General features: G+C 41.8%; 3 long non-coding RNA genes across 3 annotated transcripts; all 3 read left to right on the top strand.

The window, feature by feature from the left end:
• The first annotated feature begins 28,446 nt into the window (after nt 1-28,446).
• On the top strand, nt 28,447-54,350 carry LOC148051514 (uncharacterized). Its single transcript, XR_015699833.1, has 4 exons — nt 28,447-28,626; nt 47,281-47,343; nt 50,829-51,017; nt 54,240-54,350. It is a non-coding gene; the product is annotated as an uncharacterized LOC148051514 (long non-coding RNA).
• A 15,226-nt stretch (nt 54,351-69,576) lies between these two features.
• On the top strand, nt 69,577-118,947 carry LOC148051513 (uncharacterized). Its single transcript, XR_015699831.1, has 5 exons — nt 69,577-69,731; nt 100,250-100,494; nt 101,668-101,907; nt 110,211-110,387; nt 118,696-118,947. It is a non-coding gene; the product is annotated as an uncharacterized LOC148051513 (long non-coding RNA).
• A 5,662-nt stretch (nt 118,948-124,609) lies between these two features.
• Nucleotides 124,610-130,964, top strand: LOC148051512 (uncharacterized). Its single transcript, XR_015699832.1, has 3 exons — nt 124,610-124,727; nt 126,181-126,251; nt 130,803-130,964. It is a non-coding gene; the product is annotated as an uncharacterized LOC148051512 (long non-coding RNA).
• Nucleotides 130,965-144,179: the final 13,215 nt, after the last annotated feature.

Here is a 144,179-nt window from a genome sequence, read left to right as displayed (position 1 = left end):
TATATCCTTTTGACAGACAAATCATAGCCTATCTTTGTGTTTCCAGATAGGATGAGCCTGATTCTTAAAATGAGATTTCCAATGTGAATATTCATGTTCACAAAATCAAATTCCACTTATTTAAGTATTCTGCAGTAGCCACAGATTTAAGCACATATTCTTGCCTGGTAGCTTGCTCACCACAGCATTCACAAAAAGAGTTTACAACCTGGAACTGGATACAGTCAAAGTAAAGTCATATGAAGTAGACAAATAATTGTCTGTGCAGTAGTTACCATCACTTCACCTCATTTTCAAAATCAGAGTTCAATTCCACATGAATAATGAACCATCTTCTGTTAGCTCTATCATCTTTATTTCAATGCAATTCATGAACATGGGAAGCATGTGGAGTCCAGGCTGTCAGCTGGTGCCAGTTGTTTGTGCTTGGGGAGAAACTGGCTCAGAGCCTGTCTCCCCCAAGAGTCTCTCCCCTTTGAAGCACACACGGAGCAAAAGGCATGGCTGCATTATGTGACTAGAGAGGTCGAGAAGATGGCTGGTTACACTGTCAAGCATTCAAAATATTGTTGTACAGGCAACAACTTCTCCAAAGTCCATTCTGAAACAAGCTGGCTGTTTCAAGTTACTCTGATAGATTGAAGTTAAATACCTTTAGATTTGCAATGGGTTGATGCAGCCGCTACTCTCTAATTATGCTAGACCTTCCAGCAACCTTGACTGGTTTCCTGGGTTAGAAAACTTCTCCTTGCATCCATTAACTCCTGCCCATCTCCGCATTCAGGAGAGTCACGCTTGGCAGTGTAACAGTAACCTTTGGACACTGTGTGCCTGCATACATAGGTGTGCCAATCTGCTGAGATCTATACTTCCATTTCCCAGATGCATCTGCAGGGTGACATCTGCCTACTAATGGTGAAAGACAAGCAGGAATAAATGTTGCCGGCTTTTTTATAAAAATCCTGGTGCCTCTGTATTTATGTAGCAGTGTGGCCTGATTATTCAGGAGCTCTGAGGCTTATCCCAAGATGATGATTTTTACATCAAAAGTAGATTAATGGAAGTCGACAGCCTCGTGTCCATCCAAACGCAGTGTGAAGTGATAATAAGTATAGAATTGCTAGTCAGTAGGGTCCCATGTCAGATACTCAGACTAGATAAATGATGAATATGTAATGAAATTACATAGAATTGAGACAGATGGCTCTAGCTTTTGATAAATGCATATATCTTCACAATCAGATAATAATGCCAATGTGTGGAAGATCAATTGGGATATAACAACTTTGAAAACGAAAATCATTTCTCTGCTTTCACTTTAAGATGCGCATTTAAATCAGAATCAAGCTTAATTTAATTATAATTTTTTTTTTCATCATGAAATTAAACAAGAAGAAGAAAAGAAACCCCAGGAAAAAATACAGGGACATTTTCATCTTATTTTGCTTTGAACTGTAGTTATTTATCCTACTGCATATAATGAAATACCATCACCAAAAAGAAAAGACAATTATTTTCTCTCCAATAAACGTTAAGATAGATTGATGGTGCCCACTATAAAAAGGACTAAATGAAATTCTTGACACCTTTTCAGGAAGATGTCATTTTGTTCCTAAGAACTCCAGTTATGAGGAAGCTTATAATACGGTCCACCTGTTATTGATAGGGATGTTTAATATTTTACTGACTATTTAAGGTGCAAAGTCCTTGAGATAAATCAACCTCTCCTTCTCTCTCTTGATTTTACTATTTTACTTTAGGTACACCTTTCAGAGAATTGACATGATTGACTAGGGACACAGCGTAAAAATTATCATTTGAAATAATGTCATTACCAAAAAGTAAGGAATTTTGAGAACAAAATAATTATGAAGCTCATTAAATTCACAGTTTCTGCATATTGCAGATTAGTGAAAGAGTAATGGCAGCAACTCAGCACATAATTTTGCACAGTGGTTGTGTATTATCTGAATTACTGTCACTTCTTTTGAATTTAAAGTCCTTGCTTGTGTAGATAAACAAATATATCTGTCCCTCATTTGCATGGGATTTAGGATATCTTCAGGTGAAGTGGAAGTAGCTTGTGGTTTTCAGCAATTGATCAGCTAAACTTCGAGTACTAGTTATAATGAAAAAAATACCAGCTGAGATCTGATCAGTTAGGTGCTGTACCAATACACAAAAAGGGTATCACAGGTATGAAGAGTTTATAATCTTGCCTTTGGCTGAGATTTCTTGAGTTGAGAGGGAGGAAATGGGGCATAGAATGGAGAAGCAGCTTTCCTAAAATGGGTAAAAGTAGTACTAGATGGGAGTACTAGGGGTAGGCCTCTGTGCTTCATGTCTGTGGTGCTCCCAAAGGAAAAGCTTCAGGTGAGATGGTACCTTGCATGGCTGCAGAGAAGCTGAATCAACAGCTGGCACAAGAGAAGGTAAATCAAGTTTAGCCTGCAGTTTGGGGCTCAGCACATAAATTGCCTTGATGTCTTCTGGAGAGCGAGAGAGGGTGACGCATGAGTTAATGCAGTGGCCTTGATTGGGGAGTATGCCATTTATACTGCACTGAGGAATAAACAAATGAGGTTCAGAGCAGTGGACTCTCAGTCTTTTTGCGTATGCATTGGAAGAAAAAGTATGAGATCCCTTTTGCATTTAACACTATATAGGCTCAAGAGACAGCTGTTTCCTCAAGTGTGTGTATTTTTCCAAAGCCTCCCAAATGCAGTGGGAACCCTTCTTTTACTTTCAGCAGTCTTTGCAGGCAGTACGAGTACTGCTGTGTATTGGCTCGCAGTGGAAGTGGGGCAAAAGCCCTGCCCCTCTCAAGCAGGAGGGCACTGACATTCCCAAGGGAAACCCTTGTTGGTGTAGTAAGAATTTCTGCCTCGCAGACTGCTGGCTGCAGAGCCTTCACAACAGGAGCACATCTCCTCCCACAGTTTGCCACCTCCTCAGTGCTTCCAGAAATCACCTATGACTTTCTCAAGCTGAGTTGCCTAAAGCTGGAGGATCCTTAATAACACTTAAGCACCTTAACACTCTCTGAGCAGGAATTTTTTGCATTTGTCTTTCAAGTGGAAGGATCACTAACTGTCTAAAGCATTTCTAGCAGTATCAATATTTGCCTTCAGTCTGCATTCATGTGGAGTTGTGGAGAATCTGCGATGAGATCTTAAAAAAGCCTATCACTTTGTGATATTGCCTCAGGAGAAAATTTTTCTGTGCATCAGAACTGTGATAGTTTATTGATCAGAATGAGCCAGCTTTCAAAGGATAAGATAATGCCATACATTTTACTTACGATGTTTGTGCAGCTGCTAAACAGCTGCACCACAGTGAGCAAACTCCTTGGCAGTGGCAGGTGGAGAGTGCTCTGTTCTCAAAGATGTCGGATCTTCCACTTTCTATTGATGTGTTTTAGAAACAAAACAGTGTTTTCCATTAGAGCAAGTCCTCATATGCCTTACAAGCCAGCAAGGATGGAGAATTCATGGTCCCTGGCCCAGGCATGGCCTGCAATCCAGTTTCATGTGGCCTGTAACTATTTAGTTTTCCACACTGTAGCAGGTTAACTCTATCAGGGGAATTAAAATGTGGTTGGCCAAAGATGTTAGAAGGAACTCTTGCCTCTCAGTAAGGAAAAGATTTGCCATCTCTGTGGTGTAGCAAGAAAGAAAAATATAAGGGAAAAATCCATATTTCGGTACTTCCGCTACAGTGTAGCAAAGCATGAACATGAGCCAACAGTGTGCCCTGGCAGCCAAGAGGGCCAACCGTGTCCTGGGGTGCATCAAGCACTGTATTGCTAGCTGGTCGAGGGAGGTGATTGTCCCGCTCCACTCTGCACTGGTGTGGCCTCATCTTGAGCACCGTGTGCAGTTTTGGGCACCGCAGTACAAAAAGGGTACAAAGCTACTAGAGAGTGTCCAGAAGAGAGCCACAAAGATGGTAAAGGGTTTAGGGGGAAGCCGTACAAGGAGTGGCTGAAGTCACTTGGTCTGTTCAGCCTGGAGAAGAGGAGACTGAGGGGAGACCTCATCACAGCCTACAGCTTCCTCATGAGGGAAGGAGGAGGGGCAGGAGCTGATCTCTTTTCCCTGGCGACCAATGATAGGACCCGAGGGAACGGCAGGAAGATATGCCAGGGGAGGTTTAGGTTGGACATTAGGGAAAGGTTCTTCACCCAGAGGGTGGTGGAGCACTGGAACAGGCTCCCCAGGGAGGTAGTCATGGCGCCAAGCCTGACAACATTCAAGAAGCAATTGGACAATGCCCTCAGACATATGGTGTGATTTCTGGGGTTGTCCTGTGCAGGGACAGGAGTTGGACTCGATGATCCTTGTGGGTCCGTTCCAACTCAGGATATTCTATCATTCTATGAAGAGAAGTTGCTCTTCTGACCACAGGTTATGGGTGCTATTAAAGACAGGCTATCCTATAGGTGGAATTCCCAGTAAACAGATCTTACGATTTATGTCCATATAGTGAGAGAGAAGATCTGCAAGAATTAACAGAAGGTCTAAAGCACATCAGTGCTTACCACTTGTCTTTCAGTGGTCCATACACCCTGTTTCTGGCATTTCTCATGCTTTGGCACAACTAAGACAGACCCTTCCTTCCTCCCGCCCCAGTCACTGATACTACAGTCGTTTAGAGGAGCCAACAGATCATGGAGCTGGGCAGACTTTTGTGGAAGCTGCTGCTGTGGAAATCCCAGAGCTATGGGACTTAGGGAACCTGACCAAAAAAACCCCAAACCAACAAACACCTAGGTTTACTTGGCTCATTTGAAAGTTAGGGAGAACAGGTAAGGGCAGAACTCATCCTGGTCTGGAAAAGGTAGATAAAATGAGTTCAGGAGAACCATTAATGTCATGGTAGGTCTCTGTTCAGGGCTTTAATTTCCTTTGATACCACGAACATCTGTTAGCAAAGGCTAGTGCTAGCAAATACTCATTAGCAGAAGGGAGAGTGTTGTCATTCTCTTTTGTTTTGTACCTACTTTCTAATATATGCATGCATGTCTGCAAGTATATATTGGAGTTAGTGAAGCTGCATTGTATCATAAGGGTTTCTGCATCTCTGCAATGGAAAATGTGGTGTGGTTTTTTCCTTTTCTTTCTCCATTCCACCCCGCCCGCCTTTAAAGTTCCAGCTTTAAAGCTGTTTAAGTAAAATTCAAAGAAAGGAATATGCTAGAATTGGAAAGATAATTGTAAGGCCAAAATCCCTCACACACCACTGGATTCTTTCCCTCCTAATGCGGACTCTGGATTTGTCTGTGAAAGCAAAGAAAAAGCTTTCTTTGGTGCATTGTCATTAAAACAGTTAGTCTGCAAATCCTGTACAGTCAAGACAACAGCAGGATTATGTTTGAATCTTAAGAATGAGCAATGTGTTCTGCTTAATTACAGAAGTTACAGAGGAAAAGGATTTATAGACCGCCCCGTCCATCTCCCCTCCAGTGCAGGATTGTTCTCTCCAGAGTGCTTAAGTCTTTTTCTATGCAGTGTTACATGTGCCATGTGATGGATCATCCACTGCTTTACTGGGGGTCTTGCAGCAGTTCTTAATGTGTTCAAGGGTGTAGTAGAGCCTGCTAGTTTTAAAACAGCAGTGGTTGCCAGCATATCATGTTCTCAGTGTGGACTTTGGTGAATTGCTTTATCTTAGCATGTGCTCATCTGGGGCTATCAAAGCTGGATAAAAAGATGGGCAGGTGCCTTATCTCACTATCAAGATGTTTTCTCTGGAACTTAGTTTTCACCTTGGTTTTCTCAATTTCATTGGAGAGCTAATCCTCATTATTTCTGTGTCACTGAGAAGCACATGAGAAATTCTGGCCAATACTTTGTCCTGCAAATCCACTGTTGTCTCTTTATCTAGGCTCTTGCTATTGTCCATCCAAGGTCTGTTTCAGTGTTGTTTCTTTCAAGTTTGTGTTCTTTCACTAAGGATATAAGTGTTCGATTACTTTTCCCCAAGCCCTCTGCCTCATGAAGTTGCTCAACGTATTTCTGACAATGGTGTTTTAGTGGCTTCCTCACCCCCAACCAAAAATTTTAATGAAAAGCTATCAAGCAATGGAGGTGTTTTTTCTCACAAGTCTTTTGGGTCTCCAGTTTTCAAAAACTGTGAACTCTTTCAGTTTTTATATAATGCAGAAGGAAGAAAATTCCTAGTTTGAGGAAAGCGAAACCAGCCCCTCTCCCTAAAACCACCAACACCCCCACAAGTAGAAAAAGTCTACATGCTTAATATATTGCAAGAAAAATAGTTGACATTTCCTGAACAATTTCTGTGTCATTCCAACTGACTCAGATTTTGATCTTGTGTCTCTTCCCTCTTTTCTCTCCCTGTAAAGATGAGTCTATTATATTTTTGCTCCCTGACGTTCAGAGTGTCCCTGACATTCACATTGAATCCTGTCTGTAAAATGTTATTAGCAAGATGCTTATTCTACTTTAAAGTTGCTCCAAATGTATGAATAGGAACATTTACAATTTTGCTCCTTAAAAGCAAGCTTCTTATAAACTGAAGACTAAAATGGCAGAGGGTAGAAATTGTTATCGCTGTATTACAGATGAAGCTAAGGAACTGAAGGTCAGTTACAGCTAATGTACTGTTAATACATCCCTCCAGAGAGGAGCATGCTGAAAGAAGAGCTTTTTGAAGCTCCATTGCTGTAAAGGCACACCAGCAACACTACTAGCATCTCCCAGTGCTTCAGAGGGTGCCACAGACACTTCAGGGTTTAGCAACTAAGCAGATGCCATGTTAGCATGTAGTCTGTCAGAGAAGTGCATTTCTCAACCTCTAAAATGTGGATCAGATCTACAAAAGCATTTAGTAAAAAAAATTGGGGCCTAAAAAGAAAAAAAGAAAAAAAAGAGAAGCAGGCTCTTCCAGAAGGCAGTTCATCACAAGCTAGGACTGGATGAGATGGCTGTGTCTCCACTCTTTATTGAAGGAGCCTAGGACAACTAATTTATACAAGAGCTAAACCTACGTCAGTCATTTTGTCCTGTGTTACAGCTTCTGAATTGATCCCCGGGAATTCGCTGTGCTCAGTCCTGTGCTTGTGGCACTCTGGAATGATTTCAGTTAAGTATCGTGATGAAAACAAGAAAAGCCATAGACATCCTAAGAGAAATATGCTGTTTTTCTGGAACCCTTATGTAAAACAGTGCTGCTTTGGTTACTCTGGAAGGTGAAACAGATAGCCAGCTTAGGGCATCTCTCTTTATGGTGGCAGGTTAAGCTATCTAGGAAGCGAGAAGATTTAATCACCCCTCTAGGTTATATTTTCATGTCCCAGTAGAACAAAATCCTGGGACAATTCTTTATGACACCATTTGCCATGACAGGAGGAGTCTTTAAAATGATTAGAGAGCCATTTGCTACAGTGATCGGTCAATAAGCAGGGGGAGAAGCTAACTTTATCAGTAGCCTGAAGTATAATTCTAGAGTTGCACTCTGCCAGAGTGGAAGAAAATAAAATGCTAGTGTAACAATCCATGGAAGTAGTTGGGATCACAAAGCAGCCATCTTTTCTATAAACTGGATTAGCCAGAGGCAAAATGCTTTCATCAGTTGCTGATTACCAGACCTTCATTTTTTTTTTTTATTCAGAAAGCTTTAGAAAGTGGATAAAGAGAAATGTTCTGCTTTAAAGCATTCAAATATCAGTTCCTGCAGGAATTCTCTGGGGATTAGAGTATTGTTTAGCAACTCCCTGATTGGAGGATTTGGAAACATGAACTGCAGAACTGCACTCATGCTAGAAAACAGTTATTATTGTTGGCAAAGCAGCAGTAGTAGCTCTTGGGCCAAGTTTCTTTGACTTTGTAAGAAGTCCAAGGCACCTTTAGAGAAATAGCATCTTGGATTCAGGCTATAAGCAGCATCAGTGTTGAAAAGTTCATAGGACTTCATTCCCTTGCTGGAGCAAAGTGGTAAGTCTCTTTCCTGATCTTCTTATTACGTTGTTCCCCCAGCTGTTGTGTACAGAGTCCTGTGCTGAGGTGAAGTCACTGGGACCTTCCTTGACTTTTGTTTCAGTAATTTTCTCTAGAGCTCTTATTCTCTATCAATGTATGTTGTCACATAAGAGCCCGGAGAACTTGTTCCTTTGTGGCACCCACCCAAACCAAGGCAAAACTAGGTGGTAGTAGCTGATCATCACTTTGTTGTTAAGGCCATAGCACAACAGAAACTTGTAGGAGTTATGTTTTCAACACATAGGAATGGGAATCCTCAATCTTTGCAAGCCTAAAGTGGTACCCCACAGCATTGGCCTCTGATCAGCTCCCCTTGATGCATTGGGGTGACAGCGCTTTTTGTGGCAGTTAGATCAAGAGGAAGCATGTCTTATCTCATCAGCATAGATTCTGTATCTTCTACAGCCACTTGTTGTATTGTAGGAAGGATATTTATTAGAAGGTGAATGCACAGGCTCTGTTTTGGTATCCTCCTGAAGGGAATTCCTTTGCCAGTACTCCTTTGGCTCACTCAATATGCTCGTCTTCATATGGAAAACTATTTGAAAAACAGTGTTTTAATATGACCATAAAGCATTCCTCAGCCAGCTGTTGCTTTTGGTAAACTGTCAGCTCTACTGTGTCCTGGAGATATTAAGAAGGTATATAGAGGCTGAAGACTGAGTTACTGCTAGTGATAGGAAGTGGTTTTAAATAAGTTTGTTTAGTTAAGATAAAAACTACACCTTTGAAAATAACCTGTATATTGTGTCATGACACACACATCAAAGCAGACGCTTCCTTTTTTTTTGTAATCTGTTAGACATTTTTATGGTTTCTGTCACCTGTTTGCAAGCTTGGAGATTGAAAAATAGGACAGCAAACATATTAGATGAGACTATGTTTCTTGAGAACACCCCCTGTCTTCTATCTCACTTCAAATGTGGGCACTTCCATTACTTTATGAATGGTAGCTGCTTATATACATGGTAAACAGTGAGCGTTCTCACTGATATAAGTTCATCCAGTGCTACTGAAAAGCTTTAGTCCCATTGCAAATAAGTTACAGGCAGTATGGTCATTTTGAGTAGGAGACATTCATTCAAATCGGTGACAACTCACAGCTTAAATTCCCTTAGTCTGACCCTTTTAAAAAAAATCATTCTAACATTTTACATCTTTGGGTAGCTTAAATCATTGTTCATTTTGTTGTAGTGGTTTTCTTCTTTCTAGTTAAAACCCCTGAAAATAATGAACAGCTTGTGAACAGCTTATGAAAATAATCAGCTTGGCAGAAAAGCATCTTCGTTCTTCATCAAAACTTACAATAGTCAGAGCCTTGGGTCTTCTGTGAAGAGCATAATTTTTTTAAATCCTAGGTTGGATTCAGTAAGGCAAGTGCAACAACTCCGTTCCTTAAAAACAAAACAAAACAAAGCAAAAAAAACCCCATAAACTGTCATGAATTTTCAAGCCTGGTATGTGACAGGTCTGCAGTTTCAGAGATGGGAGTTTTACACTTCTGGGAAGCCATGATCCCATAGTGGCAGCCTTCCCAGCATGAAGTATTCCTGTCTTGTCAAAGAAGCTTTGAAAGGAACAAATGCTATTTCATCAGTATCTTGAAAAACCTTGTGTTAGTTGCATCTTGTATAGGCTTTAAATAACATAGAGAAATTATGTTATATGGTGGCCTAGCAATTAAAGGGCACAGTTGGCTGTCATCTTTGTAACATTGCCTTGCTGGTGACTGTCTAGCTGCCAGAAGTTTTTTGTGTTGCTGAGCACAGAATTTCCCCACAGGCAAAATCCCGTACGGCTTTTATTCCATACCATAGACAGGACAAAGAGTTTGTTTCAAGTTGTGCTGTCCCTTTTTTAGGCATCTTCCAAAAATTAGGCCAGAAGAGATGAGCCTCCTGCAGATGGTGTGTGTGTTTATTCTGAAAGGCTGACAGCCAGTTTGCTGCCATTCAGCAGTCTATCCTGTGGTGACATGGATTTTTGCCACGTGCAGATTTTTCTGGTGTTTCACTATATTTCCAAAGAAAAATAGTTTAGGAAAAAGAAAGCAAACTCAATACTGTTGCTGTTATGAGTTTGGATGTGTAGGCAGTGAGTAGAAAACTTTCATGTCTCTTACATGGTTGTATTTTGGTCTTATAGCTAGTCGAGAAGCTGTATAGCTGTGTCCCAACTAACTGTTACCTGGTGTCTTAAAATGTCCAGGCAGATAGATTCTGTAAGGGGCAATTTCCGTTCACCATGCCTTCCTCTTCTCATCTAGATTCAAATATGAGACAGAAAATTGCAGTCCTATATTACTTATTTCCTGAAAAGAAAACCCTCTGTTATTGGACAAGTAGTGTCTTGAGGTCCTATTCATTATTTGATGGATCTGTGTACAGTTACTGTATGCCACTTATTCTCTGTGCTGATATTTTCTGATATTTGTTATTTTTGTACGTAAAGAATTCACCAGAGAAGGCACGCCTTGGGTAAGTGTAACAAAGGATTTCAGTGACTGTTGTTAGACTGCCTCTCTCTTTCTCTCCTCCATATTATATTAATACTCAGCCCTTTCAGGTGGTGGTATACTCTCTATATAGTTACACTTATACTCTCCATATAGTTACAATAGTGCACAAGAAATAACAATAAGAGGAAATATTGAGATGGTTCCTTCTTCATCATCGGGGAATCCTAGCCTTAGGGAAGCGCGTAAGTAGCATTTTTTAAGGTCTAATTATGAGGTTTTTCTCCTTTCAGAGGCCACGTACAAAGACCTCAAAGCAGGAGAGTATGCTGCTAATGCACTGTGAGAAGAGCCTTGGTGGAGCTTACAGGAACATCCCTGTTAGCGTGCAGTGCCTGTAGCACCGGGGACCAGGAGGTCTAAGCGAGTGCCACAGGGTGACTCCAAAACCCCTGGAATATCACACTCCCAAGTAGATGTACCTGTCAATCTTGACCTAACAGGAGAAATATATGTTGGCTTTGCTAAACCGGCAAGTTAGGACTTGTCTTCACTTAGTATTAATCTGAGGTCACTAATCTGTCTCTTGCATGCAAAAATATCTGTGATTGTCAATGACAGTCAGACTGAAGTTGGATGTCCTGGAGAGGTGTGGATGGAGCTTCAGAGCTGCTCAAGCGACATACTACCTTACCTCAAGTGATTAAAGTTTTCCCATTCCTAATACTAGCCCCACCTTTTTTTCAAAACCCTATGTCCTTCAGACTTCCCTGCACCTCCCAGAGTTGGTTTTCAGACATTAAGGAACTCTTACCTTTATGTAGGTGATTCATTCCTTCCCTATCATTTCTCTCCTGACGTTTGAAATTGAATTTTGCAGAGGTACCACTTGCCTCTAACTGATAAGAAATGTTTGTTTCTGGCAAGATGGATTTTCTGTCTTGCTCTTCTCCTCTCTCCCTTTATCTGCCCCCTTTTGCATTGTTCTTGCTGTTCTTTGTCTTAATTTTTGACTTCTTTCTCCCCCCCCCCCCCCCGCCTTTTCTTGTCTACCTTTTCTCTACTTTCTCCTCCTTCTTCATGTGTCCCTTCAGTCTCCTTTCACAGATATTGCTGCTGCTCAGCCCACTTGCCTGAATCCCTCAGCCTGGAGCTGATGCAGTGGCTTACATGGATTGCAGAAAAGAAAATCCAGCTCCCTCGTGCCAGATCTGGCCTGTGTGTGTCACAGTCAGCTCTGTGTCTCTTTTCCAGAAGCATGTTGGTTTCATTGGCTTTTTCAGTAGAAATGGTTATTTTTTCAGTCAAAAATTGGTTTGATTGGTTGGGACCAGCACATATGGTTTAAGAAATACTGGTTCAAGCCTTCTGATTTCCAGAGGGAACTTATGCCCTGGTCATTATTTCTTGTTAGAGTTTCATTTTGTATAAATAATTAAAGGCTAGCTGAAGCCAAACGAACTCTAGGCCAAACAAATTGTAGGTTAGGCACTCACCTGGAACAAAGATACCCCAGTGCCATTAATGAATTAACCACTGGGCTAGCTGCCGCTCCGTAGTCTTTTGCTGGTTTATTTTCCAAACGAAACCTGTTTTCTGTTATGCCCTTTCTTCTCTTCCCAAAGTGCAGGAGAAATAAATACGTGTTTGGGAGTGGAGAGTTCCTTTCACCTATCTTCTGGGTGTAGGCGTGTGTTTCTTGGGAAGGACCAGAAATGGATTAGCCCAAGCTCTGGGGAACACTATGATCTTTGCTCTGTCCTATGTGAATCTAGGGGAGTTACACTTTTCTAGTTGGAGTGGGTGCAAATGGGAGTGTTAGGAAGGGAATTTCTACTGAGAGTGGAGTAAATATTGCATCCGTCTCACTTGAAGAAGGGGTTAGAACAGTAGCCCAGACCATGAGACTGGGTAGGGCAGAGAGAAATGAAGAAATGGAGAAATGGAGCTGAAAGATGAGTGACGGGAAAAAGGGGAGGGAGGGAGGGAAGGAGGAAGGGAGAGAAAGTAGCTGGATAGCTGGGAGAGCTACTGTGGCCAGGTGAGGAAACCCAGCAGTGGAGCAGGCAAGACTCAATATCAGGGAAGATGGAGCTACTGAAGTGTGTAGGGGCTGGGTCAGAGCACTGGAAGTGGAAATATGTTGCTGTGGCATACAGAGCAGCAAAGACATGGGCCCGGGAAGGGCTGGAACTTGAAGCTGCACGCAGAGGCTGCTTGGCAACGCTTCAGGCTCTACCTCAGTGTGACTTGGAGTGATTTTCTATCCTGTGCACTTCAGGGCTTACAGGACGGGCTAAGGGAGAAGGAGAAAAGCAGCCTGCTGAGATCCCGCAGCCCTTCTCACAGTGGGCTGCGTGGCTGCCCAAGCATCCTTGGCAGCCTGCCTTTGTTAGTTGAGCTTGTCAGGCTCACACCAGCACCTTTCAGAGCTGAAAGAGATCTGAACTGTATGGCTCCTTTGTTTAGTAGGAATCACAGAGGCCAAACCAAGAGCAGCAATACTGAAAAGCAACCCCCTGTTACCTTCCTCTTTAATATCATCTTTTCTTATGTGTGTGTGCTTGACTGTGACTCTCAAAGGATAATTCATTAAAAAAACTTTCTTAGAAAATGTAGCTACATTAAGTGACTTGCAATCTCACTACTGTCACTGTACTGTTCATTCACGATGAGAGACTTTTATCAAATCTTTAATTTATCTCAAAGTTTTACTCCATCATTGCTCTATTTTCAATTCCATTTTTATAATAACAAGACTTTCTTCTATTTACATTGGTGAAGCCTTGAATTCATAAACTGTCAGAGTGATTTTAATGTAGAATAAGGCTTTATCACTGCATATAAATATATTTAGCCTGAGATTCATTCTGAGTAACCTTTTGTGGGCTCAGAATAAATGTAACACTTTTTATGTGTACATACCACTAGATTTAAAATGAGATTTATGACATTCATTGCCGTTGTTAGAGAATGGGGGGAAATACGGGGAATACTTTCCCAGTGTTTAAGGCTGCACCACTTTGAAATAATAAACCATTCTCTCCTACTTCAAAGTAATTTTATAGGTATGTTTAAAGAACACTGTGAGTTTGTCTTCTGCATTTGTAAGTTTTATACTCAGCCAGAAAAAGACACTTAGGAAAACGTTTTTTATTCATTATTGTTTGTGTTAAAATACAATCTGTGGACCATGACCAGCATCAAAGCCTCGCCGTGTGCTCTGTGCTGAGCATTGCTAGGTAAGGAATAGTTCATGGCAGAGAAGGTATGGTTGGATATTCCAGGCAGAAAGCGTTTTCTCATTCTTCTTCCCTGTTTTGCAAGCAGGTTCTTGTCACACACAGACATTCAGCCTCCTGTTTCAGTGTCTCATTACCAACTGAGAAGACAGGTTTCTGAGGGAGCTTAGCCAAGGTCACAAAGGAAGTTTACAGCAGAGCCAGGAACTAGACCCAGATTCCCACCAGGGCTAACATGCACATTGACTTGGCTAAAACTTCCTTGAGCGTCTCGTCTGCTGCTGGATTTTTCCTTCGGCTTGTTCAATTTTATTGGCAAACTTGTTTGGTCCTCTCCTTGAGCAGATATTGCTGATGCTACCCTTTCTCTTCGAAAAGTTTGGAGAAGTTGTGTCTAGTGCTATTAGCTCTGCAGGAAACGTTCCAATCGATTTATCAATTGTGCTGTAAAATGAACTGTGCAACTGCTGTATTTTTATTAGAGAAGTGACACAGACAAATTTTGTCACAAGATTCGCTCGATAGCTGTTTCACCAGGAACTAGGAGTGCCTTTCAATTGAGAGCGCCTCTCAGTTATGGATATCCTGTCTTCTTTTTAGTTTTCTTGTCACAAAAAATATATGGTAACTACCAGCTTACGTGAAATTGTTAGTGGCTGAGGCTCTGACCTGCATGGAAGAAGTACAGAAAGAGCTGAGGGAACAGTGGGTAGGTTAGCAAGCCTATGCCTCCAAGTTGCTTTGGTGCTGTTTAAGGGAAAGGTGAGTTCTGGTGGAAAGTAACACTGCTAGGATGACATTGTGGGTACAGGGGTGGAAATAGCTGGTCACATCCATTTTCTCTATATGAAACATTGACAGTGTTCAGCCTGTGCTGTCCATCTCCTTGGGGATCTGTACCAAGTGTCTAAAGCTCTGCAAAAACCAACAGAAAGAAGCAAGCATTATGTGGGTAGGCTCAAAGTGAATGCACAGGGACTTGCAGCTTCTGTGGAAAATGCCTGGCAGCGCACAGATTGGAGAATACTGGAAACTGCTGCACATGGACGCAACTGTCACTTTTGCACGCAGAATACAAAGGTGTAGGTTGCATTTCCTATATGCATTATGTGCGCATGAGTGGATGTTTTGTATTTAGTACCTCTTCATGAGCCAGTGCTTTCTATGCACACTGCATGTGGCTGATGGGGTGGGTGGTTTCTGTGTTTGCCCCATGTACTTGAACACACATTTTCTACAGACAATACCTGATCTTTTTCATTATTATGGAGTCAGGATTCCTGGGGAGACTATTACTGAGCTTTTCTGGGTCAGACCCCATCATGATAAATATCAGTGATGTTCCTCCAAAGTCAATGTACTGGCACTGATTTAAGGTTTGACCTCTTCTTACCTATATTCTTTTGTGAATGTGTTTCTGTCACTAATGTACTCCACTAACTGCCTGCTAGATATATTGGAATAGGTTACCAATGAACTTATTTCATGGCTGCTTTTAGAAAATGCATTCCTCAGACTATTTTTTGATTACCTTTGTTCTCTCCTTTCTGGCAGATTGTGCTTTTGATGTGTTTTGTAATAGTGTATTATTCCTTCAAGGAAGCGTTTGGAATCTCCTTTCACTTCTAAGACAAGCTGTCAGCTCTAGGGCTGTTACTAGTTTTGCACTCTTGCTTTGCATAGTTTTAATTTAAACGGCAATTGTTTTTTTCTTTCTTTCTTTCTTTCTTTTTTTTGGGTGGGGGTGGGGGTGGGGTGTTTGGTTGTTTTTCCTGTTTTGGGTTTCCTTCCTTCCCAGTACCGGGAGCTTTGTTCTATGATTAGTATCCTGATTGGCAGATAATGGAATTGAGCCACAGTCCCTTAAGTGCAAGAGCTTGCTCATTACCAATTGCATCTGGCTGTATTTCATAGAATTATAAAGAGATTTTATTTTGCCTGGGTAAAAAGAGCCAGTAATTGAATTCATGCTAAAATATTTATTTTCCTACTCATCCTATCCAACACTAGCAGATGGCTGATAGGCACAGGGTGCTTAAAACTTTGAATGAAATTTGTAGCATTATTTAAAAAAAAAAAAATCTGGATGGCTTTTGATTCAGCCTTGATACAAAATGGAGGATTTCTGGGTATTGTCTAGTTTGAATCCAAAGTGTAACTGGGACAAGCCCCAGTGACAGCAAAGAACTGGAAAGGTTTTATTTTCTTTTTTCCTTCCTTTTTTTTTTTTTTCCCTGTATGCTGAAGCCAATTGGGAGTGTTATGGTAATCTCATCAGATCATTTGAATGTCACAGAATTTGATCCAGGGATTCATCTCTTGCAGCATCTTTTGGGGTTGATTTGGCATAGCTGTGAGTTTAACTGTAGGCCACCGGGACAGCTCTTGACACTTGGGCTCATATAGGCAGTGTATGTCAGTGGATTCTTGACATTAATAACTAGAAACACCAGTGTGAAAATGGTTTGCAAAGGAGTAGGGCCAGTTACTTCCCTAGAGCAGATTCAGAAACATTTTCTATGGAAAGCACTTAAGGCATGTGTAAGGAGTTCAGGTGCATATCTTGGTTTATGCCCCAGCAGACTACTTGGAGAACATTCAGAGCACAACAAAGCATAAAAGTTGAAGCAGCTGTAGAAATAGGGGCACCCGGCAACCTCTGCACGCTCTCATCTCACTTGGTGACTAAACAGCTTCCTCCTCTGGTGCCCATGGTGGAATATTTTATGTAGTGTCGCCTCTCCTATCACCAAGCAGCTTTCGGAAAGGCTTTCTCTGACGTTGTGCACAGTAAGAGCCAGGCAATCTCTCTGTGGAGAGAGTGTCTCACAAGCAGAGAGACTGGGACACTCTCCTCATCACTGTTACTCAGTGGGATGTCCTGGCACCACACAAAATAGTGAAATTCCACAAAAAAAAGGATCCCACCAAAGTCTAAGCATATCCTCCTCCATGTGAATTTGGCTGAAGTGTCCCATTAATTCTGCCAGGAGATTGATTTTTATGCCCTAGTTTTACTCTAAAGTACAGACCTGGCATTTTTTTGACTTCTGACAGGTCCAAGATGGTGGCTACTCCGAATGGGAGGACAGTGGTGGAACCAGCCCCAGAGCAGAGGTTTTGCAGGCGGCGGGGGATGTCACATAGGAATAGAGAGTGACTGTGTCAGATCGGTCCAAAAGCCTGTCTCACCCAGTGCTGTCCCCACAGCAAGGGCCCCTTGCAGATGCTCAAGGAGGGAGTTTATTCATAACATGTTTTGAATGACCTGTCCCTTGGATAGGTTCCGGGCTTCTGGCAGTCACTGGCTAAGGGGCTGCCTAGATCAGGGGTTGCAACCCGGCTGCTGTATTTAGTAGTGCCTGAGAGACCTGGACTCCAGGAATTTGCTAATCCACTTTTTAATCCACTTATTTTTCAGCTTGTGGAATATCCCATTGTACTGTATGGAAGGAGTACCTCTTGTTTCTTTTGAACTTGCTGCATCGTCGTTTCCCTGGATGCCTCCATCTCACTGATAGGAAAAGCAGCAAACAATAGTTTCATATTCATCTTCCCCCACTCATGATCTTACAGAACTCTATTAAAATACGCTTCTGCCATCTTCCCTCCAAGGTCAGCTGTCTGTATCTGTAGAGCCTCTTCTTAAACAAAGCAGTCTTGATTGTTTTTGATATCCCTCTTTTCTAGTCTGTATCCTCTTTGAGATGGAATGGTCAGAACAGCGCTTGAAGCCTTGATGCTGGCACACCGGGAACATAGATGGAGATGTAATGAGAGTGCTACAAGTGAGCGCGTCCCTAAATAATTTTCCGTAGAAGGAGCACAGATATCAGCAATAGTCATCTCTGTTTTAAAAATAAATCCTCCCCGTGGCTACTTGCAGACCTGATAGGTCATCTTGAGAGATTTACAATGATATGATTTTCTTATACTGCAGGTAAAGAAATCTTAGATGTACGAAATGAAAGATATTCTAAACTGCCCTTAAATTCCCTATACTCAGAATAAGAAACCCCAAAAATATTAAATACTTGAGTCACTTCTTAGGGACAGCGTTTTTATCTGCCATATCTTGATTTAAATTGAATGTGTCATGTGGCATTAAGCAAAATGTGAGTTGTATCTTGAAAGACAGCATAACTCATAAATAGTGTGGCCATAAGCCAGTTGATGGCTTACTTATAACCAGGCAAATCTAATATCCTGCTTAGCTGTAGGGTATGTGATTTTCGGTATATACTCCACACTCCTGTAATTGTTTGTTGTAGAGGATGGTGAATTTGCCAGTTGCCATGAGCTCATTTCTTGCCTTAATGCAGTTAATATAGATTAATATATTTTTAAGGATTCTTTGAAACATCGGTCATATTTTAACAGTTTTCTGAATATAATCTTCCCATGGCAGAGAGACTCTGTGCAGAAAATGACTACAGGCCAAAATATTTATTGAATTACAGACTATTTATCACTGTGTTTATTTAAAAAGATCCATATGAGGCTTCAGATTTTTTGGCCAGTCTCAGAAAGATATACAACTAGATATGACATTTCTTGCAAAGTAAACTACCTCATAACAAATGGCTTTATTGAAATTTGCTCAGAAAGATTTAAAAGTGAATGCCAGGAAAAATTATATTGTAACCATAGTCTGGCTTCTCTGTCAGGAGAAGAGACAAAAAGCGTATTTCAGAAGCTGTTGCAAGGATTAATATGAAAAATAATGTTACATCCATGTATATATATTTGAACTGAGTATGAAATACTTGCTCAATCAAGAAATAAAAAATAACTGTATAACTTTCATTTATTTGACATGCATCTAAACAGAACACTGGATATTGTGGAAATAATTCCATGACATAAAAATAATAGTAATATTATAGTTTTTAATACTTCTGAATAAAAAATATGAAAATATTCTGATCAGTTCATGGGCCTTTCATAAGTACCAGCATTTGCTGACATCAGAAACTAACTGTTTTGTGGTTTATTACCAGGGCAGGTTTTATAAATGCCTTGAGGAATAAATCACCAAAACCATTACTCGTCTTCAAAGCAGCAGAAAGAAATAATTGACAACAAAATAGGAAGGTGTACTTTAGACAACTTAATGATATAAAGTTGCAGAGAATGACTTTACCATTAAAATGCCTTGGGAATCTCAAAGTTCTGACATAAACTACCGCTACTGTTTTTTTTAAAAGAAAATTGCTTGCAATTAAATGTAAAGTCACATGCATGCACACACACAAATAGGAAACATTTAAAAAATTGAAGAGAATTCTGTCTTTCAGAGATTGCTTAACTTCCAGCTTTGCTTCTGAATGTACCACAGTCCCCTATGTCAATAGGACCATGTAAAAGGACCTTTCAGGTGAGTGTAAATCACTGTATTCCTGTATCCTTAATCAGATGTAACACCTACCGGTCAATGACATATATCAGTGGTGGAAAAAGTGCTACTGCATGCTTCATTTCTGTGCTAGAGAGAGAAAACTAGGAAAGCCTGGGGTTAGGAATTAGAAGAGGAACCCACAGTGGGTTTCTCTTTTCACTTGCCCTCTTTACGATGAAGCAGCTCCACATAAAACAAGAGGCTGCTGTACCTGCAAATGTTCATTCCTCATGTAGAACATCCTTGCTCCTTGATTAATGTCACATTGCCCTGTGATTTATAACCATGCCTGCCTTCAGGTGGCATCAGAATAGCAAGGAAAAAAAAATGAGAGTCAGGTTTATTAATAAGGAAACTATATAGCTGCTTGATGGGTTTTGCTCAGATTCCCATAACCACTATCAGCATAAGAAGCAAAATATGTCCAAAACACAAAGGGTCAAATGAAGGTTCAGCACTGGCTGGTATGAGCCACACTGCATGTCTGGCTTGAGTCTAAGCCCACGGCTCTCAGTCACCGGCACTCCGGCACTGCCCTTGCTGTGTCCTGCTGGTACAGCCTGAGCTTTGTGTCTTGTCTGGTGGGACTTGTGTCTTCTCCTTCTGCTCAGCACACAAAATATTTTTCATTGGAAACTAAAGGGCCATAAAATAGAGCATGGCAAAGGAGGAGAAAACAACAGTGGGAAGTAAAGGAAAGAGGCAGATTTTTCTTTAGAAGGAAGGAATGGTTTTAAATAGTATTTTGATCCCATTTTTGCTAAGGCTCATGGCAGAAGGACAGTAGCTGTGTCTGATCCCTCTCAAACTGCCTGATGATGGTTTCTTTATTGAGGAGGCCCCCACTTCTTTTTTGAATGTCTGATAGATCTTTCATATATCTATTTCTCTTGTTCGTGTAACTAGTTACCTAGAACAAATCTAAAATCTTATAAAATGACATAAGCAGTTAGCTTTATGCAGTTGCATCTGCCTTCTTAAAAGTATTGCAGCGAGCATGGCAGAGGGCATGAGAAGCAGACAAGGTTGATGGTGCTGACTGCAGCTGGAAATGTTGCCTGTGCTGCTCTGCAGTTGCTTTCCAGTGGAGATCTGTATCAGCAGTTGCGTATGGACGTGACTGACAGTTACAATGGCAGCTTTAACCTTTTGCTTTGTTTGGAGTTAGCTGTGTCCCCCCCAGCCCTTCATCATTTAGCAGACCTGAAGAGGTGTTTCGGGGGGGGGTTCAGACATGGCCTTAACAGGGCATTGATATTCTTCTACTGGATGCTCAAACTGATATTTAGACACAAGAAAGAGGGATTTTACCAAGTGTTTGGGTGACCTGAGTCATGGCAGCCTCCATTGCTGCAGGGTGCCTGGGTGCACAGACCCACTTGCCTGATTATCTGCTCTGCAGATGTCTGGCTTGCTGGGAAAAGAAAAATTGGCATCCAGCTTCAAATAGGAGCTGGGGACTGAAATTGTGTTTAAATCCAGTGAGGTGTGTAGTAACATCCGTAGGTGAACCTTTGAAATGTTCTCCATTGTAGCTGTCCTGACATTTCTAGCCATCTGTCCTTAGTTTTGTTTACCCATGGGACCATATCTTCTGTGAGGCATCTCCTATTGTGTGCCCAAGCTCATTGTGCAAGTAGTGGACTGGGGTATAAGGGCGCTCTCAGGATACCCCTCAAAGGAGTTTCTGTGACATTTCCCTGCTATGGGAAGCAGGTTCTGTACTTGTCACTGGTGTCCTCATTTTCTGTAGAAAAAAGCTTGGAAACAGGTGTGGGGAGCCCCTGTCCTATGTCATCCTCAGGCAGGCCCAATGGATTAGAGTGGCCTTAATGTGGCATTAGGTTTCGTATGTCACCTAGGAAGGCCATCTGCAAGGTGTTCAAGGGACAGCTATTTGCACTGGCACTGGGGGTCCACAGCTTTCCAGAGACTTTGCAGGTGTAGGATTAGGTGCCTGTGTGGGAATTTCAGGCTTGGACAATCTAGAACTAATATTTTTGGGAACAGCTTTGATTATGGTGTATTTTAGTCAGAAGGAACTGAGCTGCTCATAATTTTCTTGGCTGAATTAAATGGAAGTAAGGCCAGAATAAGAGAGGAGAGCAGGATTTGTTGTTTGCCATTGCCGGTGCCATTGCCATTGCTGGCCTCAATCATACTGGGCAATGTTTTGATGCTCCAGAGGTAAATGCAATACAGTAACCACTCTGACCTGTGTTTCTTCCTGTTTGAACATTACTCAGAGCCTCCAAATTATTTTAACATCAAATAAGTCGTCTTCATCTGTGAATTCATTGTATGGAAGAAGTTTGTTTATACAGAGCTTTGTGGTTTGTTTCTGATCTTTGCATTTCCATCTAGTTTGTTTATTTATATTAATTTTCTTAAGAGGATACTTGAAATCTGCAAAGGAACAAAGAAGGACACATGCCAAAAGTTTGTCTTCAACATCTTTTTTAGTTGGTGTTAATTTTTGAGCCATTATTCGAGCAGCTGTCCAGGTCAGGAGAGTTCAAGCATGCTTCTTCTGTGCCACTTGCACTCCGAGACTGCAATGAAGGAAGAGAAGTCTGCAAATTATTAAGCATTTGGCAGTGCCTTCTAGTTGTATTAGGTTATAACTGTATCAGTCACACGAATAGGAGGAATTGACAGGTAAGCAAAATGAGAACAAAAGGCTCATGCTGTTAGAATCAAATGTCACTGTGTCATACATACCGTACATGTATACCAGTGCTCTCTCTAAACATACATACAAGAGAAAGAAGATATGAAAGAGGGAACATCTGTGTATTTGTCGATACTTGTTCATGTGTGTTTATACAGTTTGTGTGTTGTATACATTGATGCTTACCTCATCTATACGTGCCTGTTTCTGCATGTGGAAACCAATATACCCATGGAATTGAGGCACAGGTAGTAACAGTATGCTGGAAATGGAGCATAGTGATACCTTCATACAGTCCACTGGTCTGTTTACTGGCTTGAAGTTTTCTGTACAGGCATTTTTTTTCCCAATTAAATGGTTTTTGGAAAGGTATTTATCAAACTTTTAAAGGTTTTGCTTCTCAGTTTTCTTACAGGCTCTGAATGAATCCAAGTAAAATAGGAAGATTAAATATTGAGAGTAGAAATTACTACATTTCTAGCTTTGCTTTCTACATGAGTATTCTTTATGTATGTTGTACCATTTTAGAACAACATTTTTTTAAAGTTACAAGTTCTACAGCTAAGTAAGAGAGCTTTCACAAATACGCAGTGAGTGTGACACTTAGTTTGATAGATGTTGGTCTATAACACATGCAAGGGGATAGAAATACCTCAAGCTGGCAAGGCCACTTGTCACTCCTAAGAGTCAAGGAGTTACCTGGTTAGATCTGCGGTTAGGTCAACCTGGAGTGAGTCAGAAAGGCAGAAGCCTGACAACCTGTTTTGGGGTGTGTGAAAGAAGGTGAGATTGTATGAGGGTCTGACCAAAGTAAGTGTCTCTTCCTTGTGGCAATCCGTGGCTGGGGAGAGCAGAGTGCTGTTCATCTGTTGTTTCAGAATCAGTCATGCCAAGCCTGCAGGCTGCTTTCAAAAACTCACCACTTGGCTGGGAGCCACAGGACATACCACATATTTCAGAGACACGAGAGTCCTATAGAGCAGAAGATAGTGAGGTTTCTTGGAGACCCCACCACTACATTGCCAGGTGAGACCTGAGCTGAGTGTACCACAGGATAAACTGGTGCTGTTGGTTTTCTGCTTTTGTCTTTCCTCCCATATCTTGGGATTTTAATTAACCAGCAGAAGATGAGGAGGACTGCCATACTGCCAGTCACTAAGCAGGGACGTGACACCTGAAATTCTTGAGTATCACCTGCAAGTTTGGCCATTCCGTGTTCTTCTCTTGGCTCACATGGCAGTCTGCATTCCAGCCCTCCAGTTACCCATATCAATGCCAGTGTGGTCTTGCATAATGGTGTTTGGGGTTGGGAGGAGAGTTCAGTTTAGATTTTTAAAATATCAGAACTTATATATATATATGCACAGATATACACCATATATGAATGAAAGTGAAAACATGAAAAAGGAGATATTGCAAGTTGAGCACTGAAAGTAAAACAATGTTCAGGAGATAAGATCACCTAAGTAACATTAATTCCCCTGTCTGTTTCTAACCAGTACTGTCATACACTGTTAATGGTTGCATTCACAGAGGAAGAAGGAGTGGGCTTTAATACTGGGGATTCACAGGAGATGCTCTCATAAATCCTAAAGAAGAGTGGAATTTTGCATCCTTGAGATGCCCAAGTTAAGTACATTTAGAAAATATATAGACTAGCTTGAGCCTGTCTCGTCGTATTTTCACAGGTATAAAATGAAAATGCCATTCAGCTTTCCTGCTACCATATATAAAGGTTAAATCTATGTATATCATTCACTCATAGGCCCTTTGAAAGGAGGTTTCTTGAGCCAGTAACAGCAGTCAAAAGCTTTATGTTGCTGCTGGATAGGGTATTTTCATTTCTGTATATTTATAGTAATAAACCCACAAAAAGTCGAAGCCAACACCTCCCGTTTTGCGAGTACTTAACGTGTGCAAACACGTGAGAAAGAGCTGTTGTTTTTATTTCACTTCCAAAAAATTATCTTCTTAAAAGTGTTCTTTTTGAATTTTCTAATTGTGCATCCAGAAAATCAAGACTGATGAAAACTGAAGTGGCCAAGGAGAAAAATCTTCACTAATTTCTTTTCCCTAAAAAGAGACTTTGGATGTTTAGTATTGGCATACCTGTGTACGGATGGTTCAAAGCTGGCTTGAGTGCCTGGCGCCAAGGCACCAGAGCTGGTCATCCAGGCTGTCAGGGATACACTTCTGATTGCAACTGGTGGCTGAGCTTCTCTTTATTTTGCTGGAGCTAGAATTTCACACTGGTGTCTGACTCTGCAACTTCATATCTTGGGATGCTGTATTGATTAATATTGTACAAGAGATGTGTATCTTTTTTTCTAGCAAGCATACCTGTACAAGTCAAATATTAATGCCTAGGGTATTCTGTAAATAGCGTTCATAATCCTGCTCTGAAGCAACTTTCTGTGAAGCCATTTTCCACTCTGCTTCTTAGAGAAAAACAAATATATAACAGAACTCTGAAACTCCTTTCCAATATTTCATTTGCCAGCTTTCAAGCGTCATCCTGGGAGCAATGAGACAAGAAAAGAGTCTTTTCTTCCTTCAAGGTCTGCAGTGAACAGTGTAAAGCCATGCACAATGGATTTGAAAGAAGCTTTATATATTATGACAAGCGAGTGTATCTCCAGGGTGCTCTGCTGTTGTGGAATGTAGTTCTAAGTCAAATCATCCATTAAGTCACTGAATGTGGTAAAATTTCTCAGGTTCCTAGAGATGAAAAGCAGATGAAGAGACACCCATGACTCAGTTGTTACGAATGCAATGAAGTAAGATTATCAGCCTAAATTGTCCCTATTAAGCAACAGTGTAATCTTGCAATGATAGCCTCTGTGAATCTGCAGAGCTTTGGGACTGTGTTGGGTGGAAGGAGTCTGACTGACAGTTTTAGGGTCATGTACTCAATCTAACTCTCAAACTGTTCCAGCTGAAAAAAGAAAAGAAAGCATATGTACTACTTGCTCCTAGGGAGGTATTCACATGGTTAGGAAATGCATGATTATGATGCTGTTTCTACACAGAGGGAGATTTTTTATTTTTTCCTCCCAGTTTTCATCCTCTGCTATCTCACAGTTTCTCTTTTCTTACTAAGCCCTGAAATTCAGCCTTTCAAAATTTGCCATGCCAACCAAAGGAGGGGATGGCCCTGTGGCTATATTATTTCTGTCATGCTGAAAATGATTTAGCATTGGCATACCTGCACTGATGTACATCAATATACTCATACATCCACACCTTCACCTTGCCTTCCAGTATTGATTAAAGAATAGCCTGATAAAGATTTTTAAAATGAGGAGAATGAACTGCCTTCTCACTGGTAATCAGAGGCCAGTACTGCTGTCGGTACTTTACTTGCAATGCCTGCCATCCAAGGGATAGTAAATACCTTCTTTAATCTTTTTTTAACTTGCTGTCAGTGTGTGTGTGTATTTGTCTAGGTGCTTTTCATACCTGTGATCTGCTGCCTAGATTATGTCTTTGACTTCAGAAGTTGTATTTTGTTAATTGGCTTTCATAGGAAAGGGAAATATTTCATAAAAAAAAAAAAAAGATTACCAAGTTAAATAAGGATGAGAAACAGAATAAAAAGAAAGTGCAGCAGCCTGACTAGGAGACAGAAAGTGTAGAGCAAAACTGGTATCAAATACTGTGAGAATATCTTAGCAAAAAATGCACTGCAGTAATCAGAATGGCTCATCATTAAAGCATGTCTATGGAACTTTTTAAAATAGCCAGTGGACTTAATGAATAAATAAATTTTCTACTGAGGAAATCATTATAAGGAATCTTTTCCATGTGCATTTAGGTACAGTGCCTTCCAACGAGGAGTCAGTAATTGCTGTCCTGGCAAAGTTTGCTGTCTGGTTTTGGATAGTCTTAGAGAGAGGTGAAAGAGTGAAAAACAATTGAGTCTTTTGCAGTTAATAACACCAGAAAATGGGACACTGCTAAGGTCCCATTTGGCATGCTAGGTCTGTGACCAGACCTTAGTCTTGGTAGAGAGGGAATACTTGGAGAACTGAACCTCCAAAGATTGCAAGGTCACTTAGGCTTACGAATATACTCAAGAGTCTACACTAGGAGCTGTAGAAAGGAGTAGCCGAAATGCATGCGAGGGGGGGACTGGGGGTAATTCCAGTGTGTCTTATGTCACATTGCTGCAAGACATAATCTCCAGTAGTAAAATGCCCTGCACATGCGATAACTTGCTTCAGCATATGACATCCAGTTCTGCAAGGTCTGATGACAGGCACAGAATTAACTTGGGCTGCTGCTGTAGGCATGCCTGGGAGCTGCTTACCAGTTCCAGCTGCATGTCAAGATATTTGCCCCATCTTTTTTGAAAGAAAAATAGCCATCAGCATTGGCATTTGAAAGAGCACCAATAAATTCAGGTAGAAACTGAACAGCCATTTCAGTAGCTTCCCTTGTATCTGAAGTTAAATGTTACTCTAATTTTTTTTTATTAAACTCAAGTCCCTGAAGACAGGGAAGAAATACATATGATTTTTATGAAATTTTTTAAGATGCTCTTTAAAATAATACAAACCCAATAGAGTTAATTATGGTAAACCATTGCGTGTGTTTCTGTGATGGGATGTTTGTGTTGCACGTAAAATTCTATAGGTGGAATTTAGTTCTCTTAAAGTCTGTGATGTGACTCAGAAGTCCTATGAAGTTATTTTGTTTTCAGTTTTACAGAGCTGTTCTGTAAAGGGTTACATCTAAGAGAAGATCCTATCCTCTGGTAACTGTTCCCGTAAGTGCAATTACTTTTTTCTGTATATCACTCATATATAATTTGCTCTTATGATCTGTTTTTTTAAAACAAAAAAGTCAAACCTCTTATCCTAAAGAATAGTGAGAAGTAATCCAAAAGAAGACCTCATAATACTTTTTGCATCCACCCTAATGAATCCTGATTAGGAATCTGTGCAGTGATGTTATCCTGATTGGTGGGAAATTGGTGAAGGAAATAACCAATTTTCAATCAACATAATTGGTTGCTCAGGAGGTTTGAAATCTAGAGAAATGGCATTGCATCTTCTACAGCTGTGTTAAAAGATTTTTCTGGAACAGCAAATAAATTGTTGGTAAGAATTGCACGTTTCCAAAAATATTTACACTTATGAGTAATTGTTTGTAGAAAAGTCACATGACAGGTATTTTAAAAAATCATTAATATTGTAGTCTTTTCAGTCATTATTAAAGCTCAGTAAGTCCAAATTCTATAAAAGACATTTGAAAAAACCCAGCAAGTTCAACCCCCCTGCCCAACAAATAAGTTTCTTGATTGACTCCATTGGGTTTGAGTACTTTTTTATTTGTTTAATGGGGATTCAGTTCTGTAGTACAAATCCAGAGTGGAGTGGTATCCAGAACCTGGTTCGCTCCATCTTCATCTCAGTGCTAAGATATGCTATTTACATTACACCACCATTACGCAGTCCCACGTATGGTGACAATGGTGATGACCTGGAAGCAGAGCAAATTCAAGTGGAAAAGCTATTCTGTCCCACAGAGTGTAACCTTTGTGGTGATATGCTCTGGTCTTGAGCTGGCTATAAATCCATTAAGGTCCTAGAAGTCAAAGTGTCTGTGCTGGTTTACCCAGCTGGGAACTTTGACCCGACTTCGTAATTCATCATGCATTTTGAATGCAGGGCCTGATGTTTTACCACTCTAACCTGACTGCACTCAATAGATAAATAAATTAAGAAATAGTAAATAAATTCCCATACAAAGCCAGTGTAGCTCTTAACTCTTTTTAGCTGGGTTTTAAAGGTGAATGAGGAACAGAAATGGGACTCTCTCTTTACTAAACAAGTCAGTCTGAACCAATTTTGCTGAAGTGTTTCCTGCTCAGTATCTGCCTGTAAATTGAAGGTAGCTCAGAGCTGCCTCCTTGAACAAGGTAGCTGCTTCTCTTCAGTAAAGTTGGGCAGCACAGCTGAGCTTGTGGCACCACCTCCGGCTAAGACCTAGCCATATAATAACGGCATAGATTTGCCACTTCCCTGCCTCTGGATTGTGAAATTGTAATTGGGTATGTGTGTCACGGAGGAGAACATTGCTGGATATACATGGTTGTATGCACATATCTTCATGCATTCTTCCACTTCAGATTCTCTTCCCTTAAGTCAGCCAAAGCATGGAATGGCTGTGCTGTACCTGGGCATAAAACATTTTTGCCTTGTTGTGCTTCCCAAGCACTTCCCTTGTCACCTTGAGCTGTCCACTCAAGTGTAAAGAGAAGTTTCACTACCCACCTTCTAAAATTATAGTTTCCATCTATTAGAAGAAAGAGGCTCAAAATCCTTTTGAGAGGATAAATAGCACAGAGTGCTTTGATTCATATCTGTGTGCTGGAAATTTCACACATCAAGTAAAACACCATGAATACATCATTATTTTGACAGCTTTGTGAAAAAGGAGGCAAGAGGATCACATTGCATGGATTTAATTTCTGCAGTTCTACAGCTTTGTGTTTTGCAAAAGAATCAAATCCTGCCATCAGAGCAGAGCAGGTGGTAAACTGGATGGAGATACTATAGAAAGGCCTGTCAAATCTCATATTTGGCGTGCAAGCCCCCACCAAGGGCTCCCCAGCCAGAGCTCTTGTGTCTCTCGCCTTCTCATAATAGTATCTTTTGTCTTTTTTTCAGGCTCGGCACTTCTCCAGCTGCAAGGGGGGTCACAGAAGAGGAGAGGCTAGACAGCCAGAACTGAGTTTCCCACCAAGGCTGTTACAGGTGAAAGAAAAAAGCTTCAGTTTCCCCAGCGGAGGATTAGTGGGATGCCCACCACCACTATGCCACCTGACACAAGGAATTTCATGGGCCAGCATTCAGGTAAGCCGAAAATCTGTCTGTAGGTGCCAGGGCCAAATGAAGTGTTCATTTAGCATAAAGCTGAATTGGAGTGAAAAACATGGTACTGTCAGGGTGCCATGGACAAGGAGCAACATCCTAGCTGCAGTGAAGGACTGTTTAGGTTGAGGTAGGTGAAGGAAGACTGGGAAAAGGGATCTTTGCTTCTCTGAGCAGTAGTACCCTCCCTTGTTCTCATGTCTCCTTGACTGTTTGCAAAGCTTGCCCACCCAAACATTTACGTAACATGTTTGTAGAAAACCGTAACTTTTAAAGCGTTGAGGACATTTAATATTCTTTTTATTTCCCTTTGAGTCATGGATTTGGGCCTCTCTTTGTAATCACAAAATGAGAAATATATTTCTAGAAAACAAAGGGTTTTTTCCATCTCCCATCCCACGACTCCAGGACCTGAGCCTTTACAAAAATAAGAGATACCGCATATATTTGGTTAGGACCTTTAACATAACCTCCTTCTTCACCTTTTGCTCTCAGTTGCCTTAATCTCCTGTTCTCCTTGATCTGAGGCAGTTTAGGATTGTAGCAAACATACTCTTTCTTGTGGAGCAGAAACCTGACCTTGTTTAAGCTTTGGCATTGACTTAAAAATGCCCAGTATGTCAGTGGTGGTATTTCAATATTTGCTCCTGTGGCCAGCAAAACACAAGAATTGCAAGGATAATGCAAAATCATAATTAAAACTGAAAGTGAACTGAAATTTTGTCAAAGCTCAGAAAACTTTTCAGTACAGTTCACATTTTTATGGGCTTGTTATTTTGTACAAATCCATTTTCTTCTTTTCTGTCACATCTCAAGACCTTTTTGTAAGGAATCACCGTCTCTTTTCCTCCTAATTTAAATTCTGCTCTATCTGTTTAGAATATTAGGTATGCCTTAGCAGTGAAATTATTTTAATGATGTGTCTGAGTGCTCGTATATATTCAGGCAAGCAAACATAAAATGGTCATTCTTTATATTAAGGGTCTATCTATAGTATAGAAAAGGTAATAAATGGTAGATTGAAAGCATAGGTGGCTCCAGTAGTGGATGGTGTGTATTACAGAGGTTATTAGCTCATCAGTTGAAGGTGTTGTAGACAGCTGCAAGCCAAACTTACAAGCAACCTGCACAATGGCTGGACTCCATAACAACTGATTAACTATGTATTAACATGCAGATTAACTCTTTATCAACTCTTTATGAACTATATATGTTTGGCACCCAAATAGCAAGCATGGCTGTAAAAGGAGACATAAAATTTCCTTATGAATGGCAGTATATCGGCTCTTATTTTTGTTTAAATGTGGAATATGATTTGTGAGGGTGCCTATGCCACCTGAGATTTAAGTCCTGTTTTCAGAAGTGGCACTTTGCAGTGCTTGTCTCATTTCCAGTCAGGATTAGGCCTCTAAATCTCTTGGGCAGTCTTGAATATGTTGCTGTGCTTCTTAATTTACCATTAGGCAGAATGTTCATTTTAAGCCCACAGCTTTCACCAGGATGTGTATGTTTAATCTACCAGCGAAGGGAATAGCCATGAGGGTTTGCTGGGAAGCAGCGAGGGGTGTAATGGGAGAGCTGTGGTGGGGGGCAAGGACCCTGTTTGTCTCAGGCACGGCCAGACCATGAAGGCATAGGCAAGAGTGGAAGGGAGTTCCCTGAAGCTCCAGAGTGGGCATGGAGCATGCTGTTCAAAGTCTGAGCTCCAACTGAAAGGAGGGTTGGAGTTAAGGCTGTGTTTTTGTAACCAGATTTCATTGTTACTCAGAGGTAAGAGTTACTTCCATACTCAGTTATACCAGACAAAGGTCTGTTGAATTGGCTGGGACAAAAGCATGTGGTTTTTGTTAAGGGAAAGTTTATTCTCACATCTTTTGATCTGCTTCACCCAGCAGATTTTCGTTGCTCCTCTGCAGAGGTACCTTTTTCCAGTCTGATGCAATATAGCTCAAAAGACTGGCAGTCCCTTTGGGTCTTCTGGTGCATGTGCTTCCAAGAAAAGATGGGGTAGCTCCATCTCTGATCTCTGCCCAGCTTGTAACCCTTTCACAAATGTAGCAATGTGGCTGTAGTCTCTGAAACCTCTGCAGAGGGCTAGCAGAACTTGATGGGAGAGAGGAGTTTTTCTATGTATATACCCTATTCTTACACCTTATCTGAAGTGTTTGGCTGCTGGCCGATTGAAGACCTTGGGCTGGATGCATGTATTCTGACCCAAGGTGAGTACTTCTCAGGTTGAAAATAGGAGATCTGCAGAGATTTTACCACTTATTCCCAGTAGCAATAGATTCCAGTAGCTCCTTCTTTCCATAGATGATCATCTTCTTCCTGCACTCCAGGATAAGATTAATGCTAATAACTGCATTATTATCACCCATAACTTTCTTTAGGAAACAGAGGAGGCTTAGGTACCGGTGACCACGGAGGATTTGTGGTTTCCCATCCTGCAGCCAGCTGCTGTGATTTGGAAAATTGGGCATGTAAGAATTGCCAGAAGTGAGGCAGGGGAGGGGCTTCCAGTGCCCAAGCAGAGCCAGATGTGCCTCAGCCACTCCTGAGAGATGTCTGGGTAGCTATTCTGAAGCGGGGGAGAAAGACTGCTGCTTCCTCTTGTAGCATAGTCCAGTGCTTTACTGCTAACAAGTTTTTTTTCCTTGTGAAATGCGAGTGTTTTTTGTTGTGACTTAAGCCTGTTATTTTTATCCTATCCACCCTGGAAGTGGAGAATAGATTGCTCCCTCCCTTTTTTCTGCAACCTTTTATGTACTTGATTACTGCTGTTATACCTCCCCTTAGTCTTCTGTCTACTTTTAGTAGTTGTCCTTGTTTCATGGCTTCATTTTTTTCCAATCAGCTGGAAAATTCCCTTACATAAAGTGGCTTTAGATCAGGCCCCTTGCTAAATAAAACTCTATATATCGAAAACATCATTTTAGTAGTTCAGATATTGTGTATTTGTTATTTAAAATCATGCTTAACGGGCAAAAGTGTCATTTGGAATAAAGAAGGTTACCTCCAGGCTGCTCAGAATCATTATCTCTCTTTAGCTCCCCAGCCCTATTTTTTCTATCAGTGTACCACTATTTATGGTTCTTCAGCAACGAACGCTGTAACATTTCTTAAATTATCATAAACTAACCTTCTATTGACCAGGGACAACAAAGCCAGCATAAGACTGCCGATGCAGAAGGCTACAGTGTTAAGACTTGGGTTTTTTGCTAACAGAGTTGTTTATCATCAGATGTTTCCAATAATGGCTCAAGAAAGCATTGATTATTCTTCTGCCTTCACTTCAATTTATAAATTTAGTTTACCAGAGAGTGAGAAAGAACAAAGCAAAGGTATGGGATGGTCTAAATGACCCTGGGTAGCTTTACTGATTTGTTTTGCCTAGGGTTCTCTCTCCTGCTTCCTGTAGGCTTAGATTTGGAAGAAAAAAAAATCCAAATAAATGCAAAACCAGTCCAGTTTCTTCATTTCTGTTGCTAATTTCTTCATAACACAGAGAAAGGGAATAAAATCACAGTTGCGTAAATGGTAGCAGAGGGAAGGACTGAGCCAGATATTTTGTGGCAAGAGTTTAAGGATCCCTGTGGCTCATGACCAGTCACCTTTCTGTTGGCATGGTTGTGTAGAAGAGAGAGGATGCAGAGGGCTCTTTCACCCTTGTAGTCAGCCAGGCAGTCGGGGCTTTGTGATCTCTGGAGTATGAGAGGACGTGGGGGTGGCCTCAGGTGGGAACGCCCTGAGCTAAAGGCAGAGAATGGGAGCTGGCTGTTTAAAGAGGACTGGATAGGCACAAAGAGGTTCTGCAATGGTTGTGGCCTGACCTGTATTGTGTATTGATATCTGAGGCAAACGTAGGAAGCATCGGGGAAAGCTGTGCCAAGGCTGCCTGTGTCCTGTTGTGTCTTGCAAACTGTCATAACTCCTGTTCTCACTCAGAACATAAGCATGAGACTGCAGAGCCCATGGCTTGGTGCTTAGGCTGGTCGGTAGAGCCCTGCTACCGGATAAAATCTGTATTCCTGGTGTTGCTTTACACAGGTTTTGCAGCCAAGAAAGACGTACTTGTCTACCTTGTCCTGGCTGCTGCTGCCTGGCAGAGGTGGGCCCACCAGGATGGAGGGGAGAAAGACCTTGCCAGGGGCATGGGTGGCTGGGAGAGGCTGTTGGTGAGCAAGGAGATCACAGGGCAGCAGGGCATGGCCGCTGCCTGGAGCACATGCTCAGACCCAAAGGGGATGAGGAAAAAAGGGACCTGTGAGGTGTTTTTCCATTATGAGATACTGCTGAAATTTGCTGCTCTGGAGTGATGCAGGCTCTCACAGCTAAAATTCATGAGTCCCAAGATCAGTTTCCAGATTGATATGTTCAATTTTTCTTTTAGTGCAAATGTGTTTTGTTTTCATAAGGGATATCAATAGCCTATATATTATTTTGAGTGAGCACATATATAGGTATTTTCTGAACAGAACTACTACCTTTATTCCCAAAGGGTGAAAAGCATGTTCTTCTTAGACGGCAGGCCTTAGGCCTGGAGAGCTCAGGAGAATGTGAGGCTGAGGAAGTTTATGAGACCAAGCTGTGCATGGTTGCATGTTGCAAAGGCACCAATAAGGAGGATTCTGAAAACTGGAGTAGAAGTTATAAAAAATAGTTATTTAGCTTGAGGCCCATGGTTCTTCTGTGAGAAGAGCTTAGCAATTCACATTGCCATTATCTTTGGAACTGAGAGTAGATTACTGTCTCCAGAACCAGGCTCAAGTTGCCTTGGGATAAGCCGATGGAGGACAGTTTGCTAATCCCCTCCTGCCAGAGTTAGTTTTTTGCCTCTGGGCTTTTAGAAAGTCTCATAAGCGTAGATCTCTGAGAAGAAGCTCTAGATGATACAGGTTGCCAGGCTGTGTGGGGTAGGTCCTCTTTGGAGCACCTTATGAGCACAGGGTTCGATAGATATTTTAACAATGTCTTTGACTTTCTCCCTGCTGAGTCATTCAGGAGGTGGAGAACAGTTTGATTTCTCTCTGTAGCAAAGGTGGGTTGTACAAAATCTGTGATGCACAAATGATATTAGATAAGCAGGGAAGATGCCATATGTGAATTTTTAGTCAGGTTACAGGTATTTTGCTGAAACTTCTCATTTCTCTCTTTCCTCATCAACATTAATAAAGTATGTGGTAAAGTAGTTCAGCAAGTACTGGAATTGAAGTTCAGTATCATACAGATGCCTGCCTCATGGCTAATTACGAGTGTCGACTGGGAACATTTATAAAGATACCTGATGCTGTTGAGCCTCTACAGTCCATTAGGATATAAGCATAATGCTGGCTGTATTGAGTCCAATTTAATTTTGTGTAACTTAGACTGAGACTTCTCCCACTTCACTGGATTTGATTGTAGTTGATCAGAGGTTTAAAAAGCTAAAACAGGCTAAAAACATTAGGCTTGTCATCTTTTATACCTGGAGTGTCTTTACAGTGATCTAGCAGAGGAGTATCTGCATGCTGATGGAAGTGGTAATCAGTCCTATTATATGTTAAAAACCTCAGAGATATGGGAGCATTTGGAATTTATTAGCTTAAGTTTGCCTTGTACTTTCACTTTCCTCAGCCAGATTGAACCTGAAATTATTTGGCATGTGTTCCTGATCCTCTGTCATTGGTGGATGCCACTTAGTGACACATTTGCATGATATTTTGAGCAGGATAAATGGATACTTGAGTCCTTTTAGAGGCTTTGACTTTCGATTTTTTCCAGAAATGTAGTCTTGCTGTTGTTCTTAACTCACATCGTGAATGTTATTTCCCACACGGTATGTCACGAGGTCCTGGTGCTATTTATTCAGAATGCCCTTTGCTGTGGCCTGCAACTTCTCTCTGTGTTATGCAAACACTGAGAGAGGGGGAGATGTGAAAGCCTCCCAACGCTACCCCCTCTTTGCACGAATTTCCCAGTAAGGTGTGAAAAACATGCTAAATGAGATCTTTAAAGAGGCACATTTGCATGTGGGGAAAGCAATATTGCCCTTTCATAAACATGGAAGCTGTAATTATGTGTAACTGGAGGGAGTCCTGCTGGGTCTCCTGCATGCCCACCTAAGCACCAAGCAGGATCTATCCCTAAATGAACTGATTTTATCTGACTGTTTACGTCTCTTGTGCCATACTCGTTATTTATTTAATGAAATGTCCCAGTAAAATAGAACAGCCATTCATAAGCCCCTGACAACAATCATGAAAATTGCCTTTGAATTTCCCTAATTTGCTTGTAAGAGTCAGAACAATGGGAGAGAATAATTGCAGTTATTAAAAGAAATTGCTGCAGGCAAAATATAACCCATTTTAAAACTCAAATCCAGGAAAACAGAAAGGGGGGCAAAAAGGAGAGCCACCCAGTAAGATGCCTCGTGCTCCCTACCTCCTTTTGTCTGTGTAATGAGAGACTTCACCTTGCTCTTTTCTCAAGCGCTGTTATTTACAGGGAAAATCAAAGCATTTAGTATCAGCGTAGTCAAGCTGTGTGCAGCAGCGCCTCACCTGGCAAAGCCATTGGAAAGCTGTTTTCTTCCAGTCTGCTTCATGCCAATGCAAAACTGACCCTCTCTAGAAACTAAGTGTATTGGAAACCAATATGAGCAAAACTCACTCTGGCTTTAACTACTGTATGGAGAGGACTTTAACTCCTTCCTGGACATGAACTAGATTGCTTGTGAAACTACGAGGTCTGTAGGATTTTCAAAAGAACACAGCTGGCTTTTAGTGTCACATCACCCCTAATGAGATTTGTTTTCTTTAGTCATTTAGAGCCAGATTTTAAAGAATTTAGGTTCCTAAAGATGTATGTATAGAGCCTTGGGAATTCTCATTGGTCCAGACCCAGCTGACTTTGCACATGGAGAGAGGTGATGAACCACTGTCTGTCCTTGGCTGTACAGAAAGCCTCTAAGCAATGTCAGAAACAAATAGGACTTTGACTTTTGTGTGCCTAACTTCCTTGTAAAAGTAAGAGTTGAGCTCCTCAATCAGTTAAACACTGCAGCACTAAGCAAAGCGATGCTTAAGTACTTCTAAAACTTGTGCCTCAGAAACCAGATGGCGTTGTAAGAAGAATCTGTGCTTAATACAAACCGCATGCTTTTGTCCCAGCCAATTCAATAGAGCTTTGTCCGGTATAACTGAGCACGGGGGTAACTCTCGTCTCTGAGTACAAATGAAATGTATTTGGCTCTCCCACTACTTTATAAAGAGATAAGAGAACAAAGGATTGCTGCAATTTGAGGGCATGAACCCTCATTTTCTCTCCAGTCTACCTAAATAGAAAAGAATTTCTTGTTGGCCTGTGATCTTTCCTTGTGCAAGTCAAAGCCCTTTGAGTTCTCGCTGCAAGTAATGGCAGTTTACTCACAATTTTTCATCTGCATGTGATACCCCAAATTGGCCGCCTTGTTGTAATGAAAAGCAGCCTGCCAACACGGAGGTCCTTCCAAAGAAGCTTGGCTATTGTAAGAGCAGAGCAAGCGACTGTGATAATATTCCTGCATCGCTGTTTCACTTCATGCTTCGCCACAGGAGCAAAACAAGGCAGCGGAGACCACTGTCAAATGTTTACAGAATGTGGCTTTTTGACAAAAATGATTGTCAGGCAGTGACTATATCAAAATGTTAGCAGGAGATAGTGAGTTTTCTTGGGTTTTTTGCCCAGGCAGCTGACAGTCTTAATTGCTCTGAAAAAAAAGAAACAGAAATTCTTTTTCTTCTCTTGGTATTTGGGGATGTAAATCATTCAGTGTTTTAACTCCATGCCTCCCTGCCTAATTTTCCCTTATCAAAGTAAAGGTGGATGAAACTTCCTCTTAGTCGCCTTGCTGTAGACATCAAGTAGATTCACTAAATGCCTCTGTTTTGAATTGATTTAATGTGAGTAGAATTTAACCTGTATTCAACATCCAGGACCTGAAGTAATTTTCCCGGGTCAGCACAGAATATTGAATAGTCAGTTCGATCAGTGTTATTCAAGGGAAGCTGAGAATCCTTATTCATAGCAATTCCACCCGCTCTGTACCTTGATACACTATTTTTCTTTTGGCTGTGAAATCAAATGCTGTTTTGCCATCCAAAGAGATCTCAGCAAAAGGGCAGTATTTAAAGATGAACTGGATTGCGTTGCAAAAAAAAGTCATAAAACCTTTCAGGATTTAAAATCTCAGGGGGGTTAAATGTGTCGACTTAACTGAATTAAAATATTCCAAGCCGTTCCTTCTTCTCTGCTTGCTACGCGCCAGAGCGCTGCAATTCCCCATGCAGGATTGTCATGGGTTGGTGATGCTGCAAATATACATGTGTTTATAATGTTGTCACTGCATAAGAAATGCTTATCCTAAACCCAGACCACGGCAGGAAAGAGGCTCCTAATTGAATTCTTCATTTTTATAGTCTCCATTTCCTTTTATGTGTTAGGTTTAGGCCAGCATGCAGGAATAGATGGTCCTAATGAGGAGGTGGCTGAGCACCTTCCCTGAGCACGCCCTGCAGTGAAGCTAATTTGGGCTACATTCCACTTAACTGTTCTGCACCTCTTGGGATGAATCCTGACCTTGGACGTTGCTGTTCAGTGATCTAAGATGCAAATTTACAGTATCTACCAATTACCATAGGGATGCTATTCTTATCGTGGGGCTTGAAGGTCTACAGACATTTTCTGGGAAACTGAGTGTCCAAACAGGTTATCTCTTACCAAAGACAAAAGCCTTTTGGTTTTATGAACATAAATCTAGAGGATTTAATCAAACTTCCCTTTGCCAGCTCCATCTTGCCACCTCCATGTCCATGCTACAAGCTTGCTTTGTGTGTTAGCTTACTCTACTTTAAAAGTGAGTTACCCTGCAGTCGGTGAATACACTGTGCTTGGTAATACTTGGAAATTTGCTTTCTGTTCCCATTAAGTGATAAAAACCTCAAACTGAGAAACAAGTTTTATTGTAGAGTTTCTTGTCCTGTTAAAGGAACTGAAAAATGGGGAATGGTAACGAAGAGAGAGAAACAGTGGGGTGGGCTACTGAAATTCATGCTTTTTGTAGGTTACACTGTGTGTGGCTCCAAAGAGATCTTTTTGTAAAAGTGGGCTTGCCACCTGGACACCTTTTTCTGCAGAAATGTAGCAGAATTTGAACACCCAACCCCACTTGTTCCCTGACAAGTGCATATAGGTGTTTACCACGTGTATACTTCTTGCTGTGTTTTCTAGAATGATGCCAAAGACACTTATAGGAATAAACTCCATGATTTTAAACAGTTTTTGTAAATCGAAATAAACTCCTCCATAAATACTGGGGAATGTTAGTCCAAGCCTACAGCAATCTAAGGCTGATTTAGGAATACTGCAGTATTCCTAGTGCTTATTTCAGCTTGCTAAAATATCTTGTTGGCTTAGATCTTTTCAGTGTGTTTTGGTCTCATGAGTGATTTTTATGATATTTAATAATTTCCTTAAATATGTTGGCACAGGTGATTTGACACAGCGAGCGGGCTCAACAAATCACCAACAAAACATTTCTCTTTTCTGTATAATTCCTGTAGCTATGCAGAAAGAAATGGAGGGATGAAGGTGTATTAGTCCGAGCAACTATATTTTAGTCTGTAACTTCTACCCTCTCTCCTTTGTACTCTGGAGCAGTTTTTCTAAAGTTGTTGGAAAAAATCATGTTAAAAGGGAACAGAAGTATATAATGGAAGAATAATCTCAGAGGCAAAGATTCTTCTGCCGTTCTTTCTATTTTTACACGAACCTTTGCTGATTTACTTGCCAGATGAAGGCAGACTTTCTATTCTCTCTCATCTTCTTTTTAATTTGATCAGACAGCTTCACTCTGGGGTCATGCACGTGGGAATGCTAGACTGTACACTCACACTTTGTTTGCAGTGGTTTTCCTGAATACACTAGCTCCTAGCTGATTCAGAGCTATTATATGGAGCTTCAAGCCACAGGTAGATTTGCTATGAAGCTGTTCAGTGAATGTCTTTCCACAGAGTGTGAATGTTCTTGTGTATGTAAAGTGATAGGTGCTAAAGGGCTGTGGCTGTTAAAATATGCTTTCTGTTGTACATGGGTAGAAGGCAAAGCAGTGGCAGCTCAAACACGAGTAGGATATTTTTAGTTTTAGGAAAAGCAGTGCACAGTGTGCGTAGCTCTTGTTAAAACAAAGGATGGCAGTTTGAAATACGTAAGGGGATAGTTTATATGAATCTGTAGAAGGTACAGGGTACGAATCAGGCAAAATATTTGCTAGTAACATTGTTGAATTTAGGGGCTGCTTTGGGACACAAGAGCAAGCTTTGGACACCTTGGAAATTCTTATCTTATATTTTATAGAAGTGGTCGCTTCTGTAAAAGAACCTAACAAACATTTCACAGCAAATAAAAGCAGTAGCAAAGCAAATGCAGCCCTCCATATCTCCCCATACTAATGGATTCACCAGACTCTCTTCAGAACTGCAGTGTAATGCGGGTTACTGCTTCCACTGCACCTCAGCTGCTAGGAGTTACAGCTCTTGACCTTTAAATGTTAGGAATAATAAAATACATTATTAACAAGTAGTCAATTAACAAATAAATGCCCCTCTGGTAAATCCAAACAGTAATGTTTTGAAATACTGCCACCTTCTGATAAGTTTGGGATGGAGAACTGAGTTATAAGGAATTTGTCAAAGTTTTTGTTAACAGTAATAATTCAGTTCCTAATTTTATAATGTTAGAGCCATGTTGCACCATCTGTTTTGCAAGGCTACCGTTCACTATATGTAAGACTATGTATACAGTAGTATAAAGAGATGAAGAAAATATAGTATGATTTCTTACAAGTGATGGGAGAGACAGCAGCAAACTTGTTTGAAGTAAGGAAAAGCACATAGGTGCATTATATTTGAGTTTAAGGCTTTACAAGCACAGAGCCTATGTTTTAAGTTATGTGTTAAATGCATTACAAAATTGCAGCTAAAATGCTGGTATGACCTGCAGGATGACCTTGGCCAGAGGAGAGGTATGTGTGCTTTGAGTCTTAGAGAAGCAGACTTCCCTACTCCTGCATAACATCTGTCTCTGACATGAATGTGTCCATGAAGGGTTAATTTCTTTTACCATTTTCACTTTGCTAACATTGAGATGATACTTGTCTGCATACCACCTTTGTATATATTTTAATTATTCAGATGGTGTTTTTTGTGTCCAGTCCCGTATCATTACTATATTACTTAAACTTGGCAGTGATCCTTAGAAATAACTTTCCCCAAGCTGGCTTTTTCTTGCAAACTTCATCTAATTTCAGCTTTCACATGTCCTTTGTGCTGTGGCAATATATATTGTGTACCTAAATGGCTCACATATCATCTAAATTCCCTTGATAGGGAAAGTCTGCTTGGCAAAGAAAATAAGTGTTTAAAAGAACCAGAAAATAATATAAAATCTAAGCTAATGTGACCTTAAAGTTATCATTTCAAACTCTCAGAATTTAAGCAATTGAAAGGTTCTTAAATTTCCTTTGATTCACTTGAATTTACCCAAGTTCTTTGTTGGGCTCCAGTGAGATTGAGATGCCTGTGTCACAATCCCACCTGTGGGGTTGTTATGGACCAGGCTGATGCCAAGGGCCTGGCTGCACCACGTTTTCCCCAAAGGGTGCAAATGAGGTGTGCTTGTATTGTAGGCACAGTGTTTTTTCCCCAGTAAAATAGGTATTTTGAGATGGTGGCTTGAGAAAGCGGATTCCTCCTTGGAAGATTAACTTGGGATAGTACCTGGAGTACCATGAGCAACACCTCTGAGACACATAGTAGGAGCATGCAAACTTGAACCTACACATTGCCCAGGCAGTGAGGCAGTATCGGGGCTTGGGCAAGGAAAGCACATTGGCTGCCCATGGGGACTGAGACCCTTCGCGTGGTCAGTGTAAGTGTTTGTACATTTTATTTACTTTCTCATATTAATCAGCTTCTCAGATTTCCCACTCATTGCATAGCCTTTGTTTTGGTTTGATTTTTTTTGACTTTCAGTTTTCCACCTTGGTAATATTTTAACTCAGCTGATTTCAACCCAATTTTAGGGAAGAGGAGTCTTGAGTGTGCTGAGTTTCTGCAAACTTTCTGAAAATATGCAGTCAAGTAAAGGACTCAAACCCATATCAGTGCCCCACTAAAGGGAAAGACTGAAATTTGAGCTCAACTGTATAATCGTACACTAGGGAATCCATGTGCAAGAGAGATGTACTGAATGAAAGTACTCAGAAACCAAACTTCAAAAACTCTTCTGCCTGTGTAATTGCTTGTGCATTGGCTTTGATAACTCCAAAGCAGGTAAAATGGTTTGTGTTTAGCCAAATGTGCTGAGTCCTGCAGCAGGACTTGTACTGCAGTCTGGCTGGTAATGGCAGGTGAATGTCAAGCTGTGTTATGCACAGAGGGAGCGCCCTGGAGATGAGCCTGTTATGGCCAGTAACGTGCCATTTGTGTCATTACAAACTGAAAATAAGAACTGTTTTCTCATCAGAAGGGTGAATAGGCTTGACTCCTGAACACTTAACACAGCACGTGAAGCTGCACTGTCATCCCAAGATGCTTGTCTTCCTGGCTAGTTTCTAAATATGAGGGTTTCATTTCAATTTAATACAGAAAAATCTCTTCTGTTGAACAATAAAAACTTCATCTCTTGAGTTTCAAATGAGGGACTATCCCACAGCGGAGTTTTAGAGCTTCAAAGGCTTTGCTAGGTGCAAATGACAAGCCACACAGCGAGATTTGATAGCAATCTCTAAGTGTTTTTAAAACAGATCTTAACCATATGTATAGTGTGCCACTTCTGCTGTTGTATATTGAGCTCAGGAGAAGGCAAGTAACATAATTGCCTTCAGCAAAATTGTCAGACAAGGAAACCTTTTAAAACTACATAGAGGGGTAATGTAATGAGAGCCCTGGAAGGAAGAGGCTAAGAGAAAAAAAATTGGCAGGGAACATTAACATATACTTTTAGCCAGTCTTTTCACAGAAAGAAGAATGACCCAGAGGTTTGACTGTTGCAGTTCTTTTTTCAATGAAAGGATTTTGTGTGTGCTGCTGTGTAGGAGAGAAATGCTTATTTCCCCTGTGTTATTTTACATTTCAGTTTGGAAGAGCAAGAGGAAGCTTTATTTAGCCTGTTGAGTCCAACCCCATAGTAATACAGCATATAAAATTTTCAAGAAGTGAAAGGCATACTGAGCTCACATTTCAGATAGTTTTCAGGATAACTCCTTGGCTGTTATAACCATATGTCATACTAGACATAAATTATTAGAAATTATTTGCTACAGTCTGCAATCATATTACCTCCCAGGGACCTTTCAGACTGGATTTATGGAGAGAGATGTTTCCTGAACGTTTCTTTCTAAAGAAACTACAGATCGCAGGACAAATCAAGTTTTGCTGAAATAAGGACTCTGGATTTGAATTGCTGACTGATACCTGAGAGTCAGAGAGTGCACCCTCTGGGGGCAATTAGGGATAACTATCCACAAGGATAGTTGTATCTTGCAGCAATTCCTTCTGGAAGTGGAAGGATTATTGTTTGCCTTATGATAGAGGCAGCCACTTAGCTGGTTCCTCTCCTGCAGGAGTATTGTAGAGACATGGCACAGGAGTGAGAAGAGCCTTAAAGATCTTCCATCTGGATGAGCTGAAAGCTGTGAATCAAAATTGTCTTTAGGTAAGGTCAAGTGATGGTGTCCTGGACCTTACTGGTTTAATATAAACCTGCAAAATATAAACAAGTGTCCCGTTATTTGTGGTGGTTGTAGTTGTATGCATCAAGGCTCTGTGCTACGCTGTGGTTGTTTCCAGCTTTCATTAACTTGTTCTGGAAAGTGCTCTTCATCCCCTTTTTCACTGTAGCCCTTGCCTGCTTGTGCTGTAAGGCAGCATGGCACATCAAGCAGCTCAGAGATCATATACACAATAGAAAGCCTTTGACCATGAGATGTAGGTAGCTTGCTCTGAACATTGTAGATTTTGCCACCACTTTTCCTTTCTTTTCAAAGTTGTCCTTGCCCTTTGAGGGAAAGTCTTGTGTGAGTTTAGAAATGCCATCTATCCTTTGTCTTCTTACCCAGATCCTAAGATCTTATCTGCCTCAGATGAGCATGGGTGAACCGTTCTGACTGTTCAAGACTGTGGGCAGTCCGAATCCCAGGTAACCCTGCGAATACAGGGAGTACAAGACAGCAATGAGCAGGGCTTTAGCCCATTGCCTGGTCTCTATTACTGGAGCCAGTGAGGATAAGGTATAGCAGCCTGACTCTTTGTAAAACCCTACTGTGCACTGCCTTGTGCTTCTAGGTGTATTATAATAACCTGGCCCTGCGTGATGGAGGAAGGAGTCTGATAGGAAAAGCTTTTAGTATGGAGATGTGCCAATAGAGGAATTCCATAATTAACAATAATGACCAGTGTAGGTGACATTTCTCTGTAGTTAATAGCTGCTGGTGTGAAAGGCCCTGAGGCAGAACCTCAAGCTGCTAAGCTAGCAAGTGAATTGCTGGGCTATTTGACCTGCAGTTCATTCCTAATATAAATGGTGAGGCTATGAAAGACCTGAGCAAAATGTTCATAGGGACTTCTTCTTGGGCTGTGTGGGAATGCCAGCAATTTTGTATTTGGGATTGAAGCAGATTTCTCATGTTGGCAGTAGGGTTTGCGCCAACTCTTCAGGAAGATGCAGAACTGTAAGCATCACTTGCACTGTCTAGAGGGGAAGCAAAGAAAGACTTAAGCACTTGAGAAAGTGTAAACAACTATGGCCAAATTCTGCAGTAGGAAGATTATGGAGATATCCATCCTTAGGGCCATGAAGGTTGACCCATGATAAGTGGGTGGAGTGAAAAAACAGTGGTCCTGAAAGAGGTGATGGCACCTGGGCTATCCCTTCTTGCAGTGTCTCCATACCTGGAGATTCCTTCTCCAACTCTTCTGACAAAAAGGGATGGAAAAAGGTAGATGGTTCTGAGTGATTCTGCAAGCAGGAGAATGGGGCTTGTGACCAGGAGCAGGAGATGGGGCAGCTGTTTGTCAGCCAGACACTGCAGTGGTGCTCCCTGGATGTTGCTTTTATTGGTGATTCAAAAATGGGTCATACTCTGCACATCTGGTCTTGCCAAAGCAGCAAAACTGCCTCTAGCAGTGTGGTACCACCCTGATCTGTCAGCATGGGATGCAGCAGCCAGGTAAGGCTGAGGCTATGCCAGGGAGGCTCACATGTCACAGGCTGAGATGGATAACCTTATTTGATGCAAACTGGTTTTAGACTGAGGACATGGTTTCTGCAAGTCCTGACCACTTGATAAATTCAGCTTTGGCCAACTTATTTGGGGGGATATTCTAGTGGCCCTTAAATGTCCAGGCAAGAAAAGCCAATGCTTTGTTTTCAAAGGACTGATTAAAATACTCCACTGTGCTGACTTTTGAGTAGAAGTTGTTCCAAAGCTGTTTTTTCTGATTACCAGCTCACTATAAAATCCATTATTGCCCACTTTTAATCCTGACTGTCAAAACTGTTTGTCTCCACAGATTGCCACATGAATAGCTACAGGTATTGTTTATTGTGAACACAGTGAGACACACTAACAGATCTACTGTAACAAGAAGTAACCCATTACAGTAAGAGAAGACTTTGTGCTCTGAAACAAGTATCTTTAGACTTCAGTCTGCAATACAACCTGCTGTCGTGTTTTCTGCATAGCTAGCAATTTTACTGCATGACACAACAAGCCTCAGTGCAAAATAGCTGGGTTTTATTCTCTACTGAAAAATGGACCTGCTGCAGTGTAGCATATGGGAATTGGACTGAAGGAGTGGACTTTTCCCTGCAATTGGTTTTTCATGAAGCTCTGCAGGTAGAGCTTTTGATACCATCTTATTCTCCACAGAGTCATCAGGTTTACAAAGCTACAAAGCTACACATAATACTGTATGTGTGCTGCCCTAAAATGAAAGCCATGGGACAAGTTCTTAGCTGGTATGAAGAACTGCAACACCAGGCATGACATTTAAAATAGTTCTTTCCTGTCTCAAAGATTTGTCCCACTTTGACTTCATCCCTCACTTCTACCATCCCTCATTTCTAGATGCCAACAGCCTCTGCCCAGCCAGCCCTGTCTCCCTCTGCTCTCCCATCTCATCAGAACATCTTGCTTAGTCTCTGCCTAGTTTTCTTCATAAATTCTGCTATCTCATTTCAACTGTTGACTCTTAGCACCTTGCTGAAATTCTGGTGGATTTTTCTACTGGGTGCATAGCACATCTCTGGCACCCAGACCATTTCTGTACAAAGTGCAAAGCCCCAGCTTCCACCGCATGAAGAGCTACAACTAAGTAAAGCAAACAGAGACTTTGTAAGCCTAGGTTTCGTTTGCTTAAGAACGTAAAGCTACTGAAATCATTGTCTGCCTGTCCCTTTTATATCCCCTCCAACCACTCTCCAGTAACGTTTGAGTCTATTGACCAATTTCACCCAGAGCTGACATAGAGGACAGAGGTCTTGAAGAGACTTCGTTACTGCAATATTAATAAAAACGTCTCTCCTTTATCTGGTTATCTATAGCAAAGATTGCTACATGAATCTGCCTGTTATCACATGCTAGAGAACTCACAGGGAGGAGGCACAGTCCCCATCTCAGGAAAGTTTTTGCATATTAGACAGCAGAGGTTCCAAAATAGAGACAGAAACCCATACTAAGACCAGAGTGGGTCTCTTTCTCAAAGTTTCAGTGTGAACAAAATAACACAGTTTTCCCTCCTCCTATGGGCTTTTTTAGTAGTTATTGTTTTGAGGAAAATACCTGACATAGCATAATTCAGTTCAAGTGATAAAATGCTGGCAAATTTATAAGCTGCTGAAAGCAATATCTCATAATAGTCTGTTGGGCAACTTTACTTGGTAATCTTCTCAGGGCTGGCTAATAAATGGGTTAATAGATGTCAGTCTCCATAATTCCAGGTTGTGCAGCCACATTGTTGGGAAGAGATTCTGCCATTTCAGAGTTAGGCTGCTGGAGGAGCATGGGGGTGTTCTGCACTGCACCACCATTCTGGGAAGGAAAAGGTATTAAAAAGAAGCCATGATTTTTTTTATAGGTTTTTAAATGTGCTGCTATTGGGAGGGGGGGGGAAACACAAACAAAAGAGAAGCCAAGTGCAATTGCTTTTTTGCAGCAGTTGCAAGTGCTCTTTGTGTTAGTAATGTTTGGCCTCATCACAAAAGCATGTTGTCATCATCTCTTGCGTTCTCTCACTTGTTTCACCTTCGTGGCTTTCACTGTGTCTCTATTCAGGATCCTGTATTTTAGAGAAATCTCAGCTATAAACCTCTCTGGTGGAACCCTGCGTGCTTAACAGTTGACATATCAGTTTGTTTCTATGGTGTGAGTATTAAAATTAATGTAAAAGAGTAAACCCTAAAGATTAAATTAAAATAACAAAAGAGATATTACTTACTGAAAGGAAATGAATTGACAAAATTAAACCATAGACCATGAATTAGATTTTCCATGGAGCTCAGCTCCTATTAAGCAACTGTATAAACAGAGGCACCAAAGGGCTCAACCTCTCTCTGCTCCTGTGCTTTTCTGTGGAAGCAACCGGGCATAGCTAGTTTCTAGAGCTGGCCCTTTTGCACCTTTTTATTTGCATGAATTATTCATCCTAGTTCATCACTAATTGATGAGATGCAGCCGATGGGACCTAGCATAGGTGTTGTTGTGTACGACATGCGATAGCTTTGCTGTGATGAGGTGGGATGATTGGAGTAGGTCCCCTCCAGAAACCAGTGTTGATGGGGAAATTGGTCCATCAGCATTGGTACAGTCCTAATCCTGAACAACCCTATTCCTGGTGCTGACTCTGAAAGTTTTAGCAAGGGCTGTAGTCTCCTTGCAAGGTATATATTTGAGTGTTTTCCTGAAAATGAATGATTTATAGTTCCTCTTTAAGCATCTCTTTCAACTGAAACCCTTGATAGTTTCCAGTATGATCAGTATTACATTGATGATACAGATAGAGTTCAGCTCCATGCTGCAAAAGCAAAACGATGTCCTAATTGTACTGGGGACTGTGAGTTAATTCCCAGGTGTTACAACTTTGTTCCTTCCTGCTTGGGGAGATGAGAAAGGACAGGCCCCTCTTCTGCTCCTCACAGAACAGCAGTCACAGCATATGGGTCTGGTTGTAATGTGGGAGAGGCAGGTGGGCTAACAGTTTAGTAGGAGTTTTAGGTGAATGCTTGAACCTCCAGGTGAAGCAAACTGACCCCAAGACGAGAGGGTGTGTGAGGGGCTGGGGAATACTTAACCCCAGCAGGGTGAGTTGCTACCAAACCTGCAAATGAAGGGGAAGTATTTTAACAGGGAAATCCCATGGTGAGAAGGGCTGTCTGAAGGTGAAGATATTCCTGCATTCAGGTTTTGCTGCTTCCATTCTTTTTTATGGCACTGGGCAGGCCCTTTCTTCATTGTGGCCATATTTGTAAAATGACAACTTGGAAAAGACAACTAATATCTGTATGCAGCTTTGTGGTTACCCTCCTGCATCATCTGTTCCTCTCCTGTCCTCTTTCACATAGGTCTGATCTGTAATCTGGTGCTGTCCCCTGTCCTGGAGGTTTGATTCCTGGTGCCATGAGATGGTGAGTATGCCAAGGAGCTGTCATGGACCAGATAGCCATCACTTGCCAGGCATGTGCATCTATGTGGTTCTGCCATGAAGGGTGGGTGGTTTGAACTGGATAAGAGCAATGTGTAAGGAAGTGCAAGGTCCCTTGTTTCTTGTTTGTATGGCAGAAATTGTTAATTTGAGTCAGTGGCTTTGGAAGAGAAGAAAGCATGTTTTATTACCTGGTCTATGTTAGGTGGGCATGGAAAAGAGGTGAATGTCTGTCATCATGCAGGACTGAGAAACACAAGTGCTGAGGCAGCCTATTCATCCCCAGTCTCTCCATTCTGCCTGCTTCCCAAAGTGTATTTGTATTGGCACTGTAGGAAAGGGGTGTAAAAGAAAATGTCGACTAATATCTTGTAATCCCCCTTATTCATGAAAAGCTAATATCAGCAATAAGTCAACTCCAGGTCATCTCATGCAATGGGTAAGTTTGTGTTCCTTAAACAAATAAAGTGTCATCTGAAGTCTGACGCTGAGCTTTAAGAAAGCAATGTATTTAAACATATGGATAAATAACTACCTTATCCTGTTGTATGGGCATCAGCAATGACCTGGTATCTGAGATCTGCTTGGCCTGAGGGGATTTTTTGTTTGCTTGCTTGCTAAATTTTCCAGAAACGTCCCTGAAAGCTGATACAGAAGACTGATGGTGGGTCTCTTATGCTAAAGAGAACGCTTCTGTTCTGACAGTGCTGAATCCCTGATTCCAGTTTCTTGAACAGTTTGGCTGGTGTCTCCTGTGTTTGGAGAGTAATAATCAGCTGTGGAAAAAAATGACTATTCCTGTGCAGGTACTGCAGACTGTAACATTTTCTGACAGTGACTTCACCCAGTCACATGCTTAGCCTGTCCCTGGAAAGTCGAATTTTCACAGGTGATATATTTTTCATTAATGGCTGTCACACAGCAATGAGTTTGATTCCAGGTAGGCACATTATATCAAGCTTACCTTATTATAGATTGTGGGGGGAAACACAGTCTTTGTAGATGCAACTTACTAAATTATCTATGTGAATCAGTAGGTGGTAACTTTGAGCATGCTGCATATCTGACCCAGTTGTGAATATAGCCAGTTTAAGGGCTGATGTGTTTAGCGTAATAGCTAATTTGTCTCATTTAGCAGGCAATGTGTCTGAGCTTGTATGTGATATATCTGACTTGGTGAGTGGCATGTCTGACTTGGCAGTTGAATAACATTACTCAGTCTGGAATATATCTTCTTCAATGGAGAATATACACACACGCATATTTATATTTTTTGTTAGCAGATCATCAAGGACACACCAGAATGAATCAGTCCTACTTAGTATGCAGAAGGTTTTTTTTCCCTGTACGTCATTCTTCTCACTTGATCATTATTTTACATATCAGCCGATGGATTGCATTCAAAGCCTAATGGAAACCACTGACTTCCAAGTGCTTTGGATCAGGCTCTGTAAGCCAGCCCAGCCACTCAACAGCAAAGACTGAATATAAGTAAAATCCGTTGTGTATCTTCCTGCCCTGTGGTCCCATAAGGTGTCCCAAAGCAGCATTTCTCCCTTTTCTTTGCCAGAAAGCTGTGTTACATTTACCTTTGAATAAGATGAGGTGGGAAACTCATGGTGTTGAGGCTGATAGAGCCTACAATTTTACTTCTTCCACAGTCTCTTGTGGTTTGGTGGTTTTTGCCTTTTTTTTTTTTTTTTTTTTTTTTTTTTAAATGCATTAGTGCTAAATAAAAAAAAAAAGTGTGTGTGAGTGTGTGACCAGCAAAAGCTGTTTGCAGGCTTTCTGGGCTCTCAGCACAGGGAAGGTTCCCAGCCCCTCAGAGAAGTAATTGCAGCTGTTTTCTGATCACTGGATACTCTACTACTCTTGCTGTAACTTAGTCTTCTACCTGGTCGGGGATCAGTACACAGTCTTTCAATAGCCCATCTCTGCAGGATCACATATTTTTTCTTGAAAGGGCAAAGTATTTGGCAAGGTTTGGAAGGCTGGCAGTGCAGTGCTGCAGGCTAGCTACTGCTCAGTACTGGGGGGGACATGACACAGCATCTCCAGGACTGCACTTGAGACCGAGGAATAGCAAGAATATCAAAATGTGGCTTGGAAGGGAAGCAGGGCTGCCTCCCAAGTGGAGCTGGCATTCCTAGAGGAACCACAGGAGAGCAAATGCTTATCTGTTGAGTTAGCAGAATGCCTAATGGGAAGGGAAACCGATCATCTGATTAGCATTGGCACGTTATCCTTCAGCAGCAGGTTGCCGCAGGCAATGGGCACAGAGCTGTTCATCCCGCACAGGTTTCACGTTGTTCTGCTCCGTTTAGCTTCTGCTTTGATTCGCTTCACCTATTTCTCATTTGGTGGAAGGTAGAATCACTAAATCTTGAATACAAGTCGCTCAACAGAGGGCTGAACTATTTTTATTCTTTGTGGGCATGCATAGCTGCACACGTGTCTGCCTGTGCTATTAGCATGTTTGCTCTTAATGTTGTGCTGCTTTCAATATCAGTGGGAACACTCTCACTGCTGCTGGTTATTTTCTTTATTTTTTAAGAGATGAGTCCCCATGGTGCAAATCTCCAACTGTGTATGCTGTTGATGAAGCCACATGAGTAACGCCACAAGCCCAGAGCCTGCTGGTCAAAATGCTGCGGGTGGCAGAGCCGTTAGTACAACATAGAGAATCCCAAGCATTTGTTTATGTCACTCAGCCACTGTGCTCCAAGTTCCCTTTTTTCTCATGTGATAAATCTAGTAGGCTTTTTTCTGATTACCACATTAAAAAAAAAAAACTTTTGAAAGGACAAGTGAAATGTTGCCTGAAACAGTGGTTTATCTGTTTGTTCTTGCTTGCAAAAACCTTCATTGCAGCTGCTAAGAAATGTTTTGGTTCTCTTTAGCATGCAACAACTACCAAATAAAAGATACCTGTACTTCCTCTATTAGTTTTGGATGAAACTAGGAATGGGAAACTCGCCTCCACCTTTCTTGAGTGTCCTGCTCTAGAAGCCACTGTGTGGTGAGCAAATAGCACAAGTGGAATAATGCTGGTAGTGGGCCTTTTCTTTAAAACCTGTTCCTGAGTATTTGAAGCAAATCGGAGCACTTCCTCACAGGGTAAAGCGTGTGTCAGGAAGAGTAATGCACAGGCTGTTTATCTACCTGTCTTGGACTGTTCACTGTGGGACGGGGATGAATTGTGATAGTGTTGATTCTCCGGCATTTATGGAAGTGGCAGCAGAGAGAGCCATCTTGAGTTCAAAGCCTTCCTAAAATTTGGGCATAATACACTTGGAAGTGGTCTCTGGTCTGACCCTTTGCTTGAAGTAGGTCCTATAAAAGCAGGTTGCTTGGCTCTTGTCCGGTTGAGTTTTGAGTTTTTCCAAGAGAGAGGATCCCACAGCCTCTCTGGAACCTTGTGCCAATGTCTGATCATGCTTAACTCAGGATATCTCCTCTATGTTGCAGGATTAGTAGCAGAGGAAGCAAAAATAGTTGCCAGATACTGGCAGCTCTCGGACACTTCTACTGTCAGTGCTGAAATGGTCCAAGCTTCTTCAGGACTGAAGGCAAATAAATATATATCCTCATGTCTTCAGTAAGATCAGAGATGCCAGCATTGGCTATGTTGGAATACAACATCCCGTACACAACCTGGTGGGTACATAACTAAAATAGATGCCAGCTTTTCAAACGGTTGCAAAAGAATTTAATGGGGGCTGAGCACACAGCGGAAGCTTGCCGTGTCCTTGTAACTCTCCCCTGAGCTACTGTTGGACACTTTCAATTCACATGTTTATTCTGAGTTTTATTGGAACGATGGAAAAATTACGTGAAAATAGTAGTCAGGTACCTTTGACAGCTCAGTCAAATAGGAACCTACCAGCATGTGTTATGCTAAAACAGTGATTAGCAATAGGATTCTAGGTTATTTATTTTATAGTATCTGCAAACAAACTGTGGATTGTGTCATCTAAAGGTAGGATTCAAAGAAACTATGATACTGTTTTCAAAGATTTTTATTAATCAGGATGATGTGTGTCCTTTAAGGTTTCTGTATTGCCCTTTCATTAAAATAATCAGAGTAAAGCTGTGTACAGCTTCAATCCCTCTGCCTAGCAATAACTGACTTAAGCCATAATTTCGAAGAGATTAGTGATGTGGGTAGCCTGGTTTGAGAAACTGCAAATGAGCCTGATTTCCAGTGAAAACTTGATCACACGCCTTCTGTAAACCGTGTCCATGTAAGCTGAAATATTGACTTCTATAACTTTGATTTCCCTTTACACTGGCAAACCTTTTAAGTGGGAAATGAATTATTTCTTTTAATCTGACCAAATATTGCAGTTCAGTTACAACTATTGTTTACAGAGGTAAGCTGTAGTACTACAGACATTTGTCATGTGAGAGTTTGCTGCAGCCCAGAATCAATGCTGAAAATGTTCATGTTGATGTGAGTCAAGCTTACTATAATTGATTTGCATGTGGAAAACTGCCTCTCTGCCAAGAGATAAAGAAGATGATTTTGAGTTATCACAATTATGTCATAAAATGTATTTATCCAGAAGCCTGCCTCTTCCAAAGTAGATGTCTTCGTAGTGCATATTCAGTGTATACCCCTTTTGTGGTTTCCACACTGTAGCTGCAATAACTGACAGCTGAAAACATCATTGCGAGGCTGTCAAATGTGCTGTCTGCATAACCGGTGATAATCTAACTATTCTTCAGCTTCACATATCAAACCACTGGGAACTGATACTTCAGCGCTTGTTATTGGCAACAGTAGGTGGAATTGAGTAATGTGGTTTGAGTGTCAAAGACCTGTGGTGCTGACAGGAATATTAACCATAAATCAAACACAGCACAATGGTGGTGCCAGGCTAGAGCGTAAGGCAAGATCTTGCAAACCAAACTGGGCCTGCTTAGACCTTGCTCGTGGGAATATTTCCATTGGCTAACGGAAGTAAGCATCAGTAGGCTGGGGCTCAAGCAATGATCCGTTTAACTTAAAACTGGGAAGGAGCGATAGAGACTGAACGAGCGATATGCGAGATGGCTGTGTGCTCTGCTGAGTACGTTCTCAGTTGTCTGGCAGTCCTGCCACGCTGCAGAGGCTCGTGAAGAGCAGGGGATATCTCACCCCTGGTTAGGCATCGTCACTGCTGCTCCCATCTGGCTTCTGTTGTAAAATCTTTCAGTGATATCTGGGCTTGCAATCACTGTATTAAGTGGAGTCTGCAGGGCTGACATTTAAAATGCCCTTGATTTGGAGCCAGCTCGTGACATTCTTTCTTGCAGCAAATAGTGCCCACTTGCAGAAAGAGCCCCACTGCCTGCATTTTGGATGCTCCTAGCACCCACAGTGAACAGAGCAGGGGAAGGTGTCTGACTCCAGCCTCTGTGTTAGCAAATAAACCAAAGCACTAGGAACTGTTGGTGGGAGGATCGTGAGGAAATGTCTGGGTACCTCATGCAGTCAACTTGCTTGACTGTTAACTTTATTTAATAGCTTGTGGTCCTTCTAGATGCCACTGTCATATATCCTGTTGCCTTCAGTGACTCTTCCAGCACAGTTGCTCTGGTGACAGGCTTGGCCAGCTCTTTTTTCATAATTAGGTCATAGATTATTGCAAGTTTTACATGCTCTTGAAGGTCTGTACATTTGGTTTATTTACTGTGTAAAACGGAGATGATGCAAAAAGAGCAAACTGTGCTGAGTTGTGGGGCAGAAATCTGATTCTAGCTAACTCTACCTGGAAAACCTTTGGGGAAGGGCACTGCAAAATTTTTTTGCAATTATGTAGAGTTTCTCAGCAGGGAGTCAGCTAACAATATCCAGAGCAACCCAGCAAGCAAGAAGCATAAAGCCAGGAGCTAAGCAAAATACAGAGATTTCATTAAATTAGTGTTGGAAATTAGAGCCAGGCTGTGAAATAACCACAATTAAAATTCAGAGAGCAAAGAAGAAAAAGCTTACCTAGTGACCTCTGCTTGCTGCACGGGGTTAGAAAAGAAGCTGTGCTACTTTAGTATTCTAGCATAACTTGCACATTACTGAAATTGTTAGGAAATTAAAGGAAAACCAGGGAACTGATTCTTAACTGATGAAAATCAGCATAACCTAGCTGATATCATGGCAGCTAAACTGATCTACAAGAGCTACGCATGTGCCTCTAAACCAATAGCTCCCTACTTACTATGCCAATGTAAACGGAAAAACTGAAGCAGCTTTTTTCTGGCAAGTCCTATGTGCTGATCCTGAACTATATGTCTCTATTCAATGGATATGAGCTGTTTAGGAGTAAAGACAATGATCTCAAAGTTAACTCCAGGGGGAGAGAAATAGGTCCGTAATAAATGAGATCAGTACAAGGTGATTTTTCTGGTGATTGTTTGTTGAATTGCCTTCAATCAATTTATTTTACTAATATGAAACCAAATTGTTCCCAGTTCAGGTTTCTTATGAACATTAAAAACCTAAAATGCCAAACCAACAAAGAAATTAATACCAGAATTCTAACAGAAGAACTCCCTGGAAATGAATTCAAAGGCAGCCAAATAAAACAAGAGATTAAAATATACAAAATACTGCAATTTAAAAGAAAATCACTGAATTATTGAAACTCTACAGAAGAGATGTCACAGCAGTGCTTCTAATCAGCCTGATTTAAAAAAAAATGCACTATCTTTTTTTTTTCTTCCCCCTTCTTTGATGTCAAGAAGTGTATTGTAAACTTAAAATGATGTATGTAGTTCAATCAGATTGATCTGGAAAGTTCAAAGATATTGTAATTTTCTGAGCATTTTATACTTTATCCTATGTGGTGGAAAGTATGTTGCATGTATACACAGTGTAATCTTTTTAATACTCTGTTGTAGGACTGCAAACAGAAAACACTCTTCTGCAGACTGAAAAAATAAGCAGCCTCTGTAGAGCAGCTCTGTGCTGACCTTCACTGTGCTGTGTCCATACCCAATGCAATCAATGCAGTAAGTGTCTCACTCGCAGGAGTGCTTTGTTCTCCCCAATTGATTATTTTGTTATAAATTTACATACGGCCTTTGCGAGCTGCCTGATAATTGCAACATCAGCTGGCAGATTGGAGCTCCAGGGCAGCCTCTGGACCCCTGCTCTTTGAGCAAGAATGACGTTCTCGCTGCCGAAGAGGCACACAGGACTTGTGATGGCAATTTTGGTGAATGGTGTGCCATCCAGTAGCACTCACCATGTGAATGTGTTTGGGCACAGCTGCCTGCATGGGATGCTGATATCATTGTGGTGCTCCATATGTAGGGTGCCCAAATGAGTGTGAGGGGCAATGTGGTTCATGTGCTGCCAGAGGGGCTCTGTCAATATTGCTTCTTGCAAAGAGAAGCTCATGTTTCAGCAGGCAAAAGGGTTGTTATTTCCCTAATGGGACAGAGACCAGGTTTTCCGTGCATTAGATGCTACATAACAAGGAAAGAGATCCTTTTTGCCCTGGCAGGGAATTCTCACCCATGCTTCTGGCCAGCCAACCTATTTTAACAACTTCTGCCACTGGTAGTGAGTAGTGGTTGTAGGCTGTGCTGGGGCAACTACCTTTTGAAATGACTTGCCTATTGTGAGCGTTAGGCATGCCAGAGTTTGGAACTCCTGTCCTAAAGATTCTTCATTTAAGGAAATGAAATGAAAAAAATACCATCATTTCCCCTTTACAGACGCAAAATCAAGTTGTAGACCAAAGGAGTACTTTAAGGCCCAGTGAAGTAGATGGAAAGGCAGCATTTAATTGTGGCAGGCTTTAACAAATTGCTTAGGGATTTTGTGCCTTTGCAAAGGGCTGATCTTGGCACTGCCAAGAAGAGATTCAGAGCCCTGCCTCCAGTACAGACAAAGCTGAATTTAAGAACTATTTTAAAGGATTTAAATCTTACAGTCTTTCCTCTTCATTATTTGTGGGTTTTTTAGGCAGAATTTATTTAGATTTTTTTTATTTCCCCAGAAGTGCTGTAGAAAGAATGAGACCCTGTGATTCTGCATCTTTTTATGGGAACTTTAGGTTTATTTTGGCATATTTTTGTAGAACAGTGGCCCGTTCAACAGACTGCAGAACGGGCCTTGCTTGCTCAAGGCCTGTAGCAGGGAATAAACCCAACCTGCATAATTGGAGCTACAACTATTTACACCAGCCGAAAGATGTGACCCCTGATCTTTGATTACTCTGGTGGAGCAGAGTGCTGCAAGGCAGGGATTTTTCAGCGGTCCTTTGTCTACTTAAATTGCCTGGCCAGCTACAAGTTACAGAGGCTGTAAACAAGGGGAAATTGGGGTGGCAAACCGATCAATTACAGAATATTGAAAAAATGAAGGAAGTGGCAGCAATACTGCTAAAGCCAATATGGAAAAGCGTTTCTCATCCAATAACCTCATTCTTGCGACAAAGATTATAACAAGATAGAAAATGGCACAACATGAATGCATTCTGGTGGCAATGATTGCTGTGAGAATTGGGACTGGTTCGTACTTCACCCACTCTGTCTATCTTTCCTAGATGCTGTATCGCAGGCAACCCAGGCAGAAGATGTTATATTTATTATGTCCCTGTCTCTCTTTATCTCTTGTAGTGAAACCCGACATTAAATTTTCTCTCCAGCTTCTACTCTTTTAAACAAGCAGGAAAATGTGACGTTACCTTCACTCAATCTCCTAATTAGCCCAGCAGAATATAGTTTCTTCTTCTCTATCTGAGAAGGTCTGTGCCATGGGTCTCCAAAGTGGTTGCTGCTAGCACATTTTCTGCCTCATCTTGTACAAGGGCTGCCCTGTGCTTTTGGAGATGGGCTTTGTTTCATTTCCACTGCACAGCAGGTTTAAGGCCTTAAAAGAGGCGAGGTCTGGAGACCGTACATAAAGCTTGAGAGATGGCATGATACCTGTCTGGAAAGGGTAACATTTACCCTGTCTGTACAGGGTCTGCTAGACAGCTAAAGGCCCTGTAGGTAAAAAATACATATAAATAAAAGAAATTTCAGCACATTGCAAGAGTTCTACATTCAGCTCGTGAAATCCTTCTTCTTTTTTTCTGCATTGAAAAGGTTTCTTTGAGCCATTGAAAATGCTCTTTATATCTCAGAGGTTGTTAGCAGCAGGAGGTGTGGAGGGAGAATCCAGCTTTGGCAGTCATGGGACCAAACTTGCCAGGTCAGATCTGTATTATTTTTTTGTACGTTAGTGCATGTTAAGGTCATCTGGGTAAGATCAGAGCTGGTAACTGACAATAAAGAGGTGACAGCTTCTTACAGCTGCCTTCGAATTGAGCTTGTGGTGCAGCTGTTCTCTCTTCGTGCAAAGTTTAACGTGTCAGCATAAACTGCTGCTGTTGTGGTGGTAGTTTCACCTGAAAGATGGTTTTAGAGTTTGCCACCATGCAACTTTCTGCTGCCACCTCCCAGATGACTGCATGTGCAAGCGCCACAAAACACGCAGTCAGTTAGGGAATGATGTAGCTTTCATCTTCTCCTAATGGGCCACTTTGCTTGTGCTGAGCTCCAGTGTAAATCGTGCATCCTGACAGGGTTGGCCAGAGGATGCAAGTCCTGGTAGGGTCACAATGAAGGCTTCTCTCTCTTGCAGGCTGTTTCCTGCCCCAAGGTATGTTACACCTAGTGAAGTCAAGTTTGTTTTATTTCAGCAATCGCTGCTGGCTACATGATGCTGTTGCCTGTAACTGGGAATGTCAAAAAGGAACAATGAAGTGTTGGCAGCAGTCCAAAACAGCTCCATCTTCTCTGAGCTGGTAGCACTGGTTCCTGGTCTTCAGGGCAGAACTGTGAGACCCAAGTAAAGTCACAACCTGTAAGTGCTTACACAAGCTTGTGAGCTGCTTGCTATGTTGAATCTCTGGTCACTGCTCAGTTCTAGCAGACTGGAGTGGGGAGAAAATGCTCACTGCATGGGACTGCAGCCTGTGCTCCTGGCCTGGAGGAGCTTAGCTGCTGCCGACTCAGGGTCACATGCAAGCAGATAAGCCAAAAGACGATCCATACATTCAGAAAGACAGAGAAATCCTACTCTAACCCATTAGTGTTGCAAGATGTAAAGCATAAGTGAGTATAGCATTTTTCAACACAGAATTTGAATTCCCTTTTGTTTTACCTTCTGTTCTCCTTAGCTGAATTCCTCCATACCCCTCAGCAAACCAAGGGTCAGGACTTAGACTGATAAGTACTCCTTGGTCTTCACCTATGCCCGGAGAGCTGTGAGGGCTCTTGCCACAAGGCTAGGGAAGTCCTCATTAAGCAGCTAGGGAAGAAAGAAATTCCTGTCCTGGTGATGACAGAGAAATGCCTCCTTCTGTGTGATATTCTGGGGTTTTTTTCAGCCTTACCAGCATCAGGTTGGTCTGTCCCCCTCACTGTGGGTGATCCGTTTGCAGAAGAATAGTTCAAAAGTCGCAGCTGCTGTTTGAGAGCCCTTTGAAAATTCATCTATCCCTTTTCAGTTATTCTGTGGATAGGACGAGACAACAGCTTGTTAGTGTTTAAATGAGCCCATCCATATTTTTGCATGAAATCCTCAGTCATTTAAGCCTTGTGCCTCATCACTGTAATGTTATGATCTGCTCTCTAATTCAAGGCTTTGCTTTTAAGCCTAACTAGAGTGTAACACTATTATGTGGTCATTGCCTCTCAAAGGAGGAATAATTCTGAACCTAATCTGCCATTTCTGGGTGTTGGGGTTTTTTTTTGTTTGTTTGTTTTTTAATGTCGCTACTACAGAGTGAGGTGCAGGGGGATTCTGCACCATTTAAGTGAAAATGAGAGATATCAGAAGAAAATTAGGGGGGGAGGTGTAGTGGTATGTGCCATATTCCTGATGCTTCCCTAAAAGATATTGCTGAACAGCCTGTCTGTTCAGGTCCTGTCTTGCTGGAAATGCATACCACCCTAGCCAGGGAAGGGTACGCACTAGTTAACTTGTCTGCGGATGTAAACTGTAAGTCCCCTGTAAATATAGACTCCTATTTAAATGCTGTTGGCTCCGGCTGACCCAATAAAACCTGATGCTGTTGACTCCCCACCTGCCAGCTAAAAATTACAAGTCACAGTCCTCTGTGGCTCTAATCTTTCTGCTCCTGTGTTCAGACTGCAAGGGGCTTTTGCATTGTCCTCTAGGGCAGGCAGACAAGCTGCCTAAGCATGTGGTCGCTATGCTTGCAGGCAAGGGGGACTCCAGGTCCTCAGTACAGTGCAGCTTCAGGAAACCAAAAAGTGTGTGACTCTGGGATTTTGCTTTTTCCCCTTTTATTTTTTTCAGGGCAGTGGAGGTTGTTTGCCACTCTCATTTGCATTAGAGCTTATGGGTGCTTTATGCCAGCTAACAATATGTATGTCATAAAATTGCCAGCTGATATGCAAGCCAAACTGCCGTAGCGATCATTGGGTTGTATTTTTGTATGACTTGGATCCAAGGTTTGCAAATTTTACATAAACCCACATTGGCGGAGATCCACACACAGACAAGTTCCTGCCACCATTCTGCTAAGTGACTGACTCTTCCCCCCACAGCTCTCTCTTCATCTCCTCGGAGGTAACTCAACTATGGCTTCAGGGCAGAAAATGACAGTCCAAAATGAGCTGAAGAAAACTCCCTGGAATATCTCCCCTCCTCTTTATTACCTTAAAAAAAAAAAAAAAAATTAAACTTCTGTTTATTCTGAAGGTCTTCTGTTGCTCTCAAGCCATATCTCCTAACAGGTTTCTTAGAGAAGCACTTTTCTCTATGCAGGTAATTTAAGCCTTACATGCCCTCAAGCTATTTTTTAATTAAAAGAAAAATAGAAAATTCTTGGCCTGAGTAGGGGGCCTATGCTGTTGATTGACTACAGTAAGGAATTTCCTAGGAATTTTGAATTCTGCACTGACATATACTAAAGCAACCCTATAAGTATAACCCTGACCTGAGGCTGGGATTTTTAAAATGAGTTTCTTAATAAAAAAGAGAAGAAATAAATTCAACTTTGAATAAGCATAATGCAATTTCCCTTCACACAAATTATTCCTTTATTATAGCAGAGATATTCGCATTTATCTGTCTAAATACTTAACTCACATGCAGCTTCATTTTGCTGGACTCAGCTCAGCCCTGCCTAAGAGGGAACCCATTACTAGAGCAGCTTAATTCATACACGCTCACCCCATTTATACTGCCATAACCCACCAAACGCGCGTGGCACACCAGCTCCCCTCCTTTCCCTGTGGTTGAGCTGGGACTGTCTCTGTAGTAGCGATCATCTGCAGCCGCAACAGTGCCATTCAGCTGGATTTTTCAAGAATTTGGAGTAATTCTCCTTTGGTTTCCCAAAGTATTAGGTTTTTTTCTCAGACATGAGGGACACTGAGGATGAAGGAGATAACCTAACTTATGCAGCCAAGAGCAAATCCATCCACTTGCTGAACCAAATACAAGGGGTTTGGTGCATGCAGTACTGCACAGCACACTCTTCCCCTGCCATGCAGTGTCTTCACCGCAGTAATGCCTATAAGGGCACGGAGTTAGGGACTCTGTGGTCAGAGTGTTTCTGTACATGTGGCTTGTGTTGGTGGTTCCCATGGGCGTGGGGGGACATCCTCAGTTCACCATCCCTGGCCTTTTCATTTCAGGGAGAGATGGTCTGGTTTCTGCCTCTTCTAAAAAAACACTCTCATTAGGCTTACTAGGGAAATTAGGGTAAATCTAAAAGGTTTCCATCAAGCATGAAGTCATGATTGGGTTGTGTGACTTTACCTCCCTCCCCTTGCTGCTAGCATATGGATGCATGGGTACCAACACACTACTGTGAGACTGGCTGCTGTGGGCAAGATGCTGATAGCAGTAGAGAAGCTTGGTTAACACAGCAGGGCACGTCTGGTAGGAGCAGGGACTTTAGGTAAATAAACCACTCAGGAAAGAGTTAATGGTAGAGCTGCCACCTATGTGGCATTTGAGAGCTGTTTCCTCAGAATGGGCTGACCTTGCACCAGTGGCTGGAGTAGAAAAAGGCCTGACATCATCATTGTTTCACTTGTCTGTTTTCCCATATCTTTTTTTCTTCTTTTTTTATTTTTTGTTAAGGCTGACTTTCTTAGCTGAGAACAGGCTAAGTATGTCCAAAGCAACTCAGCAGCTGGTGGAGATAAAGCCAGGGCTGTCAGAAAATGCCGAGCAGAGGTATTTTTGCAGGTTGAAATGAAGGATGGGAGAGCCACATTTGGATAAAAAAAAAGAATTAACCTTGAACCTCTCCCCAAAGTCTGATTTAAACACGAATCTAATTTGAATTTTTAAAAAAAAAGGCAAAAAAATATAATTCACTGAGCTGTTTTATGCAGCGTCTGCAGTTCCTGGTTTGGGGAAGCAATGAGCTAAAGACAACCAGAGTACAAGAAAGTGGTGTTGAGAACAGACATCACCTACACCGGGGACAGTAGCAGAGAGGCCATTAACTTTTCCCCCAGGTTTGTGCCTTGTGCCCTGTCTGGTGTGCAGGATCGATCATCAGGTGGATTATTGCCCCCTTGGAAGTGCTAATAGAGGTTATTCTTTGCAGTAGAGAGGGATACCTGTGATGGCACCAGAGACAGGCTCCTTATGTACAGGGTTAGATTAACCCATGTCTCTGTTTCAGATTTTGTGAGGTCCTGGCGAGGAATAATATTACCTGTTAATCCCTGGTTTAGCTAGAGCATCTCAGCACGAAGCTGCTTTGCACAGGGGGGTGTTGCTTGGTGGATAATCTGCTTCACGCAAGAAGTAGGTGATGAGGGAATGGAGGATTGGGGAGGAGAAATAGCATGAGGTTCAGCCTGCATAGATGGCCAAGCAAAGAAAAGTGCAGTAAACTGATTGCAAGTCAGGCAGGAGCACATAAATGAATCCAACTTCAAGACAGGAACCTATAAAAATCTACCACTAGCCCTTTGCCTCTTCATCAGTTCGTTTTCCTGATGCTTGAAACACTTCTTTGCACTACTCTCTACTCCTATCACTTTCAAATAACTAGAGAAGGGGTAAGAGAGGAATGAGCTTTGCAGTGAGCTCTGAACACATCTAGAATGCTGTTAGTATACATGAGCTGGTGAACTCCCATGTCTGTTTTTGCCTTCCTGAAGTTGTACATTCCTCTTTTTCTGTGCTGGAAACCTTATCTGAAGTATATTTTCAGTGATTAGTGCCTAGTGATTATCACTTGGAGAGAGGTGGCAGCTCTCCTCCGGAGCCCCTGCCCATGGTGTGAGATGGACAGATCAACCAGGATGCTTGGCCAACAGGGGAGAGTGGGATCTCAGGGGAGGCGAAGTAGGAACTTTAATTTTCTTTTGAAGCACTGCAGTAGAAAAACCCTAGAGAGATTTTCTGTTTGTGGGGTTTGGGGTTTTTTTCAGTGGAAAACTGTGCTTTTTCCTATTTAATCAAAAGCCCAGTTTGCCTCAGTGGTTTTGATTGAAAATTTTCACGTAGGTCTTTGTTGTAAAATACCAACACGTCAAAATTATCCCTTTATCTCAGCAGATGTGCTTTCCAGAAGGGGAACATCTCAGGTGATGAAAAACACAGCAGCTTTGCCGCCTCAACTCAGTCAGACAGTTTTTTGATGATAGAGAATTTTGTCTACACAGACTCTTTTCATTAAAACTGAAATGCTTTGTGGACAGGTTTTGGTTTTGCTCAAGTTTTTATTGATAATTTTTCATTACATAGTTATGTGTAGTGCTTCATTGTGCCTTCTGTAGTGTAGTGGTACGGGATCAAGTCTCTGCTTTGCCCTGATTTAAACTAGTCTGTCCTGAAATGATTCAGAAGAAGCCAAGTCATGATATGAAACACTCTTGTTTCTGAGGCTGCCAGAGGTATTAGATTGTTTGCATCTCCCATCTGGAATCAGGAAGTGGAGTTTGACCTAGAAAGAGAAATTTTGGCCTGATTCTGATTTTGCAGAATCCTTGTTGTTCTTCCCTCCTGAGGACTGGAGAAGCCCAGAAAGCTACCCCAGAACACGTGTAATTCTCCCACCGACCACAGTGGGAAAGTCTTGCTTCTTGCCAACACCAGAATGTTTTTTTAAAAAATATCTTAAAATATAAAAGCAAAACTCTTAAGTGGTGTGAAAATGTGTGAGCTAGCATATTTAAAAAAAAAAAAAACAAAAAACAAAAACAAAAAAACAAAACAAGAACCAAGAAGGCATGGGAGAGGTGGAGCCTTGACCAGGGTCCCGTGCAATGTGTGGTGTGAGAGCCAGCTGCCATGCTTGGGTTTCTGACAGGGCACTCTGCACTATGCCATGGAGCCTGGTGCAGGAGCAGCAGTGACAGTGCCAATCAAGGGACATCAACGGCATCATGCTGCAGCCTAGCAAGTGACGTTTCCTTGGGTTCCCTGAGCAGCACGGTCACATCAATGATGTGACATACTGCAATTAATAAGCCTGGGCTCCCAGCAGAGCTAAGCGACATGGCCCAGCATGGTGCTGTCGTGCCTTTTCCTGCTTTTGGTCCAAGAGTTGAGTCTGTATTTGACATGCTGCTCCCTGGCATGGTTCTAGATGTGCCGTAAGTTACAGCCTAGTGATGTAGCCACTGGACCATGCAGTCACTTCTACTAATGGTATTGAGATGAAGTGCCCTTAAAACATATCCCGCTCCACGCTCCTGTCTGCTAAAACTACCTGGCATGGCATTCGCTGCCAGAGTTCAAACTGCTCCCATAGGAAAAGGAAGTATTTTTAAAGAAAGTCTTTAAATCTACCTGCTGGCTGACTGGATTTAAGTTGATTTAAAATCCGTCCTTGTTTTTCTAATCTGCTAGGTTGGGCTCGCTGAATGTAGTGACTCTGCACCCTTCAAAATCTTCAGTTGATACAGATGGTACGTATTAGATGCTCAGCACAGGAGTTTTCATTTTCTTTTGAGGAACTATGGCCATTTCAACCAAATTTCGGCCACAAAGGGACTCATCTGCATAGTCTGTAGATGCATCTGCTTTCAGGCTCTGGGAAATGTCTGCCTGGTGTGTGTCCTTGTAATCCTCAATATTCAGTTGGTACTGGGACCAGTGGCATCTCCCTGGTCAGCAACAGATGCATTTTTCAACATGTTTGTTTCTTACTTGGTGGCTTGTAGAAGGCCTCAAGGACACCATAAATGGAAAATATATATACAGCAATGGCTCTTCTTAAGGGATAACCGTGTATTTAGATCGCATCCAGCACGGACAAAATATTAGTGAGCAGTGACCCAGCCTTTTGCAATGCGATATGACATACTGGTAAAAATCAGCTTCCTGGGACCCACTGGAAACATCTCTCTTCTTTTTCCCCAGCTCCCACGTTCCCCACGTTCTCCTAGCTCTGCTCTCTGCTGATGAACAAGCTGCCTATGCAAAGGAGATTGAAAAGGGGATTTACTTTGATTAGACCAAAGCCTTTCCTAGTATTTTCAGTCATAAGTATGGTAGCTTTAATGAGCAGGAAAGGAAGATAAATATGAGTCACAGACTGAGAAGAAACTCAGTTGGAAGAGAGTTAAAAGTTCTGTTGGAAGCAATGCTGTAAGTTAGGTCCCTTTCTAGCAGTCTCTGTGATAATCTGCTCAGTCCGAGGAAGGTAACTTTCTGCAAATCTCTGAAAAATGCCATCTGAAGGATTTCATGGGGATGAAATCAAAGCTTTAATTGCTGGAATAGAATTGAATCCATATTCCACCCAGTTAAGGCTGGGAGAATTTCCCATCAGATTTTCTTTTTCTGTGACATCTTGGTTCACAGCCTTCAATGATCTCCTGCAAATCCCGAACCAAAAGGAAGAGGTGTTGTGAGCTGATCTCTTCAATATAGGGAAATAAAGCCAATTTTATAGTTCATAAATAGGTGAGGAAAGAGCCAAGCACAGTTTGTTCTACAGTTTACCCAATGGAAGCTGTTGATTCATCAGTTATTTAGGAATATTGCCTATGCCTATCACCTTGTTACCCTGCTATGCAGAATTCAAACTAAAAGCAGAAAACATACACAACAGTCATGACAGAGGCTGGCTTTATATTACTCACTATGTCCTTCATCAACAGCATTATGAAATATTGATAATTAATATTATTAATATACAATTAATTATTAATAATGGTAATTGGTGGATGAAAAACTGAATATGAGCTGGCAATGTGCACTCACAGCTCAGAAAGCCAATGGCATCCTGGGCTGTATCAAAAGAAGCATGACCAGCAGGTTGAGGGAGGTGATTCTCCTCCTCTACTCTGCTCTCATGAGACCCTACCTGGAGTACTGTGTTCAGCTCTGGAGCCCTCAGCGTAAGAATGACACAAACCTGTTGGAGAGGGTTTAGAGGCCACAAAGATGATCAGAGGGCTGGAGCACCTCCCCTGTGAGGACCGGCTGAGAGAGTTGGGGTTGTTCAGCCTGGAGAAGAGAAGGCGCTGGGGAGACCTTATAGCAGCCTTCCAGTACTTAAAAGGGGCCTACAGGAAAGATGAGGAGGGCCTTTTATCAGGGAGTATAGTAATAGGAGTAATTGTTTTAAACTGAAAAAGGGTAGATTTAAGTTAGATACTAGGAAGAAATTCTTTACTGTGAGAGTGGTGAGACACTGGAACAGGTTGTCCAGAGAAGTTGTAGATGCGCCCTCCCTGGAAGTGTTCAGGGCCAGATTGGATGGGGCTTTGAGCAACCTGATCTAGTGGAAGGTGTCCCTGCCCATAGCAAGGGGGTTGGAACTAGATGATCTTTATGGTCTCTTCCAATCCAAACCATTCTATGATTTTATGATAATTCTCCTTAGTGTTCCACTTGGACAGATAGCCAGCAACCCCAGCAAAGTCCTGTTGGCTCTCCAAAGCATTTCAAATTCAGATCAAAGAAGCAGAGAAGGGATGTTTCGAAGGTGCAGCTGTTTGAGCAAAGAGGCAAAGGTCTGGCTTTTATGGGGGATGAATGGCAAAGGCAGTTTTGCTACCTGGGGCCAGCCAGTGGTAGAGCCTGGAGTAATGATCAGTCTGGACTCTCTTTTGGCTAACAGGAGGGAAGTCACTGTTCAATGTTATTAAGATGTTGTTCAGATAAGAGGTTGCAAAGGCATAATTTAGCTAGAATTTTATGAAGGAGCAGTTATTCCTCATCACAAAAGGTTGCATACATGGGTTTTTAATATAATTGCAGTGTATGTGCTAATAAGTTAGAGAAACAGCACGCAGTACTCAGAGTTTATTAAGAATCATATATGCCTTATGGAATGTGTAAACAAGTTTTGTTAAGATGTAAAAAGGGTACAAAAATGGGTTTTAGCACCTTTTCCCAAAAATGAAATTGTGCTTGCTATTCATCTTGTCCCTCCCATGCTGGGCTGTGAGCATGTCTCTTTCTGCTGTACGTTGAGTGTTATATGTAAAAGGATGCATGCTTTCTGGGCACTATCATACTGGTACTGCATGTAACGTGGAGACACGGGCCGAGGAGTGTAAGCTGCAGAGCCCTTAGCACTTGTGAAAGTCTCCAGAAAATGTACTGCAGCTCATAGATGTATTTCCCTGTTGGATGCACTTTTGAGGATAGTAACAGGGCCAAGAGGGAGCTGAAACAACCTGTGCAGGAAAAGCCTGTCATCAAGGCTTTTTGAGATGGGAGTATGGGAAAGTCTGGTCTGCTTCTTACAAGATTTTTATAGGATTTATATTCTTAACCCCAGGAATCTATGTGCTGCTTTATCTTTCTGGTGCATCTCACTTGGGTTTGGACCATGTTTCCACAGACAGCTTTTCTCCTGAGTTAAACCTCCAAAGTATTTAATCTTGAGACAAGATTCTTAGTTCAGTTTCAGTAAGGCTCAGTGCAGAACTGCGTTGTTGAATGGTATTTCATTATCTGTGACAATAATAACTGAGAGGAGAAACCATTGTGGGAACTAGAATTTGGTAAAATTATCTCTGCAGCTGACCAAAGCATGACAAAAGACAGTGTGTTTAAAGACATAATAGAAGTTGCATGTGCCTTTTTTCCTCCAAGTGAAGGAAGAGACACCGTGGTGTGTCTGAGGATTTACTCTCCATCCTCTTTGAAAAGTGGTGAGATGTAAGCACTACTTATTTGCTACACCAGCCGCAGGCATCTTCTCTGGCTGTTTCACACTCTTGAACCCCTGGAGGAGAGGTGCCATTTTGTGATCACAGGACTGTGGTTACAGCATGAAAGTACAACAGTTTTTGGTTCTGCGGGAAAATAAAATTATGGTGGTGATAAATCCAGCAGCTGTGAAAACAACTCCCATATCCTTCTTTAAGAAAAAGTAGAAGAAAATATATTTATTCTGAATCAGCGAGCTTGAGCATTTAGTCAGGTTGTAAGAGAAATGGTAAGACCAGACACTACTTATCTTTTATCATTGTTTAAAGACAGGTTTTTGCAAATTGCTGGTCCACTCCCCCATGATAGGTAGATAGATAGATAGAAAGAAAATCATTGTAGAAAATATGTTCTGCCAGAGTAGCATATAATTATGTGACAAAAAAATATATCAGGCTGTGCTGCAGGCAAGACATTGTGTCTCATTAGTGTTTGGTGGACTTGATCACAAATAACATGTTTCAAAACTGTCAGCTCCCTCTAATTCTTCTTTTCTGCTTATACTCACAAACAATCATGTTCAAAATTAGCCAGTTCCTGGAAAGAGACTTCATCTGGCCAGCCCTGTTTCTAATAATTTTCTTGTGGAATTAAAGGGACATGTCCTTGCTGTAGCAGTCCGAGGGACTAAAAGCAGGCAGGCTGTTCTCAGTAAGTGAGCTACCATTTTTAACCAAGTTAATGATACCAAATTGCCCTGAGTGGTGTGTTATGATAACTGGCTTAATACAGTTTTCAAAGATCAGAGCCAGCCATACTAGGTACTCCCGAGAGGCACAGGCCAGAAAGCACTCGCAATCCAAGAGATCCCATTTGAGATCCAATATTTTCCTCCAGTAGATGAGACTGAATGCACCAAGAGCATTAACAACAGCAGATTCACCTAGGGCTGTAGATCTATGCCTTGATGCTGATACGTTGCAGGCCATTTATGCAAAAAGTGAGCAATCTGGAGCTGAGGGTGCAATCTTATTTTTTTTCTTTCATCCTTGACCACCTCAGCAGCTGGTAATTGAGGTAAAAATTGCCTGCTGAATTTAACAGTTGAATTTAACACCTTGTTGTTGTTGTTGTTATTAGGATTTGAGCATGGGGGCAAAGGGACTGCAATGAAATCCTTGCTGCTTCAGTTTCTCTCACTAGCTTTGCATTTGCAGTATTGCTGAAATACATGCAAGCATCCATCATTTAGTCCCTCTCTGAGTTCCCATCCATTAAGGCAGTAGAGAGGAACAGAGGTTTGTTTCTTGATATCCACACGCCTTTCGAGATACACACAGTCCACTCATTTTTTAGTAGAGTCGATGCATGCTGATTGATTCCTCATACACTTTAGAGATTGTTTCTATTTTCTTGAAAGACCAGTGTATGAATTTTAACATGCCATATACTCGGTGACAGACAATAATAAAGCATACTACTTTGACCTTTTCAGTTGCCTGCACTTTAATTTGCTGGCTATTCTCATTCCCCTTTGTTTATGGCCCCTCAATATAACTGGCAAGAAGAAAGTAGACTGGACAGCTAGTCAAGATGTAGATTATTTAGAAGGCTAAAGCCTGGTTTTATCATTGTGTTAAATGTTTATGGTCTTTTGTGGGTGATATGGGGCATTAAAATGATGATAGCCCATTCTTAGCTATAGAAACACAAAGTGGCACAAGCTCAACTTCATTTGTAGCGGCTTATGGGCCGGCGTTCAGCTTCCGCAGTGGTGGTGTAATCTGGATTAAGCCTTGTAGGAGTTAATGGGTTTTCTCTGAGTTTTGTAAATGAGCCTATGTGATTTATCTGAAAGTGGCTGTGTGGGTGCTCGCTTGGCCACAGCTCCAACTCCAAACTGCAGGCTAGTGGGAAATCAGGGGAAAAATGATCCCATTACTGCTTTTCCCCCTGCCGGCTTGATTTGCAATAGCTAACCCTGCTGCAGGCTGTGGCAGATTTCCTCCACCACATGGTCATGAAGATAGCAACTTGTCTGACTGATGCAGAGAAGTGGAAAGGGGTAACAGCTACCTGTGATCTTTCTCCATGCACTTGTGAAATAGAAGGCACAGTCCAAACTACAGCTTGAGAGACTCATTGTGTTTGGTTGTTATCAGCACACAACAAAACTTCTGATCATCCTTCAGCTTCGGGAAAGCCTAGAGGATATTTTCACGGTGAGAATGGTAAAAGGAGGACAAAATGCTCTGTTAAAAAGACTTGTTTGTGCAGGGATGTCTGAGAGTTTAGTGATGCTGCAGGTGGGAAATAAGAGTGACAGCAGAGCCTGGATTTTCATGGCAGAGCTGTGTGTATAATAGATCGCTTCAGTTTTCTGTTGGTTCTGAAAAGCTGCAAGTGGGATCTATACATTAATAAGAAAAGGGGTGATGAAAAAGGGAAAAAAAAGAAGCGGCTTTGGTCATTTGGTTTGTTTCATTTGCTCTCCATCTAATTGTTTTGATTTCAGGCTTGCTGTTATGTTTTTAATTCTTACGTCTCTGTAGGATCACAATAAAAAATACAACTAGGGGAATAGGGAAGGGTAGCCAAAGGTTGATTACAGTCTATTGCTCATTGCATAGATTTGTAGGTTGTTAAGGCAGAAGGAACTGTGATGATCTTCTAAACTAACGAACATGCTTTAAATTTCACTCACTGAGTCCTGCATCAAGCCTGACAACCTGTGGCTGAACTGACTCAAAGCTCTTCAAGTATGTACTCAGTCTTGATTTAAAAACTTAAAGGTTTAAAAAGATCTAGAGATCTTTAAGATTTAAGGAGATAGAGAACATCCTCCAGATGTTCTCAGAGAACATCCTCCAAGACCTCCGGATAATCTTTCACCAGTTAGAAACTCAGTGTAAAGAAAAAACAAATGGAAACACATGTGTCTCTTTTTTTTCCATTATTTTGAGTTTAATTTACAGCCTGTAGAGGTAGGAATGATGTGCCTGATGGTCTGACGAGTTTTAGAAGCACTAGAAAAGCTCTTTTTGCTTGGATAAATTAAGGCAGTGGTGAATTACTAACCTTTCCCCTTCCTTTTTTAGAAAGCAAAGAGGAGACGGAGAGGAAATTCTACCTCATGGATCCATAGAGCCCAACATCATTTGCCTGTTCTCCCAAGATGGCATGGCTTAGGCATCACTGTCTGGGAGGTGCTAACTACAAAGATGTCGCTTAGCTCTGGGAAATCAATGGGACTCACTGTGGAGTGAAGCGCTACCAGCAAGGTAAAATGTCAGAATGAAAGGATGCAGATATTTGGTAGAGCTGGCTGTAAATTTTCCATCCTAGTGCTTTCCTACAGAAAACTGTGGTTTTGATGAAAGCCTTTGTTTTCCTCAAGCAAAGGTTGTTCTGCAGAACTTGAATGTATCATTTTAGTTTGGGCTTTGAAACGTTCTGGTTTTGTTTGGGGCAAGAGAAAATGAAACTCTACATTAAAAGTCAAAGCTCAGCAAAAAACTTGAATAAATTCAGACACAAGGCATATTTCTACAGAAAGAGATAAATCTAACTTCCAGTCATGTTTGTTTAACTTTTTTATCAGCCAGTTCTCATCTTCTTGAAATATATCAGGGTTTCATGGATATTTGCTAAAGAACTGGGCCAAAAAAAAGGAAAGAGAATTCAGACTATGAGTTGGTTTTGAAATGTTTGATACTATAGCGAGAAGGAACTCAGACTATGGTTTTACAGATATAGACATTTGTCCCAGTTTCTCCAGTGACATAAATCAGCTCAGCTCTTTCGCACTCATGGGATCAAATTCCTAGCTGATGAACTAGAGCAACTCTATTGCTATGAGTCAAATTTACATCTGGAATAAAATGACACAGCTCTCTTCATGAAGTCAAGTGGACTAGATCTGCAGTGGTATAAATCTAAATTCATTAAGTTACCTGATGCAGATCAGTGGCAGATTTGACCCATTTGAGGTTTTATTGAACAGTCTGAACCACTGCTGAGGAGTCCTCACCACAGAGTTCAATAACTGAGAAGCTTTGAGCAGCGTGGCTTGGTCAGATGTTTCTGAAATCAGTCTTTGGAGGTGTTAACTCTGTTAATGCTGTTCTGCATAGAAGAGCTGAAAAGGGAAGAGAAAGGAGCAGTGCTTGTTGATCATGCAAATTATAGTCTAAGTAGTATAAGGATACAGAAAACGACCTGCAATCTATACATTCTGTGCTGGCAATTTTTTTCATTTTCCATTCTATCCAATTTTTTTTCTCTTGGATAACTTGTACTGCTGCACCAAGTGATCCACAGACTGTGTCATGTGCGTGGGATGGAAGGACAGAAAGTCACAAGTCTGACTTTGTGTCCTGACTTACAGAGATAGCTCAGAAGGGGGAAGATGCTTTCTTCCACTGTGGTTTCTGCTTTGTGCCCAAGCAGCTGCCTTCTGGTGCCTCACAGGGGATTTTTCAGAGTGTAGACATAGATCCATTAATAACTGTTCTGAGGCTTTGCATCCACAAGCTTTTTCGTAGCCACTAATCCTTAATGAAGATCAAAGAAATATTGGGAGACGAGAAATTATTTTCCCACCCCAGCTCCTGTTTCCCTCATTGTCCTGTTCAAAGAGGACTTCATACTTCTCACTGGTATAACGTGTCCAAAGAGCCCTTCTTAAAAGATTTCCCAACAGACAGTCCTGTAGTACCTGACTGGGCACCCTTACATTCCCTTCACCCCTCTAGAAGGACTATGCCAGATACATTTAAGATGGAGCTTTAATTCTCTGGTGAGTCCTTCTACCCTCCCCTGCATATATAGGTGCCTTTGTATTTCAGTCACTACTGCCTCTGAGGAAATAGGATGAGGTTATATATAATTTTTTTTCTACCTATGGCAAATAACAGCAAATGCCATTGTAGCAGCAAGAGGCAGTCATGGCATATCAGCAAGATTTTATTCAAGTCCTTGCCACCACCTATCAGACAGTTGCTAGCTGTCAGAAACGGAGCAGCAAAACCCAAATTCAGAAAGCCACTGAGAGCCTGAAGACCCGATGCTGGGTGCTTTTTTTGTCTGAGCTCATGTGACTGACCACGCAGTTGAGTTGTACTGTGTTTAGAAAGCTCGCATCTCACTTTCCATCAAATTAGTGTCATTTAATTTATTCATTTAATTTCTTCCCACGTTTGAACAAGGTTTTGCAGCCCTTCCATTCCAGTCCCAAGCTAAAACTATAGCTTTGTGATCTGTATTTATAAGCAGTAATTTAGGCATTTGCCTTTTATATACTGTCTTGATTAAGCAATGAAAGGAAATATAACAGCATGACAAAATCCTTTGTCAGAAGAAGAGTCTCCTGTTTTCATTCGCAGGGCTCAGAGAAGGTAAATTTTCTGGGAAAGATGATTGTAAGATGACTGTCTGTTGATGCTGTCCTTTTGCAAATCTCAGGCTGTGCTTGTCAAAGAAAAAAATGGAAATAAGTCACATGCAAGATGGTAAAGCTTGGAAGTGGAAGGTCTGCTCAGAAACTTTCTTGGCTATTATGACAGTCCTTGTGCTATGCCCATTAAATTTCCTGCAAATTCCTCCCAAATCACTCCTGTACAATATCTTTGTGAAAGAAAAGTATTAAAAAAAACCCCTCACTATGAGGACATCTATTCTTCCAAAGTTATTCCTGCTTTTCTCACCTCTGCTTTGAGTAGGTGAGTTCATTTAGGTACATTTCTGGAAAGACTTGGGCTTACCCCTGTTTGCAGAATGTTGTATCCTATCCCCTGTATAGTAGCTCTCAAAGTGGGCTGTGCGTTTTCTATGATGGCGCCTTGTTATCTTCTGAATTCCATGGAGAATTTCCTTGGAGGTAGTTACTTGCTAAGATATACCAGTGCTGCTGGGTTTTGATTTGGTGCATTCTTTTAATGTTCCAGATAACTCAAACCTAAGAATAAAGGCACGTATTCACTTAAGGGCACAGTTTGACAAATGGGAACAAAAGTAAGGACATCTTTAAAGAAGAGTCTGCTTGGCTGCTTCTACCTCCGCTTTGGTTAAACGGAAATCTCTATTTATTAATACAAGGTGCAGCTTTATTACCCAAAACGACTGCTGCTGAAATGTGATTACGTTGCTACTTTTGCACTGTCTTTCTCATTGTCCCATGTGCTTGCATGGAAATTATTTTGGTATGTTTGGTGAAGACTTAAAGACTGCGTAGTCCTTTCCTACCCCATTCCTGAATGGCAAGATATTGGCATGTAAATTCAAAGACTCTTATGCTTTTTAAAGAGTTTATATATCTCTTGGTTTTGAGCTCAGGGTACACTACAACATATTTCAATGCTCTTCAGAAAAACAATGGGGAGTATTTTTCATATACTTTCCTAATCGCATGGCTTCAGAGGCTGGGATTATAAGAAAGAATACCAACTATCAAGACTTGTAATAAAATTAGAAGTGTTGGTCAACTACATAATCCACATTGCTTTTCAATAACCTCTTGCTGTAAAGTCACCAAGGCAGATAATCAGGGTGATGAGATAAAGTGTGTGTTCTGCTATATTAATATAGTTTGAGATTCATCTTTTCAGATTCATGAGGAGTTTTTTAGTGTAAATTCAAAAGAAAATTATTTTACCAGCAAAGTTTAAAAAAAAAGTACTTCTTCCCACTCAGCTGACATTAGTAGGCGAGTTTGCCTCACCTAGAATGCTATATGATATTCCAAATTTATTGGGACTGTAAACAACAACTCTGCTTGCTTTATAGCTTTCCTGGGCTCCAACAGTAAAACACAATATCTCTATCTGGTTGGAATTATGTGTTATAACAGTTTTATGGTGGGGGGGGTAAAGCTCTGATAAAGATAAAATAGAGTTTTGCTTTTTTGTGTGACCTTGTCATTTGAAAAAGCATTGCACTCTAACGAGATATAATTTAAAAGACCTCTGGGAGCAAATTGAGTTTACTGAGATATTTCTAAGAGTAATTACTTACTGTGAGTTGTCAGTGTGCTCTGCTACAGTTCCTTTCCTAGCAAATGTAGATATCTGGGACTGTGTAGAATGGATTAGAGCTCCTACCATTAATGTTTGATGGGAGGCAGTAGTGAAAAAGATGGATGCTTATATAACTGACATTTCCAGCATTTATGGCCATAGACTAAAATGCCAGGCGCATAATTTCAAGTAAAATGGCAGACCCAACTCAATAATATTTAATGATGTAGTAGACCTTGGCTAGGAGAATAGCTAACGGAAGTCATTGCACTGCATTTATCGAATTGTTAAAATGAGTTGAATAATAATTGTGTTTTGCAGGAGTTTTGTTTTAGAAATTTATTTCTGAGATCTGGTATTCTGAAAATAAATTATTTATCGTTCCAGTCAACACAAAATATAGGAAAGACTTCAAGCTAGTTAACCAATGGCAAGATTTTTACGCTGACTTTGTCCTGGTGTTTATAGCACAGAAATATATTCAGTAGCTCAGGACACAGTTTGGAAGATTGGGTGAGACTGATTTGAAAAGGTAGTGAAAGATCAAATTACCTCCCAGGAGAATCTCCTTTTAGTAGTTTGACTCTTTACAAAGTCAGACCTTTTTGTCTGTCAGCATACTTCTAGGAATGTCAAGATTTAGATTCTGCAGAGAATGTTATATCACAGAGATACTTGCATGTCAGGACTATGATATCACTGATAATGTCAACAAACAGAATATTGACTTCTTCAGTACCCTTCTGCTAATATTTTAGAAAGCCTGGAAGAAACGGTAAGGACTTGAACCGATGGAGAACCTCAAATTGATGGAGGTCTGTAGGTGTCTTGATACCAGGTCTGCAGCCACAAAGTCTCTCAGGGCTCTCTCCCAGGCAGAGTTTCTCTGCATGGAAGGCACAGAACAAAGGTGGACTGGAGGAAGAAGTGTGCACGCCCTTCCATTTGTGGGCTTGTAGGATTTCCATTGGAAAGCCAATGCAGCAGTGTGTCAAGTTAGGTCTTCCAGCCAGAGCCAGGTGATTGTGCAGGCTTTCCAGAAGTTTAAAAATGAAAAATGGGCAGTATATGCATTCAGGTTCAACAACAACAAAAAACCCTCAGATTTTTACTTTTTGAAAGAGAATTTTGAAGGCATTTTATGTCTTCCAAAAATCTAAACATCTTGTTTTGAGTATTCTGAGTATTCTATCTATAACAAAAGGAAAATTTGGGATTGGAAAGAAATAAAGGAGCTTCATTTTTCAAATGCCAAGATAGAGTCTTGAATTTTTCAGTTTAAACCAAAACGGGATACACAAGGTAAATAAACAGAACACTGAATCAGTATACATGCCTCTCTATCAGCATATATCAGCTTCTTTTAGCGGTATATGGAAGAGTCATCAAGTTGCACCTCTTTAGCCTTTAAGACTTCAGGACGGAGAACAGTTGACGACACAAAGGAGGTGGTGGGATGGAGATTCCCTAAGCAGCCCCTTTCCCTTGATTGTGTCCTTAACATGCCCTGTGCAGCCTGCCTTCACCATAGTGTCCTGCACCCCTGAAGATGTCTTTTCAATGGATACAATCCCCTCAGCCCCTAGCAGGACTTAGTGGGAGACAGCACATCCCACTTGATAGGGCTTTAGAATGGCCTTTAGTTTTTTCTTTGTGGACTGCCACCTTGAGGAACCATTTTAACTCTGTTCCACCATTGACTGAGCTCCCCCCACCGCCCTTTGTTTTTTTACTAGAGGCATATAATTACCTGAGGTAAATGTAGGAAATGTTTCCTTGCTGTATCCCCAGCAGACCTCTTTACTAGCTATCTGAAAAGACTGAGTCCTGAATATCCGAGCTGCTTTGTTTCAGTGAAAGTTATGCTTAATTTTGTTTTTCTTCCAAAAAGCCACCAAGCCTGCTTGTCATGGCCTTGCATGTAAATTTATCAAAACTGCATTAATGTCAATGGGCCATGCTGTAGCTCTTAGCTGTACTTAGTAGGTCTTTCTGTTCTATGCAGAAATAAAACTGAACCGGGGCATATCTACACTTCACATCCAAGAAGCAGACCAGGTTAATGCAAAACTTATGGAGACTTTAGCTTAACTGCAGAATGTTTTAAAATAGTTCAAGCGTGGGAGGAATGGAAAGGCTGATGTTAATAGATCTCATAGGTAGGGCTGCTATAAGCCCCCAAGAAATGGTGTGGTGGAAAGTTTCTACAGAATTCCTACAGAATTGTAGGGGGCATCTCAAGAGCAGTGGTTAGGTGCTTATTTTTGGCCTTGCGTGTTTGGTACTGCAAGAACCAGTTTGCCAATCTGAGCAGCTTTCTGAGCCAGTAAAAACTCCTGGAGTAGAGCAAATGATAGTCATAAGCGTAAATTCCTATCAATGGCAAAATTTCCTCTCACTTTAACAGGGCCAGGATTTTCCTGTAGTGTGAAGTTCTGGAAGTTTAAATTAAACCTCTCTTCTTTCAGAACTGTCTAAAAAAAAAAAAAAACAACCCAAAGGACTTGGAAATTCCCCCCTGGAAAGTGTCAGCAGACGCCCAGAAGACATCTCCAGGGTCACTTAATTCTCTGGATCCTACCCAACATCTATTGAAGTTAATTGAAAAAACTCCCATTGACTCGAAGAGGTTTTGGATCTGGCTCAAACGGCTCTTAGTGGCAGCAGATTGCAAGAGGGAACCCCACTGTGTAATTCCAGCCATCTGCCTATGGGTAAGCATTTGATGATACAAATGTATTTGCTTGGAATGTGTCGTAAGGCACTTCGCTTCCAATTAGGCAGTATTTCAGACTGAAGGAGATCTCTCCCTCTCACCTGAGGCCTTTGTTATGGGAGATCTATTCTGAGCTGGTGATCCATAAAGTAGCAATACAAGCTTATGCACAGCAATGTCACAAGTTTCTTCTCTCTGTTCTGTGTATGTAAAAAGATAAGCTAGTGCTAGGTTAAGCTAGTGTTCAGATTCCTGCTTCTCTGCTGGATGAATGTAGAGCTGTTTGCATGAGACAAGACAAAATGTCGTCGTTTTGGTCTCAAACCTGTGCTCAGTGATACCATTGTCATTGCTATATCAACTGTGGGGTTAGATAAGAGAACTGTTTCAGAAACAGAAGAGAAGTATGCTGAGTGCAATATATAAGGACTCTCTTAATTAGCACACACAGCTGTGTGTTGCCCTTTTCATCTAAAACTGGTAAAGAAAGGGAATGATGTGTATGGAAAGCATATTTGAAGGACAGTTGTCTTCAGTAGTATTGCAACATAGCAGAGAATCAAATGAGGTTTGATGTAAAACACAGCCAGAGACTGTGTAAATTGCCCCAGCTGATTAGGAAACAGCAAAGCTGTTAGCATCCTGGAACATGATGCGTGTAACAAAATTGCTCAATGGTGTGAATTTGGAGGACAGCAACTGAGCAGCCTTATTGCGTGCCAGGCCTCAGTGGTGTCCTGTGCCTGCTTTAATCATCAATTACTGTAATGCTGGGGCAACCCACCAACAACTTAATTATTGTCAGGAGCTCCAGGCCATAGGTGGCTCCTCTAGGCTATGTTACATAGTAAAGCAAATCAAACAGCATGCAGGCTAGAAGGGACTGCGCTGTAGCCTCTGTCTCAGGGCGCAGGCAGTCCTTGAGCTTCTGCTGGAAGTGTCTCAAGGTTTTACTCTGTCAGACTCCGTGCACATGAGGAAGAGACATTCCCTAGTCAGGGAATCCATAGCACAAGGATAAAAAGACAAGCAATGATATATTTTAGAGTCTTGGGACAGCTGTGTACTACCAGTGCAGGCAGATGTAGCAGAGGCACTTCTGGTTATCAAAGTCATTTATTTGCCCAGGATGGCGAGTCTGAGAGCAGCCTAGATTTTGCACCATGATGAAAATCAGAGCAGGAAGCTTGCAATGGAGTCTTGCCCAGGCTCACAAAGGCTCCCAAGACTCTTTTGATTGCTTTCAGTCAGTTTAATCAAGCCCTTGGGCTCTTCTCTAACCGTTTGTCTGCCTCCAGGCACAAGAGTCTGCTCCTAATCTCCGTTTGGTGCTGGGCTAGATTGTGTCCTTGATAGCAATTTCCCATATGGATAATACAGACCTTTTGTTCCTTGTGGGTTCTTGGTTATATTGGTCAGAAACATATTCAACATCCATGGTTTTGTCCAGCAGACATTTCAATAAACATGCATATAAGCCAGAAGAAACTCCTCTGCAGAAGAGACCCTTTAGCTCAGTTCTGAAAAACAGTTGTGATCATGAAGCCAGTGATATGATAGCTTCAGTTTTTCTCTGGGCTGCAGTTCCCCTACAATACCAAGGCTCATAGGTCATAGGTGGGTGTCATTTAAGGAAATCACCTTCCAGATGATGTATGCTACAATACCCTGACATGGAGTGAAATGTTAGATTTCACCCCATTGCAGGCTGCTCTTCTGGGCAGGGACAGTGTGCTCCCAGCAAGCCCCTTGCCCAGCCTTGCAGAGAGTTCATTAGTTTGCAAAGCTCTGTCTACTTTTTACTGAAATATTCTTAAAAACTTGGTGTGCCAGGGCACAAAGTATTGACTAAAGGTGTCTGCAGCGAGATGGGCACTTGTGACAGAGTGGTGTTGATACTGCCCCATGGAAATGGAGTGGAGCTAACTGAGATTGAGCCAGTCTACGAAAGAGCTGAGTTCGTGCGATCCAAGCAAGATTGGCCAAGAGGCCTTCTGAATACATTGAGGTGGTGCTAACTGGAAAGAATAGGCTTAATTTGGAGCTAACAAGACTGTGCTGCCCTGATAAGGTGCTGCTCCTTGACATGTGTATTGGATAGGGACATGCGCATCCTGAAATCTCACAGTAGTCTCTGCATGTGACATGTAGCAGGTTGTTTTGTAGAGAACTGTAGCAAACTGCAGAAAACTAAGAGTTAATATGCAGGCTAGCAAGTCTAAGTTATTAAAATTCCCTTCAAGATAATAGATTGGAGGATCTTGCCCATTGTGCTAAAATGCCCAGTTAATTTGAGAGCCAAACAGATGGGAAATTTTGAGAAGGTAGGAGAGAAAAGGAGATAACAAAAGCTGCAGTTACATACACAAGATCTGCTCTGAAATAACAGCTATATATGGAAATGATTTGCAGGATATTGCCCATATGCTTCCCAAACCTGCGTCCTGGCTGCAGTGTTTTTGATTACATCCCCAAATGCTGTCACATCTTTTGTAGTGCTGTAGCTGAGAGGGGTTTTGGATGTGAAGATGGGCAAAACCAGCAAGATTAATTTCAATATTAAAAGCTGATGATCTTTCACAAAGGTGTTCAGCAGCACTACGCCATCATGGCTGCAGATCTCTCCATGAGCAGGCTGCAGAAACAGGTTGCCTGTCCATTTGTAGCTGGGTGGCCCATACCAGCCCACAGCAGCCTTGCCAGGAACATTGTGCAATGCACACACCTGCTCTCCTAGTGGCAGAAGAAACATCAAGCCCTCGTCTTCAGGGCCCTGTGCTGTTCTCCCCATCCCACCTACCTCTCCTTCCTGTGGCTCGAGTGACTCCATACTCCCTACTCCATACTCATCAGCTAGCTAGTTACGAGATATCAAGATTTTAGGTGGTTGTTTAGATTTAGCTTGGCTAACTGCTTTGACAGATGCTTTCGAACATCTTCGCATAAAGGATATAAAACCTCTTTCCTTGTAGCCAATTTGTGGCACTTTAAGGACTTGTTTGGCTGTTCTTTCTTCCTTAAAATCTCTCAGATCTCATCTTTCATCCCCATGTTCAGTTGTGGGACTTTTTTCTGTATACATGCTCCCCTCTTCTGGAAGCAAAGGAAAATGGCTGCTTTTGTGTGGAACCTCTCAAACACTGCCAGTATACAAGAACATTAAAGCAGCTTTAGAAGGAACATGTTTTCTCACATAGCGGAAATGTGAGGATGTAACAGCCCCATCTTTTGCCCTCTGCTCTGTTGAAATCCCTGTATAAGTCTTCATTCTTCTGTTTCTTATCTGTGAACAGGGGGGCAACGTCGTTAACCTCAATATTCTGGGTGGTTGGATAATAAAATATCAAATCAAACTCAGTGTAGAAAAAAACCCAAAGTGGTGCACATTGGGGAAAAAATCAGTCCTAACTGTACACTCAGCAATGGGTGGCCAGCTACCCATTAGCCTTTCAAGAGAAAGATGTTGGGGTTAAAATAGATAGTTCTGCCACAGTATTGGCTTAATGATCAGTAGCAGTCCTCAAAGCAAGTGTAAGGTTAGGAATTATGAAGGAATAGACAACATGGTAGAAGTCATTGTTATAGCACTGTATAAATCCATGACTCCCACCTCTTGAGCACTCTGTATTTCTGGCAGCCTTACATTTGAATAATCTGGAAAACATCCAAAAGACATATCAAGGACAACCAAAATATGGAAGAGCTTCAGCACAGGGAATGATCAAGCAGCTTAGGACTTTTTTAGCTGGAAAAGCAATGGCTGGAAGACTGTGAAATTATTTCATGGTAGAGAATGGTTGTTCAGTGTTTTTTCCAGGACTTCAAGTACTAGAGTTCAGTGAGGAAAAACTATCACTCAAAGGCTTAAAGCAATTCAAGGGAGCATTTCTTCACAAACCATATAGTGCAGCCATGGAAACTCTTGATGCAGAATGTTGTAACCACTGAAAGTTTACAAGCATTCAAAAAAAAACCCAAAACCAAAACAAACCACTGGAAAAATCCACATGAGAGATGTGAAAAGCTAACTGTTCAAACAATGATGACAGTTCTGCGTCTAAGATGTCCTGAGCTTCAAGTACTTGTGCAGGGAGGGAGTGTTATTAAAGTCCGTAGCTTCTAGTTGAATTTCATGTGAACCTTTTCTTTTATCCTTACTCAGGTCTGTAAGAGAGCTTTTTCTTCTCCCTGTCAACATTATGGAGAGATGGCTAAACTGGTCTTTTCCCTCTGGGAAGGTCTGTGTGAGGACTGTCTCACAGAGAATGACCGTGACCTTCTGTTTGCAGGGTGGACGGCAATTTCTTTGTGAAGAATTTTGTCTCTTGAAACCTTGTCCTACAGTTCATAACATGTGAAATTGGTCTTTTCTGAAGGAGTGGTTTTTTTCCTATGGTTCTTGCATCTTTGAAAGGAAAGTTGAGGAGAAAAATACAAGAGATCACAAAACGCTTATTACTCATAGTGTGATTCAGCAGGAAACAGAAGGGTAAGAGAGCTCTTGAGCAGAGGCTGAGGAGAGGAGGCAGGAAAGAAGCCTCGTGTCTTGCAGGGAGGCCAGAATCACTCGCTTGTTTATTGATATTATAACCTGAAAAGGCAAACTGTGAAGTTGGAAGTAACCAGTGCCCAAGGACTCTTTGCAAGCTTATCAAATCCAGCCCATCTCACACAACTTGGCACTGAATGGAGGCTCTTTCAGACCAAGGGAGTTGCAGATCACTCATTGGCAATAGCGGCCGGTCCCCACCAAGTAGATTATGGCTTCATTCCCTTTCTCTCTCAGATGAGTTTTGTCAGGTACTTCCTAGTCACAGTGTGACATAATTAGGTTTCTGGCTGCTTTTTAGCCTGGTCTGGTTAATAAAACCCTGGGCTAGGACTCAAGAGAACTGATTTATATGCTGGGTTCTGCAGCTGAGAGCCAGGAGGTCAATCAGTTCCTCATGATTGTGTCTCAGTGTCTTCAGCTGCTAAACAGAAAAGAAAATGCACATGTTTTAGAAGGGCTTTAGGATCAATGAGAGCAAAGAAGTGCTAGATAGGCTCTGAGCTAGCCCTCTGCACAACTATGTGCGCCTGTTGTTTTAGGGTCTAGACAGAGTGCTTCTGTGGGTCTGCTGGGACTTGCTGAAGATGATGTACCACTATTTGCTCCTTGTTTTCCCTTTCTCATCCTTCCAGGAGGAATGCTTGTCCTCCCAGTTGTGGTGTCTCCCAAGCCTGTGCAAGATTTCTGATCTGCTTCAGTGCTGGGAATGCTTTAAAAGAATCTGTGTTACTTTGCGCTAAAATGAATTGGGAGCACTTGCATGAGCCACTCAGGTATGTTAGCTGTAATGTGTTATAGCCAGTCAGGGCAGTGAGATCTTAAGCTACTCCAGTGAGGTCTGCCAGAGAACATTTGTCTCAGCCTTTTTTTCCATATATTCACAGATATTAGTTGTATGACAGACCTCTCAGCTGATGCTGGAACAGGCTTCAACTCTCACAGCTTTAACCCTTTACACTCAGCTATGTATCTCCAATGACAGTCTTCCTGGGGGCCTCTAGATAAGTCTTTTTGAACTTGCATGTGTTCTATCTATGGCAAAATTCATATTTATCCTGCGTATTTGTCCTGCTTCCTATTTGGAAGGAGGATCTGAAGAGAAACAGTCAGGGAGCTGCTTAGCAGTGTAGGATGCTTTGAGAAAAGCCATTGTGTGAAGTAGCTCAGAGGAGGAGAGCTGACAAAACCAAAACCTGAAATCCGCTGATGCTTCCAAATGCATCCGAGAAGCTGCGGAAGCTCAGAGTTGAGTTCTTTCAAAGTGAGGGTGCTGGGGCCATGGTCCAACCATGAGGTGCCAGAGCTGTCTTGAAATATTTTTGCCTAAAGAACTACCAGCAAAGCAGCATACAGCTTGGTCCAGGCTGCAGCATGAGCTGGAAACACAGGCTGCTTCTCCCTCCTCCAAGTCAGAGCAGTGGGGAAGGCTGAGATTCTCGGGTCTGTTCTTCCCTCATTTGAAACTGCAAATGTCAGGGAGCAGTGGTGGACAACAGGCAAGGCAGTGCCAGCACGTGGCTCCTTGGCTGCGAAGGCAAAACTGGACTTTGCTGCTCCCTAGAAGAGGGATGATGGCAGGGCTCAGCTATAACAGACTATTTTCTCTGCAAGAACTCAAAGGCCTGTCTTGTATAGTTGTTTGAGAAGAGCAGATTCATATATGCCTGCAGCCTAGGCTCGAGGTAAATGCCCATGATAGGCAGAGGGGATGACTTCTGTAGCTCCCTTGGGTGCTTTCTCAGTTAAAAAAAAAATGGGATTACTCTGTTATTTGTAGTCACCTACTGATATCAGATACTAAAGAAAAGTAGAAGTTTAGTGATGAGAGCAGAAGACTGGGATTGAGGTTCCAAATGTTTTCCTGAAGATATCAGGGTCCGGTTACTGTTCAAACCTGGGAGAAGTCTTGCGGAACTTGCCCATGTTGATGGGCATGCATGTTATTTCTTCAAGTATGGTATGTTCAGTGAATGATTATTGTTTCTGTGGTATTTATACAACTTCTTTTTCCAACATTGGAGCTTCCTTAAATTTTTCTCCACACAATTATCTTTGTACCTCTCTGTGTTATAGCTCCTATTATTTAGAGGGTAACTGAGATGGGGAGGCTAAACAGCTTAGTATTATTCTGTACAACATACAGCTTTCAAACATATTCTTCTGAAGCCATATACAGACAAACACCCACCAAGCTGTCTCCATCTTCCTCTGTGAAAGAAAGAAATTCCAGCTGAGAAGTGATGAGAAGAGATCCTTGCAAAGAGACAGGCTGAGTAAAATGCAGCAGGACATGGGAGTGTGCTCATTGCTCCTCATTAGTGGAGGAATCTGTGCGGCACATCACAGCACACACAGGCTCATGTGACAGCTAATGCACCTCCACACTATAACAAGTCAAGCTGGGAGGACACAAAAGTGAGAAATTTGTCTTTATTCTCCTAATATTGTTTTCAGCAGGTTTTAACTTAGGCAGTCTCTCAGAATATACTGGCAAGTGCTTTCAAAGATGAAATTTTAAGTGAGCTCAAATTGCTTTGTGCAGGAAGATTTTGTGGCTACATTTTTAAGTAAGAATTTCAAAAATCTGAAGCTGAAAAGCATTTCTTTCCAAGTTATCTATGTTAATGTAAAAAAAAAAACAAAACAAAAACAAACCACCCACAAACACACTCAACCCTGGTCTCTCTTTTCTACCAAAATTAATAAATACTCGGTTTGAGCTAGTGTTTTATTTTTTCTGAGATTCAGTAATGACTTATTCAGTTACAGGAAAGTATAAAGCTTCTGTTATTTACAGAAAAGCAAAACAAATATTTGTAGTAGAATCATAGATTTTTGTGCTCGGAAATGTGTCCAGTAAACACTGTAAAGCATTGATACATACACCAAAGCGAGAAAAGAATACAGGCTTACAGTCTATGGAATAGCTGCTAAAAAGCTTGTAAAGGGTTTTGCATAGTATACATTTGACCTTCGTAAATGCATAAATAAAAATGCAATAAGAAAACCTAGGAAGAATAAAACATCTACATCTTGTCTGCTCTGTTGCAGTGGTCCTTTATCAGAAAAACATGTCTGTTTATCACAGATTCCAATTTCTAATGACTTCCTTGGTACAAAGGACCAGCAATACCATTCTTCAAAACAATTGTCACCTTTCCAGTGAAATCCATAGGGAATTTACCTTTGCAAGACAGATAAGCCAATAATTAGTTTTACTAGAGTCTGCATAAGCTGTGTATCATGAGCCAGTGAAATGACAGAAATGTAGACTGAAGTGAACTGCACTGTATTCCTCTTAAAATCGGTGAGATTGGCCCCAAGTGGTATATTTGTCCATGTATTGCATCTTTAAAAAGTGCGATTTCTTTACCTGAACTGTGTACTTTGATCAATGGAAGAAACACAGGTATTTGGTATTTGTATTGGTAAGTATTATCCTACAAATAGGTTCTCTAGTGCTATTTGCCCACAAAATACAGGTATGGCAGGATGTAGAGGTGCAAAAGACTTGGGCTAATCAGAAATATTGTCAAAATTAGGGTCTTGGTTGGTTTTGGTTTGTTTTATTTGACTTGATTGTAGGTATCCTTTTTGTGAGAGAGATTTTTGAAAGGTCTCAGCCCACTGAAATCAAGGAATTAATTGCCACTGACTTTACTCTGATGGGTGAAGGATGCCCCCATGGTCCAAAGGGCTTCAGCCTGGAAATTACTACTCAATCTGACTCTTGCCCAGAGAAATGCACTAATCAAAAAATACTTGGAGCTCTGTCTCACTAATGCTTCTCTCTGAGTACCAAGTCAGAAAGCACTACCGATTTTCATCATTAAAGCTTGCCTCAGATCAGGAGGTGACAGCTCTGCTGTCAGAGAACCAAGAAGCATTGATGCCATACATATTTATCTTCCTACAAATGGAAGAAACTACAGTGGAGTCATGTTTTCCCATTTATAGGTGGGTATCAAGGTTTCCAAAGCACATGGGAACGTAAATGTGATGCATTTAAGTTACAGAGTTGAAGGTTAGTCAAGGCTAGTGAGACACGGCTTAGGCAGGAACAGAAGAGTAAGCACATTCCCAAGCAGAAAAAAAGAACGCCAGCATCATGCCTCGTAAATAGGCTGTCAGTGGCCTTTGTGTGTGTGAGTCTCAGGGACCATTAAATGGGAATCCAAGTTCATATAAATAAAAAAAAAAAAAAAAGCAAACCCTTATGATATTTTCATGCTGTAACTCAAACATTTTCCTCCTTACTGTTTTTTATTTTCATTTGAAGCGTGAAACTGAAATCTGTTTTCTAACACCCTCCTGCAAAAAAACAAAAAAAAACAACAAACCTCCAAACAAAACAAAAAAATCACTCTGTCTCCCAAAAAAGTATTTCACTGTGTTTTCTTTTGGGGCTACTGCCTGGGCTGGACCTGATTCAGTGCCCTGGATTTTAACACTGAAATGTTCTGCCATTTGTTTTGATAGTTTTGGGATCAGGCTCCCAGATGAAGACTTTCAAATTGTTTTCGCTGATGGAGCTCAACCATTATACATCCAGAAACTCCACCATGCTATTAGCTGTGAGCTAGGATCCCATGCACAATTATGATGATAAATTAGCCAGCTGAGATCTATGCCTGAGAAAAAAATGGAAATTGGGGATTTGGTGAGTGACCTGCCAGTTCTAGAAAAGGAGGCGGGGGGGGGGGGGGGGGGGGGGGGGAAAAAATGCTCACAGAAATAAATATTTAGATGTTTTCTATCTCACTTCTCCCTGACATATATGTTTTGCCAAAGCTCATATTGAACTACTGTGTTTTGAATAAGACTTCTGAAATATTGAAAAAGAAGAAAATTTCAAGGATATTTCCAAATGAGTAACCATTTCAGAAGGAAAAATTGAAATGTTTTGTTACAGATTCTTAGACGGATTCAGAGCAAGCAGTCTGGTTCAGGGTAAGGATTTGTGACATGCTTGCTGATACTGTGAAATCTGCAGTCTTGTGGTTGAAAAAAACCCTTTGCTTGGCACGGCTGGAAACAGAAGCACCCTGATTTCTTGTCACTAATGATAACAGCATTTTATTTTGTTCACACTGTCATGTCTGTTAATGATACATGCACAGAGCTCTAAGTGGGCTTATTCTTCATAGAATATTTCTATTACTTCTACATAGAGTTAGATTTAGACATGAGAATCCTAATATCTTACCAAACTTGTAGGTGAATGCCAGAGTAATTTATTATTCGTTAATAATTAACGTTGAGTACTTTCCTGCCAGAAGGGTTTAGACTCATACACTGGTTCAACTGCAGTCTCACTGCATCCCAAGTTGGGATGTGGCCAGCCATAGTAGCACATTTTTCAGTCCCCATTAATGCACAAAATCTTTAAAAATGAAGCTCCTGTTAGTACATGTGTTCCCCTTGGGCATGATATATGAACGTGTTTGAGGAGTTGGGGTGTAGGGATGTATCTTCTGCAAACAAGTAGTTTTGTTAATATTTTGTAAATTTTTTAATTACATTTTTGCCTTAATCTCAAGTTCTGAAAATCAGCACTGGCAGATGTAGCAGTGGATGTGAACAGTACATCAAGGTCTCTTGCCATTGCTCAAGTTTCAAAGTTGTTTGGTTTATTGGCAGGAATGTCTAGAAGGTAAAGTATTTGATAACTTTCCAGTGCACTATTATGATGTTGAACCTGCTGCAAGAAAACAGGGATTAGAAATGAGATTGTAATGAAATGACAGCATAGGTGCACAAAACTGAGTCCAATTTTTATTGGACTTAGCAGATATGGGGGTATCCCCTGACGATTACAATTATTTTTAGCTGAGGTGTTCGGACTGGATTGGTTTAATTACAGGGTTTTCTACTGAGCAAACTTAATGGGTTTAGGCCTAACATCTGCCTTAGGCTTTGGCCCTTGAGTTAATTCCACCCTAATTCTTGGCTCTGCCCCAGTACTGACATCTGGGGGAAGTCTCTCCACTGCAGAGGCATGGAGGAACAACAGTGCCGCTATGAGTTTCAATTTTACTGTTTCCATACTGGTACTAAACTAGCCCCCATTAAACTGATTAAGTTTTTAACAAATTATTCAGCTTGCTGAAAGGTTACCCAATGTAGCTACTTATTAGTCACTTTTCAAATCCTTAACAAGCTATTTATGACACCTTCATGTGCAGGTACAAAGCCTTCTGGAGGATTCCTCCAATTTAATTTCTCTAGCTTAAAGCCGAATGGAGAGAACAAAGGCAGAGCTCGCAGTCACTAATTAAGAGGATGAAGGAAGGCAGAGGGGATGCTGACAGGAGGTGACAGGCTCATTGAAAAGAAAAAGCTACATCCTGAGAATGGGGAGATATTACAGACAATTCTTTGAGGCTTGCTGAAGTGCAAAACTAATCCATGAGTATCTCACCAACTCTTTTTGTTAAAAACTGCTTTGTCCTTCACTATTTACTTAATACTGCACAAAAGCAGTTTATAATTTCACATCTGAAATAATACTGAGTACAAATTCTGTTTTTCTTTGCCAAAGGACTTTGGTAGGAATGTAGTCCCTTGATTACCAAATGCTTCACGAGAAGCTGTCAAAGGAGCCAGGCTGGGAAACAGGATTTCCCCGGTCCCATGAGCATGTTGCCTGAGGCTGACATAACTCACATGTCAAAGTCTCAGGAAACCTTGCTGTCCAGGCGGCCTGAGTGTCCTGGCCAAGTCCTCTAGCAGAGAGAGATTTCACTGGAGCAGATTTGGCAATGAGAGAGCTTTGCTTTGTGGGGCAAAGATGGGCTTTTCTGTCAGTGCCCATGGGCTCTCTAGTGTCAAGGGCAGGAAGACAGAAGGAATTTCTGTGGTTTTGACAAAACTTCTTGCCAGTGTGGTATCACCTTCTCATGTAAAAATCCCAATTAAAAAAAAAAAAAGTAATAAATTTTAAACAATCCCCACTCCTCTAAAAAAATAAAGAAAAGGGAGAGTCACTGATCATTCACTTTGGCATAAACTCATTGTCAGCCTTTCTACTGTCCTCACCTGCTGTTCATTTTCTCTGTGGTTACTTGGTCTTTTCATTCCCCAGTTTCCATCCTTCTTTTAGCTTCTCCCTTACTCCCCCTTTTTTTAAATATTAAGTTGCTGGTGTTTGTGCAGCTATGATATTCACCAAAATAATTTTCTCGCTGTAGACAAGGGAGAGATTCCCCGCTCTGGAGCCGCATTTCTTCAGGGAGTCACCAGGGACTTTGCAGCCACGATGCAAATGCATATTCTTCAATTTCATTTTCCCTTCATTGTCTTTGCTGCCTCAAACCTGTGTCCATGATGACTTTGGTGTCAACACCAACATAAATTGCTTGAAGCACCCAGTTCCTGCTTGGGAGACTGAAATGGCCAGTACCCAAACCTGTGCCATTTGGTGGCAATTATTGCTTTCCTGAAAGTGTTGGCAGAACAGGATACACAATGACTACTTGACTGCTGCTTTTCTCAGCCCCACTTGTTAAATGTAAATTAAAATGATATTTTGTCAAGCTACAAAAAACACAAGGATAGGTGCCCATCAGGCAACTGGGAGGTAGGTAACCCTGCATCTCCAGAGCCGGCTTGGATGGGCTCAGAGAGCCCCTGTTTGATCTGGCTGCCCTCCATCCTGGCGTGAGGTGCTCCGTTGTCAGCACCGCCATGCACAGGTGAGTGCCCATAAAGCATGGACTGTCAACGTCAGAAGTGGGGACCCTTGCTGTGTGTTCACGCAGTCCATGACACAGCAGGCTCTGTTCTCAACTGGGGCTTGGACTCTTCAGGTGTGACTTTATTATAGTAACAGCCATAGGGCTGGCTTGGTTGTCCTTGGTAAATTCCTGTAACACTTCTAATTGGTTCATGATCCTGGGGAGAAAGAAATCGACAGTTGAAATAGTAAAGCTTAAGCACTGCTGAAGTGCTGTTTTGTGGCACTTGAGTTGAATGGGAGCCCTAGCTGAAGAGGAGGGCTCATTTGTAAAGCTGCCTCTTTCTTTGCCAGTTTCTAAAAATTTTTATTAACAGAACAACTGTTTCATTAGCGCGCTGATTAGCTGCAGAATTTCTCTGCTGTTGAAGACGTGTGAAGGACAAGCTCTTAACACAAAAGGAGCAATCAAGGAGAAGCAACTGGTTGCAGCATGCATAACTAATTACTAAATGCTCTTACACCATCCTATTGTATTTACTCATGTACAGAGATCCTGGACCTCACCGTACAAGGGACTGGAGACAGGGCAAGTTATACATACAGCTGAGCAAAGAGGAGCTGAGCTCTGTGAAGCACATCTGCTTCTGAGTATCACCAGGCTGAGGAGGTAAATGCAGCAGGGAGAACAGGGGATGACATACACTGAAAGATCCTCATCGTAGGAGCCACGGAGGTGGATGGGAAATGGACTGGAAGGGGATACAAAGGTTGGTTGTGCTTTGGCTTGCTAAGGAGGCAGACTCCAAGAAGTATTTTTGCATTTGTGGGAAATGCATTCAGTCTCCAGTGAAGGAAGCCCCAAGTCCTTATTTCTGGGGTGATGCTGACTCTGACGACTGTCAACTCAGACCATCCATGCTGGAACCATGTATAATGCAAGACATACCTGAGCTAGTTTTTATCTTGCGTATTCAAGTGATGAGCATTGATGAGCAGCTTGGGGTGCTGCAGGACAAGCTGTACATACCCACTGAGAACAGTGGGTTAAGCCCCGGCTGGTGCATCTCAGGGTGTTCAGGCCAAGTGTCCATGGCCAAGCTGCAGGCAGTATAGGCAAACCAGGGTCTGGCACTATTCGTAGCTGCTGGCCATCCTAGCTTATGCATTTGACAAATAAAATGGGTGTGCCACGGGTAGTGAGAAGCCGGCAATATGACAGAGAGAATATTTATCTTTACTTTTCTTATCTATCGGGCTTAGTGTAGAAGGACTCTCCCAAAAGGTGTGTGATTTAATGCTCATTGAATTGAGTGGGATTTTTTTTTTTGGTTCAATATGAAGTTTTTTTACAGCTTTTGAGTAATCAAAAGGGACATTTTCAATTTTCTTTTTTTACAACAGCAACTAATGCCTAATTTTCACGTTATGCAGGCACTTCATTTTTGAAAGTCCTTTGAATTTTTCTCAGGAAAATCAACTTTGAAAAGTTATTCATTTCAAATCAGCTTAACCTTTATTTTCCAAAACTGAAATTAGATAAAAATTTTGCCCAGAGGCTATACTACGTTAATTTCAATTTTTCGTAGTAAAATAACATTCTCTAAAATGATACTGCTTGCTTCTGTTACAGAATGAAGGTCAGATTCTCCATCCACCCATGTCTGTGGTATCTTGGCATCAGAGTTAATGTTCTTCCTGTTCAGTACCTGTTACTTTCATTATCTATCCAATCTTTTTTTTAACACAATAACTGACTTTTCTAGTATGTGATTAATGTCCTCAAATAGGTACAGCTATCAACTGGCATGTATGGGCTAGAGGTATTACATGAATTATGCAGACTGCTGGATGAAGTTGGCATTTGAATACAATTCCCTTTATAAAAATTGATCTCTCGTTTTCTCCCCTAATCAGTCATTTGTAGTCTACTTATTTTTTTTACTCTGATCCTTCTTTTCTAATTAACTCTTTCATCCTCCTCTGAGAGCTTTTGCAGCTTGACTAGAAGCAGATCTGCTGAGAAGGCCTCTTTACTTCTACATTAATAATAACTCCAAAACAGAAACCTGTATTAAGAATATGATAAATGGGGGCGTTTATTTCAATTAACACTCGCAAGAAATGGTACATTTCGTAGGCCATAGTTTTAGAAGAAGTCATAAATGCAGCAAAGTACCATTCCAGGAAATTTTCATTGCCAGTTTACACAGTCCTTTTGAGCTATGCAAAGTGAGTTGTATAGGTATATACTATACTATACTATGTCCCAAAGAGCTTGCAGTCTTACAAGATAACAGGAGATGGGAGTAACACGTTTTTTGCTCATAGTTGAACTAGCTGTTTGTGCCCAGGGCCAACTAGAAGCAGATATTCTTTTTTAGCTGCTGATCCAAGTGCCCTCAAATTAAATAAGCTGTGCACTGTGAGTAGAAGGGCTGTCATTTGGGGGGGGCATAACTCTCTCTCACCCATTTTGCATTGGTGTAAAATGACCCCAAGGCAGTGATCAAGATACTCAGAAGACAGCTGGAAAGATTGTAGATGTTGTTTAATGATGAAAGGACACTTTGTGTTTGCAACAAAGAGGTATTTAATGCAATGTACTTAATATTAGTGAAAAAAACTTGTTCTTTTAGCAGCTGCAGTATTCTCTATGCCAAAGAAATGCCAGGAAGTTTTTCTGTGAAGTGGTGGTATATGTGTACCACATAGCTGTCCAAAACAAATTAAATATATGTGCCTATGCTCATATTTAAAACTAAAGTGATCACTATACTTGCAGTGTAATTATGTTTTAGTTACAAGATAACGACTTAATTATACTTTTTCATATTTGTAATTTACTGTTAATAATATAACCAAATGTTTTCCTACATGTTTTATAATCATTGTAGAGTAAATATACTTAGCTATTAGCAGTATATCTTAGTTTGTCAAAATGGTAATATATACAATGTTATTACCTTCAGCTTCATGTATATCGCCTTTAATTACATGATGAAAAGCAAAACTTTATAATAGAACAAGTCTGTAGTTACATAAATCTTACTGAAAAATATGATCGTGTACCTATTAATATCCATAGCTAATCTTTACTTTCAGCTGATATAACCTGCATATCTCTAGTGACTGCTCTGGAGTGTGGGTGTAAGGTAATAAGCTCCTTTGCACTAAGTGATAATCACTATGAGGTCCTGCCCTAAATTGCCTCTCAGCACTAGCAGATTATGAAATGTTAAATAAATGCATATAATGGGAGGAGAACTAGACCCCGGGGTTTAAATGAGACATGCTTATAGCAAATGAATAGTTATGTTGTGTTTAAAGCAGATTAAAATACATCTTAATGGATTTCATTCTTCTTATAGCTTTCTCTGTGTAAAGTTGTATTTAGTTGTAAGTAGGGTATGCGCTGCAAGCCTGTGGGCATACAGAAGTAACCTTGTGCTCTTAATGCTGTGCCTTCTTCTCTACTGGTGACTCTCCATTTTTCCTTTTCCAGTCTATTGTTCTTCCACCTGCTCCCATTTTTGCAGGTACAGAAAGAGGTGAGGATCTACTCTGACATTTTATGTCTCTCTTCCCTGGCTCTAAAGAGGGAATACTGACCTTATGCCAATTTTTTTTTGTGTGAAGATAAACCTGTGGCTGTTTGTGAGGCTCTTACCTATTATGATAATGAAGGCTGTATTACTTAAAGCAAGTGGAAGATGAGGGGACACATCTGTAGGGAAGTGTCTTGCATCACAGGGGAGCTCTGATTAGAAGTTTTGGATGAAGGAATGCATTTCACCATAATGGTATTCTGACCCTGCTATTATTACTGATGTGTGTTATTTAATATCCCTACACAAGATAATTGGATATAATTAAAGTGGGCAGACTTCTCAAGTAAGTCAAGATCCTCTTTTCAAAGGGCAAATCTGGCTGAGTAATCATTGCTGTTCAGTCCTCTTAGAAACGAAATAGTAATGTGGTGCTACAAAACTTACACTTCTGGTTTTTGCCCTAAACTCAGTAGAAGAGAAAAACTGTGGGCAGAACTGAATTGTTTGATCAGATTTGGGTGAAATTGTGCTAAGAAAAATTATAAAATAAAATCCAGCATCTCTGTATAGACCTTTTCATTAGTCCTGCCTTAGCTGGTCCGAGTTCTGTACATGACAATCCCATGTGAATAACCTTGGAAGAGATGTTGTGAAAAGGAATTGTGCAAGCCTAGATAATGCACTTTCTTGTAGTTCAGTTTCAGAATGGTTTGACGGATCTTTTCTTTCTTTCTTTCTTTCTTTGACCCTGTATGGGAGTGAAATGGCTTTGTTCACACTAGATTCAGGAAGTCAGTGACTATAGAGTGTGAGTGAGCTTGAGGTGCCTTTTTTGTGGTTGAAGACCTAAGGTTCTTATACCTGCTTGTCATTTTTGGAAAACTTCCTCCTTTCTGGAGTTTGAGGGACACACCAACATTACCCTGCATGGGTTTTCCCCAGACTCCCATTTCCCTTACTCCACAGACCTGCTATCACTGTTCATGCCATAGCTTCATCTAGTTTGTAGTGACATGCTTCTCTCCTGCTTAACGTGTACGTCACATACAAATTATGGCACTTCAGCAAGGTCTGACTTTGTAGAGAAATCAGTATGTCTGTGTGTGTTTGAGCATGGGAATGGGCAAATGTATTTTACATGCATATGTAAGAGATGGAAAAAGAACAGCAGCTTATTAATGAAATGATTCTTCAAGTTTGTTATAACCTTTTAAGTTTATATTTTCAAATGTGCCCAACGTTTTAGGTGGTTGAATTTTAGGGGCCTAATTTAAAGAGGCTATGTACTTACTCTGGACTTTGATATCAGACTCCTTTACAATAACTGTTTGGAAGGCAAAAAGGGAAACAGCTGAAATCACAAGTCAGTGCTGAACTGCCAGTCCATTAATTTTTAACAATGACATGTTACACCATTTGGAGAAGCAAGATGCTCTTAGTTCTCATGAAAACAGCAGTGCTTAACTTTTGTTTGCTTGGGAATAATTATGCCAGCTTTGGACGTAGGTTTTCATACCTCCCTTCACAGTGCTTGATGATCGTCAGATGCTCTATCTGTCAGTAAGCCACTTCTTTTTGAAAACCACACAGTTAATTTCCAGAGGGTTCTTTCATTGACATGGCATAAATGTGATTAAATATACTATAGTTAAGTTACAGAATCCCCGAGCGTTTAATCTCGGTAAACCTGAAAAGTTAAACACCTCATATTGCTTTCAGAGCTTTATTCCATCCAGAAGAAACCATCTGCTTTCCACCAAAAATCACTCTGTTTCCTTGATCTCTTCAAATTAATCCTACTGTGATTAACTTCAATCCAATTAAAAAGAACATGTAGGCAGCTGCACAGGTCTGATTACGTGTGGACATGATAGTAGGGCTCCTTATAGGGAAACCAGATTAAGGGCCAATGTATTAGGCTAGATGAGGCTGGTAGCAATACTTCAAACTCTGGTATCCTGGCACGACATGCAGTGTATAATAGTACCATACTTGCTAGCTATAAAGCTCCTTACATTCAAGGAACTCAGATTTTCATGTGTGTCTATATATCATTACACATCCCTCTGAAGATGCTATGAGACTGAGTATTTACGTCTATAGCAAGATCTTGAAATATGGCTTTATTTAGTGCAGAGGGCTAAAGCACGCCACAGGGGAAAGGCATTCTCCCGCTGCATTTCCACGAGCCTGTGGCAAATGGTGTCTTCCTTGTTTATTCTCAGTGAAACTGCCAAAACCAGGGGGATTATTTGGGAGCCTAAGAGTTGCTGGAGGTTTTTTCATTTTCGTACAAAAGCCTGTAGAGAAGGGGCAGACTTTTAGGCACAAATTCGGAGAAATCATCCTGCACCTCGGCCTCCAGGCTCGTGCTTCTCGTGAGCCACCTCTGGGTCTCACTGCCCAAAACACAAGGCACGGAGTTTGCCATGGAAATTTGTCTGTCTGAGCATGTGTGTTCCTCTGCATGGCGCTTAGCAGGCTCCCAGCATTGCAAAGGCTTGTTCCACGCCACGGAGGAATTACCATCAGCTTGTGCTGCTAATTTAATGAGAAGCACTTCAGAAACGTTTATTGTTATGAATCATATTGCCATGAATAGCCCTGCGGTTGGTGGTGGGCCAGACTTGGAAATGGCTCAGTGCCCAGCGCATCTGCTTTCAGATACCTAAGTGGGGAGTTTGGTGGCTGGGATTTGATTGTTCCCAGGTTGGACTGCTGGAGACTATCCGGCCTTGAAAAAACAGCAAGAGCAAGCCCAATTTGGGATTTTTTTTAGCATATGTAAAGAAAGGAGAGAAAATGCCACTCTCAATTTGATCTTTGAGACATCTTTGAAGGACCTGACCATGGTGTGACCAAACCTGAAAGCCACTCCAGAAACACGATTATAACACAACAGGAAGAGCAGAGCACTTCTGAGTAATGAGTCCAGCATTACAAATTAAGGCTGAAAGCTTTTATGATTGAATTGGTAGCATTACAACCTGGGCATCGGCTGCTTTTCTGTGATTGGAATAGGGCTTTTTTATTAAGGCTGTTTATATATATATATCCATAGATTGTCATTAGCAGTTAGACAGTGATTTGTAGCAGCACAAAATTATTCCATTGAACGTCACTGCAGCTTCTATTCTTTTTCAGCTTCTCTCTTTTTCTTTCCTTCCCTCCCTCCCTCTGTTTTTTTTAACTAAAAAAAAAGGCGGAGAAGACCATTACCACACTGATTTACGTAAATACAGCCCTAATTCAGACTAGTGTTCCAGCAGTCACATAAAAATGATTCAGTGCCAAGCTGCTTGTATCTTTAATAGCTTCTGGGATGGAAGGAATCCTCTTCCCAGTAAGGCCACCTCTGAAGGACTGGAAATGTTGCAGATTTTTCAGCAGAGCTGCACTGAATACTAGCATGATGAATCAGTGACTGCAGGAGCATCTAATTCAATTAAAGCTCTGCATCAAAGAACTCTGGCTGTCAACATTAGCAACCAGGTAAGGATCCTGTTGACCTGAGTATTTAAGATGATCTTCAGAGATTTTCAGAACAGGTGGCCAATATCCATCTACTATTGATCCAATATTATGCCAGGTAGAAAATATGGAGCTAACTAATTGTTATCTGATTAAATCTGATGATTAGTAAGAAAGCCAGAATGTCCCATTTATTAGTGTAGCGTATTTTTGTCTCTTTCCCACTATACTTTTGTGTGGTTTTCTTACATGTATCATAACCTTTGTTCTCTAGGTCACTTCTGTGTACGAAGAGACTGTAAACAGGATATGCATAAATGAAAAATGTAAAGCATTACTTACAGGGGAATGCACCCAATAAAATGAGCTGGCTAAAAGGCTGAGCATTAACCCACTCACTACCACAATGAAACATTCAAACAGTCTTTATGGGCCAGGCCAGTAGGGCAGGGACATCTTCTTCCATCGCTCCTTGGGTTGCAACATCCATGATGTTGCAGTTTCCATCTCCTGAGTCTTCCCATCTTACTACCACCACTGCCTGTCCCTGTCAGTGTTTTCCATGTTCACATTCTGGACTGCTTACTGTCCCCAACTCAAAAAATACACTCTGTGTTTTCACTTTTCTGACCTAGCATGGTTTTAGGTTCTCATGGACTTTCTCACACCATAACAGCATCTTGCCCAGTAAAACGCACCTGAAGTAAAACAAGCGCAGGTGCTGAAATGCAGCCTTGCCATTAATATTTCCTCCACCTCTTCCAACTTGCCGCAAGCATTGATTGCACGTTGAATCGAACTATTTCCGGCTGCTCATAACAGAAAGAAATTGGTGGTCACCCCTCAGTCCCCTCTGCCTCAGAGTTTGCAAGTCCTCTGCCTGGGCACTGGGCCACCAAAGCAAAGGGAGCTCTGCCTCCCTCAGTTTTAAGTATAATTGTGCTGCCTTGTATGTACTGTTAGCCTAGAGACATCTCTGTTATCTCAGAATAAGGGATAATAATGTTTCTCTGTGGAAATCAGCTGTTCTCTCCACCACCAGTGTCTTTATAGGGATATATTTCAGCATGGGGAGGTTCGTATATAGAGGCTTAAATAGCCAGATTTCCTAAAGTACTGAGCAATAATATCAGCTGAGATCTCTTAAGTAAAGGTGATAAAGAGACCAGAGAGAATGCAGTATTTCTGGGTTGGTTTTGGAGTTTGGTTTTTTGTGCTGTGGGGTTTTTTTTTGTTGTTTTGTTTTGGTTTTTTTTTTACCCTCAGCTGGTTTAATTGGGAGGTACTGGTTGGTTAGCATTTGTAATAGGAACTTATCTCGCTTATTTAGGCTGTTTAAAATAGCCTGGTTACAGATATCAGCTTTTGCAGTATCTGTCTGGCTTCAAAAGTCATTAGATGAGGTTCGGTGAAGGTGGACACTGTTCAGACAGTGCACCAATATTCTACAGCTGGGACTTCGTAATACATATTTGGAGAATGCTGAGAAGAGCATATCATATATAGTGTAATATTTTAATACAAATTTTATTCCAAGAAGGATGTGCAGCTCACAGTATAAGGCAGCTCAGTGTCATTCAGAATCGCCTGAAGAGCAGGCTTGGAGACCTTAAACCCTGACTGTTATTAGCTCTTTTTAAGAACAGTCTCGATAAGTGTCTATCCTGCACGACTAGTCTACTTGATGCTGCTGTGGGCAGGTGAATTGAACAGATGTTGTCCTGAGGTCCCTTCCATGTCTATTTCCTAAGATTTTGTAAAGGCCTTTCTAAAGGTAACAGCACTTGCAATCATGGAGAAAACAGATCTAGTGGTCAATTATTTCTATGAGAAATTAATAATCTGTGACATTAGGTAGCAAGACTTGTAATGCCAAAATACACAGCGTGGTATGACTCTCCTGTTCCACACACAGGAATAAAGCAGTGGTAATGCCACAGAAGGCTAGAAAGTTACAGTGACTTAAAACTGGTGTTGCAAATAATGTCTGCGTGGATCAGTGTTTACCCCTGCAGAGACAATAAAGTGAACAAGGATCTTTAACCTTGCTCAGGGTCTTTGCCAAGTAGGTTCAAGAGATGCTTTGCTATTTTTGAGAGCTACGGAAGGATATTTTGCAAGTGTCATGTATGAAATTCCACCAGCACCTGTCTGGCAGAACTGGTTTTAATATCTGTCAGAGTTATTAGGAGGTTATCACCAAGAAGGTCATTCAGTGGCATGCTTTTCAGAGGCTGAATGATCCCAAGCAAGGGCAGATAAAATGAAGCCAAAGTGAGTGTTCATTAGCTAAGGAAAACATTCTTTTCTGGTGCTGTCAGTCACGTGCACAGAAAGAGAGATTCAATCATAGTGAAGGCATTGGACATTCAGCTCAGCTTGATTTTTTCAATTTTATAAACAGTAGGAGGCTCAGGAAGAAACAATGAGGAAAAACAAGGCTATAGAATCAGCAAATAGAGTCAACTTTTGATTCCTATGCCATTTAAATCCAAATTATAGTCATTTACTCAGTCCAGAGAGCCTGAATTTTCACTGTTTTCCAATTTAGGCATCTGTGACAGCAGACTCCATGAAAAAGTCCTGCTTCAAATTTAATTGATACATTCACACCTCCTCCCCTCTCCCCCCATTCTGCTATGGCAAATGTAATCCCATGTAGTTATTTGTGTTAGAAACAGTACAGACTGTGTAATAACCTTTGCACTTAGCAGGATAAAGGACGTGTCATTAGAAAATTCATGGCCCCAGATTCCCATCCTGCTGGACCTCACATTGCAGAAACACAACCTTCGCTTGGAGTCCTGGTTCCTGCCCTACTCCTGCAGGAGCTGCATGGACAGCTGAGGTTCTGTCTTGCTGAAGAATAGTTTTTAAAGACAATGACTATAATAGTGGTAATTATTTCTAATTAGATATTTCAATCTGAAAATAAATATTTCTTTTTTTCCTTTCTTTTAAAAACTCCTTACAAAAAGGTGACATTTCCTTTACACTGCCTTATTTATCAAATGTTGAAGCCCATAAAATTACTCCAGTTAACATCCAACTAAAACAATTTATTCAAAATGGGAAAAAAAGTGGTGAAAATCTTTGCTTGACTAAAATCCTTGGGCAGTTCAGTACTTTTGGGAGGTAGGACATCATATTTTGTCTAAATGAGTTAAGCACAAATCCAACTAATTCAGATTCCTCAAGATCCCCATGCTTGGTGTTTTCTGTGGACTGACTGGAAACGTTCCTGGTAGGACACACGGGCATGGGGATTTGTGTGGAATTTTAACTGTTTATGCCTAAAGTCTGGCAGGCAGACTCCCACGTTTTTAACATCTTATCTTGTGGACTTCCCTGTATTCAAAAATGTTTTTTTGAAGAGCTAGATTAAAATCCTTTTTGAAATTTTGAAATATGAATTAAGAAGTCCTCTATTCTTCATGTTGGTTCTGGCAGTTCCAGGTAAGTGGCTGTGTTCAAGCATCATTGTTGCCAGGGATCAGTATACAGGACCTCTTCTAGTTATTGTTGAGCACCCTCTCCTGGCTCTCTGCTATTTGCACATAAGTCATCTCATGAATTGAGTGCTCTGGGATAAACTGCAGTGCCCAGCTGAGTTTAGGAGGATGACTTTTCAGATGGTATGAGTTGCTGCTCTCCTTTAAGGCTACCTGATTTTTTAACAGCCTAGCTGGGTTGCAGCTGAGAAATCCTTCTAGTGGTGAAATTCCTCGGTAAGGATTTTTTTCTTTCCTCTAATGCTGCTTCTAACGGATCCCAGAAAAGCACTTGCGGAGTAGAGAATACAATGCAACAGGCATAATCTGATAAGGGGATTATGCCCAGTTGGTAAAAGGTTGTTTACTGAGTGACTGAGCCAACATTCACATCTCTCAGTGGATCTTATCTTTCTCTTAATACCTCAGGAGGCCTAAGGCTGAGTCTAGGGATGAATTGGTGTGTCATAAAGCAAGTTTATTTGCAGGGATTACAGCAATAAGCAGCAGCTACAATGAAAATAGGAGGTGATGTTGGGGGATTACCCTCAGTTAAGAGTTACAATGTGAGAAACGGCCATCTGATTTTTGGATCTCATAATAACTAGAGTTGGGGCATATGAAAGTTTTCTTGCACTATGTGACTGTCTGCTTGCCATGACTAATGCAGTGCAAAACTCTTTGCACAAGTCATAGCAGAAAGGGCAAAAATCTTCACTCTATCACTCTCCTGTTATTCCACAGTCATGCAGCCAAGCAGCATTATTGCTAAATTTAACAGTTCCCGGGCACCTAGTCTGGATCCATCCAGTAGCTTCAGGTATCTAATGAAGGCACCTGCATTAGGTCTTGACCAATCATCACCTTTGCAGTTTGTAGGAGTTAGGCATCCCTAGAGGGCCAGGTTCATGCTGTGGAATGATCTCCCTCTGCTGAGTACAGCAGCAGCCTAGGGAGGTGAAGTGCTTAATTTGGGTCCCTGATGGATAGGTGGGGGGCTCTGCTGTTCTTATCAGCCCATGTCCATGATGGCTTCAGAGAGTTATTTGCTCTTGGTTTATACTATACCTTGAGGCAATCACCACTGCACAGCGTACAGAGTCCAAGAACCAGGTTCTTCCTAAAGGTGCTAACAAAAGCTTCAAAACAGCATCATAGCCAGTTCCCTGAGTGCTGACAATTTTCAACATGCAATTTAAGTGTTTCCAGGCTGTTTTAAAGTTTTAACATTGCCCAAAGTCTCTGAGATATTTGTTCTAATTATCATGTTAAATAAAACATTGATTTAGCAAGGAGTTTCTAACATCAATCCCTCTCATTTTACTCTCAGGCACCGTTCTTGCCCAACCCAAGGCATTCTCAGAGGAAAAGGACATTTCTGAGTACTGGGAACATCATCACAGAGCATGCACCAAACAGTTCGAAGCTAATTTGCAGCAGCCGAGGATTGCACTACCTCACCTTTTCATTGCACTGTGCTCTGTGGTTTTGTATTCTATACAGCAAGTATGACCCTGGCTTTTAATGGAGGAAAGCCATCATCCTCTCATAGATGCCATTGTGGGACTGTTTGGTGTAAGTAAAGATATCCTATTCAGATCTTTGATTTCAGCCTTCTAGCCAGCTTTCATTTTGGATTACACTCAATTAGAAGGTGCTTTGAATTTTTCTGCTGTTTAATTGGAGAATGGGAATAAAGAAGCAGGTAGAAACAAAGAGAATACAGAAGTATTTTCAGGTCATTGAGAAATCAGAGCAGCAGTGTTACTGAATTTGAGTGGATGTGAGCAGGGGCTGTTTCAATTTGTGTGTGACTTTGATACAAGCAAAGAGACCAAAATCTTATGGTTTTTAAGTCAAGAGGCTCAAAGAATAAATTGACTGCAGCTGAGATCTGAAGCAAACTACTTTGTTTATTTCCTTCTTATGTGTGAGAGTACACCTTTTAAACTGCCAGAGAAACTCCCTAATTTGCAATAATGAGCTTAACTGGAAGAAAAAGAAGAGCACAAGAAGAGACATCATATCACAAAGTATTCATATTTATTTATTCCATGCTGAAAACAATCATCCCAGCTTTCTTTTGTCTGATTCCTACATCTCCGGGCCAGAGTTTCATCAGGAATAAATGCAAGTAGTTCCGCTGATTGCAGAGGGCCGCATTCACCAAAATATCCCTGTTTCATGCCAGCTCAAGTAAGCGAAGAATTCACAATATGGGGCCTCGCTGTAGATGTGGCTTTGCTAGACAGTGTTTATTGCCGTTGATTATCATTTTTGTCAGGTAATAGAAGCAAGGGGAGGCCATAATAGGCGTGGAGCAAAGATGGCTAGATGGGAGGCTTTTGGGGTGAAAGCCAGGGTGGGAGCACATTTCTTGCCTGGCTACAGGGATGATATTGATGACTCTGTGATTTTTTTTTTTTTTGTGTGGGCTTCAGCATTCTTGGCCAGGGCTCCCTGTGTACACACGTGACATCCTGCACAGGTGGCACAGCGCCCACTGCTGTCAGACCTGGCCAGGTCCATGTTGTGATGTATCCTCAGACCATTTCTAGCATTAGGCTGAGTCAGCAGTGATGCAGATTTTTTTGCCCACACTAGGCTTTCAAGCAAGTGTAGGAGCTTTGTTACTTGCACCAAATCTACTCCCCGTGTCTTTTCTATCCCTGTTATCTGGGCTGGCTAGATTAATACTACCGAATAGGCCCGCATGGGATGGAATCTTATTTTGTGTTTTTACTGTAGGCCTAATGGACTGTACCAGTACCCTCCATTGGCAGAGAAGAGTTGCAGAGTGAGAAGAGCGCATTATACTATCCGGTACACCTGTAATCATTTGCAAGATCATGCTGTGGAGCAAGGCTTTCCCAGCTTCCTTAACATCCGCAAGCCAGACCCTCATCTGGAGTAACTTGGCAGTACTCCACAGAGTCAACGGAGCACAGCCAAACTGCAGCAGCCGAGAGCTGGGCCCTGCATCTTGAAGTAAGTGAATTTGCTCGGCTAATTGCACGCAAGTGCTCCCTCCAAGCACCTGTAAATTGTTGAGTTTAATAGGGTGGCAGCTGTTGCCGGCTGCCTGGGTTCTTGCTGCCTTGGAAATAGGTGGGAGATGAGAGCAGCAACTTGCAGCGTGATTATCTTTTTCTCCATTTCCCCTCAATTTCATTGTTATCTTCTCTCTTAAGAGCGCTTAAAAGCATTTGTTGCTCTTTATAACACCCACAGGAGCTGTTGTGAAGTGCACTTTTTGTGCTTAAGGTTTCAAAGCCTAAAATCTCTGACCTTAAGAGGTTTGGAGGGTGGCTTAGTTTGAAGTCTGCTGCCGTACAGACACCTGCAAAACATTGAACTTAAACTGGCACATCTGGAGGGAGGGATGGCTCATAATGATGGGTGGTTATATTGCTACATTTCAGTGCCGCCCTCCTGCTGCAGGAATTAGAGTTTGTTGCTGACTAAGTGGGAAGTAGGTGCCTGAATATTTGGATGGATCTGGCCTTTGGATGTGAAAGCTTGGTGCCCATAGCGGGACAATCGCTTTTGCAAACCATAGTAGAAGGGACACAGAGTTGCTAGCAATGAACGAGAGAGATTTTTTAGTTGCACAAGATGATAAAATCAGGGGCAAAATCAGAGCTTTCTGTGTGAGTTGCTGTAAATAACCTATCTGTGTAGTGGAAGGAATTTGGCACGTCTGGCCGTGGGATTTACCTGGCTGGAGTAACGCTCAATCTGCAGATGGCAGAGGGAGCTGAAGCTCTTAATGCAGGTACCTCCACCAATTCTTGAAGTGTGTTGGGGGAAATCTTCTTTGTGATGTATTACAGACAACCAGGAAGGACTCTGGTGAATGTATTACTCTGAAGCCTATCTGGGCTTATAACAATCCCTTCGCTGCTCCTAAAATAGGTAAGGATTGTTGGCTGTGTAGTTATAATGGTTGAGTGCAGGCAACTCAGCTACCTCAGTTAAGAGCTAGGATGCTATGGACTTGCTAGTCTTTCTATTTTTGCAGGATAGAAACCTGTGTGTGTGCCTGGAGTCCTCCAGCAAGCATTGCCTTCATGTGTAGCTTCATGCTGCCATGTCTCTTCTGTCCTAGGTTGTAAGGCATGTGTGGGCCTAGGCACGTTTCCTTGTGTGGCAACTGCAGCTGGGTCTGTGACCTATACATATGAATGAGCATCAAGGTGTATGGGGAGATCCCCTGGTATAGTAGCATTGCCTGTAGTCTTACTTTAGATAAATGAACTTTTGTGTTAATGCACTGCTGGTAACAGAGGAATTCCTGACCCTGAGCAGTCAGAGCAATCCTCAGCCAGGGAGGATTTGCTCCTCCCAGGAATAATCAGGCAGAGCAGGAGCATACTTTGCCTGGTGTCAAAGTGATGCCATGGCACGGCAAAATCTTCAGGAGTCACTGGGAAGGGAGAAGAGGGGGAAGGGGAAGGCCACGTGCAAGGACCTGACTTTGTAATGCGGTGGGTAGGATGCTCCCCTGGCAGGGTGTGATAAAGCCTGAATGCCAGGTCCTGCTTCCCAGCACTGTCAGCATTTTAAATTCAGCAGATGAAACAAAGAAAGTACAATAGATCTCATCCCTCGATCTGACACCAAAATAAGATGGCAACCAAAGGAAATACTCAGGCTGGTGAGCTTTTGAAATCCTGGCTGTTGGTTTTGGAATTGGATTTCTTCCCCCGCCCCACTTTGTTTATTCTTATACTTGCCAAGTGGCCAGGGACTCCTCTCTGTTCCTGACCACAGATTGCCTTTCTTTGGCTTCAAAGAGGGAATAAGTTTAACCAGTATGTTAATAAAATGACAAGGCCTGTCACAATTAATAGTCACATGAAATCATGTGTGAAGAGCATTCAGCTGTAGCTGTCCTCAGGAGAGAAGAGTTTCCTAAATATCTTAACAGAAAGAAGGAAAAGAGGCAATTTGTCTTTCTCCCCAACTACTGTTTGGATCAGCTTGGTTATTTACAGGTTATGTGCCCAGTTTAGGGGCACATCAGATACAAATCCGCTAGCCCACCAGCTAAGACCCTCCAGGACCAAGATCTTAGTTGGTGTAGACCCAAGAAAACCAACTTGTCTCCACTGAAAATCTGGCCCTATTGCTGTCCTTTGCTTTTTGACTTCAACTCCGGAGTCAGCTTTGGCATCAGTTATCCAGAGCGAGGGGCACTGCTTAAAGCAGAGCCAGGAGACAAGAGTCACTTTGCACACAGGCAAACAGCACCCGGCAAAGAATATTGCTGCCCGCAGAGAGAGCTTGGGGGGGAATTGGCAGTGAAAGGGTAAAAAAAAGTTTGTGAAACCATTAGAGAAAGTTTGGCTTTTGCTAAAACTTGGAGTGGTGCTCCGCTGGGAGCTCTTCTAGCCCAGGGGCCGTTTGCTGTTTGAGATCATTAATAGCCAGCTCAATTTCCTCTGGTGTGATTGGCTGAGCCAATATATTCCTATTAATTTGACTGAGCTCGGAGACAGAGAGGAAATATAAAAACCTCTTCAAGCTGCTGGTACCTTCTGGGATCTCAGGCATATAGAGGTCTTGAGAAATCTTGACAAATTCAGACTTGGGGGTATGTTTTCTAAGTGGTTCACAGGGGTTTAGCTGCATGTTAATGGGCAGTGTTCGGGTAAAAAGTTGCAAAATGGTTTTGGCATAAACCCTGTGGTGTCTGGTCCTGGTTTTTAGAGGGAGTGACACTATCTCCAGGAATAATCTAGCCTTTTATGTGGGCTTCCAGAGAATTTGCTGATATTCTGCTCAATTTCTACAGTGTAAATAAAATTGGTTTGGATGTTTATAGCCCAGATCAGCAGCTGCTGTAAGCTATATAGCCCAAATAATAGTAGTGAGATCTATTGAAATGCCACTGGGCTATAACCCTTGAGTAGCTGCCCCAGCCTGCTTCCTTCCCCTGTGTTGCATTGAGTGGTTAGGAGCACTTGTCCATTGACTAAGATCTTTCCTTTGTCTGAGATGATTTAAACCCACCCTAAAAAAAAAAGCACGTGAATTAACAGAGCAGGAAAGTGAAAAAATGCGCCTTCTGTTTTCTGAATCGTTGTGAGGTTTGGCACCTGGGTCTTGCTGCTCCCTGGAGCAAAGTGAGACTTCTGAATTGCTGAATGAAAAAAAAAAAAAAATTCCCCACTTTATCTGTCTCTGGATTTAACCTGGAATTCTCTCCTAGTCAAACTTCACAGTGATGTCCCTGTCCATTTCCACAAAGCATACCAGCTTAAAAGCAATTTGTATCTATCGTTCATCCAGGTGCCTTCATGCTTGGTTATGAAAGTGTAGAAACCCCCAAAACATGGTTTCTGCCCAGAGAGCTGCTCTCCGTGCCTAAGATGCCAGGCAAGGAGTGGATTCAGGTGCAGACACATAAACAGCCAAAAGAGAGGTAATACCGGGAAGCAGGTGGCACAGCAGCCTCAACACATGGGCTACATCACTGTGTCCTGAAATGATGTATGTGCAAGAAACCAGTGCATCAGGATAGAAAACAGTTCAAGTATGGATCATACAGAATTTACACTGCACGTGAAAGAGCTGAGATGTACAGGGTTTAGCTGTCTACCATGAGGAACTAGCTCCAGAGAGGACAATGCTTCACTGATAGAAGAGCGCGGTATAGTTTGTGTGTGTGTGTGTGTATGTCTATATGTGTGTGTGTGTGATTCAGTTAATCAGCAAAGTGTGCAATAATTTGCCTTAATGTGAAACATGTACCTTGATCAGCAAATTATCTGCTTGCACATTAAATTATGCACTGTGATCTCTGAGGTGTATTAAATATTGAAATCGGAAATTTTATCATTAATGGAAACCTAATGAACAACAACGACATTATGCGCCTCGGTTGACTTTTGTCAGAAGCAACCCATTGTAGTTGGAAGGTGACTTTTCTGAGTCTCTGGTGGTAATATGCCAATTATTCCAGTTATCAATGCCCCTGGAGGCTCCAAATGCTTGCCATCAATGTTTTACCTCAGATTGTGTATGGAGTAGTGTTTCTCAGTATGTAGATAAAAGCCGGTTTGAATGGACTGGAGGAAAGAGAGACCAGTTTTTACCATGCAGATTTATAGCTAAAGGCATTCTACCAGCTTCTGTATTTCGGCTTCTTTGATCCTATGAGGTGGCTTTTAGGATGTGCAGTTTCTTTGGACTTTGGGTAATAAAAGCACAAGGTGATGCCTTCGCCTACAGTTAATGTGTAGGTGCCTAAATTAGAATATATACATATGCAATGCAAAAAGTGCCTGAGGATGACTCTAGGTAATTCTGTCTCTGAAATGATTATTGTTGGGATTATTGAGCCATCAGAAATCCCAGTCAAGATCAAGGTCCCATATAGCAGACTGCCTCTCCCGTCCTTGCTCTACAGTTTAAACAGAGGGACAGAAAAGTAGTGTGACTTTTTCAAGGTCATTCAACTTGTCAGTGACAGACCAGGAGCTAAATGGGAATTTTCTGCTGTTTGGTTTACATTGCAGTACAGGTGTTGGATTGCAGGTCATATGTATTTATGTCCAAGTTAGCTTTTAACTAGCAGTATGGGCTTTGTCTACTATAAAAGGTGTCTTGGTGGGCTTGTTGAAGCCCATGTCACTGCTATGCCTACCCATAACTGTCCTTTCAAAGTGTCTCAGTATGTCCACATCACCCCCATTTACACCATGAATCATAGAATGGTTTGGGTTGGAAGAGACCTTAAAGATCATCTAGTTCCAACCCCCTGCCATGGGCAGAGACACCTTCCACTAGATCAGGTTGCTCAAAGCCCCATCCAACCTGGCCTTGAACACTTCCAGGGATGGGGCATCCACAACTTCTCTGGGCAACTTGTTCCAGTGCCTCACCACCCTCATAGTGAAGCATTTCTTCCTTATTTCTAATCTAAATCTACCCTTTCAGTTTACAGCCATTACCCCTTGTCCTATCACTAAGTGCCCTTGTAAGAAGTCCCTCTCCAGCTTTCTCAAAGGGCCCCTTCAGGTACTGGAGGGCTGTGGTAAGGTCTCTCTGGAGCAGCCTTGCACAAATAAAGCTGGAGTCTTTACAAAATGCTCTTACTGATGAACTAACCTGCTTGCTTTCTGCTCAAGTGGATAAGTTGAAGCCAGACTTGGATGCAACTGTAATTATCACGACATGGCAGATGTCACAGGTTCACAGCTTGATGGACAGCAAGCTCCAATTTCTGGTCTCTGTTCCTCAGCTGGTGTATGGGCTGCGTAGCTGGTTCCCTCCCAGGTGCAATTTGATTAGGAACGAGTGGAGCCATGTCTTTCCCCCTTTTCTGCTTGGACCTGTGGAGCAGAAGTGGGGCCAGGAAGATGATGGCCACTGTTCATCCCATTGTAACAAACCCTATCAGCTACCAGGTGTGTGCCTGTTGGGTGAAGTTGGGTATTGACTTCTGTGGGAGGCTGTAGGCATGCACTGACCCTGCCTACAAACACAAAGTCCAGCCTGCTGCTGGATGAGACCATTTGCAGGGCTTAGAGAAGTCTCACTTTTACACCCTTCTCCATTGCTCCACACTATTAGACTCCCTTGTCTTTTATGACAGTCCTAAATTGCTACAGAAAACAGTATTGTTTTCTGCTGGCTTAACTATTGCATTCCTTAAGGCTTGTTTTTCAATGGTACACTTTACTGCCTGTTAAGTTAACTGGATTTTTATCTGCTTTGCCTCTGCCTGCCTTCTGCAAAAGCCCGTAGTAAGCCACAGCTTGCCCAGAGGAATATTCCAGGAGAGGAAAGGAAGAGTTCAGGAACAATAATAATGCAGCCCTGGCAATACTATTGCAAAATAATACTACAAAAATATTTAGGCATAAAAGAGTGGTTTCCCCCCCCCTTGATATCTACTTATAGTACAAAAGAAATAGCTCCCCAGGGACATACTACTGCTTGGAATAGATTGCAGGTCTAGTTTATCCTCTGTAGATGCATGTGCATCTTACAGGTATCTTTGAGATGTGCATTAATGGGGATGGTATCTTCTCTTTGTTGTTCCTGACCCCTGTGTCCCCACATATTGGAGAAGAAATGGATTACATTCCATTATATTCCCTGCGGTGTGATAATTGCCCTTGCCTGTGTTGAGGTAGGAATCTGCCCCTGGGCTGTGCTCCTCCCTTGTTGGCTATAGTTTGCCTAAAGGCTTTGCTAACTTTACCCTGAAATATGTTCCTACAGACAGTTTATGCTATTCTGAGCCAATTAAATACAACCACTGTTAAAATGTTTGCATCTCCTTGTGTAGCAACCACTGGGCTCTTTATCCTACAGCACTAGCAAGGTCTGCCTTGGGAAGGGACTTCTGTGCAACGTGGGCCAAGGGCACTTACTGTTCCCACGCAGAGCTGATCCCACCAGAGCCCACCCCAAGACACAGAACAGACACAGACTACTCTTTACAAAGCTTGTTGAACCAGAGGCAGGGATTTTGAGAGAGACATCTATATAGATTGTCAGACCCTTGTAATAATTTGAATAGTTCAGAGTAGTGAGTGTGGAATGAAGGTATCCTGGCACTGCTTTGATAGCTGAAGTTTGCCGTGATGAAGCTAAGGGCACTGGAGGGCTGTTTGTATCACTTCTATGGCTAAATGTGGCAGTAGATTGTAGTTTTCTTTTATCAGAAGTTGCTTGTGAGCTGATGTTGAGGGCTGATCCAAGCAGCAGGCAGCTTGCAGGGAGGTGATACCACGCAGCTGTTGTTTGCTCTACAGCATGTGTTTGGTCATTGGCTGGATGATTAATGTGAAGAGGAATAAAAGATGGATTCTGGTACCATGAAATTTAGGCAACAGTCAGAAGTATTACTGAAGCTCTTGTCTTATTGTTACAGGAGTACGAAGGATTCATCACTTCGCAGAGCAAATAATATATTATTTCACACAAACAGTAATAAATGATGAGGAGAGAAAGATCTTTAAATAGCAATGGACTGTGTTCATGGTCAAATTGCATCACATGGAAGAAGAGACAGAAATCAGTGCGGGAGTTTCAGGAATAATCAAATAAACAAAAGCTCAGTGAACGGGTACAACCAAGGATAGTCCTAAACCAAGGCCAGATCTCAAATTAATGTTCCTAGCAATGTAGAGGGGCTGTCATGATATTTTATTCTATTCTGCTTCTGTTGGAAGAACAAGAATTATTGCATGAAGGAAAGGGCAATTTATATTGCCAAACGCAATCTCTCAAGTAGTAGGAGTGAGACCTAAATCCTAACATTCTTGGTTTTGTATATTTGATAGCTTCTAATCCTTTAGCAGTGGCTTGCTTTGTGTGTTTCAGTTTTTAATTGCAGCTCTCTGAGTTAGTTACAAAAAAGATTAAAAAAGAAAACTGAAATTATCTGATAATCATGAAAGTTAAGGGTTCATAGAATAAATATTGTGAGTCTTGCAATGAAATGGTGATACTCATTTGCTGAGAGGGTACTGTTTCAGTTCAAAGAAATAATGAGGAGGAGGACACTGTGGCTGAGCGCACACCGGTAAAATCTTGCGCATAGAAGACTTTCATGTGCTTAGTATCCAGGGCCAGGAAAGTGCCTTTCCACCCTGTAAAGGGACTGTAATTGCATTTAAGCAAGTTAAAATATTTGTTCAGCAGTTGTGTGCCTTCAGATACCAAACTGCTTTCTGGAAAGGAGCAATTGATAGCTGATAATATTCCAAATGGTTATTTTCGAATACCGTCTCTGGCTATTCAAGAGCCAGATGTGCATTAGTTTAGCAATACCCTGACAGTTCAAGTTGCCTTTTTACTCACAGAACGTGGGTGGTAACAGATGGTGTCCACTTAAGCTGAGTTGTCCATTCCCATCCTGTCATTTCCAACTTGATAATTGTGATAATAAGATACCTTCTAACTTTAAATAGCCTGGGACTTCACATCTCATCATGCGTTTTCTGCCGTTCAGCCTGCTCTTGGATGAAGTATTCTGCATCTTTAATGCTGAAGAAATCTTATTCCTATTACATCTTGAAGCTGTTAATAAAAAATATTAGTGTGAGACTTTTCTACGTCTTCCAGATGTTTTGTCGTAAAGATGCCTTCTTCCTTCAATAAACGAAAAAGCAGTAATAGTGACAAGCAAAACATTCAGGTGACAGACCTGTGTTTAATCCACTGTTCTCATTTTTGTGCAAAGCTCTATGATTCTATGAATGCTGGGATTATGGGAATGCAATGAAAGCCCAGGATACCTCAGGAAATAAATGCTACTTTTCTCTCTGCAGAGCAAATTCATTCACCAGCTAGCTGGGAGAGGACGCTCTGCCCTTGGACTTGCTGCCGCACACAGGACATCAAGCTGGCCAGACTCCAGCTCGGACAAAAATTGTTGATTTGAGAGCTGTTTTCTGAAGCACCTTGTAAGATATGGGATGTTATGTCTTCCCCTGACACTGATGCTTGTAAGTCAATTTGGTGCCTTGAAAATTGTGCTGATCCATCATAATACAAGTGTAGCAACAATCTGAGAATGTGAGATGCCCCCGTCTTGTTTCTCCGTTGACTTTAGAGGGAGCCTAGGCAGATTTCTGAGGCTTAGCATCTGATTTTTAGATGCAAGAAACTGGATCATTTTGAAAACTCCCCTGTATGTCCAGTTGCACCACTGAAAACTAGGCATTGGGTAGACTGACCGAAAACAGCTCAGGAAGGCTGCAAAGATCTGAATGTGCTCTCCCCTGCATGCCAGCTCGATCTCTTCACCTCTTGGAAGTGAGTAAAACCTTTCACAGCCATCAACTGTATTTATTTTTCATTGGAAAGTTCTACTCTTTTAAGTTGCTGAAAAGGGAGCACAATATTCACCACCCATCAAAGTGAGTCCTATCCCCAAACATGCTGGTGGCAGGTTACACGTTTTTAGTATTGTGTTTCAACTTCTTTCTGGCTTCTCCAGTCCACACCCTGGGTGTAGACGCATGCCCCTCTCGCACAGCGGGCCCACACTGGTCTTGTGGCCAGGCTTTGTGACTGCTGCAAGATGGTGGGGCTCAGCTCTCCTGTTTCCATTGACTTGATGACAAACTGGTGCTGTCATACCAAATGTGGCAGAACAGAAAATTCTTCTTTACATTGGTAAGAAGCACCACACATGCGTGTTTTGCACCATATTGCAACTGGAAAGGGATAGTTGAACTGACTGATTGAGCTTCTCTTCGTGCTACTGATGGTCTCTCTGTCATCTTGAAATCTAGGACTGTTTCCTTGAAGCTTTTTAATAAGAGCTGCTACAGGCTTGGCATGTTGGCATTAATTTAGTCTTCATACAGGAACAAACCTTACAGACTTGCATAAAACACTAGTTGGAGCTGACCCTGATATAAGTAATTCTGCCTTGGGAGAGAAGAAATAATTAAAAACCTGTGCTCCTGAGTCCCCTCCCTACCTCTGTCCTATGATACAAATGTATTACTGAGGTCCACAGAGCTGGTGAGTTGTCACAAATTCCCTGGCTGGGGCACTCAGTTTGGACAGCTCCACTTCCCTCTGAACTGTCATTTGCACTCAGCCCTTGCTCTGGTAAACATCACCTTAATTTTCCAAAGTTTGGTGACTGTGTTTCTACTTCACGTCTAACACATGTGGCTTTCTCGTTGGCCTCCTCTCAACTGGATAAAGGCTATTTTGGGGCAGCGTGCCCTTTTTGTCCCTGAGCAGTGTATTTTGAGGAAAGGACAGTCACCCATTTCAACAGAAACTCACCTATTGTCCACAGCGTGTAATTCAAGGCAAGCCTGTAGTGTTGTCTCCTTGAAGAAATGCATCATCTTCTTTGTGGGTGAAATAGTGTCTGGGGCTGTCTGTGCAGCTGCAACATGTAGTGATGTGCGGATCGAGCAGGCCATAACATGGTCTTTCTAGGAAATGTTACAGCCAACTATAAAAGTAATGGAAGCAAGGATTTTTTTTTTTTATTAGGCTACAGAATACACATAAATAAATATTCAGGCTCTGTAGCTGCAAGTAAGCCCTAGGGCAAGGTCAAACGCAAACATTTCTATGACTTTTTGGATAACCTGTAATGGCCTTTTCTGCCTTCTAGCATGTAAGGTTCATCAGGCTTCTGGTCAGAGTATTGGGTTGTGCTTAGACCTCATGTTATTTCTTCCCTTAGGCTAGATATTGTCCTTTGTGGCTATTCTACTATAAAGGTCAAGCTGCTGAGGCATTAAGTGCATCCTTCCTTTTCCTGTATTAGCTGTTTTCTCTTTTTGGTCTGCTTCCTCATTTGAGGTTTGTGCTTTCCTTGTGCAGTTACAATGTGTATACATCAAAAGCAGGCTGAGCACCTTAAAGTACTCTCATTCTGTCTATTTTTTTCCTCTGGTTTCACAAACTGTTTCCTGTGTTGCACATTGATATCCCCAGGAAGACATTCTTTGTCAGGAAGCAAATTAAATTGAGTGGCAACGCTTGACACCAAGTTTATGGGTAATTGGTGATTAAGTTACCTCTGAGAAGCATTTGGTTCCCAACAAGAGAAACGGTATATTCTAAATATGCTCTAGTATACTTCAAGGCTTTTTAATGTGAGGGGAGAGTTATAGGATCATAGTTAATACCTTGTGATTAGCTGAAAGTTTGTCTTTCGAAGAACGGGATCTCTGCAGGAGCAGAGGCAATATGGCAGGAAATAAAATTACTGTGCTAGTTTGGGGTGTTAGGGGGGTGGTTTGGTTTGGGCTTTTTTTTTCATCTTTTTTTTTTTTTTTAGGGGCATGGTGGATAGAAAACTACAGTTAATGTCCCATGTGGGGAGCTGATGCTATCGGGATCTTGGAGTAACTTTGGCACCACCCAGCATGGCCAAGGCGTAGTCAAGAACTGTCAGCCAGGCTATGGTCTTTAACCACGTATGGCCAGCAAGTCCCTCTGTGATGACAGCTTCATTTTCTGTAACATGAGATTGTTCAAAATTTATCAGGAAATGAGGGTTATATTGGGGTATTTATATGTTTTCCTATGTTCTGTGCAAATTATATGTGGAGATCATCCTTGTCTTTTCCTGCAGTCTGGCCAGGGTAAAAGGAGAAAAGCTATTAAACTATTTCCTAAACACCTTTTCTGGCTCATCAAGGCAGAATCATGCGTACAGTGCTGGGCTTCCAACCTTTAATCTCATGATTAGCTGTAGCTGGATTGCTTGTACCTCCATTTACTACTCAAAGGTTCATAATTTTAAGACTGAATAGCTGAATTTCTTCTGCCTTGAGTCCTGGTTCTGCAAACAGTTCTTCTCAAAAGGAGATTTTGTGCAGTTCAGGCACTTGATTTGCTTTTCTATCTTTTAGTATAACCCTGAAAACTGCCTTGAAGATTATGGCCTTGTGGTACAGCATAGCACAGCAAGTGGGTTTTTTTTTTAGGTTGGTTGTTGCTTTGGTTTTTAGTTTGGCTCATTTTCTAGAAGCTACTAGCCCAAATTGGTTTAGGAATTGCAAAAAGACTGCTTTAGTGCTCTAAGCACCAAAATCTCAGTCCAGCAAAACTCTTAGGCCTAGGTTTAACTTTGAACATGTGCTTCAGTTTCTTTCATGCAAAATGGACTTTTGGGAACCCCTGAGAGTTTTATTCAACTCCAGCCACATTTTGGGGCCGGTAGCACACCTGGAAGCTGTGTATTTAGCTATGCATGGCAACGCTGGGCCGTGTTTTATTTCCCTGAAGATGGGGACTGGGACACAATTTTAGCTACAAGGTGTGTTATTCTTATAGGCTGTCTACAGTATTTAGGATTGAAGGGCACTCTTCTCCCTAACTGTGCTGTTTATTGGCAGTGCTGCTAATGCAGCTGTTTCTAGCTCACCAGTGAATGAATGAGAGGAGCTTGAAGTGGTTTATGTCCACTCAGACAGCAGCTCCGAGACGAGAAGGAAAGAAAGGAAACATGCAGTTGCAGAGCAGTTGCTTTGCACAAAGATGAAAACGCTGCTGCAGACTGTTCTGCCCAGGAAGGGATGTAGCAGTCTGAAAAAGCAGAAATAAAAGTAGTTTGGGACTTGGTTTCATTTCAGCTGGCACCAAAATCAGTATTTCGATGTGAAAGAGCAATAGCAAGTCTTATATTCCTGCAGAAGGAATTGGGATGAGAGATTCGGAAATGCGTGCTTTTTTTGCTTTGCTTAATAACAAGAGTCAGGTCACAGCATCTCTCTGTGCCTCAGTTTCTCACAAAATAAAGGGGAGACAATACTATTTATTGCATTAATGTGGTCTTTGGGGTTGAATTTACCCCCCATAACACAGGAGTTAATCATGTGGCAATCTCTCTGTAGGAAATAGAGACAGGAGAAACTCCAGAGAGCAAATGAGCCCAGCTGAGATCTGAATTGCTCTCTGGAGTTTCATATCTGTCCAGTGGCTAGAGAAGACGGTTAAGACAACTGCACATCCCTTTTAGGCATCTTGATTAAATGCCTGCAGGACAGCGGAATGAATCAAGATCTTGAGAGCTACAGACGTTACTGAATTTACACCGCCTGAAATATTTTCACTGGCTATGCAGGAATTTTGCAAGTGTAATATGCAAAAGACCCTTTTCTTGGAGGCACCCGGAGAGAACGCCATCCGCATGGCTAATCTCTCCTAGTATCCTGTTGCTTCTGAGGCTTATGCTAAAATTGTCATAAAGAAGAGAATTTTTTCTATTAACATGCAACCAGCATTGCATTTCCAAGTGCTAGGTGTCGTTTAGGGTCATTAGACTGCTCTTGCGCTGCAAACTTGGGGAAAATTGTGACGGACCTCATGCAAAGCTAGGGCTGGGATATTAGAAATCGTAATTCATAATTAAGCAGTGCCCTAAGCACTGCAGTTAATTAAAAGGTGTTTTTATGGGGGATGTGTGTTGTTATTGTTGTTTTGGCTTTTTGTTTAAAGAGTCTGAGTTTATTTCTTTTTGGAAGGCTTGCCTAAGCACTTTCTAACCATTATAATGTCATTATATATGGGATTCATTACATTAGAGACATTAGGGGAGATTAAAAAGGATCTATTGGAGGCACTGGCTGAAAAAGAAAGGATAAAGACTAGTTGCAGTTTGAGCTTTTATTACATGGCTTGAAACAAATGCTGAAATATTGTATTTAAGCTAAGTGTGTTTGTTGGAGGGAGCATTAAGGGGGAAAGCAAAGCAGCAAATACCACTCTCACCATTAAAGAAAGAAACCACAATGGCTGGGAACAGTGTGTTAATTAGCAAACTAATTTCCTTGTACTTTAAGTGCATAACAAGTTTTAAATGCCTTCCGAATGGCTTGATATCAATTGCATTTTGTTCTTTGAATGTAATTGTTTCCATGGCAATGCCGTGTTCTGCTGTACATGGATTATGTCTGTAAAGTCTTCCAGTCATTTATGGGAAGTCTGTATTAGCTTAGCAGCTGACCTGTATTCAGGTTATATTTTACTTTTGTTGCAGTTGTTTTACAAGCAAATGAACAAAAGAAAGTCCCTGGAAATGGGCCAGATCCTCAGTCCATCCCATTTGGCTTCGTTTCACTGATTTTAGTGGAGCTGTGCTGCATTACACCAGCCCCTGTTCTTTTGAATATCATCTTTATATATGCAGGAAAAAGGGCTGCAAATGTCATTTCCCTGCTATTATAGGCCATTGTTCAGGTCAATTTTAATTTGCTGCCTAGTGAGATGCTATCAAGTCAGCTCTTATTCCTCAGGGAGAGCAGGTAATGCCAGGGCATTGCTGTAGGGCTGCCAGCCACTGCTGGGCAGCTGGAAAGAGCCAAGAGGGCACCTTTGCCTTCATGGGGCAGTAGTCACCAATTGCAGCGTGACCTTGATGTTCCTGTTAGTGGGAGAGAAAAAGTTGTACAGGAAAAGGGCTAACCCACCAACTTCTCTGGTCTCTTTTTGAGCAAAGCAGCAGCACATTTGCTTTTCTCTGCCAGCTGTGCCTTTTCTTCTTGACTTTTACATGAGGTGCTGTAATTACACCTTGCTCAGAATCCCTTTACTTTTTTCCATGCACATTAGATTATTTTTTTTCTTCTGGTATCAGAAAGGATACTCTCTGTTCAAGAATTCACTAGAAGCCTGTGCTTTTCAGCTTGGCATTTTTTGGATTTCCCCTCACCCCATTTTCTAATTGTCATGAAGTTCAGTGTTACAAAATACAGTCTACTTCAGGGAGAAGGGCCAAATACCTACATTAAGATATTGAAGGGCTGAGTTCAAGTCCTAGCTCTGGCACAAGCTACTTCTCTAGCCTTGGGTAGATTAAATAGTCTCATAGCCTTGGTTCCCATTGTGTAAACCATTAATTTTTCATTTCTGTCACCATTTATCGTCCTTTCTAGTCCAACAGGACCAATTGTTTACCACTCTATGTTGATGCAGCACTTAGTAGAAAGGAGCTGGAAATCTCTGTGGCTCTCACCAGGAAAAAAATACTCTGTACTGGCATTTCATTTACTCGTTTCATAATTTACAGGCTTCATGTAAGAGTCAGTCTCCCAAAACTGGCACCAGCTGGACACTATGGTGTCTACCATAGTTTGGCTTTCTCTTTTTCATTCAGAAATGTGAGGCAGTTGGATTCATCGGTTTGTTTATATAGTTATAAAAGATTAAATAGAGGAAATACATAGCCAACTCAGGGAGCAAATGGAAACGTTTATACAGAAGGCTCAGCAGTTTCTGGTTTAGTGTGTGTTTTGTCTTTCCCATTTACCTTTGTTTGCTCAAGACAAAGACATCAAACAAAATCCTGACCTTGAAGAAAGACTGATGTGTGTGACACAGCATTCAGGAGAAATATACCCTCTAAAAAGAAGTTTGCATGAATGCTTGTGTCAGAGCGGAATTAAACTCTATTTGGGAGTGCAGGAGGAAATAAAAGAAACTCAATTTTGCACCATGTAGCTTCTGCACCAGCATATCTCCTTACATCAATAGTCTTTAATCTTTATTTGCATTCAGTTGTTCTTTGTGTAGTGTGTCGTATTGTCTTTTATTTAGACCCAGGTGCTCATGTTTATGACTCAGTTCTACATGACGTGAGGCATAAAGATATAGTAAGGACAGTCCTTGCCCTCAAGCACCTGCTAATGATAAGACAAAATAGGGGGGGACCAAAGTAAAAGTAATCTCTGTTTTACATGTAGGAAACTAAACTATGGAGAGATTGAGTCATTTGCCCAAGGTCCCATAGGAAAGTCATCCAAAGTTGGGAAGGCAGAGTTCATGCACTGGGTAGACTGCACTATCACAATCTGTAGCTAAATATTCAACATACTGGAGATTGAAGATAGGCAGGCGGTGTCCAGGCACTAAACTGCTAGAAAGGTGCTTATGCTTCAGTGGCGTAAATGTGAGGTAGAGCCAGAGGGCCTTTTTCACCTTCTGCCAAGTATCATCCAGGCGTTGAGTTCGAAGCCAGTCACAAGAGCTCCTGCAATGCCTGAACACACAGCACTCAGTAATAGAGTCGGTGAGTAATTTGCAGCAAGCAAGAAATCTAGCAAACAGCTCTTCCTTTCATGCTTGGGTAAAATATTGATCATCTCTAAAATATGAGGCAGCACCCAGATAGTCCCCAAAGGATGTCCCCTAAGGGTATTTCAGGGCATTTCTCCCTGCCTCTGGAATTCTCCCTGAAAATGCTCAACCTGGAATCAAAAAAAGCTCCATTCTGGGAAGAGATCTGACTTCCGTCCTTTCTGGTAGCTGGCAATGTAAAAAAGTATTACAAACAGAGAAATTGAAAAAACCCTTGGTTTAAGAGCTGTTTATATGGCCAGACTCTAGTTAACCATGTTTAGTGTAAAGACAAATGAGAGCTAGCATTGTCTAAGACCATCACTCTGGTCCCTCTAACTCAACACTAGCCAGGTCATGTAAACTCTTATAATTCCTGGCCCTGGGAAGTGTTAATGGACTGACGGCCAGTTTCCCAGTACCAGTGAAAAAAGATGTTTAGTTCAGCAGTCAAAATGATCGTCCCAAACAATTTGGTTTGTTCTTTTAGGAGAATGGAGAGAAAAAAATAGACAAAAAAAAAATTTATATTGACCTAAACATTTAATTTGTTCTAGTTTTTAATGGTTTTGCTTTTTAATTAATTAATTAAATTTTAAACAAATACTTAATTTTTTTTCCTCTCCATGCTGTTTTTTGGCCATAACTACCTGCTCTGTTTGACCCAAACAGTTTCAGTTGCATAAAAGTAGATTTTTTACATCATACTACTTGGAGGAATTCTTGCAGCATCAACCCTGGCCATGCTTTAGCTTGAGAAAAGCCAAGTGCTCTGTTTCCATCAGACTCTTCCTCTCTCCATGCGGTCAGCCGGGGGCCTCCTTCTCCCCTGGAGCTGCCTGAATCTGTCACCAGTACAGTACGTGAGTTTGGGTTTATTTAGCTATTACCGTGACCCAGAGCCAAGAGCAGGCAGAGTAAAACTCCTGGATAAAAAACTTCAAGCACTGCATTTTCCTCAATAGTTTATCCCACTGAGGCTGTGCCCTGTCCTGGCTTAGTCTTCCCCTTCAGCTAGACCAGGTACCAGCCTTTTCATGCCTCCCTCTACCTTGGCCTCATTCAGTTAAGAGACATTGCCTCTTGCTGCTCCAGATGTGTCCCTGAGGCTATAGCCCTATTGTGGAGTGAGTTAGTCTGCATGGCACCTAATTTCATGTACTAACCTGTGGTGTTTCATTCATCGTGATCTTTTCTTTCTCATCTTCCCTGCAGGTATGAGCAAGAAGTCCCAGTGGTTGCTTCTCCATTGCTTCCTGTGGGGTTCACCTGTTCAGCCTTCTCTCTACTAATGGCAATAAGGAGCTGTCAGGTAACCTAATGATGTGTAAGTCATTATGACATCTGCACCTCACCTCCAGTAGATTAAAGAAGCCTTGAAGTTTAAGACACCTTTCTTCTCAGTACATTAACACTTCTGCCTGGTTGTGTCAAAGCCCTCTGGCTCTCCAGCATCCCACAGAACAAGCACATTAGCGCAGGGGCATGCTGGCACCATTTCCGAGTACTTAGACATTGGAAAGGTATGGAGAAATCGGTTCCCAGGTCTTTCTGCTCACTGCAAGGATGTTTCCTTCCACTCCTTCACCCCCTTCAGTACATCCTGCTTGGCCAGAGCAGCTACATGCACTCACTGGGCTGCACTCTCATTCCTGCACTCACTCCTGTGCACAGTCACACACATACAGTCATGTCAGACACAGACATTCTCATGTGTACTGTGCATACATACACACTTCCTCGCATGCACATACTGTCTCATGTACACACCTGGTGTAAATTTCATGTTGAGGGTGTTTTTCTGGACTTTGGGTTTCTTCAGAGATTTATCTCCAGGAGTGACTTGGAGCCTGTTAAGGTACCAAAGAAGTAACACATTTTCTTCACTAAAAGGGATGCTAACCATATCATCCAGTCCTGTATTGCACCCATGCTCTCACAAAGCTGGAGGAACCAAATACCCTACAGACTCCGTTACTAATGATCTGCCTGATGAATCCCACTCTCAAACAACCTGTTTTCTTTCAGAAAACTTTGGGAGCTCTGTTCCCAGAAAGATGTTTCGGATCTGCAACTGAGAAATTTTAGATTTACAAGGAGAAACAGAGTTAATATATTTGGAAATTCAGGAGAAGAAAAATTGAAGCTAAACTTGTACCATGTAACATGGAACATTTCAAGCTCCTGATAGTGATGACCTGAGGTATTAATGTATGAGGGACTGTGATGAGTTGGGAGCATCTATTCTAAATCCCTTTGAGTTTTAATCTGGGGCAGATGAGAAGGGGAAAAAAAAGAAGAGGATTTAAAAATAGCTGTGTGCCTTCTGCAGTCAATTCACTCTGCGGGAAATCTGAACAATATTCAGGAAATACTATAACTCCCAGAAAAGCCTGTTGTTTCTAAGCAGAGCCAGTCTGGTCTTATCCACGCTGAGGAGCAAATGGGATTGACAAGCATGTAACAGAATTGAGACAGAAAGTGTGAAACTGTGTTTGAAAGCAGAGAGAAGCTCAGAGGCAACCTTAGTTTCAGTGTGATTGAGAAAAGGGGGTGGGGTGGGGGGGAGGGGATTCCTTAAGGGAATTGAGTTTGCATTTGGAAAAGGCAGTGGGCACCTGAGAGGGCCTAAAGAAAACCAGACTAAAAGCTAGACTTTTGTGCCAAATAACTAAAAAGTAGTGCATATCATTAAAGAGAGCATGGCTGGCTTGGTGGAGCTGAGCAAAAGCCATTGACATGGCACCAACTGACATCCACTTTGCATCCCTTATATGAGTGAGTACATGAGGACTAGGAGCCAGAGCAGAGCCACGTGAGCAGTGGGGGGAAGGTCCCGCCAGCTGAACACAACCGTCATGAAATAGCTGCTGAACAGTCAAATTAAGCACTGAACTTAAGGCAGGACACCACTTAATTGAAAATTGAAGGTTCCATTTCCAAAACCTCTTTGCACGGTAGTGGGACCTTGTCCATACTTGTGTGTTTCACCAAAATAGCACTGACACTTCTGGCTCTGGTTTTATCTCCTGGGTTTGGATGGGGTTTTGTGGGGTATTTTGTTTGTTTGTTTTTAAAAGCCAGAACAAAATCTGCCTGTTTACTTGTCCTGTAGGGAGGGATTTTTGTCAGTCTGAGACAAAGCTGTGCATACTTTTTAGGTTTTTGTGATTTCTAGGAAAGGAAAAAGCGACCTTTGTTATGAAGCTCTCCCCTCTTCTCTCAGCAAAGGGGAAGGGATTTGGCTTTCAGGTAACTTTCAGACACTTAAATATTGCTCAAGGAAAGTTTCATAGAAAGAGATGGAAAAATTGGGCACTTTTTGTCAGAAATGAGTAATCTGGTGCCTTTCAAGCAGCTCTGCTGCACTGAAGAGTGTCTGTGTGGTAATACAAGGCTGTGCCTGCAGAGCTGGTCATGCCTGAGCTATGGCTGGAGCTGCAGCATCTGCTCAGGCCCAAACACCACCTGTGAGGGGGGTTTTTGTAGAGCTGAAAGATGAATCTTCAAGGCTATGACCTGCTTCTTCATTCCTTCTATCATCCTCAAGGCTAAAAATGCCACCTGTAGCTTTGTACACTTTCCTAGTCCCCTCTGAGAAATGTCACCTATGGTTCAGCACCCCAAAATTTGCCCTATTCTTCCTGCTGGGCATCTCATTCTGTTTAGGACTTAACAGCTAGTATTGGGAAGCAGGAAAAAACTTGGCTTGAAAAAAAATTGGCAGAAAGGATTTGCATGCAGAGCAGCTGCTTTCATGAATGAGATGAGCATGTGCAAAACTCTGCCATGTGAGCGTGTAACCTGCTCACAAATATTTAAACAGTGGTGATTTGTGAAAGTCCTGCAAAGTGTGTCATCAGTCTTTCTTCAGCTAAAAAAAAAAGGGGTTGTTATTTTTCAACTTGGTTATTCTCTTGATTTAAGTGTGCTCAGCCATCTGTTGAGGGCACAAACAGACAGAAGCAAGTAATTAAGCAGACCAATTGCACTCCACAAATTACAAATAATTGAGATGAAGTGTTTAGAGGCAGTTCGTAGGCTAAAAGTCATTTTTCATGACTAGTGAGTGCTTGTGAAAAATATGTGCACTTGTACAGAAAGCGGTGGCTCATGAATAATATGCAAACCAGAAATAAGGTATCAAACCTGGAAAAGGATTTTTTTGGGACTTTTCACACTTTGCTGTGTCAGTCTAAAAGTCTAACTAGACCTGTAGGCACTCTTAAGTAGTCAGCAGAGAGGTGTCTACACTTACCAAATGAGTTGCCTCTCACTTTGGAGATGGTGTCCTTTCCCATTGCTCCTGGAAGGAGCACACACCCCAGGGTTATTCAAGACATCTTACTTCAAACCGGGTAAAGTCAGGGGAAAAGTGTGGCTCAGAGTGAATTCCCAGCTCTGTTACAATCAAAGACAATTTTGCCTTTGCCAACAAAATACTTTGTTGAATATTTTCTGAACAAGAGTCTTCCCATTTAGGAAGCACTCTCCCCCAGAAACTTAGAGAAAAATTTACAAAATTATAGGGTAGGTTGAGTGCTAAACCTTAAGTTTAGAAGTGCATTGGGTTTGCATGGCAAGGTTTTGGTAGTGGGGGGGCTCCAGGGGTGGCTTCTGTGAGAAGCTGCTAGAAGCTTCCCCTATGTCCCATAGAACCAAAGCCAGCCAGCTCCAAGATGGACCTGCCGCTGGCCAAGGCCGAGCCTATCAGCAACAGTGGTAGCGCCTCTGGGATAACATACTTAAGAAGGGGAAAAAAAACCTGTTCAGCCACAGCTGGAGAGAGGAGTGAGAATATGTGAGAGGAACAACTCTGCAGACACCAAGGTCAGTGAAGAAGGAAGGGGAGGAGGTGCTCCAGGTGCTGGAGCAGAGATTCCCCTGCAACCAGTGGTGAAGCCCGTGGTGAGGCAGGCTGTCCACCTGCAGCCCATGGAGGACCCCACACCGGAGCAGGTGGATGTGCCCGAAGGAGGCTGTGACCCCATAGGAAGCCCACGCTGGCGCAGGCTCCTGGCAGGACCTGTGGACCCGTGAGGAGAGGATCCCATGCGTGACCAGGTTTGCTGGCAGGACTTGGGACCCATGCTGGAGCAGTCTGTTCCTGAAGGGCTGCACCCTGTGGAAGGGACCCACATTGGAGCAGTTTGTGAAGAACTCCAGCCCGTGGGAAGGACTCGTGTCGGAGAATTTCATGGAGGACTGTTTCCTGTGGGAGGGACCCCACGCTGGAGCAGGGGAAGAGTGTGAGGAGTCCTCCTCCTGAGGAGGAAGGAGCGGCAGAGACAACATGTGATGAACTGACTGCAACCCCCATTCCCTGTCCCCCTGCACCACTGGTGGGGAGGAGGTAGAGAAACTGGGAGTGAAGTTAAGCCTGGGAAGAAGGGAGGGGTGGGGGGAAGGTGTTTCAAGATTTAGGTTTTATTTCTCATTATCCTACTCTGATTTGATTGGTAATAAATTAAACTCATTTCTCCAAGTCGAGTCTGTTTTGCCCATGACGGTAATTGGTGAGTGATCTCTCCCTGTCCTTATCTCGACCCATGAGTCTTTTGTTATATTTTCTCTCCCCTGTCCAACTGAGGAGGGGCAGTGATAGAGTGGCTTTGGTGGGCACCTGGCGTCCAGCCAGGGTCAACCCACCACAAGAAACAAGCAAAAAGGGCACCAGATAGCCAATATTTCTGTGCCTTCTCAAAAGCCTCTTTTTTTTTTTTTCCCCATAGTGGGCGATATTATTGAAACTGGCATAATCCACAATGTAGAACAGACTTTTTAAGTGAAGTGGTTGAAATCAAAAGCTATTTAGGATTTCTTTTTTTTTTTAAATAGTGATTTTTGGTAAAGTAAGCCATAGTGTCATCCAGTTTTGCCAGAGTGGATATTAAATATTATTGTATTTAAAGTAGGCCTCTGTGTAGCAGCACCATTGTGAACTTGTCCAGAATGTCCCAGTAACACTGGCTGCCACTGTTTTACCTCTTTCTTACCCATCCTTAGGTTCCTGGCAGCTGGTAATATCCTCCCCGTTCACTGTATGGAAGGGGCATGGCAACAGTTTGTGGAAGACTAACAAACCAGTGCTGTGTTGGGAACTATCATAACCTGATTTAGTTGTCTTTATTTGTGATGTCTTCTCATACCACTTTGGGAGGTGCTGGTGGGAGAAAGACACTCCTCGCTCATGCTGTTGACAAATTCTCCAAGAGTGAACATCCCCCACACTGGTTTGGGTGTAATCTGGTCCAGCAGTTCTTGTGGAGCTACATGTAAGTTTGCAGTATATCAGACATTATCAACTGACGAACAAAATGACTTATCAACATTATAGTGGTTGTACTTTGACAGGTATTCAAACTGAAAGATCAATTTACATTTTCTGAAAGGAAAGAATATGCAGTAGATTAGTTTTCAAATGGTTTTTAGTACAAGGAATGAAACTACTTACATCAGTGATTTTCTAAGGTTACATTTGTTTTTGCTGTATTTTTTTCCTCCTCTTCTAGGTGCAATTCCTATTTGCTAAGGATTCTGAGCATTACATTAGAATAACGAAGACTTGGAGGACAATTTTAGAAAAATAGATATCCAAATCACTACCATAATCCTTCTGGCTTTTTGAAAATGAAAAGTAGAGTGTTTCAGAGAGCTGTTTATTGGAAAGATTAGTTTTATCATGAAATTATTACTTCAACACATGGTTTGAGATTGGCCATTACCTTAGAAAGTTCACAGATGAAAACACAGGGACATTTGCCAATGAAAAAAACCTAATGACTGAAAGAGTCTTTTCCTTGTGTGCTTTGTTTTTCCCCTATAGCTATGCATTGGCTTCACCTGGAAGAAATAAACAAGCTGTTAAAAAACCAATGATGGAAAAAATAATTTAAAGCTCTACTGCAAATTTTGTAAATTGACTGATTTTGTGGGGGGAAGGCATTTTACTTATTTATTTATTAATAGTGCTAGGTAAATGTTGAAAAACCCGAAATATTTATGAATGAGTGATTTTTAAAAATAAACTTTTTTATTCTTTCTTCAGGAACAATCTGGCTGTAAGTGTTTACGTGGGAGCCTGGAAAAGAGCTCTTAGTCCTTTGGAATGTGTGTGTGCATATATGAACAGCAAGCAACAATATAACCATCCTATTAAAGGGCAGGCTTTACATGCAAAAGGCAAAGACAGTTCCTCTGAAGTTTGGTAATGCATTGACAGCTTTAACCTAGCTGCTTTATCAGAGGTAATCCCTTGGGGAAGACCTCAACAACATCACCTAAAACCAGAAACCAGTTGCCAATTGAATGCTCTAAATAGGAGAGGACCCTGTTTGTTTTCTTGCAGCACCACTTCACCATCTGCCTAGTTTAGTTGTGGAAGGACCTCAGGACTTATCTGTCTTTCATTATGTAATGGAGACTCAGTTGCTGTTACTGAAGCTCTGAATTTATAGTCCTTCCACATATGGAAGGAGGTCCATAGTGATGGACCTCGAATAAATATGTGGATGGATATGTACTCATGTCCATTCCTGATATGGATACACATATTTTGGAAGAAGACTTCTTATGTAGTCTTTCATTGTATTTTCTCATTTGCTCTTCTTCCATTTTAATTTGATTTTGGCCAGTGTAGGAATTTTCTTGAGTAAAATCTAAATACCTCCATCAGGAATCAGTCCCCCTGCGTTAAAAAAATGGAAGTTAAAGGAAAGCAGGTTTTGAAGTTCAGAGTCACATAGTGAATTTTCATGTCAATATAGTATTTTTATGATGAGAGGAAGGAGTATTATTGAAACTTCAGCAGAGAGGGGTGAAAGGAAAATGAGGTCAGTGTCCCTTTAAATGTCTCAGACAGGTTGCATGAAAGCATGATTATATCAGTCTCAGGATGCCAAGGTTTTATTTATAAAAATAAATTCTTCCAGAAAATGTCCCAAACTGGTGTCATGTTGTTGAGTGCTAATGGCTACATTAGCAGTTAGCTGCGGTTGTACATATGTCCATCCATCTGCCTTATGACTTTGTATCTGAGGAAGGTGCTGTGCATTAGTTACTCTATGTAAAAGTCTGCTTTTAATGTGTGTGAAGAAAAGGATTGCAGGTGGCGGTGCTAAAACTGGGCTAAAAACACTCGTTAGCGGCCAGATTAAGCCCCTTGCTGTAGACACCCTTGTCCCTGGGTAGAAGGAACCAGAGTTAATACCAGGCCATAAAATGGATTTAATGGAATTATAGACATGTCCTTTTTCATTACTTTTTTTCTCAGTCAATCCTACAATTTTAATTTATAACTAGAATACCTTTTAAATTGGCAAAAAAAAAATCTTTTCTTTGAGCGGGTTGGTCTATTTGTCTTGCACAAGACACTGGAGTATTCTCGCTGGAGGGGGTCAAATGCTGCAAAATGGCATTTGCATATTCTCATTGCAGTTCAATGGCAGTTCATTTTGCCTACACCTGGGGCTGCTTTTTAGTTGCCACAGGTAAAAATTTCCCTTCTGGCAGGCAGCCAACATGAGATGATGCAGATTCAAATCTTAGTGAGACTTTGTGCTGAGTCTTCTCACGAGGCTAGAATTTATAATAGAAGACATACTGTTGCAATGGGAAGAATAGAAGTACCTTGCTCAATAAGGAGTGGTTACTGTCATGGGAACATGTTATTTATTCATTTCTTACTATTTCTCTGTTTAGGAAGTTTCAGTCTTCCAGTTGGAGAGAAGACATCCAGGCATGTAAGACATGCAACTTCGATGTAATACATTGTGAGTAGCAAATGACTGCTTTGTAAACGTCTCAAGTTCTACATTGTGTAAAAAATCTTGCTTATAGCTATCTGATGAGCATGCATGACACTGGGCTTGCAAATATATTCCAATTTCCAATGGCCAATGAGAGAAAGGACATAAAATTACAGCTAATGTTATTTGCCATTAATAATTCGAGCTCATATATACCGACTAGTGTTTGTTCCAGCAGCCAGAGAGGTCTCAAACATGATCCAGTTTGCTCTATGTGGTGGTTTATTTCCACAAAGTTTTTGTACATAGGTCTCTGATTCAGCTTCAGTTCTGCAGTCCTCTTCAGGAGAACATCTGTGCTGGAGCACAGATTTTAGCTATTGGACAGTCATTATTATCCAAGAAAAACCGTGTTTTCTTCCAAAGATTTCCCCTCATGCTCCACGCTTTTGGGAAACAAAGTTTCTGAGGACAAGGAAAATATCTTGCATTCACGCTTTAAGCAGTTCCTGTTTGTTTGGTTGTAAGCTGATTTTGCAGTGGTGGAGAAGAGAACTCTGTGGAAAACATTGTTGCCAGTGGTGTCTTGCCTGCATCCCTCATGGTCTAGCATAAGTCTTTGTCTTCATTTCCCTTAATGGGATGGAGTTCACCCTCATCTCTTATTTCCAGCATTGCCAGATGGCAAACTTCTTCAGTTGTTTATAAAATCTGCTTGTTGTCTGGTGGTATCTAGCTGGCTGATCCAGCTGTTTGTAAGCTTCTCCATAAAGTGGAGTTTATCTTGGTTTAGGAAATAAAATGGATAAATTCTCCCTTTTTGCAGAAATACGGGTCACTAACCTGTCTTACGTCAACCTCATGCAATTCCGTCCATCCAGGAAGATGTTTCCCTGTTGTTAATTATCTTTTATGTGGTGTGTGGTTTTCCCTTTAAAAAAAAAAAAAAAAAAAAAAGCAAAAACTAAACCAAAATGGTCTGCTTTTTTTCCTCTTATTCTTACTTAATTGCTCCTCCCAATCTGTGGTGTATGTCTTGTAAAAAAAAGAAGAAAATTTCATGTGATGGGATGGACTTTGCTAAATATAGTGTTAAATTTAGCATAGGTGCTAAATATACTGGTGCCTTCCAGTTAAAGTCTGTGGATCTCTTGATGGGAACAGAGATTTCCTGACTCTGGCCACAATAAGATGTCTGCTACTTGTAACACTGCAGTCCTCTCCTCCATCAGATCAATTTAAAATTGACTATACGAATCTAAGGCAAATCTGATGTAACAGGCAAGCTGCAGATAAAATGTGAAATGAGCATGCAGGATTGCCAGCTGTGGCACTTACATATCACAAATATGTCCACCTCTCCACCCGTTCATCCCCACAAGAAAATACTGGCTGGAATACTGTAAGTATAGATGCCCTCCTCCCAGTCCTAAATGTATTGGTTTTTCTTGTCATTTGCCAGCAGTTTGAACTAGTTAAACCTCTTCTAATTGTAGCTGTGGTGCTTCATGCTGTCATTGATTACTGTAAAGTAGGTGCTTTGGTTGCTCTGCGCTTCCCATGGTTGACCATGGCTTCACCTGGTTGTAAAGGAAAGTCTCAATGGAAAGAAGAGGGAGCCAGCTTGCGGCCACAGCATTATTAAGAGGCAAAGTTAAAGTAGATGTGGTGCCTCCACGGATGACCAAGACAGTGAAATTTGTGCATTTGGTTCGGAGGAGTTTGAATTAAGTTGGAGCATTAACGCATTCAGTAGCTGAATCTTACGGGGTAAAAGCATGTGTTGTAAGGCTTGGGGCATGGCAGCGCTGCCCGGGTGGCTGTGAGCCTGAAGCCCTAAATCGTGTCCCCAGGTGAGGGCAGGCATCACTGATTTGTGCCCAGTGCAGCAGTGTGGTTTCAATGAACCGTGAAGCAAGGACTAAACTTGTGGGCTCTCTTTGCCAGGAAGGACTTTCCCAGTTCCCAGTACGGTAGCTATTTTTGGGTGGATTTCTGCTCTTCTCGCTCATTTTTCAAGGAGCAGCTTTAAAAGGTGTCTCTCCCACTTTTCAGAGGACCTTTTTAAAAAGCGCGGAGTTTCACATGGTACAGAAAAGGAAGAAAAAACTGTGCAAACCTCAAAAGCTCTCCAAAACCAAGACAATTGTTCCCTGCTCAGCACTAATTAGGCTAAAGAATAATAATAGTAATAGTGGTAATTTCAAATTAATTTCTGTGTGTACTCACGCATGTAAGTTGGAACCTATTTGCTGCCAACACTTCTGGTAAGATTTCAGAACTTGAATCTTTAGAGAGAAAACACATGTCCAAAATAAATTGATGTAAACGTTCAGATGTACAATTGTAACAGTCATTCTGCATTATTTGCTCTTAATGAGAACAAACTGTCATTGGCACGGTTTCCAGGCAACAACCGAGGAATTCTTAACCTTACATGGGGGTCTCGCAAGCCACATATTATGCCAGGTAAAGGATGTCTTTGCAATGAAACTAGCTCAAGAGATCATGTAGAAATGGTTTATTTAATCTTGTTTTTAATTAGTATTTTGCCTGATTTTCTGGGCAATTATTTTTCTGTCAAAGACTTGCTTTCCTTAACTAGTAGAATCAACTAAAAAAATTCTATTTTTCACATTCTGGTTATAAGATTTAATAAACCAGGAAGTACTCTAGGCTACAGTGGTTACTGGGGGTCATTTGGAAAGATTTTGACAGTTTGAGAGTGTTCCCTCATAATGAAAATGGGAAGAGCCAGTAAGCAAAGTATGATGGGCAATTTTAGAGGCTTCCATAGAGACTGGAGCCTCATTATGCATCATGCGTACTGCAAATGCCTGTCTCTCTTAACAGACTACAGCCTGAATAAATAAGAGATCAATGGAGAAATGGTGGTACAGTAATGAGTGACACAACTTGCAACAGGCTAGTCTCCTCCTAAGTCCCAAACAGCATCTCATGAACTGAGGGAGGCTTCAAAAATTAATCCAGTCTGGCAGTGACCGAAATTACTTTTCACTTATTTAATGAAAAAACATATAGGTGGTATTGAATGTTACTGTGCTTCGTGTTTGGCAGCATCTTAAATCAATTTTTGTGGTTATATTAGAATTTGATTATCAACATGTTTTCTATCCACGCTTCTAAATGGTGCTTGATGACTAAATTGGCAAATAACTTGAACCTTTCTTTGGCAATTCACTAAAGTTTACATTTTCTCGTCACAACATTGTTCACTTTGAAAGCTCTTATTACTTGGTGTAAAGAGCTGATAAAGCGATAAAATAGCATGCAGTGAACAAACCCTACCTGCTTTTTGCAAGCAGTCTGAGGATGGCTCATCCAACTGTGCCCAGGGTGTTTTTGAGCCTTGATGCAAACCCACTGGGGAGTCAGGGGAGAGGTACACACACTGGCTTTCACCAGTGGCAGGTATCACTGCAACGGGCCAAGAAGGTGTCATTTCTCTCAGGAATGGGGAAGCGTTGTGGAGTGTAGCCACAGCATCCCTTCTTATGTCAGTGGATCCCAAAGTTAAAAATTCAGTGAAATACCTTCCATTCTTCATGATCAAAGTGAGCCTGAACCTGCCCCTGAATTTTCGTGCTGGTAGTGGGAATGTGGATAACTCTCATGTAAGTTGGCAACCTTTCTGTCTGCTGGGGATCATCTGGTCCCCAAAATCCTGGCTGAGGTCAGCCATCAAGCCATTGTAGCTTGGACTAACACCTATTTACATGAAATCACTGCTGGGCTTGTTACTCTGGGAAGGCAAGCAGGGTAACTGGTGGGATATTTAATATTCCAAAGTGGAAATCACCAACAGCACCAGCAAAAGCTCCGATATGTTTTCTTACCCAGTTTCCTCAGCCTCCAGGGGACATGGAGGAAAAGTGGATAAGGGTTCAAGAGAAGATATTCTTGTTGACAGTCATGGTTAAGTTATACTAATTGACATGTTTTTCTAGCAAGAGAAAATTTTCTGATGACAAGTCCCCCAAAACCTGAAGCCCTGCTCTCTTGATCTCTGCAGAGATGGGCTTTGCTGTCTTATCTATGCCAATACACAGATGTGATGTCTTTTTTCTTCTAGCAAAAGAAATTCATGTAAGGCCTGCACAGTGTAGCCTAAAGTGAGAAAGAGATTTGTCATTTTTTTGACAATAATTCACACAGACTCCAAAACAAATGTACTTCTGAGCAGTGACTCCGTGAACAATAAAGCAAACACTCTCGACTACCTACCAGCCCATCCATCTTTTTAAATCATGTCAGCAGATTTCAAATTGTTCACCAAGTTTTATTGTTTCATAGAGAAGGAAATAATTGGTGGTGAAATACACTGAGCCATTGAACTTTGCAATTGTTTATTACCTGGTCTTGATTTCTTGCACACTGCCGCTTCATCATTTACCTGTCATTTGTTTTGGATGACGTGCTTTATCCTCTCTTCATAGCTATCTAGATTGCATAGGTAAATTTGTAAGTTGAACTGTTTAGGCCTTCTGCTTGTAATAGCATCCACCTACTGTCTGTAAAATTTGCAATAGTGCTGTGTGTGCGATTTCATTTTAGGCTGGGTGTGAATTCTTCCTTCTATCAAGAAAAACACGTTTATGCAGCCTAGTGTGAAGCTTGCTGGCAAGGAGAAGAGTCAGGTTTTTGTTTGAATGGGAAGGCTGATGAACAGACTTTTTAGAAAGTGAGAAGGTATGGACAACGTAGCAGATGGATACAAAGCAGTTGACATGGCAGGTAAGATAGGCTTTGTGCCATAAGCAACATCTTATGGTATAAGAACTGCTCAGATACGTGTCATTTCTGTGACATGAAGGAGAGAGAGGTGACTGCATCTGAGCTAAGTCTGCTGTTGTTTCTCCCATGTTGTTATTGCTGTTATAAATGAGTGCCCTAATTAGAACCGAGGGAATTTATGGGCAGATATGAAAATGTGGTTACTATAGTTACCAGGTGCTCCAGCTCAGTGGGGAAATGTCGCTAATATAATGATAGCCCAAGGGTAAACACATGAGGTAAATGATGAACAAGCCCCCCTGCTCCAGGAGAAAATCTTTTTCTTCACACTTTGTTTGGTGGCTTGCTCGACAAACTAACATCTACCACTACGGTTCCTTTTCTGTCCTTCCCTTTCTTTCAACGGACTGTTTTTAGTTAGACTATAAGGATATCCAGGGAATAGAAAGTGCAAAAATGAAGTAGCATTTAGAGTAAGGATAAAGATCTATTTACCTGTCTTTCAAAGCTCTCTACTAAAATCCCTCCCCACTCCTCTGTAGGTAGGCTAGACAGCAAGGTGAACTCTGTGGATTTCCACAAATTCAGAAATAGAACTTTTCTTGTGTTTGTATTTTTTCTCTCCTGACCCTAATTCCAGCAATGACATTTGATGCCCATCTCAGCCTGTGGACAGGGAAGGAGGAGAATGAGCAGGGACCCTGTCGTCTCTCCCCTCGCATCCCTTGGCTGAGCCGGGGGACATCTTGGTGCCTTGCTGCTTCAGTCCAACTGCTAAAGTTAGCTGGCAGGTGTGGGAGGATTCAATGAGAAAAATGGCATTTCAGAGGGATCAGGCCCCACAGATGTGGCTGGAGTGGCCTCTTGCTTGGTGTTGCCTACAGGCAGGACCTACATACGTTATTCCATTTGTTACAGGGAAAGGAAAAATTGTGAAGTCAGATTAATTCCTGCTGCAATTTCTCTGAAGTCAACGAGGTGACACTACTGATTGCTTTGACATAGATTTTTCAGTCCTGAGTAATTACCTGGCCTTTTGGAAAAAATACAGGAGGAGAAGAAAATCAGAACAGCTGCTGCTAAGAGAGCGGATCCCCACCACCTTAAACAGTGCTGACCATGAGTTGCTCTCTGGTTTTGGAGGAGGCATGCAAGAGGAGAAAGAAGCCTGAAGCATCTGTATCCTGCTCAACCAGAGACAAACTGCAGCTAGCAGTATCCAGCATGTTGCGTCCTTCTACTTATTGATGGAGACTGCAAAATTATTGCTCTGTGATTCCTTATGTGAGTGTAGGGCCGGACTCTAGTGGTGGATAGAAAAGAAGAGCCACAGCTGCAGCAATGAGATGATCAGTGTTAACACTGTCACTGGCCATGCAAGCTCCAGCGCCTCTCTAGGGATCACTTCAGGTTGATGAACACTAAGACCCTTGAGCTTTCTAAAACCAGAGAGCATTGCCTATCCAGTTTACTCTCAGATACTTTGTTGAGGTGCTTTAATCAGACACCATAACCTCTGTCTCGAGCCTTAGAGAGAGACAGGAGCTCCAGAGAGCAATTTGTTTCCCCTAAGGTCTGCAGCCTGGCATTCCTGCCTCTCCTTGACAAAAGATGCAAAAAGGCTTTGAATGTAATTGCTTCAGCTAGGGTCTCAGCACAGTCATCACAGTCACAGTCACAGTCACCGTCACCACAGTCACAGTCATCACTGTCTTGATGAACTTGGCCATCCTGAATGGCTTAAATTACTTTGGATGATGGTTTTGCTTCATTAGCAAGGTGACATACCGGCTCTGTCACAAGCCTTCCTGCAGGAGGAGTGGAAGTGCTGAGGTGCAGTGTCTGGGCTTCAACATTACTATTGCTTTATAAAATGAAACAAAGGGCACGTGAAAAGGCTTCTGATTAGGCAGTGCCTCATTTCTGCAAACACCTTCCTTTCTACCCAGAGCTTTTTGGAGTGCTGTGCCAGTGCCAAATGTAGTTGAATCAGGTTCTCCATGGAAGTAGCCAGGCAGAAATCGCACGTGGATCTATGTCCACATGTGAGTTCCAGCTTTGCTGCAGGTTACAGGCATCACTGTGGCTGCACGGGGCTCATCTGCTGTAGCCTGCCCTCCCATGCAGAGGAGAATACCGAGCTCATCCTCTCTGAGTATGGTCCTTCACTAAACATCCTGGGGTGCGAGTGACAACCTTGTGGTCTGTTGTTATAGTCTAGCTGCTTGTCATCTGCTGTTTGCAGTGAGACACAGGTTGCCCACTGCAGCTTGTCTTTCCTGTAGTGGGCCTACCACAGCTTGCCCAAATGGAAGAAATAGAAAATATCTAGAAAAAAAGACTTAAAAAATGACTAGGAAAGAAAGGAGGGAGCAAACAGGTGAGATATGCACTAGTGATGAGGATGAGCTTGCTTATACTTTTCTTGTGACACAAGAGATACTAGTGAAATTAAAAAGCCTCAAAGGTGCCTGCTGTTGTAGTATTACTTAGACCACTGGTCTGACCTAGTATAGCATGTATCCCTCTCTGATTTTAGAAACTGAAGAAAGCTTCAGTGCCCTGGGAGTTTGGGTTTGTCAGCATGGCGTTGCTAGTCTGGGCAGTCGTAGCCTGGATGGGACAGAGAGAAACAGGGACCATTAAACCAGATGTTTCCCTGGTCAGTGAAAGGGCTCCAGGCAGTAGGCAAAACAAAGACTTTTACACTTCAGCTGGATTTCAGGATTTGTCTTCTCTGGACCTGTTTTTTGTTTGATCTCTGTATGACTTAAGAAACAGCATGAGAATCCCATCCTACCCACTTCTCCATCTGTCTCTTCTGTGTACCCCCTGCCCTGTTGCTGTGGTAGTCAAGTGCTTCACTGCAGTACCTTTGAATTTTTGGTCAGGTTTAAAAATGTTCTGTTTTCCCCAAACCCAGAGTAAAGGAAATTTGAGTCTAGGTGTTTACTTTGTGTTTCAATTTTTGCATATTTTAAAATGCACACTGAATAGTTAATTTTACAGAAAAAATGTTATTTCAATCTGAAAAAAACAACAGCGCTTCCTTTTGCAAAATCTTGACATTGGCTCTTTTGAACTTCTTAGCATCTTGAATCTGAATGACTTCGGCAGCCTTGACACATGTATTCTGTGGGAGGGTCAGCAAGGGGAGGAAACTTTTGAAAAATGTTCCAATAGAGAAATCATGCTTGGCCGCAGGAATCCTCAGCGATCTGTACCCTTGTGACAGCAGCAGCGAAATCCCATCTTCCTCACCTCATTAAGACCAAGGGCAACTGCTGTGTGCTGAATCTCTGAAAAAATGTGAAACCTGGTGCTTCAGACCTCCCTTTCTCTGCTAAGTTGATTACATAGATTTCCCTGCTCCATAAATTAATACTAAGATACTCTAATCACAATGCTGGTTTTCTTTTTGCTGCAAGAATACAGCATGCAGCCTTTGCCTGGTGGTAAGTTTCTTCCTAATTGCCCAGGCTAGTTCCACTGTTTGAATTTTGGGTTGGGCAGGTGGCATGAGCCAATTTTTTATGCTTTGGGGTTTTAGCGAGGCCCAGCTGCCAGACTGTGGGTGAGCTGTGAAAACACTCTTCTTAGAGCTTGGCTATTTATCTTGGCCACATCTTTAATGCCAAAACAGTCCAGGAGCATCTAGCTCTCTTGTGGTCTTTCAGCCTTGAAATAGTGCCATGGCTCAGACTGCAGACTCAACCGAAGCAATTTTTTCTGTACAGTTTCTATACATTTTGTTCTTGCAGAATTTTTTTGGAAGTGCAGTTTATGTGGCAGCCTGAACAGCAGTCTGTCTGTCTTTTTTTCCCCTCTTTGGAAGACAAAGTCCAAGAACTGTTCAGTCCTTCAGGACCCAGAAAACAGGTTTTTGCTCTGATAGCTGAACTGGTATTATAATACCATGGACAAGGGTTACTATTAGAAGTCAGTAAGGCAGATTTGCAGCCTGCCAAGTTTTCTGGGTTAGCATGGAGTACAGGCTGACAAGCCTGATCACTAAGATTGGATAAGTACACACCTCATTTTCACACCTCATGTTAGCACCAGGACAAACAAGCCTGATTTTGAAAAACAATGAAACTAGCTGGGAAATGATCTCCCAGCTCTAAAAATGTTCAGGATGTCAACACTTTGCCACTTGATCTCACCCAGAGCTAAGGAGACTGCAAAGTCCTCCCTCACATCTCCTAACGTGCTTTTTCTCATGTGGTTTGGGCCACATGGATTCTTCAGCTGGAAGATGGAGTTGCTATGAGTGGTGTTTTCAAAATCAAGCCAGTTCATGCTGTAGATGTACTCAAAGATCAGTGATTTTGAAAACCACTGTAAATGAGGGATCTCGTTGTGTGTACACACAGAATGGCCTGGATAGAGTCAAACGTTGTGCAGGGTTCCTGCAGGCATGGTAAGGACCTTATGCACCGAGGTATCAGCTGTTATGAGATTAAAGAGCAACACCATTCCTTGTCTTTCTTCTGAAAGTTTCTTGAAGAAATGAGCTCAAGCACACTAAATTGCCTTTTTCTTGAGTCTCCCTCCTTTCATATATAACTTTTGAATTCTTTTGCCACTTTTAACCAAATTTAACACAAGGGTGCACAGAAGTAATTAAGCTCCTATAAGAAATGTGGTCAGACATCAAGAGAGTGAGATCCAGTATTGCTCCCACCAAAAGCACTGATTGCAGTGAAGCAACATCGTACAGCAGATCCTGACAGTAAGAAAACTTACATCTTATTAGACATCAGCAAAGCCAGCCAACAGGGTGGAACTATGCAGGAATGCATATTTTCAGTGATGTTACTTCTCATTGAATGACTCACTTTCAGAAGAGATAATTAAAAAGAAGAAAAAACATCTTAAATAAAATAACAGTATGTGTCACCTGTGACAATACAGTAAACATGAAGTAATAGATTTCAGTGAACTATGAAACCAGGCATTCACTTAGGGATGCATCACAGAATTTCTTCTGAAACAGACTTCTTTTTAAAGTTAAATGCTATTTTATAAAGAACTTGAGAGGTTTGTGGGAATATCCTCAGAATGCATGTCATTCTGCTTAACTCCTGTTCCTAAGGAATACCTCTGGTATCAATACAGGCTGGGGGATGAAGGGATTGAGAGCAGCCCTGCAGAGAAGGACTTGGGGGTACTGGTGGATTGAAAGCTGGACATGAGCCGGCACTGTGCACTTGCAGCCCAGAAAGCCAAATGTATCCTGGGCTGCATGAAAAGCAGCGTGGCCAGCAGGTCGAGGGAGGTGATTCTGCCCCTCTACTCTGCTCTGGTGAGACCCCACCTGCAGTACTGTGTCCAGCTCTGGGGTCCTCAGCACAAGAAGTACATGGACCTGTTGGAGCGGGTCCAGAGGAGGGCCACAAAAATGATCAGAGGAATGGAGCACCTCTGCTATGAGGAAAGGCTGAGAGAGCTGGGGTTGTTCAGCCTGGAGAAGAGAAGGCTGTGGGGAGATTTGCAGCCTTTCAATACTTAAAGGGGGCCTACAAGAAAGATGAGGACAGACTTTTTAGCAAGGCCAATAGCGATAGGACAAGGGGTAATGGTTTTAAACTAAAAGAGGGTAGATTCAGACTAGATATAAGGAAGAAATTTTTTATGATGAGGGTGGTGAAACACTGGAACGAGTTGCCCAGAGAGGTGGTAGATGCCCCATCCCTGGGAACACTCAAGGACAGGCTGGATGGGGCTCTGAGCAACCTGATCGAGTTGAAGATGTCCCTGCTCATTGCAGGGGCGTTGAACTAGATGACCTTTAAAGGTCCCTTCCAATCCAAACTGTTCTATGATTCTATGATGATAATGTGCTATTTGCCAGTGGAGCAAACTGGTACATTTAATGGATATGAGATGTACAGCTAGCTGAAAGGTGTTAAAATTGGCTTATTCATCATTTCCTTGATTTTTCTATTCCTTGAATGTTTAATATATTTTTCTGATGGTGATCCTATATCTGTCATACTGACTGTCACATAGCTGAAGTGTAATTAGTAATTGCTCGTGGATCTATAGGAATTATAATGAACAGTGTAAGCTCAGTGGAATGATGCATCTTATCAATGTACTTCTAAATTGATGTCCTGCACAATCCGATCTGAAATCTGGTCTCAACTTCCTCTTTCTTATCTATGTCAGCCTCTCAAATGCAGCTGCATGACTTATCAAATGGAGATTCAACATACCAAAATATTTCACTCTGTTAGGATTACTGACTGCTTAGAGTCCTCTGTAAGCATTAGCCCGTGATGTCTAGCTATATCAGGTTGTGCAGTTACTCCTTGGAACTATGAACCGGCAAACTTTCCCCCTATGTGTGCAAATTGTATTAAAATACGGCAATACAGAGGCACCTACATGAGCCTGATAGACAAAACAGCTGCATCTCTGTAAAATGTTACCCACCTTGTCTGGAAATAGAGGAACTGGGAAAGAATTGGTAACTACAATCTAGAGAGATGAATTTTTCAGTTAGAGTTGTGTTTTGGGGTGGTTTTATATATGCGTTGGAAAGGTAGGACATTACAGGATGGTGGTCCTTAAAGAACGGGACATCTTTTCAAGGATTCAGGTTGGAGAAAGTAAATGGTGGATGGCATGTGAGGAAGCGAGCCCTGTCAGAGCTCCCATCAGCTGTGGGCTACATCTGTGCTAGTAGATTAAACAGTAGCAGAGTGAGGTTTTTGGCTCTCAGGCCAGCTGGCAGGACTTGACCTTGTCCATACTGTCAAACTCCTTCAGCTGAGCTGCATGCCCACATGGAAACTGCCTGTTGGACATAGTTCCTGGGCTGTGCTAAGAGCAGAATCAGGGAAATGCCTAGTTGGCGCAGGCCAAAGCATGCTGGAGCCAATCTGCAGATGTAGCATAGCTGACCGTCAGGCTCCCGTGCCCAGAAGTGGTTTCTGGCACTGTGTTTTTGACTTGTGCAGCTTTAGCCTGCCTGTCTGCCTCTGGATACTTGTATTTACTCTACCAGTCTGTGATTTCAGAATTCAGAATTATTATATATGCAGAAATTTGGTGTGGTGCGAGAAGCACTTAGAGTTTGAAAGTACCTTAAACTCTTCCCTGACTTTCTGAACCTAACGTAGGCAAATCCTCATTAGCCCTATTAATGACATGAGATGCCAATGGAGCCAGGAAGTTGGTTTGCAATAGTGACAACTCCTGTTTTGCAAGTCAGACTTGTGTCACTGAGTTGTGACTCTTCAGAGCTGGCAGCTCCTTTGCCATCAGGAGAGGGCAAGCACTTTACGAAAACTTACAGGTAGTGTGGAAGAGCGTCATCAAGCAGACAGCTTCTGGTTGCCCTAGCCAAACAGTTGTCTTTCAAGACGTGTCCTAGATTTTAACCTATTGAACAAGAACACAGTAAATCAAATGGAAAACACATGGTTCACTGCTCTCAGTTTTGATAGCATCAGGAAGGTCAATCAAAGATTAATGGGTGTAACTATTTTCTAAGCCTATCTATAATGCTTTTAGCTTGGTTTCCAAAGGAAACGGGGCGTATGTAGTAATCCTCTTCTGTTTTTTTCCTTCCCAGTAATTCTTACTCTGACCAAATCTGAACAAATCTGACAAGTATGTCAATTCTTACAAGTTTTGTCTGGCCAAGTGTAGGAGAGAGTCTCTGTCAGTGTCCTCAGTGAGGAAAGATGTTTAAGCTCAGCAAAAGACAAGCAGAGATTGCACAAGAAAGAGCACTTCTATAAACACCAGAGCTGAAGGATGAGCTTCATCCTGAATTTTCTCCTTCATCAATGGAGATCTATAAGAAAGTAGGGCTCAAAAACTGCCTTTCAGGTACTCTCCATCACACTTCCATCTTTTTTCCAGAGGAAACATTTTGCAAATGGGTCAAAGTAAATAAAAGCTATTTGGGAAGGTGAGGGCTGGTGTTTGCAACTCTGCCTTGGTAGATAAGAGCAGTCATTGCTAGAAAAGGAGGGTAGCATCATCAGGCTTTGCTATCTAGAGGTAGCACTGCTTGACACAGCAAGTTGCAAAGAGATTCAGCTGCCTGACAGAGGTCCTGCAAAATACCGTGTGCTCAGTAAACTGCATGCTGCAACTTGTTCACAGTGGTAACAGACATGAACAAAGAGGTGTGTTTTGCCCAGAATTGGAGATTTTAAGACACCATTTTTGAATGTGCCCTGTCATTTCTTTGACTTTTCGTGTTTCATTTAGAGTAACGGCCTAAATGCAGGGCCAGGGTAACAGAGCTGCATGCAAAACCTCAGACAGGTTTCAGAAAGGAAGAAGGCAGTAGTCAGAGGTATGGCTTGTTTTCCATTTTTATCTAAATTTTCTCCTCTTTTGTTCCTTTCCATGTGTGTCTCAGCTTTCTCAGTATCTCCCAACCATCTTCCATTTCTCTCTTTTTCTGTGAACTCCTTTGCTGCTCATTTTGTATTTTTGTCCTACCTCTTTCTCCCCATTACTTTGTTATTCCAGGTAAATCTCATTTATCTGTTTTGAAACTTCTCACTCCATTTAACTCTTTCCTGAGACTTTTGCTTCTCTTTTTTTCCCCCTCTCTGTATTTTGTCACCTTTGTCCCTGCTGATACTGCCTGAATTAAAACACCGTGACTCAGGTGGGCAGCAGACTTCCCTCGGTACTGAAGAGACCCTTCATTTGTTGGGGATCGACTAAAGACCAAGCTTGAACATCTATATTCTAACTAAAACAATGTCACGTCTTTCCTGATCATGGCCTGACTTTTCTGCAGCCCTATGGGGTATGGAGAATTGGGTGCCATTAGGACCAGTTGTCTCTAACTGGAAATAACAGAGCTAAACTCTGTCAGAGCAGAACTACGGCTACCCAGTGTCATTTGCCACACGCATGTTGTATTTGCAGTACGGTGAACCCAGGAATGCTAATGGCACTCGCATCCAAGAGACACAATGAAAATGAGCACTTGCTCTCAGCTATTTCAGTTTGCTATTATTTTGGACCATTGGCTATGAATGAAGTTCAAGCCAAATTGAACACAAATCACCTAGAACTGCATGTAAAAGGTCTCAGATAAAATTAGCAGCAGAGTCGCCAGCCTCATGTAGCTTAAGTGAGCCATCATTGCATATCTGCCCCTAAATGTCAATACTGCTCTTCCTGCCTCTGTGCTGCTTTACATTTGAGAGCACATAGCCTTGGCAATGCTTGATTGCCACCGTACACTCAAACGCTGGTTATATGGATTGCCTTCCTGTATGGCATTTTGTGAGCACGCCGAGTGACTGCTGAAGGTTAATAGGACTTGCGACAGTGGGGACTGATGTTTGTTCTGTCTCCAACGGCATGCAGGTAGCAATGGGGAGGCTCTTCTGCATTGTCCTTCAGGTGACCTTTCTCCTTTGCACAGGAGGAAGGCTCATTCCCCTGGCTACTCATCAGCAACGCAGGAGGGCTCTGAAATTACAGGCATCGGCCACAGGGACTCCATTTCAACCAATTTCTGGATGTGGGGGGGAAAGGACAGTAAAAATGCAGGAGTTTGTATGGGAAATGTTAGAGGACTAGATGGCTTCTGTTCCAGACCTGTGAGCTGTGTGGCTTTGTGTGTCTGTCAGTAATCAGGAGTGGGAAAGAGCCACTTCTCTCTAATTGTCCCTCTAATTTTCTTTAATTGAGGAAATGGCTCTTTTTGTGGACGTTCCTCTCTGTTGGGCAGGTTAATGCTACCAAAAGCTGCTTCTGGCATCTTGTGCAGTGCTCGAATGAATGGGAGGAGAAGTGCCTCTGGCTGCGTGGCATTTATTCATTGCCTCCTTGAGAGGGAGGTTAGTGTATCGCAGCATGATTAAGGGCAACAGAATCTTGCCCTAAATCAGAGAAAGCTTAGGAAGAAATTAAAATTTACTTCCTCAGGCCACATATATTTGTTTTCTTTTGGCTGTCTTTCCCCCATCACGGAGCTCTAGCATTGTTGGCACGTACAATCTAATGGGTACACCAGGGCCAGCAGTGTGATGGATTTTAATGTCACAGAGAGAGTACTGAGTGAAGCACATAGAAAAAAAAGATAAAAGAAAAGATCCTTGAATTTCATTGCACAAATAAATGTCAGAATGAAACAGGTCTGGCATGACTTCAGCTCCCTGCTACCCAAAGTCAATCACACTGAAATGCTCATATAAGCAAGTGTACTGCTCTGGCGCGGGTGAAATACGGGGTCTAGAACAAACCTTGTTGACCACTTAAATGCCACTTAAAACTTAAGAATAGGTTTAGGAGCACTTCAGTGGAGTCTGGGACTCTGCACCCAGCCTTTTAGCAAGGGTAACCAGTCTGCAGATTATCTTCCTGGGTTGGAGGGGTAGGTCTGATGCTGTGCTGTAGGACCCCAGTTGAAGCTTCCCTCATCCCTTTTAAGTCCCATGCATTGAACACAAGAGGTGTGTGTCTTACACTGTGCCATCACCAGGTCTTGAGCCTGTATTTTTGTACAGCACAGGTCCATATTTCCCAAGCTGAGCCCAGGCATCCCCAGCTCTTGCAGCCAGCACTTCCAAGAACCAAGAGCAGAAGCACATCTCTTAAAGACAAGGCAAAGGTACCTTGGCACCTCGGTGTGATGCTGGTTGGGATGGAGGTAAGGGTACGGTCATAGAGGAATTTAGCAATGTGTAGCGAATTCAGATTCACTGGCCACCTGCAGATGTGCTGCTTGCAGTACTGCTCTGTGACAGCAGCTCAGGTCAGCTCTGTTCAGTAAAAATTTAGCCTGGACTTACTTGGCTCAGGAGACCACCTATTGCTATTTAATGGTTTTCACTGGAAATGCTGTAAATAGAAAAAAGTTGGGCTTGCTTTGCCTTTTCCCTTTTCCTCACCTCTTTCTACAAGCAGGCTCTTTTCTCAATTGGAGCAAAACACTACATCTTTAAGGAAAAAAAAAGTAAGTCAAAAAAAGAACAAGATTTAAAAGTACAAGAAAGTCTTTCTTTGCAGAATAAATTACCTTTAAGACCCGCCAAAAATATTTGAGCTTTTAGTTAAAATATTGCTTGTTACAGCACAAACTCTTGTGATTACAGAGTCTTTCCAGAATCTGCAGTTGTTGGAGGGCAGGTATCCAGCAAACAGCACAAAGCAGCAAAATATTCATTAAATACCCTGGCAAGGGTACACTTGTGGCCAGGTCTAGATCCCAAAGATATATTTTTCCTTCATTAGTTACTCATTTTCTGCAGGCATTGCAAGGGGGCTTAGCACATCCACCTTGGTCTGGAAATAGTCTAATCTTTATTTGCCAAAATGATAGTATAAAACTAGAAACTAGCCTAAGAGGCATCATGTCAATTGAACAAATAATCATAACAGTTTCCGTGTCTCCTGCAAGGTTTTTCTTATTTAAAAAATAATAATAAAAAAGCTGAAAGCAAGCACTAAATCTTTGTGTAACCCAGTGAGTGCACAGACAATAAAATTGCTTTATACGTGTCCCTCTCTTACCCTTACCTTTCTTCAAAGTATCAAAAGAGGAAGGCAATAAAAACAAATACTTTATAGCAAGGTAACCTCTGAACTGCACTGTTTTAAATGAGTAGCCATATAATCTAACACAATATGATGGTGCTGTTTCCCTCGCTAATGCCAGGCTGAAATGTAAGGTGAGGGCTGTGTCCTGTATGTAGCTTTTGAGCTGCTACTTGAAAATTTGGTTTACTTCATGTGGTACAGATGTCTGGAGTTACTTGTATGGCAATGCCCTTAGAGGTTGTTTCAATAAAATACTACAGTATAAAATCAAAGCATTAACCATTTGGGATGGAAATCCCAGCTCCTAAATAGTTCATTAGTACAAAACCTTAATGTAGAACAGAACTGTATGAGTACCATGATTTTTTGTTCACAGGCCAAAAAAGGAAAAAAAAGGTAATTAAAACCTCTGGTTGTTCTCATTGAAAGAAAAGACAACCCCAGTTTATTGAAAGAATTTTATTTGACCTAAATCACTGACATTTTGAGTTTTAAACATAGCATTTATCTGGAAATTTAAATTCTGTTTGCAGTTATAAGAAGCATTGAGTGGAAAACAACCTCCTGACCCTTTTCAAATATACCTAAATAAACTGGGCACTTGCAGTACTCACCCATTCCTCTTTTCCTCCCCGCCCCTCTTGTTTCTGTCAGCATCGTCATGAGTTTGCCATGTTGGCTGTATGGGGCACACAAGAGAATCCGGCTCTTTTTAGCTAAAGCATGGCATATTTCAGAAGATATCCTTTTAAAAGTTCTTGTGATCACTTCATCATACTTAAAAAGTCATTCTTTTCTCAGTTTGTTAAACTGTACATTTATTCTTCCTGTTCTTTCCTTTGGAAGATAAATATCCATTAATAACTTGTACATGTTGTATAGGGACAGAGCAATAGCTTCCCACGAGGTCATGAAATCCTTCATAAAAGAGTTGCCTCCAAGCAGTCTGATGCACTTTGCTGGGATTATTCTTTGCTATCTGGGTGAGTTTCTGTAGCGTCATTGCTGCTGAATCCCTGGGTGCCTCAAACGTGGTGCTCTGGGACATGAGAAGTGAGGGGATATTTCACACTCTTCTGGAAGCTATTTTGGTGTGAAAAGAAATGGGCCAGATTTACCCACCTCCACTATTTCATGATCCTGTATATAGGAAAAGAGGCTGTTGATAACAGAGCTTAAGAGAAAAATGTGTTCCTCGGTAGTTCAGTCCTTCAACATTGGGCAAGAGCAGAATTGAGGACATTTCCAGGGACTTGCTAACAACTTACTTTCAGGGGAGAGACGTTATGCCCATGCTGCTGTTCCTGACCAGTGGAGAAAATTTCAGGCTTGATTTTTTTTTAGTCTGAATTTGGACAAAAAATACTCTAGCATAAACATCAACCTGGAAGGAGTTTTGGGGGTGGTCCCTTATGTTTCTTACATTTCCAGCAGAATTTTTAGCAGAGATGTCACCTGCTTCTGTGGCAAAAAGCAGAAAGTTTGGACATGGCAGTGCTTGGTTTGCATCTGATCTTAGGTCTCTCTTTCTGTTCTGATATTGAAAGTCAGTGAGATTTCACATGTCTTTGGTTTCATTGGGTGATTCTCAGTGCTCTGGGATGAAGGCTTCAAATCAGTAATCCTTTAGCAATAAAGACGTTCAATTCATCCCCCAGATGTAGCTCT

This window comes from Nipponia nippon, unplaced genomic scaffold (assembly GCF_047370975.1).
Source record: "Nipponia nippon isolate SJK-2023a ecotype South Korea unplaced genomic scaffold, ASM4737097v1 scaffold_6, whole genome shotgun sequence".
Taxonomy (NCBI): domain Eukaryota; kingdom Metazoa; phylum Chordata; class Aves; order Pelecaniformes; family Threskiornithidae; genus Nipponia; species Nipponia nippon.
This window is presented reverse-complemented; position numbering and strand designations above follow the sequence as displayed.